Source organism: Sinohyriopsis cumingii, chromosome 4 (genome assembly GCF_028554795.1).
Source record: "Sinohyriopsis cumingii isolate HCF-2022 chromosome 4, ASM2855479v2, whole genome shotgun sequence".
In the NCBI taxonomy this organism is placed as follows: domain Eukaryota; kingdom Metazoa; phylum Mollusca; class Bivalvia; order Unionida; family Unionidae; genus Sinohyriopsis; species Sinohyriopsis cumingii.
Window position 1 is genome coordinate 119679255 of NC_142964.1, and position 128426 is coordinate 119807680.

The 128426-nt window shown below is 36.0% G+C and overlaps 3 protein-coding genes across 4 annotated transcripts; 2 read left to right on the plus strand and 1 right to left on the minus strand.

Annotated features, from left to right (window-relative positions):
* Positions 1–1682: 1682 nt before the first annotated feature.
* On the minus strand, positions 1683–14406 carry LOC149801999 (sperm-associated antigen 8-like). Its single transcript, XM_089956393.1, has 6 exons — positions 14266–14406; positions 12668–12851; positions 9414–9459; positions 6453–6573; positions 4501–4563; positions 1683–3632 (listed from the first exon to the last, which is right to left on the minus strand). Exons 1-6 carry the CDS (start codon positions 14347–14349, stop codon positions 3510–3512), a joined length of 621 nt encoding a protein of 206 aa, XP_089812519.1. The 5' UTR covers positions 14350–14406; the 3' UTR covers positions 1683–3509.
* Positions 14407–23556: 9150 nt separating this feature from the next.
* On the plus strand, positions 23557–34887 carry LOC149802000 (peptidyl-prolyl cis-trans isomerase B-like). The gene is made up of 5 exons (XM_089956394.1): positions 23557–23743; positions 26194–26310; positions 28424–28529; positions 32134–32318; positions 34513–34887. The coding sequence occupies exons 1-5, from the start codon at positions 23654–23656 to the stop codon at positions 34645–34647; spliced, it is 633 nt and encodes a 210-aa protein (XP_089812520.1). The 5' UTR covers positions 23557–23653; the 3' UTR covers positions 34648–34887.
* Positions 34888–53319: 18432 nt separating this feature from the next.
* On the plus strand, positions 53320–121261 carry LOC149802001 (mucosa-associated lymphoid tissue lymphoma translocation protein 1-like). 2 transcript variants are annotated; one of them, XM_089956396.1, is made up of 18 exons: positions 53320–53400; positions 58077–58267; positions 58616–58779; positions 60308–60497; positions 64159–64283; positions 66573–66626; positions 72118–72275; positions 74507–74609; positions 77353–77382; positions 80295–80423; positions 87079–87246; positions 90707–91088; positions 100602–100697; positions 101843–101958; positions 104574–104735; positions 105969–106126; positions 107664–107759; positions 114742–121261. In XM_089956396.1, the coding sequence occupies exons 2-18, from the start codon at positions 58104–58106 to the stop codon at positions 114913–114915; spliced, it is 2469 nt and encodes an 822-aa protein (XP_089812522.1). In that variant the 5' UTR covers positions 53320–53400; positions 58077–58103; the 3' UTR covers positions 114916–121261. The 2 variants fall into 2 exon arrangements, with proteins under 2 accessions (XP_089812522.1, XP_089812521.1); XM_089956395.1 differs by lacking the exon at positions 53320–53400 and adding an exon at positions 53551–53692.
* Positions 121262–128426: the final 7165 nt, after the last annotated feature.

Here is a 128426-nt window from a genome sequence, read left to right on the forward strand (position 1 = left end):
TAAGTTTTATATAGCCATAAAGATCAGTTATCCAACAAAGCTTGCTATGCATTGCCCTTTCTGAAGGAAGCACAGAACGATATTCATTCACAGATAAGGAACAGAGTATACTCAAAAATAAATAACATTAATACTTATAAAACTAGAGGTGACATCTTTTAAAGACTTTGATTTCAGTAAGCTCCAAAAAGTGGAGCAGGAAGAAAGAGATATGTTGAAGTGTTTGGTAAATATTGAACTACGACCGTTTCCTACTCTCCCTCCTTCTTTTTTACTCACACCGCTCCGGTGGCCTAGTGGTTAGAGCGTCCGCCTCGGATGCGGGAGGTCGTGGGTTCAAACCCCGGCCAAGTCATACGAATGACTTACAAAAATGGTACTAACAGCTGCCTCGCTTGGTGCTCAGCATCAAGAGGTTAGTGTTAGGACTGGTCAGCCTGGTGTCAGGATAATGTGACTGGATAGGACATCATGCTAGACATCACTATAAACTGTCACGTTGCAGACGTGGTAGCGATATGACTGAAAAATTGTTAAAGCTACATTAAAAATCCAAATCACATCACACGCACACACATCTTTTCTACTCTCCCCTCCTTTGGGTGACAAAGGGTAAAGTCGCCCTTAAGATGAAATCCTGGCTGAGCATCTCTCCTTAAATTGTACATGGGGAACAATTTGAGAATTTCTTTTTTTATGCAGAGATATTTAACCAGTGAATGAAAGTGCTGATGGAATAAATAAAATTAGCATAGAATCAGCAGGGGGCAGATTTCAAACTGCTCAGGTTTATCACCTTGAGTAAAATTTAAAAAAAAACATCTGCAGGAAATACAATGTGATAGATTTTGTTGGTATTCATCCTCATTCCCATGCCTGGATTTGTTCTAGATGAGATTTTCTTTGCACAAGGAAATTGCATTATTTGTTCTGTTTTGAAGATAACATCTTAATGTAGATAACATCTTAATGTCTTCCAAGTTTAAGTGAGACATGAAATTTGTAGTAAGATATTTTCAAAGCTGTAATGCCATGCAAAACAAAGGGCCTGGTGGCTAAAGTGAGTTGAATGGAGCCATTATTAAATGACCTGAAACACTGAATAAAACTCACTGACAACCAACAGGCAGTCTGTTTGAAAGTATTTATATTTTCTTGTCAATGATGAAAATTGCATATTGATATTTGATAACTATGTCTCTATCTGTAATCTGCATACTGGAAATAAAACCAGTATGTCAACATACACAAAGGGGCACCACCTACCTTACAAAGATGGAAAGACCATCAATTTCATATGTCATATGTGTATCAATATGTATCGTATTGCAGGCTGTGTATAGTGGATCGTATCAATACGTGGCACATGTGTATAATTTCATCCCTAATGACAGGGTAGGGCTATGAAAGCAGTTTGATGGAGATCAACACGTAGCTAAGGACAAACTTAAGATTTGTAATGATTGTTACCAGAAAAAAGCATGCTTGCACATACAGTCCCACTGGTATGTTAAATCTCCAATTTACCATTGCCTTTAGGTCATAAAACTTGACATGTGCTTGAACCAAAATTGGTGCTACACCTGACCATGACAATAACAGAGGCCCAAGTGGGCCTGGGATTAATTAAATTCATTATAGGTATATATTCAGATTCATGAACAAAGAATTAAAACTAGATGTAATTCTTATAGCATTTTTATTTTTCAGAAATAAGTAATGAATCAAAAATACATGCAAATGAGGACATTGTTTTTACAATGTTTTCATAATGGCACTAACTTTGCATCTTAGATTGTTACAAATAGGCATTAAATTATACACTTTATAATATGTTGAAATGTAATTACAGCCTTTGTTTGAATACTTGTATTTTTTTTACAAGAGGGCAAAGTAAAACTGGATTACTCAAATAATTCAGTTCAATAGAGAACAAAACAATGGATGCATTTTACCTATTATTTTACCATAACACAAAAATTTTAGGTAAAAACAATGTGCAGTCTACCCGAGTTTTAGTAATAAATCAAAGTACTGACAATACTGCTGGCTTGGCAGGTGTAGGTTATATCAATTTACACATCAGATGGAAGAACACAACTCCATAGATATTCATGGTACTTCTTTTACTACCATATATATGCTACTCTAAATAATCTTTGTAATATTTTCTTAATTTATTTTAACAAGAGAATTAACTAAAACATCCTTTGTGTAATTATAATGGTGATTTCCTTTTACCATTTCAAATAGTACCATTTTTGTGGAACAATATCCAGGGAAATATTTATAAGGTACAATTATGTACTTAAACTTGAGTTGCCTCCCATCAGATACAAAAGTGATATATTTTTTCTCTCAGTAAGACCATAAAGTTTGTTACTGTTATCAGTAATATAAAATGCATTAAAAAAAAGAGAATGGACACCTTGCCATAAGCAGGGTGGGACTGAAATCCCTCAAAGCTAATTTATGCTTTTCATTGTATAGATTTCTCTGAGCAAATCACCTTTTGCAAAAAAGAAAATACCGATTTCTGATTCCTTTATCCCTGGGTTGATACCAAGCATAAAATTATTGATATATCAAATATACATTGGCAATAAAAAATATCACATACATTATTATATTATTCAATGAGTAGAATCTAGTCAAAGAAAAAATGTGATGCTGGCATGGTTTCCAGTACATCTGTATAAATTGCATAGATTAATCTTAACATAATGCTGCATCTAAATATCCACTCCCATACTTTCACAAAATTATGGCATATATTTACTTAGGATATCTTTGACTGAGAATAAGCCCAGTCCCTACATTTTGGCAAATTTACTAAACTGGCCCCTGGCCTTACCATGGGAGAAATACTGCAGTGAATACTCAACTGCAAATGACATAAACCAGTTTTGCTGTTGCCAAATGCAGATTGGGGGTCTATACAGTAAGTTCTACTTGCAATGTGTAGAGAACATTGTTAACCCTGATTTGCTGGTGTATTTATGACTTCAAGGCAGATATGGGTCTAAGTTGTGTGTGTTTGTGTGTGTGTGTAAATACTGATTTCTTGATTAAATTGTCATCTTTGAATGCAAAAGTTAGACATGATTAATTTTGACTTGCACACATTTCAACTTTCTTTTCATTGAATTCACTTTGCATATACATAACCTTTTTGCAAGCTTTGTTTCAACTACAGGTTTTGTTGTAATAAAAAATACTGCAAAATCTTTTGCAAGTTACAAGTACATAAAAACATACCTATAATGCAAGTCTTATGAAATACATGCAAATACAGATCACACAAACATAACATACAAACTCAAGTACAGACAAAAAAAAAGAATAGTCACAAGAATAATCTTGAGTTTAAAATGAGTATGCAAAAATCATGTGTTTTACAATGAAGAATGTAATTTTGTTGGTAAACAATAAGACTTGTTCTTTTCAGAGTTTCTTTATAAGGTGAAAGAATAGTGCATACATTGTGATTGGAACTGGCAGTGTTTCGGTTACATTTTGGGATAATTTTCCTGGTCGTAAGGTTTTGTGTCATTCCAATATTCATCAATGGGTTGGCTGAAGGCATCATTTTTTCTGAACGGTGTATCTCCTGTCTTAATGCTTGTAACTCCCTAAAAATGAAAAGCAGAGAAAAGAAATAATAATAATAATCATAATTATAATCTGATTTGAGCATAGAGCCAACCCCAAGGACAGGGTTGTAAAAAACCTAGTCCATCAGACAGGGATAAATTGAAAATTTGTCTGGGCATGTGAATGTTTTGCATTTTCCCAACAATATAATGTAAAAGCAGATATCCAGATTTTGTACTATTTCATAAAAATGTCAACTGGCATATCCTGGTGCTCAGTTTTAACTGCATTCAAGATGGCAGATCAACAGTCAGTTCAAATTCCAGATGCCTATCACTGAAGTCTAACCAGAAAGATCAGATTAATTCAAGATGGCTGACACTGAGGTCTAACCTGGAACATCAGATCAAGTTCAAGTTCACAGATCAACATAACAGATTCAAGATGGCAGATTAACATGAGATCAGATTTAAGATGGCATTGCAGGCAATGAAGTCGAACCAGAAACATCAAATTAGATTCCAGATGCCAGACACTGGAGTGTATTGAGAAACCTCACATCAGATTAAAGATGGCAGATCAACATGAGATCAGAAACAAGATGGCTGCCATAGATGTCCAACCAGACACATTTTCAGCTACAGTTCAGAATTATCTATAATTGCTCATGTTAATAATAATAAATAAGATTAAAACAGTAATATGATAATATTGTGTAAAAATGACCAAATATCAAAGAAATGCCATTCTTATTGTTATATTATTCCAACCACAATACTTTCCCCAGAAAATGAAGACTTAGGGTTTCAATGTTTAATTATAATTCGATAGATCTTGAAGTTTTTGGATGGAAATACAAAACTGATATTGCTGTCATCAAATAGGGCCTTATACTACAATACTTACAGTTATCCGGTCTTTATGTTCACTCCAGAAGGTGACTGGCTGCTCTGTTCTATAATTGTGATTCTGAAAAGAAAAAAGTACACATGAACAGACAAATACAGTACATGAAATTGATACCAGACAAAAGCATGAATTTTGTTATGCAGCATAACCTGTCCTAAAGGACACCTGATTTTAACAGACAATGACTAATAATGGATACATTTGCAAAGTATCATTTACATTATATTTTAGATTTGCTTTGAATTAGCAGACACCGGACATAATGGTTCAGTCCCTTGCCTGCATGCAAAATGCATTTGTTTCTTTATTTATGCTTATTGTAAATCAAAATCCAACAGTGTATTTTAGCTTGGTTTCATACATACAGGTGAATTTGAAACTATTGGCCATTATTAGTATCAGTCCTCTATATAGAAACATATGCATAGAAAAGTTCAACTGTATTTGCCTCTGGACTTTGGTCTAAGCCGTGTCATGCTGACAGGTTAAAGAACTAATATTTCATCATCATGGATTGTTGGCAAAAATAGGCACAGCTGAATTAAAAAAGCAAACATGACATAGTGTGGTTACAATTCAGATATTACAAAATTATACAACTAGAACATCAATCTTGGTTTGATATGGTCTATTCACTGCACTGAACACAAACCAAACTCACGATGAAGTAAACCATTTGGAGATCTGCTGATTATTTTACATCATTTATTCATTTTATCTATGAAATATGACAGGTCAGAACATATGGTAGGCACATTAGGTTTTCACAGGTTCAAACAAATATTTCCATATGCATGAGTTTTTCCATGGCTGATTTACATTTTCTTATTTATGCAGTTAATGTATGTTAACTAATGGAGAATAAACTTTTGAATGAGTAATCCATTTAAAATTTGTAAGAGGTAAAGATTTTAAAAGCAGGCTATTAGCTAGTAAAGAGAATTCTTCATCAACTAGCATACAAGAATCAACTTCCTGAGATAAAAATCTCAACTTGGACTCAAAACACTGCAATTAGAATCCACATTTGGTCTTTTGATATCATCAAAATTCTGCATTAAATACCATACTGCCTGGAATTTTAGGAATATTCCAAGTTTTCTTAAATTATTTAATCATAAACAATTGTAATTATTTTGTTGAAGTTTAATTATTTGTCCAGTGAACTGTTTTCCAAAGGAAAATCTGAATTCAATTTGTTGCAATTCAGAATGTACTAAAAACATTTACTTACATTTCTACCTATAACTTTTATGAAACTAAAATATTAATTTTTAAAAGGCATGGAAAAATTATAGGGTATGCAGTGATGCTAATCGGTAATATCCAGTTTGTACTTTGAAATGTTATTGAAGATCAAGTGTAAAAAAATCTGAGTAGATGAATAAAGTCCATGAAACTGTTATAAACCATTCAGCATAACAATCAATAATATTCTGATCTGAAATGCAGCAACTCTAATTTATTCTGCTTCAAGTTATTGGAAATCTAATATTTCCAATTTTTAGCATATGTTCACAAGTTGTGCTCAGAGAACATTGAAGCCATGTGCCAAGTCTGTACTACCTATGTGCTCAGAACAATGTAACAATGTGACAAGTCTGTACTACCTATGTGCTCAGAACATTGTAACTATGTGACAACTGTGCAGTGCCTAATTACTCATTAAGCATACTATGTGCATGCTTAGGGCACCAGTCCAACAGGGGCACCAGAAAAAATTCAAATTAACTGTAGATGATAAAATGGATTGAATTATATATGACTGTTTCGATCTGCATGTATGAATATTTTGATTTGGAATGATGGCAACACTGGTATTTTCCCACCTTTTTATCTTTTAATATTGTTATTTTGAGTGTCACATTTTGTAGGAAGACTGAGGGGAGGGCATCATCAGTGCTTAGGGCCCTAGAAGGCCTGAATCTGGCATTTCAAGTCTGTACTACCTTTGTGGGTGGTGGAGGCCTGTGAACAAAGTCTTCTTTATTGAAATCTTTCATGGTTACTGATCTGAAGTCTGTGGGCTCTGGTGGACTTGGGTTGAGATCTTCTTTAAACACTTCTTGCCTGCATGAAATATAATTAAAACCAAGACTTAATTTTATTTTAAGAATGTACAACCTACTCCTACACTAAAATACTAAAGTTTGCATAGAATACTCTGCAACCATTCTGTCATTGGGAATAACTGAATAAAAACTATTAATGTATGCTGAGGCAGTGAGAAGTCGGATCTAAACAGGCTCTCTGATGCAAAAAAAAAATTAAGTGCAAGAAGTTGGCATTCAATTTTGTTATAGAAGTCTATATAAATATTATTAGAAAGATGAAAGATACACTAAAACCTGTGTATAAAAGTGACTCAGGGGTGAAGGGCATCTACATGTGGCCCCTGAGTAAGTGGTATATTTGTAGTTTAATGATATACTGATATATCAGTTCAAAATTATATTGTGGTTCATATTGGCAGGGTTTGTGTGTGTGTGATTTGGATTTTAACGTAGCTTTAAAAAAAAGTCAGTCATATCGCTATGATGTCTGCAGTGTGGCAGTTTATGGTGATGTCTAGCACTGGGCATCAGGCCGCAGACATGTAGTATCATGTCCTACCCAGTCACATTATCCTGACACCCGAGGCTGACCAGTCCTAACACTAAGCTGTTAATGCTGAGCACCTAGCGAGGCAGCTGTTAGTACCATTTTTTTAATAAGTCTTTGGCATGACTCGGTCAGGGTTCAAACCTGCAACCTCCCACATCCAAGGCGGATGCTCTAACCACTAGGCCACCAGAGCGGTTCATTTCATATTGGCACTAACTCATTCATATCAGTATTTTGACCCTAACTATATATTATTAAAATATTACACAGTATTACACAGTACCAGTCAAACATTTGGTTTAATAATGGTTGATGGTCAATCAAAAAAGAATAAGCTTAAATTGCTGAATAAGAGGGAAAAAGGGCCACTTAGACTCACCTTGACCTTAAATTCAAGAAAAACAGTATAATGTTCAAGCATGAGACATTCTGAAGGGACTACTAATCAACCACACAAATGCATCTAAATATCACCGCTCCAGTGGCCTAGTGATTAGAGCATCTGCCTCGGATGCGGGAGGTCATGGGTTCAGTCCCTGACTAAGCCATACCAAAGACTTACAAAAATGGTACTAACAGCTGCCTCGCTTGGCACTCAGCATTATGAGGTTAGTGTTAGGACTGGTCAGCCTGGTGTCAGGATAATGTGACTGGGTGGGACATCATGCTATATGTCTGCGGCATGATGCCCCAGTGCTAGACATCACTATTAACTGCCACAGTGCATACATCATAGCGATATGACTGAAAAATTGTTAAAGCTACATTAAAAATCCAAATCACACGCACGCATCTAAATATCCATTCTGTAAAAGTTGGAAATTACTTTTTAATTGTTTGCTCTCTCTAGCTTATTTGAGCATACTTGTACCATACTTGTAATTTTTCACAAAATATGGAAAAATAAAAGTTATATTATTTATTATAATAAAACTCACCAAACCAAGTCAATAGTAGGCATCACACAGGTGTTCAAAATGGTGTACTTTGTAGCAATATTTATTGACACATATTACAATACAATTATTGGTACTGCAATATATCCCTATATGAATTTGGCTGGCAATATTCACCCCTATTGAATATACAGGTAACTTTGCATTACTGCATGCATAAATACAGTGCTAAAGAAATTATTTCTGAGACAGATCAAGAGCAAGTGGCTTTAAAAAAACAATCATTTGTCCTGCTCAGAATCCACTTAGCCAACTGGGCCTTTTAAAAAAACACACTATTATTATACAATTATTATGCTGCGATGTTGAAACTGTTATGCTTTAAATTAAAAAAATGTAAACAATTTTGAAACTGTCTGATTTTCTGTGTGTATTTGCCTCTCAAAATAGTGTATTTCAGAGAAAAATTGCATGTGACCTTGTATACTACCAATCTGATTTAATTTCAATTCATTCAAAGCATTTTTTTCTCCAGATCTGGATGCAAACTAACATTCAGTAATTTTGTTTTCTGAATACTGAAAAATCTCTGGGTTTCTTGATCAAAGTTGAAAATAGAAATGAAGGTGCAGAGGCATTGGTCATTTTTTTATTATATCAACAAGTAAAAAGGGTAGCTTTGTTGTATAATTAGTACATACCACAGTAGTGTGGATGTGTGACAATTTCAGAAAACACTCACTCCAAACCAGTGGCAACCAACTCTGAACTACATGGATTAAAATGCAATGTAATTCTCTCTCTTCCTTTGGAGTGAAAAATATTGTACTAGAGGCTTTAATAAGACACTAATCCTAACCTAACCTAGTTTGAAACAATCTGATATGCACTGCTCAATATACTGAACCAGTGTTGCATATAAAATCAGTATGAACAAGAGACAGGCCATTATTATTCATACAGGACAAGTGATTGCTAATTATAGGTAACCAATGAAATATGGAGAACAAAACGTTAACTGTTTTTCTACACAGGTTGCCCATGTGTGCAGATGGTGGCTGAGTCTGGTTTGACTGCTTATCTTTATATGTGCTGAATGTACGGTACACTAAATGATCAAAAAGCAATCTTTGGGTCCTTCTTTTAACTGGATTAGTAATAATTGTTTTTTTTTTAATGGTATGGCCTTATAGCATGTGATCTGTCAACAATTATGATAGATTCCAATATATCTGGCTATCATACTATAATTGTTATTCATAACAGTGATTCTTCTTTAATTTTATAAGTAGGCTTCATGAGGTTATCATATTTTTTGACAGTTTGTGTACATACTCACTAATAAAAGCTTTAGGCTGTAATTACAGTAAATTATGTTAATTATTATACTAAACAGTCAATTGTACATACACAACTTGTTCTAGAAACATCTGTTTCATCAGCTCCTCTTTCCTTCCTGAAATCAAATATACATGATTAAAGTAATTATCCCATGATAAGTTAAGGGATTTATCTTGTAAACTGGATAAAGAACAGACTCTGAGCTTATCAACAGATTAGGCTTTCTTCTAAAATACATGTAGTTTTCAAGCTCTTGTGTTTAGTGGGAAATGGGATTATCATGAGAGAAACACTGCATTAACTGATATTCAAAAATAGTCAATATTATTACAAAAATGTTTGGTCAGATGAATTGAGAGAATTATCTGTAACCCATAAATGCAATATACCACTGACCATTAGGCAGACTCTATGTTAAAGTCTAAAATTTGGCCAAACAAGGTTTTTAAAAAGAAATCTCCAAAACATAGTTAAAGGTACTTTTTTATTATGAAACAAAGCGTTTAAGAATTTGTAACATTTTTAGAAACTTTTCTTAAGGTTTTTCTTCTTTAAAGAATTCAAAATATTAAGAACTCAGTTCAAATCCATTTTGTCTGACAAATATTTGGTACAGATTTCATCATTAAAGTCAGAAAAATTCAACTGTATTGAAAACAATCACAACATATGGGAAAAAATACTTAGTGAACAATCTGAGCAAGGTACACAAATGTAGCTATAATGTAAAATATAAATGAGCTCATGGAGAGATATTTCTTTACCAGAACATTATATTGGAAATGGATCAAACTTGTCTTCCCATCCAAGACAATATTTGGTATACATTTGACTTAAAGTGTTAGAGTGATGAATTATTTAAATATCTAGTGTTCAAAGCAGCTTCAAATAATTTATTTTCTCAGAATAGTTTTCATTTTCACTTTAGAAATTATTTTATATATGTATCTACCATATTTTCTGGCCTTTAAGTCAATGTCAAGTACATGTCAAATTTGCAAACTTTATAGATTTTCCATCCTTTATCCATATATATGTTGATGTTGAGTATATGATCAACACCTTAGATTTGTCTTTTTTTGCTAGCAGCTTCCAGTTTCATGAATATTAATAGTACCATTGTATGCTATTCCAGAAAAATTGGGAAACTGCAGTCACTGACACTAGAATGCTTTTACCCCCATTTTGTTTGAGAGAGAAAGATTATAGAACTCACAGTACTACCAGTAATTCAGTTCCCATAGTAAACCTATGCAAACACCATAATATTAAAAATTCAATAACTTTAAATTTCTGAGTGCTCATGATCAAACCTATAGTTATCAGTATAGACGAAACTACAGATGACAGCTGTGTAGAGAAAAGGATATGAGCCAAGGCATGTTCTGGACATACACATTTTTGAAGCATGTGCCTTCAGTTCCGCAACAAAGAGTTAGGTGCTAATTTCAGTAATGAGTGTTCCAAACTGTTAAAGGATTGAAACTCCATCAAGAAAACAATGTCACTATTTTTTAAGTTACAAGTAGGATAAGATCTCAAAAGATTCTTTTTCCTACAAAATAACTTTCATTATAAACCAATTCTGTCCACCCAAACCCATATATACTCTATTTTATGTTCACCCATTTCCAGGCTGGTTCCCATTATTCCATACAATTAGTACCATGTGTCGTAAAGAGTAATTGTACTATGTATTGTTCAGTTAACTGGCAATTGTGACCTTCCTCAACTACAAGTGGACTACTATATTCCATTATCAACTGACACCTCTTAATAAACAATTCTTTCTTGTTTTAATTGTGATATCCACTGCCACAAGAACAACATGGTTAATTAACTGTGCAATGTTAATTAAATATGCCTATAGCTTTGACCAGAATAGTTGCTCATTTTCATTTTTTAAATTAACTTTTGTCAGTAACCACATTTTTATCTATTCCTCCATGGTGTAGTAAATATTACCATTTTGTAGAAACTTCATTCATTTATACATATTTTGAATTAAGATTGGATTTTTTCTGGGCTGTTTCAATCAAACATGCATGGCAATCCAGGAAAATTATACAAAATTCTAAATTGCGTCAGCTGGTGACCACTTCACAATGAATGTGCTTTACATGTGTCCCAATTATGTTTTTACTGAAAAAGCCCTTATTTAGTTTAATTACATTTTGTTAATGTTGACCTACAGCAGATTTTATAATTACAACTAAAATAACATGGGATAAAAAGATCAAAATATGACTAACCTTTAATATATTCATTTTAACTTCATGACTGCTTGAGATTTAGAACAAGTTGATTCAATGCTGACAAACTTTAATGTTTTCAATAAAATATTCAGTACTAGGTTTGCAAAGAAGCTACACCAAATATAAAGTTCAGACTGGTTTTGAGATGACATTCAAAATATATATAAACCTGACCGTATTTCCATGACTGAAGTGGTAATATTATAACACTAAAACATCTGTTCTCAAAAATCTAAATTCATCCACAAAAGGGTATTTTGAATTACCTTATACTAAATGTCTACCAGTTATAATGGACTACATAAACATAAAATGTTTTACATATTTATTTCCCAATATATCTTTTTGTATTTATAAAAATCTTAAACTATAATGTTTCTATATTACATGACAATTGGAAAGTATTGGTGAATAAGCCTTATTTCAGCAAGCTTCATCTAGCCTTAATTGATGGCAATATCTCTCTTAAATCAACTACAGTACAGTGTGCTGTAAATAAAAACTGAATATGAGATTCAAAAGAACATTTATTATTATCAACATCCATTTTTGTTGTCATTTACTCAATACAGCTGAATATAAGTAGGATTCGAAAACTGATAACAACATTTGTAGAAATGCTTTGAAGTTTTACATTTTTTTTAAAGTTTCACTGACACTAATCATCACAAACCCATTCATTTACATTGTAGAAAAATACTGTAATTAGTTAAGTATTATCTATACTCATCCACAAGAAATCTAGACCAGGAAATGTCATTATGTAATGCACCATAATTATAGGGTATAAACTATTCACTTGAGATCATAGACAGAATTATGTGATAACTGCAGATTTTACTTGATGTTTATCACAGTTAACACATTCACTAATATGGTATTTGATAGAACTGGAGAGAGTTTATGAAATAAATGTACCACCACAGTGGTTGAAACCCCCACCACAATGTCTGAAATGAACTAATGCAGAACTTAACCATTAAGGTGTGATGTAAGAGTAGGTAGACAAGGGTAACATTTATGCTTATATCACTATCATGGTGAGGCATACAAATCAATGATCCAAACCTGTTGTTCTGACTGTTGGCTTTGGGGGTTCTCTATAAGTAACTCGCACTGTTGTTAGATTATCAACTTTGCCATCAAAATTTGTGGTCAAGATTCCTGGGTGTCCATCATGAAACTTATGTGCATCACTTGTTATCTTTTTCTTTTCTTCATCACTAATTGTGTCATATGGCGCAACTGCTCTCTAAAGAATGAAAAATTAATTCAATGTTATGAATTTTAATATAGATACCATAAATCACAAAATATAAGACGGCATACAATTTTCTTGAATTTAGTGAGTGAATTTTCAACCTTCACTTTTTTAGCAACTAAATTCAGAAATTCCAATTATATTTTTCAAAGTTTCATTCACATTGGATTTATATTCATTTTATACCTATAATTTGTTCCACGTAATAACTGAATACTGCATGTCATGAATGTTACATTATTTCTGGAAGAACCAGATGTTTTTAAAATTGGTCCTTGATCCTATCTCATTTTCTCAGATGACCAACCAACATCTGGAGCCAAACTTTTAAAACTTTTATTCACTGAATATTGGCTGTAACAACATTAGCTGGAGGTGTATCTAGTCAAGGACCAAAAACAGACCTTAATGTAAAGAGTTATAGCTATACAGAACTGTCATCTTAGTAAAATCCTTTTAAACATGTACATTGTCTAGTCAGCTTCCTTGAGAATATATGGAATGAAAGGGAGGTAATTATTCTGCATTTTGTGATTTAAATTACTGCCATTAATTACTGGTAACAAATATAAAATCCATTCAGATATCATCTTTATTTGCCAAGCAGCTATCTACATAAAACATGAATGAGGTTTTTTTACCATACATTTGTTTGTTTCATATTATTTTATTTACAACAATCAAGCAACAAAGGTATTATAGTTAATACTGAATGAAATTCTGTGTGCACATGCAGACAGACTGCTTACTGTAATTTTTCTGATTTCTAAAACAGTCCAAAGTCCAATTTAGTAAAAACTGTCTCGTCTGCATACCATATTTGTGACGTCATGTTTTAATATTTCCAAAACAAATTGAACAAATAAAAATAGGTACTCATGTATATACATGTTCAAAAAGATGTTTTCAGAATATACGAAATTACTGAGATTATTAAAGACAGTGAACTACATCAAATCCGTTGCTTGGAAACAGAATCGTTCATTCAAATACGACGACCGTGTTACTAACGAAACTCCCGTTTGATTACAAAAAAATTGTGTTTAGGATTCCCTGACGACAATCGGTTAGAAATGATAAATTGATGCATGAAATTGCTAAGTTTTGTGCATTTTTTTTATTTTATATCTTTGGTGCCGTCTCTTTTCAAAATCGGTGTGTGTGTGTGTGTGTGTGTGTGTGTGTGTTACAAACAAGTGGAAGTGTGTGGGAATACTATACAGTAGTGTGCAGTTTTCTTTCTCAGGATTGGTGCAGTGACGGTACAACCTAGACCAAAAAGGTCTCCGCTTCTTTTCTTTCTGACATTACCTCTACTGTAACAGTAATGTCAGAAAGAATAAAAAGCGAATACCTACTTCAGAGGATGATGTTATATTGTAAATAGTCATTTATGCATTGGTACCTCTTCTACCCAGTTCTCAAGTAGACATTTTCCCTGTGAATTATTAAACCGTATTTCATTTCTTCCTTGATTTAAAAGGCTCATTTTTACGCTTGATTCTAGCGTTGAACAGAATGTATTGTATGCACTGTTTATACGGAAGTAATATGGCGACTGCTTCCTTGACAACTGGTCTTGATAACTACACACGCACGGATAGTTGCCGAGCAGAAAAAAGAAACGGCATTAATAAGAATTTGTATGATCGTGGTATTGTACAAATTTAAGAAGAAGAATATTATGCTGATGATGAATATAAACATGACTACGAAATGATTAAAAGATCATTTTCTTTGCTAGCTTCTGGTAATAATCTATTTTAATTGACGCGGTTATGCGGTAGGCCTCTCTGGTAAAATAACTGTTTATAGTGTGGGTTGTTCTTTTTTTTCCTATATTTCTGTTCAGATCTTATTTCGAGGTCTTACGAAAATAACGGCAAACAACGAGTCTGAAATTATAATATGTATGAAATATAATCAGAACATTTTATATTTCTATTTTTTGTCTTTCTTTTCTTTTTGAAAAGGAATAAATTTTGCAACAAAGCCGCATTTTCGTACTTTAAAATATGCTCTCTCTCTCTCTCTCTCTCTCTCTCTCCCCCCCCCCCCCAAATTTTATCGCTACGGGCAGCTGCCTTCTCTTTCATATGTGAAATCTGCCACTGATCGCACTGCATTGAATTAAAGGAATAAATGAATTAATCAAATCAAATAAATGTCATTTCCATCCAAATGAGCATCGTTTGTATCACAAGAGATTTGGAGCGTGGGTTAATTAAAAACCATACAATCACAAACATTTCTAATCAGAATTTCTCCTTAAATCGTGTGTATGCAATTCTGTGTGTGTTGTGGAACATTTCAACAATTATTTCTGGATGACGAGATGTCGATCCTTTGAAGAAAGCTTCTACCATAACTAAATCGTGTGGATTAATCTATAGAAAGAAAGTCATGCCCGAGAACAAACTTGTCATGATATCCGCTCAGTCCTCCGCCAAAGCTTTTCGCTACCTCCATTACTTGCATGAAAGCGAAGCCAAATGGACACAACATGCTAGAAACGATAAAGAAAAGAAAATTGGAAGTATAACAGTCCGTCGATTGCTGTGATTTAGAAAACCTCGAGACCATACATGCATTCCAGAGATGCTTCTTTCCTGGATGCCTTATTTCTATTTTTTTTCCTTTTTCTTCAACGAGACTTGAAAAATCCTTTGAGAGAGTTATACATGGAAGAGTTGTACAAGCAAATAAAACAACGACACATGAGTTTAGAAAGAGAAGGATAAAAAATGATAGAAATGTGAGAACACGATTACGATCAACAATTCAAAACCCATCCAGAATTTAGACGCACTGCTGAAAATTACGACATGGTGAAAATCGAACATTCGAATCCATGTGACAGTTTGGAGGACGAACCCATGCGACGTAGACGAATCTCGAAGAAAGGATATCAAATACATCGATGTGTGTTCCTTGTGTCCTTGGGTGTGCAAATGTGCTCGATTTTCTACCTGTCACCCCCACTGTTGACAGAACACATCAACGTGGAATACATTCGTCAATACTAAGGGTTGATCAAATGCGGAACGTTACCAGCAACCAACCTGTACCTAGCCTGTGCTTCCACATCTTTGCCAAGGAAAACTGATGTCTCCTTTATGTCGCATGGGTACTAAAACACGTAATCAATAGCAACCTTATTGATACAAGGATGAAGAACGCGCTGTGACAGGAATGCCAGTGTTAAATTGTTTCATCCTATATATCATGAATACCAACTGTTAAAAGTATACGTAAGTTGGCACTTTCCTACAACAAGCTGTTTGCTATGCTTCTTGGAATTAGACTCCTAAAGACGAAGACAAATTCAAAGAATGGTATCGAACTCAAGAAGAAATCACTTTAGAACACGTGGAAAAGAATAAAGGAAGATGATTGTTTGCCAAAATCATGTCGAATTGTTTGTGAGAATATTTGATGTAACGTCCGATGTTAGCAACCACGGAATGCTTGCAGATTCAATTTTCTACTTGCAGCTGGTGGACGACAAAGGAAAACGAATGAGACACGTGGAAATCATCCGTAAAGATTTGATTTTGGTAATTTAACAGTTGCATCCTTTATGACATATACATTTTAACAAGTGGTACCTGAATGCTATACGAAGACTGGTTGTTCTGAAAGTGTTCAAATGGTCGCACATTGATCAAGTCTCCATAACTAAGAATTTTGATGCTACGACTTCTGCTTACAATGTGGCATTGGTACAGAGGACAAAATGACTTTGAGGATTACAATAAGCATCTACAAGAAGTATCGTCTCCAGAAGAGATTTCGTCACGCCGTGTAGTGTATTAGTTACTGACTGATCTGGCTCCAGATAATTTGCCACGAGATACCGTTAGGCCATATTGATGTACGGAGTCATTCATAAATTATGTATTTTCATGTCTTAAGTATTGTCGATTTAAATGAAAACATGTTTTTGATGTTGCACTATCTATGACAAGAGAGAAGAAGAAAAAAAAAAACAATAAACGTATATCAGATGTTTGCTCTCTTTGGTGATAATCTGGGAATTCTCAACGCTATTGTCGTCGCTGCTTTCTATTCGTCTATTCTCAAAGAGATTCACACAGAAAGTTAGATCGTAAAAGTTGGGAGTCATTCTATCTTAGCCATCAATTTAATATGTTGATTGATGGGCCCAGTGGTTCAGGCAAAACCGAATTTTCAAACGTTTGATCGAGTATAAAACACATATGTATGATCCTCTACCACAACGTATGGTGTTACAAAGAGTAGCTTACAAACTACTTCAAGAAAGTCAAGGCGAATCTATTTCTTTTGTAGAAGGCACTCCTTGCGATGGTGTTTTAATTTAGTCAAACACATATTTCAACTTCGATGATATGCTAGGAGGGGACGATGAAGAAATCAAACTTTTATATTATTAAAATTTAATTTCAGCAAAGTAAAAACCATCTCACCATCAGTCTATACTCCAATTGCGTGGTATTGTTTAAAAGTACAAGAGATAACTGTCAAGTGCCAATGTTAGCCAGTTATGAACTACTTGGTTGGGTCATGAATATTGCTGTGACACCCAAACAAACAACGCACATTAGTCATATATCTAAAACCTACCAATCCCGATCATTTGTGATTCTTGCTAATTTGTTTCATAACTGGTGTCAAGAAGGATGCCCTGTCGTTTACATGTCCCCACTGGCGTACGTTTAATAAAAAAGCTATAAAACTACCATTCACTTCTTTTCTTTCTAACAGTATTCAACATGACATCCTTTCAATCTCACCTTCCTGCCAAATTTGATTCGTGCACTGTATGCCATCAACTGCGATAAAAAGAATGCACAAGTCAGGTCACATTCGTCAAAGCTAGTATTAAAGAACTATTACGATGGATTACTTTAACTGCGCGTCATTTACTTCAAGGCTTCATTGACATATCCAATCAATAAAAAAGATTTTTTAAAGCATAAAGTTGCGTTGTCAGCAAATGCAGATTCAAAATAGTCACAAGAAGAAAATTCTTGCAGAAAACATCTCCTGTCGTTAAGAACGGTAATGCTGCTAGGACGCGCAAGTACTCCATAAAAGCAAGCCGCTCGGTTTCTCCTCCTGTCACTTCTACTTCTTCTTGATGATAATGCCTGCCAAACATGACTAAAGCTAAATGTTTTCTCATTTTAGGGCTACCCAGATCTCTAGAAAAGGGAGATACTAATCCTTGCAAAATGTTTGTTTTATATGTATGTTTGTGTGTGTGTCTTTGTCTTTCCCCGTAAAAACTTAAAGCCCTTTACTCCTTCCCTTGTGTTATTATATGTGAAAAGGTATAATTGTGTGTCTATAAACACTTTCTACCCTTGTGTGATATTAGGTTTGTGAGTATGTAAGTATATAATGTGAATGACACTCCAACCCTTTTCCTTGCAATGTAATGGTGTTTATTGGATAGTAATCAAAAGGTGATTTGCTTCATGGTAATGGTGTGTGCTGGATACAAATCAGAAAACGATTGTTAAATAGTAATGGGGTGCATTTGGATCTTAATAAAAAAGCAATTGATAGATAGTGGCATATGTGCGGATTGTAATAAAGTAGCAATTGTGTGCTAGGTTGTAACGGCGTGTGTTGGATTGTACATACAGATTTTAACATTACATTTGTCCTTGTCCCCATAAACTTTCGACCTCTTGTTCCTATAAACGTTTGACTCCATTTAAGTGTTTGTCAAAAAAAACTTTGTCTTATAAACACTTTTGTCCACATAATTTCATATTACGATTGTTATCTATATTTAATTTGTATTGTTTGTTCGCTTTTCTGCATGATCATATTTTATGTATATCTGTATTTTGTAAGTGACCTGAGTCCAAAATCGAGTAAACGGTCTACTGACTAGTGACATATATTTTGTAAACAACATAATACAGCTAATATTTCTATATGAGTATAGATTAAATATTCAGATCATTATAAATGGATGCAAACATGTTTATTTTAATCTTGGTTCTATTATTGTATCTTAGATATGTGTATCAAAGATGTTTACTTGAAAAATTACTCATTCCTACCTTAACATTCGAAGTGGAATCAGTCTTAGTGCTGTGTTCAGTTTTTATTTTGTTTGGATTTATTTATTTAAATTAGTCACTGGAATTACAAAGTGCTCATTAATACTTCTTTGAACAAATAATTAATTTGGAATTATATTTATTCAGTCGAGGACATTTGGGATTATATTATTGTGATACACGGTGAAATATTCTGCACTGAACTCTCCTTGGTTGTTATCGCTTATTCCGGTCAATGTTAAACAAAAACTACCAATCAGAAATTAGTGTAGCTTATTACCTATGTGACAAATAGGAAGCACTGGCAAAACAACAGACAAACTTCGCGCCAAAGTCATTAATTCATATGTAAAATACTGAAACAGAGATGTTGTCAGGGTGTGCAATGCGTGAATCGCGCAAAATTTGTACGAATTCGCACACTTGGAGAAAGATGATGCACGACAGCTCCTGCAAATTAGTTGAATGTCCTGCATCTGAAATGTGCTCGGCGAAGTATACAATATGTTATTAACCGTTATTGTCGCAACAGCAGTTTTTTTGGGTAGGTAACTGTTTACACATCGGGGCTGTTCAAGCATGACATGGATGGTTGTTAAACTTAATTTGATTTTTACATTTTGCCTTGGAATAAGCATCATTGCGTAGTTTGAACCTTCCATCAAGAAAGTTTTACAAATGCGTGTTAAAAATATGGCTACCTAGAAAATCCAAAGTGTCAGACTACCGGCCTGGTTCATTATATTTTCATTCAACAAACACTGGCTGATGACAGTAATGATGACAATAATTTTTAAGGTTCTGAAGTTTACTGGATTATTAAAGCTGGGAAAGCGTAAATGGATATACCAGCGAGTGATTTTGAACCCGAAAATGGATGTTAAATACGAGTCAGATATACATGTTGGATGGACAGAAATAGACGACATGACGCTCAGTCTCCTTTTTGAGCAGTATTTTGAAATTAAAGGTAGAAAGGGAAAAATACTGAACCTAATTAAAATACAGGCAATTTAAAAGTAGAATGCAAATGTCATTTATTCTTAATGAATCAATTTAACTCTGCTGATCATATGCTACCAAACCATATATTCATATCAGGGTTAAGATAAACTGAATAAATAAGGATGACACATTGGAAATTAAGAAGTAAAGATATTTATTTGAATACCTCTCTCTGCACAAGCAGACTATGTCATTGATAGACTAAAATTCCTAATATAGCTATATGGAACATATAAAAAATCTGACATGGTAGTCATTAAACTACTGGTTCAAGAAAGAAAGTTTATGTTAGTGAAAAGTCTTCTTTTGGAACAGATGTATCCAAATGATAATATATGTGAGCTCTGGAAAATTGTACATAACAGTCACAAAGATCAGTTCCCCAACATATTCATGCAGGCAGTGCTAGCTATGTTTGTGCTCCTTTAGAAGAGAGCACAGACAAATATTAATTCTCAGATAAGGAGCAGAGTACTCAGATATAATTAACAGATTAATGCTTATACAATTAGAGGTGACATCTTTTAAGATTTTGATTTCAGTGGAACTGTAAGAAAGTGGAGCAGGAAGAAAGAGAGACAGATACGTTAGGTAAATATTGAACTATGACCGTTTCCTCCTCCCCTCCCTCTTCTCTACTTCCCCTTATTTCGATGACAAATGGTAAAGTCCACCTTAAGATAAAATCCTGGCAGCATCTTTCTTTAAACTGTGCTTGGGGAACAACTTTGGAATTTCTCTTTCTATGCAGAGATATTTATCCAGTGAATGAAGATGCTGATGGAATAAATAAAATTAGCATATGATCAACACGGGGGCAGATTTTAAACCGCTCAAGTTTATCACCTTGTGTAAAATGTATATGAAACATATAGAATAGGACAAGGTGTGGTCAATAGTTTTTTCTTCTTCACTAACAATACAAGTATTTGTGGCCGCAGCAGCCTTTTGCATCTGCAGGAAGTACAGTGTGATATATTTTGTTGGTATTCATCCTCATTCCCATGCCTGGATTTGTTTTAGATGAGATTTTCTTTGCACTAGGAAATTGCATTATATCTTATGTTTTGAAGATAACATCGCAATGTTTTCCAAGTTTAAGCGAGACATCGAATTGCTAGAAAGATGTTTTCAAAGCATGCATGCCGTACAAAACATAGGGCTTGGTGGCTAATGTGAGTTAAATGGAGCCACTATTAAATGGCCTTAAACGCTGAATAAAACTCACTGACAACCAACAGGTAGTCTATTTGAAAGTATCTTTGTTATCTTGTCATCGATGAGAGCTGCACATAAATATATCACAACTATTGTCTATATGTAATCTGCATACTGGAAATACAGACAGTATGTCAACATACACAAAAGGGCACCACCTAGTGTCCAAAGATGGAAAGACCATCAAGTTGGTATGTGTATCGATATGTATAGTATCGCAGGCTGTGTATCGTGAATCGTATCGAAACTTGTCACAGATGTATCGTTTCACCCCTAATCTCTGATAACAGATCAAAATTAAAGTAAAATCACCATCTTTATTTTAGGAATTAGGAATATATGTAAAACCCATTCTCGATAGCGATAAAAAAAACTGTAACATCTGTTTTGAAGAGATATAAAAAGTCCAAACAAGTGTAAACTATGCAGAGTCCTCAGAAAAATATTTTAAATTGTACAACCAGAATGGCTATGAGTAAAATAAGGTATAGTATTTTTAAATTACTTATAACTTAGTACTGTAGTGCAAATAATCAATTTTGATGTTGATGTTGATAATAAAAAAAAAATACTACGAAACACTTCATGTTGCCTTACTGCCGTTATAAGTCCTTTGGCGCACAGAGAAATGGAACAACAAACGTAGTACTAAATTCATTACAAAAATATTTCTAACTGTGGCATAATAACTATTTATACACTGAGTAGTGACGAACTGAAACATGATATTATGAGATAATTATTTGATGTATTGGAGAGAGAAACTAGTGATAATATGTTGGATATTATTTCTAATGAAAGTGTTCACAAGTTGTGGATTTAGATCTTGACACCAATAAAGTAATTGTATTTAATAATAATAATAATAATAATAATAATATCTATGAAATAAAATCATATTTTTCACTATCACGAAATTAAAACTGAAATTGTATCTAACCCAATCATGTTTTAATTTATTTAGTGGGTTGCATAATTAAGGATATTAGGTAAATAGCTAATGATCATTGCCCGGGTGATGTTAAAAAATGTTTTTAGATACTTAAAAGCAATGCACTAATACAAACTTTAATTTCATGGTTTTAGAAGAAGAGAAAAAACAAGTAATGAAACCCCAGTGCAAAATAGGTGTGAATTTGATGCATGTTTATAACATAATTTATCAGATCTAGTATTTGCAAAATGGCAACCCTATGTGCAGCCATTTTCAGGAAAGTTCATAGAGGTGTAATAAAATAATACTGAGGAACTCCATAATAAAAAAATATACCTCTGTTGTTATTGTGGGGTTTAACGCCATTTTTCAGCACACGATAGGCTATACATGGCGGCCAGTGGTAATGGTGAAGGAAGAAACCGGGAAAACGACAGAAAGAACCACCGAGCCACGAGAAGCTACTGGCAAGCTTTTTCACATACCCACATTAGCCGAATCCGAGACTCGAACCCACGCAGACAGAGGTGAGATGGCAAATATACCTCTGGGGAGCTCATGAAAGTGTAATAATATAATAATACCGATATGCACAATCATACACAATACCACTGGAAAGCTGAAGAATATACAAAAGTAAGAGCAGGTTAAACTGCACTAAATTGTAATATCACTTACCCCACCCCAAAATATGCCATTGTTACCCCCCCCCAGACGCTTACAAATGTAAATTTATAGTCCATCAAGACAATCGACTACGTATACAAATTTCTAGATCCTCTAAAATATCTTAAAATAGCATTCAATGGCCCCTAAAAATCCTTTGAGACGATTTAAAACTGAAAAAATCTACTTTTAGAACATCTTTTTTGTATATCACTTGAGAGTTTTAGAAATAAAACAAAATAAAAGGTGTTTTGTACATGACTACATGAGTGTCATATTGATCCAAACTTCCTATGAATCACTGTTGTTATTAAACAGGTGTTGGGGGTGGGGTGGATGGGTGGGTGAGGTTAACAAACAATCGTGAGGGTGTGCGAATACTATAGACTCCTAAATTATTACTGTTCCAAAATATTATCCTACCTGAGGGAGATAACTCACTGAGAGGAGTATGTGTGAACGGGCTAGATTATCTATCATGGAATATGTTATAAGCTGACGGTAAATGATTGCAACTTAATTTTACCATTATTTACTGGTTGCGAGCGCAAAAATAAAGAGTATTTTTTAGCAAAAAGTTATTTAAAACTCCTCAATAGCACCATTATCCACAAACTCGGTCAAAAATCTGAAATTATAGATTGATAGGAAAAATCCCTTGCAGTGCTCAACATAATGAACTGAAAACATTTAATTTATGAAACAACCCCTTTAAACCTGAAACTGTGTTTTCAGTTTAGAAATAACCCCTTCGTGTCGCCATTTACTTGGACCTAAATTAACTCCAGAGTGAGTGACTTTAGAGCAGCCAATCAAATTTCTCCACCTCAGTTACACGCTTGTACAGAACCGGCATCCTGAATTTGAAGGCAACGTGCTGTCGATTTAAAAGAAGAAAAGTCATTATAGTAATGGCTACTTCAATCGTTATTTTACTCCTGGCGTTGCCCATGTTAATTTGGGCTGCTGACAAGCCGAAGGGACCAAAAGTAACTGACAAGGTAATGGTAGAGCTGTAGTGTTGTGCACGACCTGTGTTCAATGTTACTAACACTGTTAGCCTATATCCTGATAAGTTAATTAGGCTTAAGACTAAGATGGCCCTTTTATGCACCCGTTCAGACCAGTTATTAGAATAATTAATTTCGACAATTATTTGAAGTAAAATTTACCTGTACGTGCGATTTTGTTGTTGCAACGCTGAAGCAATGAAACGGAGAGTGTCATCTGCAAACTTTGATTTTTGCCTCCCCAAAAAGGGAACATTGCCTGGGAACATGGCACACTGCAGGAGTGGATTGCATTCATTTACCTTCCAAACGTTGGAAGGGGATACTACAGAATTTTGAAATCTAGAAATCTAGTTGAATTTAAAGTAAGAAAGATATATGAATTGGATCACGTAATACTCATAGTCAGTGATGCTCAAGGATAGTTCACATGATCTCTTAGTTATACTATGTAAGACATCCACCTCGATATTTGTGTTGTAATGGTGCACCTGGACCAGACAAGTAGTGACATGCCATTTTTAAATTTTTTTCAAGACAATACTGGTGACGGAAACCAACATTGGTTAGCATTATTTATGCTGGAGTTTCAGCATTTTACTCTTGAGGACTCTAGGGTCATTTGCTAGTAATGAAGAAATTTATTTTGACCATTGGGGAAGGTCAGTAAAATCCAGCTCCTTTGAACCCATGGTATTAAATCCTTCAAAACACTATGTTAGTTTTAATCTGTCGGAACAGCACAACTGCATTTGTACTGGATATTGACATGAAATTTCAATTGCTGACGCATGCGTGGAAGGCAGTCACCCCATGGTAAGAATAACAACTGTGCCACTCCAAAGCATTAGTCAGTCCCTTGTGATATAGTCCTAGCTGTATTGACGGTCTCCACTTTAACCTTGTGGTGATATTACCTTCCATGTGTACATCAGCAATTTAAATTTCCAACACTCCAGAATAAAGCGTGCCTCACACAGTTTGCCTCCACCGCTAGTAATGTGTGGAATTATAAAGCGGAGAATGATTTGTTGGTCTAGGGTTCACCTGAACAACATAAATATGAGATTGGACATCTTGTATTGTAGGACTAAGAACCCTTTAGTTAACATGTGAATGGTTTGCGAACACCTAACCACAGCATTCTCTGGGGATGTACTGATATTATGCAGTTCCAGCTAAGGTCTTGTGCTTCTTGAACAAATGTGGTTTATATATATCTTAGAAAAAAGAAATTTACTGTAACTTCTTGGATTTACAGTCCTGAATTTTGGATTTATGTAAAGTGTTGTATGCCTTTTGAGGATACTTGAGCTTATTCAGAACTGTATGGCCAGGAGTCTTCTGATGTGCCATTGAACCACACACATACATACATACATACATACATACATACATACATACATGCATGCATGCATGCATGCATGCATCCATCCATCCATACATACATACATACATGAATACATACATATTGCTTGGATCATGTAAAATTGCTGGTTGCGATATACCATTATTCTTGAAAATACTTTTATATTATTGACAATACTTATACATTATTGACAATACTAAATGTAAAAATACTGCCAGTATTGTATGTACAATACTGGAACAGCCAGTTTTGCTGTTCAAAACTACCATACCACATTAATAAGATTGAAAAATCCATATTTAATAATACTGGCCATGACACAGAACAAGATAATTGCAAAATCACCTGTCTTTTTCAATACTTTCCAGTATTGTTCTAGTACAGTATTAGTATTCTCTAGTATTCCCAGTGGTTTGTAATTAAATAAATAGGTCTTATAATTATTTTGCAAGAGCTATTTTTTATTGTTGGATAAAGTACTTGTTAAGTTGTTTACAACTATGATGGTTTTTTGTTCTCCACGAATGCTTCTAGTTCAAATCATGAACATTATTACATATGATAAAGTATGAAGACACACTTTATAAAGTGACCAGTATTTTTATCCGGTATTGTTAATTGCAAGAATACAGGAACAATACTCCTGACAATACTGGATAGTTTTAATGTTTAGTATTGTCAACAATTCTGGTATATCTGGTGTTACAGTTGTAAGTTTTAAAGTTATCAATTTATATTTTTTTCTAATTAGGCCTTTATGAACTCCATTACTATTAGATGAAGACTTGGTCTTTTTCTTTAGTGTGATCATGTTTACAACTTCAATTTTGCAATGCTGATTATCCATAACATACAAAAATATTCTAAACATGTTATAAATTGCTCTTTCTGAAACTAAGTCATATACATTTGGAAATTGAACTTTTTTAAAATTTAAAATTGTTAATAATGGCCCAGAAAAGACTAAGTCTTGCTCCTTATTAAAAATATCAGTGTTGTGTAAAGGATACAACAATGATATATTAAATTACACAAACCTCATTATGTAATGTTTTTGTTTTTTGCTTTTCAGGTTTTCTTTGACATTGAAATTGGTGGAGAAAAGATAGGCAGAATTGTAATTGGTCTCTTTGGAAAGACAGTACCCAAGACAGTTGAGAACTTCAAGACATTAGCAGAAGGAAATACTGTAATTAAAACTTATTTTCCACTACTCCACACTGAGGTCTTACACACTTTCTTACACTTGGCTACTGTTCCATCCAAACTATTAGACATAGCAAATGTAGCACTCTTCTGAATCTCATTGCAGTCTTTGTCAGTTTGCTGTTTAACCCCAAAATACTTATCCAGATTTGCAAATTGCATTTTGTCCAAGTCTCAGTATGTCTTGATTCCGAGGTCACATGCACTACTTATTCATCAGCTACACATGGAAATGAACACAATAATGAAAGCTAAAGTTGTTATTTGATGTACTCTTATAAATGACCACATGTACAACTCTCGGTTTTTCTGCCCCTGAATTCAATCACTATAAATATCAGCACATTTTCCCACACTGCAGCCAGTCAAAGTCTTTGAACTTGCTGCCCAGCTATTGCATCATGTTCTTTTGACGTAATTTTATAATGGCAACATGTACATCAGAGTGTCTTTCAGCCACTGAATTCTTTTATTGTAAATATCAGCACAGCTAATTCATCAACACATTTTCCCACTAAGCAGGTGACTGAAACAGGAATGGCAAGTCTTTGAATTTTGTTGGCCACCTATTGCATGCATACGGAGGTCTCCCACTGAAGTGATTTTCTGTATCATGGATTAAAAAAACTGTCTAAATACATGTGATTAAGTGTTTCCGAGACCTCTGTCAGGCTAAATTCAGACTAGTAGAAATTGGATTTACAGAACTACAGCTGAATGATCTGCAAACATCAATTTATGGCTGTGTTCTAATTACCTTTATATTCAGCAATGCAATTATAGCTTTGACATTTGTGGAAATGAAAATTTCATTTTGAACACAACATATCTAATGGTTAAATTTTTCCTTGCATGAAATGCAACACTTTACCTGATATATTACTAATAATAAATATCCTAGGAATTCCAGATGTCACTAGAATATTAACCTGTATTTGTTCCTTGTAGGATCTATTTTTTAAAAGTAAATCTTGATTTCAGTTAGATTGTTAGTTGAATAATTGTATACCCAGTTAGCAATACTAATACAATCAATGTTGAAGTTGACTCGGAGACAAGTAAATCCTATTCTAGGGTATGCATTGTCTTCTTTGTGACAATATAACCCCAAGTTTTGGCTTTCCATATCTTGGTCCCAACTCAATTGTTCTTCAAAATATGGAAATAAAACTTACATCCATCACAGTATTGATTTGCATTTGTCACAAACATGAAATGATATTTAACCCGATGACAACATTAAAATGAATTGTCTCATAACTTCGTCAGTCTGTCACATGGCAACCAAACATAACCAAGCAAACCCAAGCTGAGCCGGAAAAGAAAGTAAGGATCAGAATTTGGTCAAAAGATGTCTTTCCAATTGCCGTTGTTGTAAAATTGACATTTGACCCTGCCTCGTTCCCATGCTCTTTCAGGTACTCTGGGGTGTGACCAAAAAACCAGGCCCACTTTGCATATCCTTGTCGTGTTGGTAATATTTGTACAAATTTTGCTAAATTTCTACCCATTGGTTTAGGAGGAGAGGCCATTACTGATGGATGGACAGCAGGTCATCTGTTCAAGCATGGGGAAAGTAAAATACACCCCAGTATTGTTCACAGGCAAACCATAGTTTTTTCTAACACCATTCAACCCATGTACTGAGTCATTGGGTTAACCTATATACAGAGCCATTTAACTTGTTTAATGAGTTACCAAGTCTTTGGTTTAACCCATCAACTGTCTTAATCCATGGCTTCACAAATTCTAGGACAAACTCAAATTCAGCTCAAGCAAGCTCAAGATTTTGCAAGCTATTTGCCTGTGAGGACTGTAGAAAACAATTGAGATAGAAGGGTTGTGTTCAATTTGTAGTGCTTCATGTTCTGCAATTTTTATACTCTGTGATCTTGCCACATAATATATATATTTCAGCACCTTTATTTCAGTTTGTGTGTTTTCAGTTCAAAGCTTCTAAGACTGGTACTTGTCATTTTTTGGGGTACTTTTCATTTTTATTTTGTATTAATATTTTGCGATTTTCTTTGCTACATGCATATCATTAAAATGTATTTCATGTCTGAGTTATGCATATTCTTCTTGATATTTTGTAGGAGAAGGATGGAGTGAAACTAGCATTCAAAGGCAGCAAATTTCACCGAGTCATTAAGGACTTTATGATCCAAGGGGGTGACTTTACCAGGGGAGATGGAACTGGCGGTAATAGTGGGATTATCTTTGTCTAATGTTTGTTGACACATGATGTTTAATTATTCTGAATTTCTGTGCTGTACTTTTTGTTGTAATGGAGAAACTAAAGTATTTTTGTGTACTCTTCCATTTTTAACCACCTACCAATTCAAAAAACAGTAAGCCTTAAGGATATAAAAGTGCACACAACGTAGACATTTCCTTCATTGATTTATAATTTCTAACATGATTGTCACCAAGGGGTCCCTAATGCCATCAAATTATTGACCTTTTTATATGCAAACAGAAGCTCTCAATGTACACAAGTGAACAGTCTGCTCACTGTCCATTTCTAGTTTCTAGAATAGTCAATTTCATTAAAAACTGTTGTCAGTGCTTTTGTAATGTCTCGTTTTAATATTTCTTGAACAAATGGGAGGAACTCTTGTATACAAATGTTCAAAATTTATGGAATAATTGAGATTTTTAAAGGCAGTGAACTACATCACATCTATTGCTTGAAAACAGACTGGCCCAAGCAAATCTGCCAACTGCATTGCTCAAGAAACTCCCGTTTGATTTGAAACGTCAGCAAGTTGACAGTGTTTGGGATCCCTGGCATTAATCAAGTTAAAACTTATAAATCAGTGCATTTACATTTTTATATCTTTGATATCTTCTGTTTTTAAAATCAATAGGCGGTACAAACAAATGGGATGGTTTGAGAATGCCTTTAAGTCCATTTATTGCAGTGGGCTTTTTCTCCTTTGCCAAAGAAATTAATGTACACAATAAAGAAACAAAGGAACAGTGTTTAGCAACTGTTTGTGCAGATAAATTTACTAAAAGTACTTTTATTTTATCATGGTAACTACAGACAGACCTTGGTCCCAAGAAGATACTGTTTGATTTTAGATTTATAGGTGAGATCAAACCCACTGTTGCTAAAAATAATTTTTTTTTACCAGTGTGATAACTTCAGTTCAAAGCAGCTAACTGTCCTAATTGCCATCAAACATTTTCTGCCCCTGCCCTCAGATACAGGTAGCCCCTGACCTCAGATACAGGTAGCCCATGGACTAAAATTGGTTAAATTGCTACTGTTCTCCAGGACACGACACAAAATTGTACAGTGATGGTGATTATTTTTAGCTCTACTGGCCATAAACCAGAATAGCTTATGGGATGGTCTTTCATCCATTATCCATCATCCATTCCTCTGTTGGTACAAGTTTGTTATCACTACTCCTCCTAAACTATGTGGAGGATTGCCATGAAAATTTACACATTCATCCCATGGTGTAGTTGGTCCTAAATAAAAATTGGTGCTGCTTGGACATCCAGTATGGCCACCCTAGCAGTTATCTTAAAAATCTTGTTATCACTATTCCAACTGAATGGATGTCATATCAACATCGGGTTCTTACTAAAATACTTCTTAGCTGTCAAGTTGGATCTAAATGAAACTGGTACCAATCTGACATACAATTTGCCTGCCATGGTTGCCATCTTGGAAATCTTGTTATCGCTACCTGTGTGGATGGCCACATCAACATAGGGTTTTAACATAATGACTTCTTATGATATCTAGTTGTTGTGTAATGAAAATGGTGGCCATCTAGGAAATCTTGCTATCGCTACTTGTGTGGATGGCCACATCAACATAGGGTTTTAACTTAATGATTTCTTACGATATGTAGTTGTTCGTAAATGAAAATGGTGCCAGTCTAACATCTAATGTGGTGGCCAAACTGGCCATCTTTTAAATATTATCATTACTTCTACATGGATGGCAATATTGACATGAAGTTATTTACTTAAATACTTTCTTTGTTGTCTGGTGTCCCTAAATGAATATTGTGCTGGTTTGAGGTCCAGTATGGTCACCAAGGCAGCCATGTTTAAACTCATGTTATCACTGCTCTTCACAGAAAAACTTACTATGGTGTCCAGCTGGTCTTAAATGAAAATGGTGCCACTCGGACATCCAATATAGCCACCATTGCAGCTAGCATACAGATTTTGCCATCATATTGCCATGAGGTTTTCACCAGAATATGATGTCTAGTTGGTTTTTAAATGAAACTGGTGCTGATCTGACATCCAGTATGGCCACCACAGCAGCCATCTTAAAATTCTTTGCTATTCCTCCAGAATGGAGAGTCATATTTTGAAAATATTGTCATCTCAAATCATCACAATGGAAACTATATCAACATTTGGGTTTTCACCGATAGAGTTCTTATAATACCTAGTTGGTCCTTAACAGAAATGGTGTCAAGCTGACATGTGATGTGTGACCACAACAGATAACTTGAAAATCATGTTATTGCTGAAGAATATCAGAGACTGGTTCAACACTCAGCAGTTAAACGGTGTTATCTTGAATTTCTGGAATTCTTCTCTCCCACATTAGTCCAATCATGCAATTCTTGTTTATTGCTGATATGGTAAAAACCATTTGTCCATACCAACAAAACATTTGTCATGATTGTGGACATCTTCAGGCCTGTATCTCACTTTATAAAAGCTTATATATTGTTGCATTCCTCTTGCATCATATCCATTTTCTGCTTCTCTGCTTTTGGCCCCGAGGGGCCGAATGGTTTAAAGCGCTCACCATTATGGATCACTGCCATTTCACCTCTGTCTGTGTGGGTTCAAGTCTCCAGTTCGGCCTATCTGGGTATGTGAGAAAGCTTGCTAGTAGCTTGTTGTGGGTCAGTGGTTCTTTCCGGGGTTTCCCTGGGTTCTCCCTCCACCATTAATACTGGCCGCCATGTATAGCCTATCTTGTGCTGAAAAATGGCATTAAACCTCACAACAACAACAACATTAAAATTATCCATGCTTTAGAACTGCACATTTGTGTAGGCTTCATAGAGTATAACTCTAGAGAGGAGCCAAGGGAGCTAATTATGTAATTATAAGCATCCTCTTTCTTATAGTGTTTGCATTTAGCATCTGATTGAATTGGTCGTTTTCATACACCATTTCCTACTTAAAGGCAAACAAATTTGAGGGAATATATCTCTGTTTACTACACCTTCCCCTTAAAAGTAACATGCTTCAGTGATCTCTTTTTTAGTTAGGGCATCTTCTTTTGGTTTTGTCCATCATTTAAGATTGTTAGAAAGATTGCACAAAAATGACTTGTTTAAAATAAAATTTGATTGGCATGTTTGTATGAAAAGCAGGTGACCAGATATGATTTTTTTGAGGCCATTGCAACTCTTTTGTGATATTTACCGATTTGAAACTGTTCTGATGTTTTTGTGACAAACACTTTGTTAAGATGCTTAAAGAAGTAGAGATAGAAAAATTAAATTTGGCATGCATAGATTTTCATGCACCTTTTGCAATGATTTTTTTTTTCATTTTTGGGGTCTAGACTGTTTGGTCTGTGGATAGGGTTTATTTTTATCTTTTTTTACAAACAAAATCAAGTTCTCAGATTTTTCCAGGCATACTCCCAGGTAAACTACTAATGTTTTATGGTAGCATAATGTTTTGCAATAATATGTCAAGCTTACAGAAAATCTTTTCTTATAATCCTTTGCAAACAAACTGCACTACCATTTTATACAATTTGAAGTTTCTTCCCGCATTAACTTGCAGTCTTGTTTTGCTTCAGGCATGAGCATCTGGGGGGAGAAGTTTCCTGATGAAAATTTCAAGCTGAAACATTATGGTGCTGGCTGGCTTTCCATGGCTAATGCTGGCAAGGACACGAATGGGTCACAGTTTTTCATTACGACCAAGGAGACGCCATGGCTGGATGGTAAACACGTTGTGTTTGGCAAAGTATTAGAAGGAATGGTAAGGCTTGATATGTTTTTCTTTTGTTTTGCATTTAAATTGTGTACTAGTAATCATAAGGATTTCAGTAGTGGTGCATGGAATAAACATATTGGAAAGACCCTTGCTCCCATATGAAAACTGTCCTTTAAAACTGACTTAAATTTATCCAACTATCCCATTTTAGCTTGTTATTACAAGGTACAGAAGAACTTACATCTTCAGTACTTGGACAGAAATAACATGGCCAGAAGATCAAAGCAAATTCACAGCCTTGGCACCACCAAAACCCATGTAAGCCACTACCAAAAAGTGAGAGCAAAGTAGATAACTTGAAAAATCAGTGTGACAATGTAGTAATTAAAAAAGACTAATGCAGCAAATGAATAATCACAAAAATCCAGCCCATGAAAAGAATAGCAAACTGCTGGCCCAATTGGACATAGAAACAATGCGACACAAGATTGCCAACTCTACTATCTAGAAACTGGTTAAATTTTGCGTACCAGAAGGCAGCAACTGGTGGTGGCAGTGGAAATTCATGATCTACTCCAGATAAGGAGAGGATTCAAGAATCTACTAGATTTCTAAAGGATCTGATGTTCCTTGCAAGCACTTGAATAAGTTTGGGAGCCTAGAGAGTACAGACACTGGAGAGCACCATGATATTGCACATGGGAAAGCTACCACAAGTCCTGCACTTCCACCACTGTCATAAATTTTTCAGACATTATAATGCAATGGAATGACTGATGTTTAAAGGGAAGTAATAATGTAGTTAGTCTTCTGCTTCAACACAAAGCTTCAATAGCTGTTTGTCTTCAGGTGGCTAGCAAAATAAAACACAGCAGAGTTAGGCTTTAAATGTTCACCATGTACAACAGGTTTTTCAAGAAATACTGATAAATCTGCTGGAGGAGTGTCTGTTGTCATCTTCATACTTCTTTACAGGCTGCAGCTTTTGTGTATCGCTACACAGATCTCTTTCATTTTCATTAAAATATCTCCTTTAATGTACTTCGATCAATCAGTCAGATCTTAACCATAAATTGATCCCCATTTATACAAATTCAATGCTCCGCATCATATAGTGTTTGCTTAATCATGTTGCGTGTTTTTTGCCTTTTTTTACAGATGGTTTTGTTCCAATAAATCCAGCTTTAATTTTTTTATACAAAACTTGAACATTTTCTAAAATAGCCAACAAATCCAATCAGGTCTAGTGCATATTAATACCAATATTCCTACCAAATGTAATTTGGCTGCCTCATTTGATTGATGTTAGTCATTCCAGATAATTATAACAGTTCATCTAAATCCAGAATGTTTAAAAACGTGTTTTAGGAAAACAGAACTTTTTTGGAACCTTCTCAAGGTACATAAATATACAACTTTAGTTTTGTTTATCTGAATAGGATTTGAGAGTTTTGTTTTTTAAGTTAAAAGTTTTAAAGAAGGTTTTGTCCATGTTTAGAGGTGTGCAAATAAAAATGACAAGAAAACTGCTGTTATGTCTGGAAAATATGGCCAGGTTTTTAACGTGTGAATTCAGAAATGCCTATCAAAGTTTCGTTTCTCTATCTCAAGTGGTTTCTGCTTAATTATGTTAACAAGGTTTTGTGTAAAATCTACGAAGCTAATTTTTTTTGTAAAACATTGAAAAATTGCTTAAAATTGCCCCGAGAATCTAATTGGGTCATCCACATAATACTAATATGCCTACTAAGCCTCGTGTGCTTCTTGCACAGTTGTGCTAAGCAAGGATTTTTATCCCAAAAAAGGAAAAGTCAAGTTCAGAAAGTTCAAAAATATGTTTTAAAATTTTAAAAAAGTGCAGTCTCTAGAACATGGTTAGATCTTGGGACCCATTCAAGGTGTCTAAATAATATCTGGTTTTGGTCTGGTTTGATTCAAGATTTTTTATAGATATATTGTGTTTACAAAGAAGTTTGATGGGTGGACACATGGATAGACTGTGAAACCAATACATCTAGCTCCAGGTCGGGGGGGGTGGGGGACAGGCAAATTTTATCTATAAGAACTATAATACATCAGTAATTGATGGCGTGCATATGTAAAAGAAAACAAATATTTTTTGTGTAACTCGATAATTGCATTGCTTTTTAATATTTAATAACATTTAAAGATTGTTAAATAATAGTTTTTGTTTTCAGGATGCTGTCATAGAGATTTTACATCATTCTTTTGTTTTCAGAATGTTGTCAGAAAAATTGAGAAGACAAAGACCAAAGCGCAAGATCGTCCAGAGAAAGATGTTGTCATAGCGGACAGTGGTTTGATACCATTAGATAAATCTTTTGCTGTTGCTAAAGGACCAGCAGATGAATAAATATTTCTATTTTTATAAGGATGATTTTGTTTTCATTTGACACAAATATGCAATCTTTCTTGACATTTTACTATAGAATTTTTTACAGTGATCATTGTTACCATCCATCAAGATCTTTTAATAGGTCTGATCATATTGAGGTATGAGAATGTTTTTCTACAGTTCTTTTCATGGACATTATTGTGTATAAAAATCGGCTTGTAAGTAGCTTGTGTTGTTAATAAATCTGTGTGACATCTGGGTACTATTGTACATTTTTATCCCTTGATATGTAATATGAGAAGATGCAGCTAGTGCCATCTCTGATCCATCTGTGTCCATAAAAAGTTTCATAACTGGAACACAGCTCCCAAACAGTTCAAGGTATCACTGTGAAATTTGGTGCACATGTATTATTGGTTCAGATATTTGGCTATTTCAGATTCTTCATTTTAAAATGTTATGCCTCTCTCTGTTTTTATGTCCATGTGTTACCCAGACTTTCATTTTGATAATAAACAAGATACATGCATGTCAAATGAGTGATCTTGCATCTGATTGGCATACCACTCTGAAAGCATTATTTTTGATCATTTGATTGTTGGCTTGTATAATAACATTCTTGGACAGGTTCAGTAAAGAGCAAGATGTACATATACTAATGAGTTGGTCTTGCATCTGATTTACTGACCTTGTTACCATTCGGGAAGCCTTACATTTTAATCTGATTTTTCTCACGTAGATGGCTCTGTTGTGCAAACATTGTTATCGCCCATCAAGTATGGCTGCCATTACTAAGAATAGTACATTTAAATGACTTTATGCTAAAAAACCACTGAAAACAACATTGTACAAATTTCACAGAAAACATCCCTACAAGACGGTGTTTCATATTAGATCAAATGATGCAAATTGACTATTAACTGTTGCTGCTGTTACTCTAAACAAAGTCCTTTCAGTAAGTTAAAAAATATTCATCAGCATTCTGGCATGATAGTCTTTTAAGTTTTATTGAAATAATTCTGATCCACAATCAAATATGTAGCCACTACTAAATCTAGAAAGTGCCTTAAAATGACATCTCAAAAACTACTCGACATAACTGACCAGATGCGACAGAAAACATCATGGCATGAAAGTTTTTCAGATTTAAATGTAGGTAATCCACAATCAATAACAGCCACTGTTACAAACCCTACCCCACAAATTAAACCACTCAACAGAATTTGACAAAGTATAAGTGACTGTGTTCTGCAAATGATGTCACAATCAAACATGGCCACTGCTACAAAAATTATTTTTAAAAAAATTTTTGTATTGAAAACCAATCAGTGGAATTTGAGCAAACTTGACAAAGCTTTCTAGCATAAGTTCTTTCAACTTTGAGTGATGACATTCCTATCAAGTGCATCCAATGGTACTACAAAAAAGGACTTTAAATAACTCTTAAAACCATTAAACAGAATTGGATAAAGTTTCATGGAAAGCGTTCCTATCATAGATGGCTTTAAAATTTGTACAGATTATGCTGATCTTCAGTCAGATTAGGCCACCATTATTAAAAACAAAATTTTTTTAAATTCACCTAAAAAGCCACACAACAGAAACTGATAGACTTTGAGCAAGTTAAGACCCATCATCGACTGGAGTCTTCTTATCCAATTCAAGATGGAGATGGCGAGATCAATCCCCTCTCTGTTTGATCATGCCGTCAGTTTGAACTGACCAATATGTACTTTATTTTAACATTCCTATCCACCCCGTGTCACAAACATTATTTCCATTTTTGCTTACCATGCCACAGTTTATTAGGTCAAAGTTCTCCCTTTTGTTTAACATCAGCCTTTGGGCTTTTACAGAGATTATGGATTACTTTGTCACCCAGTTCCAATCGACATTATCTACAGTGATGGCAGACTACCTGGACGACATCCTCCAGAAACATGGTTATTTCTATTCTACCCCAAGGCAGAAACGATCTCATCTCTCTTGTAGATCACCCAGGCTTTCTTGTGAACTGGGAAAAGTAAGACCTCTTTCCATCTTAGAATTGTGTCCAACAACTCTGTGGTGGTGACTTATGTCCTCAAACAGGGAGGCACCAAATCACCCAACCCATTGGTTCTGATTTGGCAATTTCTACGCTGGTGCTTTCTCCTCAAAGAACCAGAGAAAAAAGTCGGCTCTGCCAGTTGAAGGTTTCAGGAACGCAGAGGATCGATGTTGTTGGTATGAACTGTTTGTCGTGCAAGGCTCTCCTGATATGATATGGGTGTGTAGAATAAAAGGACGGTCTGGGCAGTGAAGGACTACCCGTGACCGTGGTTGCTGGGGAGGATTTGGGTTAGCCAGAATCTTCTTGGGCAAAGCTAAGGCTAGAACAAGTAGATTGGTGTCTCAGGACTTGTCACATCTGAGAGGGGCTATCAGAATCATCTTGCCATTCTTACCCCATAAACTCTGGATTATTTTCGGTCTCAGCACCCTGGGAGGGGAGGCAAATGCCCACAACCCCTCCCAAATGGTTGACAGTGCATCCATAGACCAAGCTTTGTGTCTGGAACTCGCAAGACGAAAGTGGGTAGCTTATGATTCCAACAGGTCCAACACCAGACACCCACAAACTGCGCAATTCCAAGTGAAGATCGATTGATGAAGAGACCATTCAGTATGAAAGACTAAACCTTTTCTGGATAGAGTGTCGGCCAAAACATTGTGCATTGAGTCTGCTGGGGATGTGCCTGATTTGTACGTCGATATGGAGATTGTTGCACCAACGTAGATATTGCCAAATCAGAACAACAGGTCAGGTGGTTTGGTGCCTCCTTGTTAAATTAAATATATTTTGACCACCATAACAACTGTAAATCTTTCAAACAATGTAATAAATGTGTAGAGCTTTTAAGCATGACCAATGACCGACTTAAGTGAGCTTCAAAGCACATGAATTTATATTGATTTTGCAAGTTCTATAGACCCTAGAGAGCACTGGTCATATTCTGATCCATTCTGTTCCTGAAAAGTTTTGAATATTTCTCCTAAATAAATCTTTAAATGATCTGAATGGTATTTTGGATTACTGCGTCTCTTGCGTTTGTTGTTGAAATTTCTATGTTGGTGCGACAATCTCCATATCAATGTACAAATCAGACACATTACCGGATGACTCCGTGTTTGATTATGACAGTGACCCAAACTGCCTATGTTGCACCCAGTAGATAGACACAAAATTTACAATAGCGCAAATTCAAAACAGTTTGAGTTGCCAAGTCACTACCGCCTTTCACAGCTGAAGACCTTGCTATAGATTCAACAAGGTGCTCGATAGGGCGTACCGTCTCTCCATGCATGCGGTTAAATACCTTTGCTGAATCAGATTTAGTCACTTTCATAAACTCCACTGTAGATTTAACTTCCTCCTGATCGTTCAAAATGGCGGCAATGTTCACATAACCATGTGTCACTGGTGGTAATTTCATCAGGTCAAGAGATGTCAAGCAGGGTACATTCTCCAGATTCACAGATATAAATTCATTCATGATTTCTTTCATGCTGTTTAGACAATTCTTCTATCCCATGCGTTTATTCAATCTCTCATCTGATTCCACTGAAAATAGTTTTGTCTATATTTTTGTAGTATAATACAGTGTATCCACTGCTACCCACCAAACGTCAGTCGAGGCTATCTATCACTTGGTCTTTTGTCCTCTATTCAGGAACACCCGCCTAATGGTGAGGCGGTAGTGTTCATCAGTCACTTCTTGTTGGTGGTAGGCAGCCAGTTCTTGTCATCGATGGCCAACTGTACGCTCTTTCATCAGTTCTGCCCAGTGCTTGAATTGCCACTTTTCGGTTTTCCCTGTTATCCCTAGAGCAATGAACACCTTCCAGACCGACTGAAAAGGAAACTGTTTACTTCCTACCTCTACAGGGAACAATCATGTACTCTATTCCTGCTCTAGCAAGTCTCCATAAGCCCTACATGCTTGGTCAACTTTCTTTCACGAGCACCATCACACTGCTCCTTACAAGGTACAGTCTACTCAATGACCACTAGCTTCATCCTCGATTCTGATCAAATTACTACATCTGGATTTTGAAACATCTGGATAGAATCCTGGAAAACCAGTCTCACGAGAGGCTTCTTTATATCCACTAATATCCCTTAATACCCACCTGGACCATACCTTTTACATTTTGTGGCTTGGACTATCCTCATCTTCTGTTTCCATCATCACATCGGTGATTTTTGCAACTTTCTTCACCTGCTTCGCGACTCAAACGTTTGTTCAAAGTCGGCTTTGAGGTCTTACCATGCAGTCTGTCACGACAGTAACATATCTGGCACGTTTGCAGTCACTTTTGATATTAAAAATCAATTCCAAGTGTTTGTGGGCAGTTCCGTTTCGTCGATCCCTATAGTCAGTCATGGTATCACTGACAGATTTTGAGAATAGTTCTGGCTGTTAAATTGCTTTGCCAGACACGTTCTTGTCCAGACCCCAGTGGCGTGCGGTTGACCAGTCAAGTCAATAGTGAGAAGACTTCCGACGATTGATGACCTGCGTTAGCATATTGCAAAACTCATCCCACAAGTGGCTGGTAGACAACCGGGAAAATGAATGTTTACAAAGCCACCTGGGTAAACAACACGAAATATTATAAACATCTTGCGGTTGCCCCGGATCACATTTTTTACATGTGCATATCGTTGTGTTACATCAATCACTTATGTGATTTTGTGAATCTAACGCGGTTTCGAACACATTATGGCAGTCGCTGAAACCTATTCCCAGTGTGAAGCAAAGACGTTGACGTTGGTGAAAACCATCGCTTCCACACCTTTCGGGTTTAAAAAAAAATAGGTTGTGATATCATGGCTGTTTCAACAAAGCTATCTGGGGCACCGCGGAGTAAATATCCAGGAGTTAAACATATCCATGGAAACATGTAATGCCGGCCTGGGAAACAGTTGGATATACCACTGCACCATATAACCGATCGAAGCCTGGAGAAGAACATATAAACGGAATCAATAATGCATGTTACCATCATAAGCTCGCAAGCAAAGCATCAAGTGTCAACGAACCAACGTGGCTTGAATGCAATCGTGGGAAGATATGATTTGATCACGTACACTCCTAGAAACAAATTGCTAGATGGATCATTAATGGTGGCATGAATGATAAGATTCTCACCGGTGATGGACAAAGTCCATTGATTAGAGGTAATATAATATTACAGTCCACGCAGGTATTGGAAGGGTGAAGTAACCTTTGAATAGTCAGCGAGCTCAGCACAAGTCAACCACGAGGTTGCTCGAGCCGAGTCATACCAAGGACTTACAAAAATGCTAGAATATCGTTTTGTAATGTAGGAGTTCACATGGGGGTTGTGCTGTTATTAGATCTAAGATTATACTGTACCCTTTGAACTGGCTAGAATATCGTTTGGTAATCTAGGAGTTCACATGGGATTGTGCCGTCCATAGATCTAAGATTCTAAGAATGTAAATATATCACCCTCTGAACTTTGGCAATCTAGGAATTCACATGGGGGTTGTATTGTGTAAATATTGGGGAGTTCATTATATAGTAGTTGGTAGTTTAGCGACTAAATCAAGACACCAATAATACAACAAACCTATAAAAATAAATTCTTCGGGTTCCACCACAAATGTTTCCTCGTCGTTTTGCACCAATGTCACTAACATATATCTAGAGGATCCAGTTAGTGGATAATGCCGTGAAATGGTGGTAGATATAGTAAATGTCGTAGTGCCGAGTACTGAGAACCTGTTTATACCGGTAACCGCAGCGCGATGTTAGATGGATTTATTAAGTGGTGTCCATAATTTGATCCAGACGCTACTGTATATACTACATTGTCGGTGATCGTTTTTGATGTCGGAGAGTATAATACCGATAAATGTTGGCGTTCCAAAGATATCATCAACATTTCCTTTGTTTGTTTTTTTTTTTTTGGTTTTTTTGTTGCGAAAATTTATAAACGATTTTACATGATTAAACTATTCAGATCTAAATGTGGTCAATCCATCATTGATTGTCATTAACGATGTCATGATCGGAATGTTGCTGTTGTCCACGTATCTCTTCATTGCAGTTTCATCATCTATTAATGGTTCTCTCAAATAAGCAATGGTATTACTAGCCATATTGAGATTGCCAGTCATTGTATGACCGGCTTTAGCAACATCTTTACTGATCTCAGTTCTGATCGTGATGTTGTTGCTGTATACGTATATTTTTGTTACCACATCATCGTCTAATTTTGGTTCTCTCACATTAATAATTGTATTTTTACTCATACTGAGATCGCCATACTTAATATCTCCAATTCTTCTGATGCGTCCAGTAGTCTCCCGTTTTTAGCAAAAACCACTAAGTCATCTTTGGTCGCATCTGGAACCCGCAGAATAATATCTGTCAGCGGGATATTGCTCATCTTTAATCATCCTTGTTTATCCTGAAAAACAACGACTTCATTTTGGTCCACATTTGCGTGACTCAAAAGATGATCGAGTTCATCCTTGACCTCCTCTAGGGTTGCAGATTTAGAAAAATCGCCTTGCTGAGTTTTACTCAGCGAGAAGATCTTCCGTAAATATCTACCATTATACTTTAAGATCTGTTTAAAACGACGGTGTACGGTTATACCGTCTACTTGTATATTCGTGCACGACCTTATGAGGTGGTGTCAGCGACCTTGACACAGAATCGAGTACAGCAATTACTTCACGGCCACATGTTGGCAGATCGGTTACACTGGTCAACAGTGAAATCATTACTGACTTGAAAAGGCCCTAATCTGTAGTATTTTGGTGTGCCGAACACGAATATAACCGTGAAAAATTTGTATTGGCTCTCGTTTTGAAGATATTCATATACCTCATTTTCTATGTTTCACTGTGTAAATTTCTCCAGTAGGACTGCAGCAACATCCGGAATAATGATGTAACATTGCATAATACCATCATGCTCACATCATCCACAGTTGATTGCATCATTTTCTGATGCAATGCAATACTAATGCCATGCGGCTGCTGAAGTAAGTTGACGTCAGCAGTGTACTATACATGTGTAGGCCTATTATACTAATGCCAGTCGGCTGCTGAAGCTGACGTAAGCAGTGTACTATATAAAGCCCAATCAGATAGGTTCAGCATTTAAAATATTTTAGACGTTGTGCGAGACAGTTCAAGCTACTGTTACATAAAACTTATTATTTTATCCATTTACGTACAATAAAGAACAGTAATGCCTCGAAAGTGTGTTAATACCGCGGACAATTTTTGCTATATTTGTGGGGAAGTGACATTTGCCAACCAGAAGAAAAGTATCAATTCTCAAGTGAAGAAGGCATATCATCTTTACTTCGGATGCAAGGTTGGTGACCAAGACAAGCCTTGGGCTCCGCATATATGCTGTGCTACATGTACAACACAGCTTTCACAGTGGTTGAATTGCAAAAGGTCATCAATGCCGTTTGCAGTCCCAATGGTGTGGAGAGAGCCAAGCAACCACCTAAATGACTGTTACTTCTGCTTGGTTCCTCCTCTTTCCGGCGGAATAACGAAGCGAAAGAAGTCGAGAATAGTCTACCCAAACATTCCGTCTGCATTGAGACCAGTTCCACATGGTGAGGGACTTCCTATTCCAGAACCTCCAGCAGAATATTCTCTTGATTCATCTGACGAAGACAAAGGTGAGTCGACCTGTTCTTCTCCTGGTCCATCAGCATGCAGTGATCCAGATTTTCACTGTGGTGCATCATCAACCCCACACAGAATAACACAGGAAGAACTAAATGACCTGATTAGTGATTTGGACTTATCAAAGAACAAGGCAGAATTGCTAGGATCAAGACTCCAACAATGGAATCTTCTAGAAGAAGATGTCACAATTACTGCATATCGAAAGCGCCACCAGCAATTGGAGCCTTTCTTCAGAAAGGAAAGTAATCTGATATTCTGTTCCGATATTGAGGGCCTCATGAATGCTTTAAAAATCACTCATGACCCACAAGAATGGAGACTATTTGTGGACTCTTCGAAACTGAGTCTCAAGGCTGTGCTTTTGCACAATGGAAACATTCTTCCATCTATTCCAGTAGCGTATGCTGTCCACATGAAAGAGACATACGATAACTTAAGGCAGCTACTGAATTCCATTGAGTATAACAAGTACAGCTGGCACCTCTGTGGTGATTTGAAGGTAGTTGCCCTTTTAATGGGACTGCAGCAAGGATATACAAAATACATGTGTTTCTTATGCGAGTGGGATAGCCGAGCAAGGGAAATGCACTACATGAGGAAGGAATGGACTCACAGGCAGAATGTAGCCATTGGAGAGAAGAATATCCAACACCCAGCTCTGGTTGAGGCTCAGAAAATCTTGCTACCACCTCTTCACATCAAACTAGGTTTGATGAAGAACTTCGTGAAAGCCATTGACCGGACTTTGCCAGCATTCCGATACCTGCATGAAAAATTCCCTCGACTCAGCGAAGCAAAGATTAAAGAGGGAGTTTTTGTGGGTCCTCAGATTCGAGAGCTTTTCAAAGATGACCGGTTCAACAACTTGCTGGAAGGTGACGCGAAACAAGCATGGAATGCTTTTCGCCTAGTTTCTACAAACTTCCTCGGAAATGTTAGGGCAGAAAACTATAAGGAACTAGTAGAAGACATGTTGATGAAGTATAAGAAACTTGGCTGCAATATGTCTCTAAAGATTCACTTCCTTCATTCCCATTTGGATTTCTTTCCTAGCAACTGTGGTATTGTTAGTGATGAACACGGCGAACGTTTTCATCAAGATATCGCAACAATGGAACAAAGATACCAGGGAAAATGGTCCACTACAATGCTGGCTGACTACTGCTGGACACTCCTCAGAGATGCTCCCGAACAGCTGTACAAGAGACAGGCGAAGAAATCTAAGATGTAGTCAATGACTTGATTTTTTATAGGTAGGCTATTACAGTTGACCTTTTACTATTGGAATGCATTTCGTTATGTAAACATTAATTTCTTGCAGATTACAAAAAAACTAGAGCCAATTTTGCAATTTGACTGTCATATTCGTGTTCAGCACATAAAAATTGATAAGAATTGACTAATTTTATTTCAGTAACATGACTTTTGTAAAAATTTGTTGTCCAGTGTTATTGTCTGTGTTGGTAATGTTGAAAACCAGACGGGAGTGTTTTGAAGATGAGTGCTTTGCATTCTGCTGACATATTTTAAAAATTCTTTTGGTGGTGCCAACCCATACGAATTGAAATAAATAATTTCACGTGGATCGATTGCGTATGGAACCCAGTGAGTACCTGGACCAGAACTTCCATCGAGATTAATGATACCGGTTTCAAACACGGTTTGGTTGTTTTGGTAAGTGATCACGCATAAAAACACCTATGAAGTTTGTGATGTTTAATAGCTTAGCAGCATCAAATAAATCAAAATCGGACATAGGAAGGAGACGCTTTGCGCCAAACAAAGTGTCCCGGGTAGTCTTAGACCATTTCAGCTGCTTTTGCAACAGCTGGGGCTGTAACCGCTATTAACGCTGGTATAGCTGCAATTAGTGGAAATATACCACCGTCTTGATTGCGTCTTTAATAGCACACACAGAAAGATTAAGTTTAACACCGGATTTTGATTCTTTAACTTTATTGAAGTGCCCTAGGTAACGTTCTGATTTAGTGTAATTTTTATTCCACTGTTGTTTGCTGATTTCGATTGAAGTTGTTTAATCTGACCAGGGGTCAGAGTAGCACTAACATGATAATATGACATTATAATATCAAGAGTGATTCAATTACATATTTTCCACTGGGGCATCAATAACTCTCATTCGTCCACCAACACCTTCAAGTAGCAATGTTTTGTCTGAGAGTATAACAGCGACTGCTCTGTAACCACCAAAAATAACTGGTGGATCAGATATTCTTGGTGGTGATCGTGCTACACGAGCTCGGAAGTGTATATCAACGACAGATTGCCGGAGCAAGTCTAAATGTTCCAACGAAAAATAATAGATTGGATACAATGTTGCAAAATCACGCTGAGATATCTGCAAACCAGAATCAACATTCTGATCACTCCCCATAAATGTCATCAACCGATGATAAGCACTTGCTACATGATTGTAATCAAAACTCAATAATACTTCTTCGGATGGTTCCTGATGCCCATTTATCCTTAAAGAAACTTTACTAACTTCCAGCATGTCAAAAACAATTGGATTTCGTGTTTGTGTGTTTTCTCGTGCATTTAAATGAATTGCGATAAATATATGTCGCATTGCAGAAACACTATGCAGTGATGCTAACTGCCATGTATATAACCCAGCAACTTCACTTGAAATACTGTATGTTGTTATCGTCAACCATGACAATATTGATTTGCCACCTTGATTCATAAAAGTATAAAAGTGAATAGACGTTCTTCTTCAGATATTGTTGGAGTCATTGCTGGCATCCACAACGAAAGTTTTGTTAGTCTTACTACACACGCACCAATCGAGTCGGGTCGCCAGACTACATCATTGTCGTTGTCTTTTCTAACAAGTACAAATGTATGCGATAGTGGAATCACACATGAAAATTCTTCCTCATCATTCAAATTAATCTACGTGCGACAAATCCTAAATTGAATTCTGGGTTAGCATCATGAACCACCGGCCACACATCAGCCAAGTTTCTTGGTTGTCTTATATTATAATGTATGCTTCGTAGATGATCAGTTATATCATTTGCAAACATCGTTGACGGACCAGCTGATCTCGAGTAATCATCGCTGTATCTTGGAAGGACAAGTATTGTCGTGGCAATATCGACCTTTTCCAGGCATGATCCAATGGGTCTTCCGTCAGTCATGTATATGGCACTTTTAAATAACTCCATAATACCAGGTCGATCACCAATTCTGATTTCTGTACCATCTGCCTGTAAAAGTCTACCTTCTACTTCAATAAATGCTTCAGCGGGTAAGAAATATCTGCTTTTATCCTGAACTTGAAGTTCGATTCGTCCACGCTGATTTGGTTCTCGTGCGTCACAAGAATAACACTGATAATCGTGCACAGATTCATCTTTGAGACTGACGCATCCATGTCAAATGCTGGATCAGATGATATACGTTTGAACATTTTATTATAATTGACATCGTCTAACACGAGGACCACTTCCTGCTGTTAAACTTGCAGTTATATTTTTTTCGTTTTCTGATAGTGTTACACCAGCCAACTCTGCTAGTTTTTGATTTGCAGCTTGATTTATTATTTTACTAACATTTGAAGGCTAACTTCAGCGCTGGGTAATTTTACTGGCTGTGGTTTTCGTAGTATCAATCGTGCTAGTCTATCCTTGATTGCTGAGAATGCTTTTCTGGAAACATCACTAACAGCACCAATATCTTTATCACGAACAACATCAATAGCTTTCTTTGATAATTGTTTTGCAATCGTTATTACCGTTCCGGTGGCCTAGTGGTTAGAGCGTCCGCCTCGGATGCGGGAGGTCGTGGGTTTGATCCCGGGCCGAGTCTTACCAAGGACTTACAAAAATGATACTAACAGCTGCTTCGCTTGGCGCTCAGCAATAAGAGGCTAGTGTTAGGACTGGTCAGCCTGGTGTCAGTATAATGTGACTGGATGGGACATCATGTTACATGTCTGCAGTATGTTGCCCCAGTGCTAGACATTATCATAAACTGCCACACTGCAGACATCGTAGCGATTTGACTAAAAATTGTTAAAGTTACGTTACAAATCCAAATCACACACACACACACACACGCGCGCGCGCGCGCAATCGTTGCCTTTGGGGTTACCCTTCTAAATAGAGCCTGAACAACAGGGCCTGAACAACATCACACATGTTGGTAACCACGAATTTATTACCCTGACCATGATCGGTCTACGTTGAGCATTATGTATAATCATCCTATTTTAGTCACTGTATCTAACTGCATACCCTCAATCACTGTGGTAATCATCAACGATTTCATCGATGAGAGATCGTTAATATTAATGTCCATGATACCGATTGTAAATAATCGTTGACAACAGGGACGTCATTTCAACTTTTTTCAAAGGGGGGTGGGCAAAACTTGATTCATGCAAATCCCTGGTTGACAAATATCAGCTGCTTCATTAGTGATTTCTGGGGAATTATTACCGGCTCGTCTTCCGCCAATCAGAATTTCTAGTCTATCAAACATCTGCAAGGACTTGATTGAGACATGGAGTAATAAGACCACTTCCTCGAGTAACAACACCACTTCCAGTTGCGGGGCCCCGAGTGGCCGAGTGGTCTAAAGCGCTCTCCGTTACGGATCACTGCCATCTTACCTCTGTCTGCGTAGGTTCGAGTCTCGGTTTCGGCCTTTGTGGGTTTGTGAGAAAGCTTGCCAGTAGCTTCTCGAGGGTCGGTGGTTCTTTCCGGGGATTTTCCGGGTTCTTCCTCCACCATTAATACTGGCCGCCATGTATGTGCTGAAAAATGGCGTTAAACCCTACAACAACAACAACTTCCAGTTGCTCCTTCTTCCTCACTTGTTATTTTATCTTCTTTTTTATTCCATGCTTTTGGTGCTGATTTCCTTTCTGTTTTTGCTTTTTCAAGTTGCTGCTTAATTTTTTCTTCTTTTAGTCTCCCTTCTTGCTTTACTTTTTCAATATACTCATATACTGTATTGTTGAAGAGGTCAAAACTATTAATATATTGCTTAGATCTGATTTTTGCGGAGTATTAGTTGAGATGCGATATATATCCCTGACCCAATCGGCAGCTTTTAGAGTTTTAACATATTCAGGTTTTACATACTTATCTCTATCATGACATCCAAACGCGGCAATATGAAATATTTGGTTTGGGTCTTTGATAGCGGCATTACCTTAAGGCGTGAATTTATCTGTAATGTTAATTCTGACTCTTGGCAGAGGTTGTGGTTGAACTTCAAGTTGTGGTTGAGGAGGTAGCTGGGTTGGCGGTTGAGCTGCTTGACGACGGCCAACAATATCAACAGGCAATGTTTCAAGAGCTTTTTGAGCCGCCTCAGTTGCTGTAACAGATTTTTTGTTGTTGGTTCATCATTTGGTTTAAATAACTTTTACGTACCTTCTGCAAATTCCACCTGAGACTCCTGACGCGCTTGTAGTTGCTGGTTGACAGCATCACGAACAGGGATATATTTCTTAATTGCCTCTAGTCGCTCTCGAGCTAATCTAGAAGTGCGAGATTTCATTATTGATATAATAATGATTTAATTACTCACACGCTAAAGGCAGCAGGGAGGGTGCAACAAAAAATGAGTGTCCGGGTGGGTAAACAAACACACATACAAATTTGAAAACATGAGCGGCAAACGATAAAGTAACAAAATGATCTAACCCAATTAGAGAAAATCTAGGTCGATTAGAGGCTTCGGTTTGAGGTTATAGACCTTGTATTTTAATTTTTCCGTATGAAGCTTTATTTTCAAAGAAGACTTGCTGTTCACCCTCCATGCTGCTTAAGATAAGATAGTTCCATTCCGTCTGCCGATTTCCATTTCACTATCAAGAAACACAATACACTAAAATTATGTAGTTATTTTAAAGCGCGTGTGGGTCACATTTTAATTTTGGTACGTTTTTACTTGGATTTTGATTGATTGATTACTTGGATCTACGTCGCGTGCGCCCAAAAGGGCATGTGCGACGGATTTATTCCCGCACAGCGGGATGCTAAATGTTTGGGTGGGTTATTTATGTTTTACAGGTTGTTATTTTTGAGCTAGAGGGGCACCCTTGATGAGTACTCAGGTCTCACAAGGCATATCAAGGGCGCCCATCTGCTAGTGGAAATTTATTTTTAAGTGAGGTCAGGTTGTTTGTTTTATGTTTTAGGGTGTTTTAAATTTTTTCTTTTAGCTTGGATGTGTCTAGGAATTTAAGTATGTTTTGGTAGGTCAGATTTATGTTGGGGTTGTTATTTTTAAGGAAATTGGGTTAAAAAAAAACATGGGGGGGGGGGCTTTTTGAAATTCCTTTCTAGCTACCTGATATTTTGAGCAGCTATTGAATATATGTGGCAGGTCTTCAATGGTTTTGCAGTGATAGCAATTGATATTAGCAGGCTTGGGTCCTAGACGTTTGCCAAAACTTCCTGCTAATTTTGGTTTTTCGGTTAGTCCAGGCTGTTCATTTTGGGTGGTTTGATGGACCTATTGTTTTTTTTTAAATAATGGAGTATAGTATCCTGCCTTTGGTAGTGGAGTTCCAGTGCTCATGCCATTTCTGGTTAATATAGTTTCTTGTTATGCTTTGGGCTTCTGTTATGCTATATCTGAGTGGGGCAGGGTTAGGGTTAGGGTTTCCTAACATGTTTTTTGTGACTTTATCGGCTAGCTCATTACCAGGGATTCCTATATGCGAGGGTATCCACATGAATTCAATTATCTGATCCGGTGTGGATAATTCCTTAAGCATAAAGAAAGCTCTAGCCACAAACTGATCTCTTGATTTGGTGCTGTGAGATTTGATGGATTCTATTACACTAAGTGAGTCGCTGATGACAATTGCTTTTGGAACGTTTTGGTGTTTAATCCATTTAATGACTCTATTATTGCCCAGAACTCTGTGGTGAAAGTAGAGCAGTGGTCTGGTAATCTGGATCTCATCTGTATGTTGAATTCAGGAATAAGCACTGCAACTGCTTTTCTTGGGGGTTCGGTTGTTTTGGACCCGTCAGTGAAAATTTTTACGAAGCCAAAGTTGGTGTCTTGTGTTTCCATTGATACGATGGTTCTGAGTTTAGATTCTTGTTTCAATATGTTTCTATAATTGGTGAGTTTAGTGTTGATCCTAGGGATAGTGTTTGTACAAGGGGCGGGGTCAGAGGAGTGAGTGTACTCTTCTTGTAGAGCAAGTGTTGGCAGCTTTTCCTTGTGTTCTAGGATTTGTTTGCCACCTGGTGGGGTAGGAACTAGTTTGCGGCTAAACGGTTTGTTGCATTTGCTAATGGTTATTTTTGAAGGATGCGAGTCGGGGTGATTTGTTAATCGATTGGAGCTTCGGAGGAGCATTTCCTGTCTTCTTATTTTTAATGGCAGTTCACCGGTGAGGACTTGAAGTTCGTCCAATGATATAGATGGTAGAGTGCCAATGCAAACAGATAATGCTTTCCTTTGGATGGTATCCAGTTTGTACAGTAATATTTGTTTCGCTGAGCTGTAAACTTGGCATCCATAATCTAGCTTCGACCTTATAAGTGATCAATAGATGGTTAATAAGGTTTCTTGATTGGATCCCCAGGTGGTCCCTTTAAGATTTCTTAAGAGATTAATATCTTTAATTAGTTGTTCGATCTGGTGTTTCATAGTTAGAAGATTATCGAAGAATATACATAGGAATTTTACTACCATAGCATATCTGAATAATTGGTTTTCAATATAGAAATTGGGGTAAATTATCTGGTTATTGTGTTTAGGGGAGAAGATTATTGCTACCGTTTTTTATGTGATATCTTAAAACCCTATTTATCTGCCCATCTCCCTGTGTTATCTAGGCTTTTCTGGATTTCTTTGATTAATTGTTTGCTAACGGGGTTTCCTGCCCTCCAGATGCCGATGTCATCAGCAAATTGGGAAATGTTAACCCGTTTTGTCGCTAGGTTGAGGTCAAGGTCGTTAATCATGATGTTGAATAGCGTAGGACTGAGAACACTTCCTTGTGGGATACCGTTTTAAAGGGGGGTGGGGGTGTATTCTTTTAAGGTGGTGTTTCCTACTCTAGTGATTATTCTGCGAACTGTTAGGAAGTTTTCGATCCAGTTAAAAACATGCGTCAAGTAATTACGAAGTGGTTGTGTTTTGCAATCAATCCTTTGGTCCAGACAAGATCAAATGCCTTTTCAATGTCAAAGAAGACTGCTATAAGTTGTCTGTCTGATTTTCTTTTGGAGCTGAAAGCTAGTTTGATATCCGCTTCTAGTCTTAAAAGTTGACCTGTGGTGGAGCGCCTGTTACGGAAGCCACAATAGTTTTCTAATACGAGTTTGTTACTTTCTAGGTGTTGTTTTAATATGTTAGCTAGGATTGTTTCCATCATTTTACATATGTTATTAGTGACGGAGATGGGACGAGACAAGTTAATATTATTAGGGTCTTTACCTGGTTTAGGGATTGGGATGACAATTGCTTGTTTCCAGGTGAGTGGCAGTTTTCCACTTTGCCAAATTTGGTTGAGCAGTTTTATAATGGCTGCTGTAATGTTGTTTGGAGGATTTTTGTATATGATATATCCAATTTGATCTTTCCCAGGTGAGGCTCCTTTATTAGATCCTAGCGCTATTTTCCATTCGTATAGGGTGATTTGGGAATTTAAATCTGAGTTCTTGAACCCTACCCTAGGTCTTTAAAGAGGTTAGGAAGTGTGGTTTCAACTTTCTGTCTGTATTCTTGGAAGTTCCTAGTGTGGTTGGTATTACTGCTCATGGCCGAGTAATGGTTAGCAAGTAGATCAGCTTTGTCATGGTTGGTTGTAGCATTTTTCAGCTTAGGTGTTAAGTTAATAACTTTCCCCCGGATAAATTTTATTTTGTCCCATACTTGTTTAGAGTTAGATTTGAGGTTCAGTTTGGAGCAGAAGTGTTGCCATGTTTTTTCTTTGGCTAATTGTATAATTCCTTTAAGGTGTTTTTCTTTGTCTTTATATTGGATGAAATATATTGAGTCTCTTGTTCGCTTATATTTATTAAGTGCTTTTATTAAATCTCTATGTGCTTTTTGACATTGATCATCCCACCATGGAACTGATTGTTTAGTTTGAGTGTTTGATTTTTTTGGGAATATTTAGGGTAGCTGCATTAAGTATAGTATTAATTACATTGTCATGGAATATTGTTATGTCTGGGTCTTCGAGCTCTTTGGTATTAATAGCGGCTAGGGTGTTTCTAAAGTTATCACAATCAGCTTTATCATATCTCCACTTGGGTGGGGCTTCATGGGGGTTGTGCTGAACTGATATTTGGAGGGAGATTATGATGGGGAAATGGTCGCTACCTAATGTGTTATCTTGATCAACCCACCAGTTTGTAAGTTGGGCTAGTTTGGGTGTGCATATAGTAAGATCGATTGTTGAGAGGGAGCCATCATCAGGATTAAGTCGAGTTTTAGACCCATCATTGAGTATAGTTAGGTTGGATTCAGCAATCCATTCTTCAATTAATTTGCCTCTTTTATTTGAAGTCGTCACAAATGATTAGGTTTCCAGACTGGTTAGTGGAGAATTGTTGATAAGATTCTAAGTTGACTGGGTTGTCATTGCCCCCTGGGTCATATATATATATATATATATATATATATATATATATATATATATATATATATATATATATGAATTTCAATTTGTTATTGATATCTATTGACATTGGGGTCGTTAATGTTTCAGAGTAGGGCAGGGAGTCAATTAGAAATATTGCAAGTCCTCCTCCCTTTCACCCATTGCTACGACTTTTGAATATGCCTGGTAAGTATCCGGATATTTTGGGTATATGTTTTGGATTTTCTTGTAAGTGTGTTTTCTGGAGGCAGATTATGTCAGGTTTATTGATTGCGTTATGGATTTTTTGTATTATTTTCAGGTAAGTTTTTGGACAGGCCTCTGCAAATCCATTGCCTTATAGTATTTTTTTTTTATTTTTTTTAATTTTTATAGTTGCGTTATTCATTGAGATTGGTGGTGGTTGTAGTTATGATGGTGGATTGAGGAGTAATTGTGAGTTTAGCATGATATGCTTCGGTCTGGGTACGATTTGACTTCTGTACGTTTCGGTTTGGGTACGTTTTGACTTGGGTACGTTTCGGTTTGGGTACGTTTTGACTGTAAACTACAGCAATTTTGTCTAAATTAAAGTATTGTATGGATTGATATTTCTGTGGAGCGAAATCACCGAGCATGTTATGGCCGAGAAGCGCAGCCACCACGACGAGATGTTCATGTATTATTTATAATTATTGTATTAGATAGGGTACTTCAAAGAGTACAATAGCTTCGATTCGATTTGTTCTCTCACTCAATGGCGTCATCATACCTACTTCCGGCATAGAGTGGGGTTCCCCCTCGTAAACACGCCAATAATTTAGTCCTACAATGTAAGACATAGCATGTTAATTTTGTTTTAGTGCTATGTTTTACTACCCATATAAAGGTCTTGTATAGCATGTTCCGAGTTGACTGACATCGGAACGAGTAGTCAAATTTTCAGGAATGTCTCACACACTTGACTGCCCATATCAACACTTCCACAAATTGATATGTAATTAATATACTTACTGTGCTGTTTTTATTCCGATGGAATAAAAATCTGACACTAGCAAATGGACGTATTTTCATGTTCCGTTGACATACATTTGAATTTGTTGAAATGCGACGCTAGTCGAGGTATGCCGAAGTATGTTCAAGTAGGTTCATGTGGAGGGATATGTTTCTTGAACGAAACAAAACATTGCTTACAGTTCCAATAGGCATAATATATATATATATATATATATATATATATATATATATATATATATATATATATATATATATATATATATATATATATATAATTTCTTTCGTTAAAGATTAATATTTCAACTTAACCCAATTTCGGCATTCCCGGCTTTAATCGCTTTTCAGCCAACTGAAATGTAGGCCAACGAAACTTGAAAACAGGTCCATTTCTTTTGTAAGAATTTGAATTTATTAGAGAAAAGACATCATAGTAAGTAAAGTCTGACAAAAACATTATAACTTTACTTTGTAGAAAAGCGTCGTTATTTTAGTTGCCAGTTGTGAGAGATATCCCTGAAAATTTGACTTTGTTACGATGTTAGTCGAGATCAAAACACGCTACACTGCGCCGTTAATTAGGCTCTAAGACCCTGACGCCCAAAACATAACTATCAGCGTCGAGGTCTTACATGTACGACTGGCTGATATTTATGAAATGAGAGTACTCTGCACCGTCGAAAACTAAAGGTGACATAATTTACTGTTCAACTAAGATTGTGTTGGTGAGTACAAATAAAAATTGACATCACGTGCTCGTATAATTGAAAACGATAATTAGCTGCCTCACTTTTAAATGGATGATCGCGTAATTCATATCTGCACTCTTTGATATGTCGCAAGTAACAAATGTCAGTACCAGACTGTCAACAGGTCACAGTTTCTAATGTTTTGAGCGACATCAGCTTGTATTATACTTTTTGAAATGTAGTGCATATGTCAGCTAATTACGATTCGAAAACAAAACACTTTACATTTGTTATTTCAATGAGATCCTGGACTAAATTGTACAAATACAGTAATTTGGTATATACACCCACCCACCTGTATGACAGTGTGGTCAGAGGCACATTTACTCAAGTAAATTAAATATTAATTTTTGCTCTAAAGTTTAATACTAAAATAGTTTACACAGTCTATTCAATCCTGACTGTTACATGATTGGCTCTTTAAATGCTATTAAAAAACTTACAGAGAAAATGATTGATTGCTGTGGCCTTGTACAATGATGGCCAGGTACTCAACTAGGTCAACAAAAGAGGACGTTGGGTCTATCATAAAAAATTAACATGCTGGTACAAATATGTTGGAACACATGCTGCTTTCTTTATGACATCCAGTGTGCAAAATTCAATTCAGTTTGTACTGGATTAGTCTGATAAATCAGACCCCCCCCCCCCCCAATCAGTGTTAAAACTGATGGATGATTTGCTGGTCTGATGTCACCTGTCTACTAAAATGTGCAATTTTGCTGCATGTGGATCATTCTGGAACACTCCTGCATAGAGTTTACACACTTAACAGTATTTGGTAACAGCCATATCTAGCACAAAAACTCAAAATGGCCACAAGACATTGTGTGTTATTCCACATGGATATACATGTTGCCAAACGTAAGATTTTGTCTGAAAATATTCTGTACATATCGCCAAGAAGATCCTTCAGCTGATAATAGGTCAAGAGAAATATCAGTAGTGTATAAAATGTACACTGATATATAGTGGACATATCTGTCTGCAAATGATTTGAGAAATCCTCAATTTTATGAATAGGTGCTATCAGGCACACAAATAGTCCATCTGTATCAGCACATATTTGGAGGTCTGATTTATTGGACCAGTACTAGATCACACCTTGAAGTTGACCTCGTCCAAAAATGTCATTGTAACTTAACAGTGATTTCTGATGTATGTATTTCTCAGGGCATGTAAATAATGACTTTCCAAAGGAGAATGGATGTATGAGGATCCAAACAAAAAAAAATAATTGCCATTTAAAAGTATCTGTAATCAAATTTTTTAAAAATGACATCTGTTTCTGAAATAGTGGGTTTGGAACACCTACATGACCTGAATTACTTTCACTATACAGCACAATGCACTATCAGTCTCACTGCGGTACTTAAGAACGCTGTAACTCATTTGCACACACACAATAACGATCATGTACAGACTCGATTTCCCTTTATAATACTGAATGAATGCCCACCCTAGTCTGTCACCTCAGTCAACTTAAACAAAGCTGAAGAGATCTTTAAGCTCATTTGCTCCAAAAATTCTTTCATATTTCTGAATGTTTGAGATTTTTTAGAACTCTGCTTCCAGTAAAAGAAAAGATTGCTCCAAATTGACAAAACTGAGAACTGTTTGATTTCAACTGGAGGTGGTACACTCTAGCCTAGCTGTCATGGTCAGGAACCGAACATTGTTCATCACACCACAGTTGGGCACACCTGCCATTAGACCAAAATGTTTGAGCCATCAAGGCTGATTAGTAATTGGCCTTGTATACCTTAAGTAGAAGGCATGCAGGTCATATTGGTGTTCAGTACCAATTATTCTGAGGTGTATGTCATTTGTGAAATTTGATTACAAATACTTTTAAATGATGATTATTCAGTTTATTTCATTCATCGTTGATCAATACTACGTTGAAGGTCATACTATAAGTGTGCTGGGAAATGCTTATATAGCAAAATCAGTGTTAAAGTACAAGGACATTTTGAATGAAGTCAAACACGATATAGGTTCTAGTATAAACTGTATTGAATGTTGTGCTATGGTGTCACAATGAAATGTCCTCTATTTCTCATTATGCATATTGCTTCTGTCTTCAAGTAGAGAATTGTCTGTTTTGTATGTATATTATAAATACATTTTTTTTCTATGAATGCATCATATTTTAATGCAGTGCATCCGTACTTGAAAGCGTATATGTTTAGATGAGGAGAAATATTCAGTGTAGTTTGGACACATGACTTAAGTGGGGAACAGCAGAAAATATACATTGTAATTAATCTGAACTGACATGAGTACCTTGTTTACAGTATTGTAATTACAAACAGGTAAAAATACTTAACCAACTGACACTTAACACATTTAAACTTTAATAGTTTGTAAAATTTCATTAGAAAATGACAGTCTAAAATATTTATATGCTATCTGAAATAGTCCCTATAACAAACATAGGAGAACACATGTATGGGTGTCGTCATACCATAGTGTTCATCCATTCAAACCACAGTGGTTTCTGATGAGTAACCCTAACTTTATGACTGAATGCTTAGGCATTTGATTCTAAATGAAAGGTGAATCTTTTGCACTGTTGCTTTTGTGAAGTTACAAACATGGAAAAACTATTTGCTTGTTCAAGTGGCAGTTGATAAACAATTTATACCTATTTGTAATTACAGTGGTATAATCTACGTACTGTAGGTACTACAATAATTGTGGTGTTCATCAACAATGAACTGAAGCATTTTAATTAATGGAATTGGCAAACAGGCAAGTACAATTATGGAAACATGGTGCCACACATGCCATCTAGGTACATCTATGTTTAGAAGGAGGAATTGTTTTAATATAACCAATCACATTCTAGCTTTGTTACAAAAGACCCATAATAATAATAATGGTTGTAATTATTTGTCTGCATACTCTTAATGATGTCATGTATTGATTGGATATTATTTGTTTTGTTGCCTTTTTGTATTGTCATGAAAAATTAGTGATGCAAAAAACAACCTTGCCCCTGCGTTGCTTCTAGAATTCTAGAACATAGCACTATCACATATATTTCAGTCCTAATAATTTTATATTTGAGGCTAAATCTTTTATCACATAATATTTAGACTTTGCTTTCTATGAATGGTATATTTATGTGCTCAGTGAACTACAAAAACAGAGTCTGTTGTAGAGGAAATTTTAAGACAACGATGTCTGACATTATCAGTATTACCCATTGCAGGTTGGCTTACAGTTTAAAACTGATTTTATGAAGAAAATAAATAAAAATGTGAGAACAGCACTTAAAATCTTCAAAATATATTTAGAAACTGCTTTCAATTGTTGTTTACATATAGCTGTTTTAAGTTTTTAAACACAAGTTGGTGTATTTTCATTTTAAAGGACAACTTTCAGAAACCAGGAAGTGATGACTTTTGTGGAAGAGTTGATTTTTAGTCAGTTATTAAAACACGTGCCTGTGAATGTTCAAGAGTTTATTTTATTGGTGCAATCGATATGAACACCTGCTATACATTTCACCTGGGGTTATTGTACTAACTACTTAGCTGGGTTGAGGGAGACTCTCAAAAATGGCATTAGTTATTGTCACTCAGTGTATATCTAAAACAAAATGACAGGACAAAATTATTTTCGCTTTCCTAATAGAAGAAGGCAAACTATAATTTTTTTCTGCAGTTTATTCACCCACTTCATTTTACTCACCCACTTTGTTTTACTCACCCACTTTGTTTTAGTCACCCACTTAGTTTTGGTCAACCACTTCAGTTCAGTCACCCATTTTGTTTCAGTTACCCATTTCATTTTAGTTGACTGCTCCAGTGGCCTAGGGGTTAGAGCATCTGCCTCGGATGTGGGAGGTTGTGGGTTCGATTCCCGGCTGAGTCATACCAAAGACTTACAAAAATGGTACTTACAGCTGCCTCACTTGGTGCTCAGCATTAAGAGGCAAGTGTTAGGACTGGTTGGCCTGGTGTCAGGATAATGCGACATGGTGGGACATCTGCGACATGATGCCCCAGTGCTAGACATCACTATAAACTGCAACACTGCAGACATCTTAGCGATATGACTGAAACATTGTTAAAGCTACATTAAAAATACAAATCACACACACACACACACTGATTTTAGTCACCAGTCACCCACTTCATTTTACTCCCCACTTCATTTTACTCACCCACTTTGTTTTTGTCACCCACTTTGCCTGGTAGCATGACTCCTGCATTAGGCACAAACACCACAAGACTGACTATATTCTACAAATTCTACATACAAAACAATTAGCACAAAATGAATAATAGCTTTCTTCCAATTTTGAAATCTTTTGGTATGAACATTACTAATGCGAATATTTTTATTTCAGCTTATTTCCTGAATAAAAAATAAAAAGATGACAGAGTATGGATTACAGGGCAATGATATTAAGTTTGATAACAGTGTTCTGAATCTGCCAGGAAATATCTTCACAGAGCTTTGTGAATGTTTGGATAACAATCCCATAGACACTAACTGGAGAGCTCTGGTAGCTCTTACTGATAAGCAATATAGGATCAGGTAGACTTTCTGTCTCTCTTGCTCTCCTCTTCTCCCCCCCCCCCTCTCTCTCTCTCTCTCTCTCTATATATATATATATATATATATATATATATATATATATATATATATATATATATATATATATATATATATATATATTGGATATACAAATGGACTCATTAATTGCTGTCTACAATCAGTTTATGGGAAGAAGTGTTTTCAGGTTTTACAAGAGAATTGAGAGATTTTTCTCTCACAACATAGTTTGAATCCCTTCAGCTATGTCTACTATGGTACACAGTTTTTTTATTTATAACATTCTTATCTTAATTTTAGGCATTTTTTAAAATTGTATCTTCTCTACAGACCTTATGAGAGGGAAAAATGGTCCAATGCATTGGATGAGGGTAGCAGTCCATCCTCAAAGCTTCTTACAGAGTTATCCAATCAAGGCATGACTATTGGAGAGCTTGTTGAGTACCTGGCAAAACTTCGGCTGGAGAAGATACTGGTTCATTTGAAAAATTATGGTATGACTTAGCATTTTAGTCTGTACTATTAAATTCTTGAGTTCTTTTCGTGTGTTTTATCTGGCAACAGTGTACAAAGTTCATCATTTTCATTCAAAATGTTGGTCCACATTGTTTTAAAAAAGAAATGTCTTTCAGTATCACATCTTAAATTAAAGTATTGCCACTTTGTATAAAGCAGAAATACTTTGAAGACATTTTAGTATTTTTGAATGAGAAAGCGGCTTGGTTTTATATTTAAAAAATTCATGGTTATGAATTGGACTAAGCAGTGTTTGACTGCTGCCTTATTTCATTTTGTTCTGCCTATTAGTGTATCTACTTGCTTATAATTCAAGTTCAACTCTGAACTGCACAGACCCAGATATGCCATCACACATTGCTTTAGCAGATGCAATTTGTTAGGAGTTATCAGTAGAACAAACATCATAGATCCTGATCTGCCATGGTGTTTTGCAATGGTAAATCAGGGTCCATGTTTTATACATATGGACATCATTTATAAGCTGGTATTTACAGTAACTAACACCAATCTTCAGAACCTTTAGAAGCTTGATGGGAAACAGTTTAAAATTATTATTGTTTTCACCTGTGACAGTTTGGGGTCCTTATCTCATGCATTCTGTTTTTGTTGTGAAGTGTTGATATGTTGCCCACCAAAACTGGTTGAGTGCTCTGGTGGCCTTGCAGTTAGAGTGTCTGCGGGAGGGTGCAGACTTGAACCCTGGCTGAATCATACATGAAGACTTTTTTAAAAAAATGGTACCTACAGCTGTCTCACTAGGCACTTGGCCTGGTGTCAGGATAATGTAACTGGGTGGGACATGATGCCATTGTCACACACACCTAAAACTGGTTTGCTGCAACCTTTTTTCAAGGTTTATTCAGTCTTACTGTCCTGGCTCTGAATCTAATATCGTTGTACCTATTGTCACCCAGTTCACTGTTATTGTTTTTTGGGGATGAAAAATATGTCTTGCACCAAAAGTGGGTTACCGTTACATTAACCATCTTTGCAAACTTTATGTCTTAACATTATGTCACTGGAGTTGGATTGTCTTGTATGATCCAACTTCCTTACAACTCCAGATTTTGTAATGGCTTTTCCTCACTTTACTTTGTTCTGATTAGGGATCTGAATAAAACAGAATATGGTTGATGATATTGAAAAAACCCCAAATATTTATCACCATTACTAAAATCTTCTGCTTCCACCTCCTTCTTATTAATATTTTAATAAGGTACAGTTCTTTATTTTATTGGGTATCAGTTTTCATGGTTTTGTACAAGTTTTTGTTTTCACTGTACATAAATTCATGGATTTGGAAAAGGGTCTTATTTTTTACACAAAAGATCATTGTACATTGCTTTGCTGCATCCAGGAAGTCCAAGAAAACTTGTACCCCACATATAAAATGGTGAATTTATGATTCTAATAGTAGCAGCAGCAGTAGTAATGGTTAGTAGTAAATATAGTATTAATTATGTACTGTCTTGTTTATTCAGTGTTGTTTTATGTTAATTTCAGAACCTATTGTCATTCAGAAGCAGCCTTGCAGTGATCTGGAACTACAAGAGGGAGGTAACTTGCTCTTGGAGGTGGTGGCCACTGGATTCCCCTACCCCCGCTATCAGTGGTTCTGGTGTGCAGATGGTCAGGAGGACTTTGTAAAACTGGGAGGCATGACAGAAAATGTATTGCAGATTAACAGCATCAGGTACAGTACATTGAAACCCATCATAGTAGGATTGTTATAAACAGTAGATCAGGGCTCGTGTTTCGAGGATTGCGATCGCTTTCATGAGCCATCATGCTCCTTAAAGATTTCCAGATGTTGCTTAGCAAACTTCTCAGTTTTTCTCCCAGATTTCATGGCAGTTGTCTTTCACAAATACTGTTATGATGACAGGTTTCGCCGTTTTGATATTTGTTGTTATGTGCTGTAAATGATGATGTCATAAATATTTAAGGAGAGAGAATAGCTCTCCTCAACCCTACCAGGAGAGCTGTTTACAGCTGTCCTGCATTTTTCAAAACTCAAGTCCTGGGACATTAATCAATGAAGGAAAATAGAACTTCTGTAAACCTCTTTTCTCCTTTCATAAATTTAATTTCAAATTTCACCTATTATAAAAGACACCTGTCAATAAATGATTAAGTTAAAATAAAGTACTGTAAATTCTTGCAATGACCAGCACGTAACTTGAAAATTTAAAGAAATTAAAATTATTTGAATGATTCCAGAAACTCTAAGAATCCCGAAGAATGTTTGCATAATGTGAACAAGTCTTTCGTCCTAAAACTTTCCCCATGTATCATCTGTTTATTGTCGAAAATTGTAAATAGTACCTGGAAATATGAAGCAACCTCACCAAATTTTCAGCTTGTCGTAAGAAGTCATATATTTTTTGTTAAATTTTCTTTCCAGGCAATTGTACATACAAATAACAATAAATAGCAATATTCAAAAATAATTCGATCAATGAAAATGTTACTAACACCAACTGGAGGCAGCACTTTAATAAACAAATACCAATAATATGTCAGTATACCATTACAGCTATGTCAGTATACCATTACAGCTATGTCAGTATACCATTACAGCTATGTCAGCAAGCATTGCTGTGTGAACCTAAATAAGTACTGACCATGTTTTGATATATGACTTGTGTAATATTTATTGTATTGTTGCACTGAATTAAAAGCTGACTTGCTTTATATTATCACATTAATTATGTCTTTTGTGTCAAATCTAAGAAACGTGGTGGAGTAAAATAAAAGTTAAAAGATACACAATCCTACTTGTGTATGAACTAGAGATCACGATTGTGTGTCAGGTCAACTCATTCAATGGATCATTCGAACACTGTTAGAAATATAATTGCATAAGTAGACTTGTAAATTATCCTACTCTTTTACAGATGTGAGATTTCCTCAAAGATGATAAGTTTCACTGTTAGTTGTAATGACATCACGGCATCATTGTACAGTCTAATAAAACAGTGTTTAAACATTGAGTTTTGATGTTGATGGTTGTTTCACGAAATTAATGTACTAAGGTGTAGAAAAAGGAATCTTGTTTGGTTGTGAATCAGTGAGAACAAAAAGCAGTGATGTAATACACAGTATTTTTGTGTATATGTTATGGTTGTTGAAACCAGTTGGAATAATGTTAACGATAATTCAGAGGTTGTGTATCTTGAAAATAAAGTTTATTTATTGAGAAAAGCAATCAACTTCGTTCATAAAAGCAGTTTATTGACATTTATACCCACTCTTATTCAGCCATTAAACAGCACCTTTACCCCCTCCCCCGTAACATACAGTGTGATCGCATCAGTTCTGATTTTATTGGGGAGGTCTCTTGGTGACTCACACCCTTGCTGATAGGGCAGTTTATCTTTTTGGACCCATTGTGTGCAAGTTATCGAGGGTAAGGTGTAGACTTAAAATATGCATATTAATTGTTCTGGTATATCATTGGAATAACACAATTGAAACAGAGTATTATTTAACTGTTTTATTGAATATTTTATATGTCATTCCCTGTATGAATGAAACCTGAGGGCAGTGCAGTAACATATGCTACTTTGCTGTTTTTGAAGCTCATGCATACATGGGGTGATTTCATTCAGCAATGAATGAAACTGAGTTTGTTAAAGAAGATGAAATTTCATGTAGTCAGTCAAACACATTGAAATATGGGTTTTAGGATAATTAATCAATATATAAATGCAAATTTAAGATAGTTATGAAAGGATTAGCCAGAACAATTCCATCAAATGTTTAGTGATTATGATTATCTATATTTGCTGTGATGGTGGTGGTAAATTAAAACTGTGTAGCATGTGTCAGGATTATTGCAAATGTATTGTGGCCCATTGGTCTTATATTATTCTGTTTCTTTGGTAGGTACATACTGATCACATTAACATTGTGAAATTACTCTCTGCTTCCTCTGACAATGGCCTTCCTAGGAAGATGTAAAGCATCTTTACAATTACATATCATTACAGTTACATATCATGCAGATGATAGGAAGTGACTCTTGCAGATTGACTCCCCTCATTTCCCCACTAGGTGGCTACCTATACGATTTCCTGTCATAATTACAACACAGTAATTGTCTTTACTTGTACAGTGCATTTTTCATTATAACATTCAAATACAATAAAATTCTAATTTTCCTAATGAAATTTATCTGGTTTATAAGCACCATATACATTCTTTTAATGTTTGCAGAAATGCAAAAGAGTATTTTGAAGCCAGTGTAAAAGTTTGACAAATCAGAATTTTTTTGTTAGTGCTCTGGTAAATAATTTAGGAAATAACAATTGATCATTTAATTTTGAGCTTTACTGGTCATAGACCTCTTTTTTTTTCTGAACATGAGCACAAGTTTGTTATTGCTGCTTCTCCTAATCTACATGGAGGACTGACATGAAACTTTAACATGCATTTATCCCCTGGTATGGTTGGTTCTAAATGAAAAATGCTGCTGCTTGGACATCCAATATGGCTGACTTATTGACTATTTTGAAAATTTTGTTATCTCTACTCCTCTTGAGTAAATCACCATATCAGTACTGGCTTTTCATTGAAAGGCTTCTTATAATGTCTAGTTGGTCCTAATTGAAAATGGTGCCAGTCTGGTGGAAAATCATATCAACATAGAGTTTTTACCAAAGGACTTAATGTCTAGTTGGTTCTAAGTGACAATGGTACCACTCTGATACTTGCAAATATGGCTGCCATAAGAGTGGCCATCTTGAAAATCTTGTTATTGCTATGCGTTTGAAGTGGATGGTCTTATCAACCTGAGGGTTTCCACTAGAAAACATTTTATAACATCTTGATCCTAATTGAAAATGGTGCCGCTTGGGAACCAGTATGGCTGCCATAGTAGCCATCTTGAAAATCTTGTTATTGATATTCTTCCATATATTCTGCTAATATAGTCAAAAGTAAACTCATTTCATATAGTGGTCACTGTTCAGATGGACGTGAATATTAAATCATTGTGCTGACCAGAGGGCATGATTGATTGGTGGTTTCACAGCACATTAGCACATGCAAGACTATATTGCAGAGAGAATGTGTGTAACATTTCTTGCCCGGAGATAGATTCACTTAGGAAGCTGACCTGGGCTTGTCAGCAATCTATTTTTGGGCAGAATTCAAAACCAGCACTCTGTTCTTGGCCAGGATTCAAAAACCAGCAATCTAGTTCAACATGAAAAGTACTGAAATCTAGAGGTTTTTTAAAATCAGTATTAATAAAATATTTGTGCACATATGCAGTGATTCTATCTGTTTTATCCACAGAGGTATTGATTCACTTGTCTGATATACTCTCATCTGTTGTTAATCTCATACAGGCGTGATCAGGCTGGTGCATACTGTTGTCAGATTCACAACTGCGCTGAACCAGATCAGTGTAAATTGACAGACTACAGCATGGTGTGTGTCAAACCTTGCCAGGAACCACTGCCTTGTAATTTTGGTATGTAAGTCACTATAATTATGATTCATTTTCAGATTTCATTGGTATATGTTCTTGTGGAAAGTGAAATTATGGGAATTAAGGAAAAGTGAAATTACTTAACTGTTGAAACTATAGAATATTTGAATAATTGGACTTAATAACAAATTTAAGTCAGTACTTTAGATCCAGTATTCATTAAATCTAGTTTTGTTCTGATTTGGATAAATTGTATGAATTGTAACAATTTAAACTTTTGCAACCTAAAGATCAGCATCTTGACATCTCATTAATTTTGTTTTTCCACTGCTCACCAAAGGAGTTTTATCAGAACTACAGATACGAGTGAGGTAATCTAAATTGGGAAAATTATGTGGAACAAAATATCTCTGGTATTAACATGTACCATATGTAATTGCTTATAGGTCTGATCCAAGTGCAAACTGCATGGACTCATATCTGCCATCGTATAATGTGCCAGCAGATATGGATCCAAGCAGCTTGCTAGGAGTAATCAGTAGAACAAAAAACCTAGACCCTGATCTCCAGGCACATTATGCTGCAGCAGATCAGGATCTTTGTTGTTTGCGGACTGACTTGACCTATAAGCAAGTATATATGGTATTTATTGTTTGCAGTGGACCCAAGTTATAAGAGAATATAAGTAATATAAAGTCTTAAACATGAATATTGGGTCAGACTATTAATAATAAAGTGTTCCAGTTGGGATTTTATGGCTGGAGTACATTAAAATGTTGGTTTTGACGTGATCTGATGAATCAGTTATGTGTTTAACTAACAATTCGCTATTTTATATCCTTTTATTACATTTTCACTTTATTTTATTCCAGCAGTGTAAATGTATAGCTTATCATTTCATAGAGGAAGACGGTTATAGTGTCATCCTCATTGATTTATGAAGAAGTGTTAGCTTTTGCAAGCTAACTTTTGTCTTATCTGTAGTAATAGCATATTGCAAGAATAATAGAATATGTCAAATGCAGTTAGTGAGGAATAGGAAAATCCCATCCAAGGGTTAAAATATGTCGCATACAGTTAGTGTGGAATAGGAAAATCCCATCCAAGGGTTAAAATATATCACATGCAGTTAGTGTGGAATAGGAAAATCCCATCCAAGGGTTAAAATATATCGCATGCAGTTAGTGTGGAATAGGAAAATCCCAACCAAGGGTTAAAATCTATTGCATGCAGTTAGTGTGGAATAGGAAAATCCCATCCAAGGGTTAAAATATATTGCATGCAGTTAGTGTGGAATAGGAAAATCCCATCCAAGGGTTAAAATATATCGCATGCAGTTAGTGTGGAATAGGAAAATCCCATCCAAGGGTTAAAATATATCGCATGCAGTTAGTGTGGAATAGGAAAATCCCATCCAAGGGTTAAAATATATCGCATGCAGTTAGTGTGGAATAGGAAAATCCCATCCAAGGGTTAAAATATATCACATGCAGTTAGTGTGGAATAGGAAAATCCCATCCAGGGGTTAAAATATATCGCATGCAGTTAGTGTGGAATAGGAAAATCCCATCCAAGGGTTAAAATATATCACATGCAGTTAGTGTGGAATAGGAAAATCCCATCCAAGGGTTAAAACATATCACATGCAGTTAGTGTGGAATAGGAAAATCCCATCCAAGGGTTAAAATATATTGCATGCAGTTAGTGTGGAATAGGAAAATCCCATCCAAGGGTTAAAATATATCACATGCAGTTAGTGTGGAATAGGAAAATCCCATTCAAGGGTTAAAATATATCACATGCAGTTAGTGTGGAATAGGAAAATCCCATCTAAGGGTTAAAATATATCACATGCAGTTAGTGTGGAATAGGAAAATCCCATCCAGGGGTTAAAATATATCGCATGCAGGTAGTGTGGAATAGGAAAATCCCATCCAAGGGTTAAAATATATCACATGCAGTTAGTGTGGAATAGGAAAATCCCATCCATTTAAAGTTAGAATTTTTATTCTGTACATTGAAATAACTTTGCTTGCAAATTTGCTGGAATATAATCTAACTTTTCCGGTAATACATTTTATGGTTTCATACATGATCAAATTTTCTGACTTCGATGTTTTTGGAGAGTTTTGAAAAAGAAACATCTTTTGATTTAGAAATTGCATGTTTTATAATCTAAAATGTTCTTTAATTCCATTCAGTAATGGTCATATGTGAACCTTGAAAAAAGTAATTTTGTCCTGGAAATGACCTGGAAATTTATATGTACAAAAGCGCGGGAACCATGCATGACAGTAATAACATATATATTTGTTATGGTTTCATTTTCAGGAGTGGGAGTTATTGAGGGCTTGGATATCACAGCATGTAAAGCTGTGAATGATGGTTTGTACTGATTACTTTTTTGAACTTTTTATCAATAATAATAATAAGAAGAATAAAATTATTTAACGCAAATAACTAAATAGTTAAAATAAACTGATGTTCTGAGAGGCTAAACAAATGAATAATTAATTAATATTCAAGTCATAATTTATTAATAATTAATTAATATTCAAGTCATAATTAATTAATAATTAATAATTCATTAATATTTAATTAATAATAATTGTGAATATTAATTAATTAATATTCAGTATAAGTTCTTTAGCACTTTCTCACATACAAGCACATCTGGATGCCTCTTCCTCATTTTGGTGCAAGTGCATTTTGACACCTCTACCATATTTTAATATAAATGTACCTTCACACCCCAGCCATATTTCCATACAAGCACTTCTGGATACTCATGGTAAATAAATTCCATTTGCAAGCTCAATTCCTAGCACCCCACTATTAAGACTTAATCCTTTTTATCGTTATGCCTACCACTGAATTACGAATCAGTATACATTTTTGTTGCTACATTGTACGATGTGCTTTAAATGGAACATTATGCCATAAGCTGACATTATTACATTTGGGGTGGTTGGGAAAAACTGCATATTGATAAAAGTATATTTCAAGCAATAATTGACTGATTTTACATATGGTATTCATCTGTTTTAGCTATTTATAGGTGGTAACACAGTGTGCTGGAGGTTCAAGTTTTTCAAGACAATACTTCACCAGCAATAATGGTATGGGGAATAATTCAGACCATACATACAATGTGTGTTTACATTGGTTGGGGGATGTATAGATGCCTGTCACTGAGAGAACTATGAAGCTCATCGACAATGATCTTTGTTTGCTTTCCCAGAGATCAGTCTTTCCAGTATACCTAGACGGCTTCTGGTACCTAGTCATTCCAATATACAGATGACTTCTGTTACCCTGTCATCCCACTATACATATGTGTACTGGTACCCAGTCATCCCAGGATATAGATTCCATGTAGAGTCGCCATGTCTTTGATGCTACATTTGGCTTCATTGGCAACTTTCTTACTCATGGAAAAATCGGGCAATGAATATGCCTTGGAGGCTATGGCCTGAATTACTTGGGTTATTAACAGGGCAGCTCACCATTCCTTGGCCAATGTGCTGACTGCCTCTGCAAATTTTGATTTCATATGATGTGACACAAGTTTGTGCACCATGTTGCTTAAGCCACATCAAACACTGGCATTACTGATGACCCTGTTTGGCTTGCCTTTTCTTTTAGGGGGCAAATGTGAAGACATTCAGAGGCAGGCCCCTCCAGCTAGCCGCCTAATATGCACAGGTTTGCCAGCAAAGAGGGCAATATTCATGAGGCATAAGGGCTTGTAGTCAGTATCACCCCACCCATGAGGAATGAAGGTTTATAGTCAGACTTGTCCACTGCTCATGAGGTTTTAATGTGTCATTTACGCCATCTATGCATGAAAATATTAAGAAAATAAGACATGAAGGTTTGTAATTTGTTAAATATGTCTGGCCATATTGACCATACTGCACCACTGAACTGGACTGCAAGGTATCTATTGTCTTTGATATGCCATTCCAACAGCTGACCAACTGGTCCAGCTGTATGGACAAGATAGATATGATTACAGTGGTCAGGAGTCTGTTGTCTCCTTCTGTCATGCCAACCATTTATTCAGGCAGACTGCATAGCCGACAGGCATGCTGAATCGTCCATACCACTCCAGCTGGCTAGACTGCGAGGCATATGCCATCTTTTTTATGATGTTCTTTCTGCCAACCAACCAGTCCAGTCATACAAATGAGTTGTATAGGTCTTCTCTAAATCATCAATTAGACATCACCACATATGCTCACTGGTGATCCACCTGTGATGTCAGACTACTCCCTTTTCATCAGATTTGGATATGACATTCTCAGAAGCTGATGGGTGATCCAAACAGTGTCATAGATTCTCAGGATTTTGTCATCCAAACCCTTTACTCTCATTGTCCCACCTTCATGAACTAACTTCCAAGCAATCCTATGAATGGGGATGAGTTTTTTTTGCACAAGAAAATCTAGTTTTTTGCTTGTAAAGGCAGGGTTGATATTACAAAAATTGCAATTACCAATCATCTACTACACAAATTTCTGGTAACGGAGTCCAGTGGCTGCTGAGTTGAGACATGCAATAGAGATAGAACAAGTACACAATCAGTCTTGACATGTCTAACATGTACTTCCATTTTCGATTCATTTGGCCTCAGTCTAAGCCCTTGAGCAATCAGTAATTGTTCCGGTCATCCGCTATTGAGGTGGCAATGTTCCTGCATGAAATTCCACAAAAACATTCAGTGAGTTTGGTTTTTGTTTCATGATGCAAACAACCTTCCTTCCATTATTGTGTGGTACATAGTCAATATAGAGAAGTTGGACTGTATCCCTTCTCAAAATGTTGTCTATCTAGGTATGGAACCTCTAACATATAAACTTTTCATCTTCCTCCTAAATGCATTGAGAGTATCATTCATACATCAGAGAACACATCAACCAAGACATTGAAGTTGGACTTTTAGTAAGCTCACTAGACCATATATTCCAGTTCATGACATCCTGTGTGGAGGATGCGGCGTTCCTAAACAATATGCAACAGAAACAGTCATTCTTTTTAATGATATGAACAAGCTTAGTTCCCACATTTGTGGTGTAGAGAAGTTGGAAATTATCCCTTCTCAACATTTTGCCCATCTAGATATGGCACTTTAAACACATATTACCTTGACTTTCTTTTTCCAGATGTGTTTACAGTATAGCTCATGCTTTTGAGAAAGCATCAAACAGAACATTGTGTAGGTGGGGAAGTTTCTTACAGCTCATCAGCCTACTCAATGCGGGGGGACATGCTACAATACCAGTTTCTTGGACTGGGGACTTTTACTACTGGATTTGTGATGGTCAGTGACACATGGATGCTTCAAGAGAAAGCTTTTTATGTCAACCTCTTTGAAAGCCATTCTCAATTCCTTCAGCACATGGGTAGTACATATCCATGGAAACATGATCCTGTTAATTTGAGACATTTCAGTTGCAGTGGTGTATCTCTGCTAGGTGGGAACAATCACCAGACCTTTGCCTCACAGTAAGGGAATACCTTCATATGTTCTTCCAGTCACAGGTAATATTCAAGTCCAATACATTCCTGCCAGGCTTAATATCTTTGTTGACTCATTATCAAAGGATGACAACTGCTTTGTCCCTCCAAGAATCTTCCTCTGGGTTTGTGCACTTTGGGGCTGTCTAATGATTATCATTTCTTTTTCATTTTTCCCTGACCCCAAAAGCAAGGGCTGTAGATACTCTTTCAATCAGCTGGAGGTAATGTGGACTAAACTTCCCGCCATCAGTTTTGATTATTAAGATAATTAAAAAATGAGAGGCACTGACTGAAATAGCTCTGCTTGCCCTGCTTAAATGAAATATCCTGGATCAATAATCTGCTCAATTTAGCGACAGATGCACCTAGATGAGTCATAGCAACCTCTACTCTACTTTTGGCAGTTTTGTTTGCCACTATTTTATTAATGTCCAGAGAAATTCCTCCTCTACTCCTGCGCGCTTTGAGGGATGTCCTGATTGAAAAGGAGTTTGGAGCTCCAGTCATGGAGAGGATTGCAACAGTTGAAGATCTGCTGTCTCAGTACTTCATTTGCATGGCAAAGCCTCACTAAGTAGAGAACGGAATCTTGTGGGGTTTGTAGTAGCGGCAAAGAAAGTGACCACACCTCATTCATGGAAGCACAATCTTAAACCTTGGCGTGTATATAAACAAATTGTATCTTGTTGTGGTAAACTTAACACTATGAGATTTTCATCCTTTTTGTTGAGTAATCATATTTCTAGTGAGTGCCACAGGTAGGGGTAGGATTCTCAGCATTTCCCCCTCATCTTACCAACTCTCCTAAAGAAATGTATGTGACAGAATGCAAATTATTTAGTAAATTATGTTCTCCAGTAATTCTTACCTGATCACATTACAAATGATCCCTCCCACCCTCCCCTGCAATGTGAGCATCCTTTAATGTTTCACTGAAGTAAAAGCTGCTACATCCTGAGATAATATTTTAACTCTAGTGGGTTGAAAGGGATTTAACTTGTAAGAGTTGCTTCCCTTTACCTACATAAACTTCATTAGAATATGTTGAATGGTTCTTGTTTCTCATGCTATGCTGATTACAAACAACATCCATTATTAAGACATGAATTGTATATGACATGGGCAATAACTCTGTCCAAAATGAAGTAAACATGATAAACCCAAAAGGTACATCAAGGTGTAAGAGACAATGTTGTTATCAAATTCCACTGGTATATCTTGATCAGTTCTTGAGCTGATTCCAGGAAACATTTCAAGGCTACATGTGGAGACAAAAATTTGCTTGAGAGGGGCATAACTCTGTCCAAAATGGAGCACTCTAGTACAGGAAATTATCATGGGTGGGCAATTTTCATGCTTTTTGCTGTTGCCCTGAACTATAAATTTAAAGAGCCAGTGAAAAATTAGTTACACATGAGTACAACTGTTGCTGAAAATTTTTTTAACCATCTGAAAGCACATTTCATTTTATCCATGCCATTATAATGTAGTAGAACAACAAGCCCATAAAATGCTATAACTGTTCTAGAGGTTCTTGATATGCTGGCTACAACATAACAAGTGAAGATGTGAGGTTAATTACCAAGGGCACCTGGTCAGAGGAAAACTCAACCAGTGAAATACATTATACTACAAACATTATTATATATATACGACTCTATAGATGAATGCCACATGAAATCAAGTGGCTAAATTTCTGGATGCAAGAATTCTGTAAAAGGTCATTGATGGAGCAGGAGAAGATAGAAGCATGAAGACTACACCTGTCAATGCATGTTAGGCTTGATCTTGCCTGGATGTAAGATCAAGGAAGGAAGATGGTGCCTGTGTTCTAAAACTAATATGTGTGGTGGCGAGAAAACATGCAAAGATAGCAATGACTAAGCCAGGGAAAGCAAAATATTTTAGTAAATTATGTTCCTCTGATAATAATAGATTACATTACATTAGGATAACTTTCTCCTACCACTGAGACAGTTTTGTTGTCATATTTGTTGTTTGCATTGGTATCCATTTCTGAGGAACAGATACTTATATACAGTAATGAATTATAATGGCTGCATTTACCTAAAGGAGTGCTACTCTTGGTTAGCAGAAGTATGTTACAGTAACCCACCTTTTTGAAGATTTTATTAAGTTTTAGCATTTAGCTAAAGTTATTGACATTGTTGCTTGTACAGTCAAAAAACTTAATGAATGCACTCATTGGGAAGCCTAATAATAATAAGTACACCTACTAAAAATAGGTCATTCCCTCCTATTTTAATTTTTTTCTTGCTCTAGTAACCATTTTAGGTCGCTGCATCATGCACTGAAAGGGCAAATCAAATTATTCTGTGGTATTATTTTTCAGAGCGAGTGAGACCCATTATCACTCGCCATCCTGAGAGTAAATCAGCAGTTTTCCATGAAAACATGGCTCTCCATTGTGATGCCATTGGTCCAGATGACAACATGCAGTACAGCTGGTACAAAGATGATAAGCTGATTGCCACAACCCCTGTACTTCTTGTAAGCTGTTTTTCCATGTAACTCAGGACAACCCAATAACAATTTTAAATATATTTTGTGTGTGTGTGTGTGTGTGTGTTTGGTGTAAACTGAGGACATTCTTGAGATTTTGCACCAACATACTGAGGTCACACCTCGAACCGAGCACATCCTCAGTTGGAAAAATGGTAAAATCTTGCTTCTACCAACTACTGTAACCTAGAATAACATAAAATCATGATTTGTAGGAATGTCCCCATTTACACGCTTGGTGCTTGTTTGTAATTTTGGAGTGTATTGTTCTTCCAAAGCTGGTGATACACACGACCAAAACCATGTCCTTAACTGCCCAGTAGAAAACTTGTAGAGAGATCTCTGCTATCAAATTACACATTGCAAAAACATATTATCTCCTTTTAGATCCATGCATCAAATGCCAACTACTTTGTTAAACTATAAGAAGAAAAGCTGGTGCTTATAACAGTTCCTGGTATTTTTTATTAATATTTCATGCATGTGAGACAATAGTGTTGGGAAACTCGTGATACATTCATACAATACACATCCAATACAGGCAAATAAATCTACGACATGTATGAAAGAAGTACATCAAAATGCTATTGGAAATATGCAATGATTCATTGTAGAGTTGTACTGAAATTGCCTAATTATCTGACACATCCGTAAAGTTAAAACATCCTGTTTGCAACAAGATTTTACACATGTCAAGGTATTGAAAGACATCTTTGATATGCAAAATTTATTTTATGATTATTACATGAGCTATATCTGTCCCTATTTCATCATTTGCCTACTTAGTATTCAAACAGAAGAGAATAGATGTGAATCAAGTTCAAAAATCCTGTTAAGGTGAGATCAAATTATCACAACTGAATATGGAAGTTACACACACAGAACTTCAGTAAATATATAGAAAGATAAATATATTATACAGAGGTCAAAAATTTATCATGAAGATGATCAGTCCCAAAATGAAACATTTAAATACAGCAATATGTTTTTCATTATCGTGCTCTTATGACCTGCGACTGCACTTGCAAGCAATCATAAACTGTTGAAGGCATTAAGTGTTCTTTTAAATGTATATACTTGCTTCAGTTGGTGATTAGATGACTTTGCTGAACATATCATGAATTATCGTTGTATTGATAGTTCTGTTGTAAATGAAGTCTTATTAAAACAACACACAAAATGTAAACATAAGGCATCAATCTTGTTGTTTTCCCAAATTTAAAGAGGTTTTTAACAATAGTCAAATGCTGAGGATGTTCTACTGGACCAACTTTTATTTATAGCTTAAAAGGACATTTATTTAGAGCTGCATTAGACTGTAATATTCTTAATCATTTAGTCTTTTTTCAGTATGTTTTACATGGAAGGCATACCAAAAAAACAACTTTAAAACTTCCAATCAGCGATACAAAACACCTTTACAAGGTACCTTGAATTAACAAATATATAAACTAAGTGATTTGGATGGTGAGCTGGGAGAAAGAGAGAGAGAGAGATTGTATGTGTATTATGCAGTGAAGGTATTACTCTAAGAATAGGAACATTTCTGGGTCATAACCCCAACTAGATTTTAACTACTTGGCTGTTGTCTGGACATTTTCTGCTTTAGAAATAGATTACACTAGCATGTGTTGTATAAAAGTTGATGGGATTTGGCAGAGACACTTAAAAGACTCATTTCATGTGTAAGTTGGTAACACTTTTCTTTCGAAAAGGAACTACATTCTTATTGAAATATCTACTGGCATCTTCCGTTTGCTTGACATTGTATTAGTAAAGCCTCAGCCTTAAAATACTGGTGACCTGTGACAATTGTAACATTGCCTGCCCAGATGAAAAATCACAAAAAGAATAACATTCTCCATTAATTCTCTGAGGTTGATCTCATGAAGATATGATAGCTCACTGAAAGGAAATCTTTCTCCACATCAGAATGACCCCCAAATTGCTGTATAGAGTCACTATAAATGCAAACACCATGAGAAATGGTGCATAATCAAAGGACCAAAAGGCTGGTTCAGTTAATCACTTCCTCTTGAATGGTTTAAATTAATGATCTCTCTGAGGAGTACAATTAATTCATTTTATTTCAGTGGCCTATATCAGTGTCCTCTTTGAAGAGTAAAAGTGATTCATTTTGTTTGAATGGCTTGTCTTTCATAATGCTTATAATTTATTGTCACTGATACACAAAAAATGTGCTTTATCTTTCTTTTCAGATCGATAATGTAACTGAAGAAGACTATGGTAATTACTGGTGCATTGTGCGGAACAAATATGGTGATACTCAGAGCAAAATTGCAGAAATTATGCCAAGACCAGGTTTGTACAAACTTAGACTTATTGTGTAGCATGCACTCTAGTGCACTTCAACTGCTTTGAAAAGTGTGTACCATTGTCTGTCATTTATATAGAAAACTCCTCATTGAACTGTATCCATTGATTTGATAAATTATAAAAGATTCAGCTTTGCTGCCCCAACCTTTCTATTCATTTGACAATGAAAGTCATCATTGCCATGTCCACATGTCAGCCACATACATAACTTGTCTTATTCATCATGAACATTTATTTGACATGACATTTTTGATAGGAATTTTGATAAAGCAAAGCCAGCTGTCTGTCTTCCTGACAATAATTTTGTCACCAAAAGATAACTTTACTGGTAATCATTGGATTTATGGCCCATGATTGCTTGTCCTCCATTTTATTGTTTCCATTGGTTAACTTTACCATGGATTTAAGCCATATTTGGCATGTAGCTTTTTATTGATGAGACCTTGGGTGAGTTTGATTTCTAGCACTCCATTAGAGGAGCATTGGTATCTGATTTTCTTTCCTCCCTGTTTTAGTTTCTGTGGCATAACTTTATTAACAGACATGACTTTTCTGTTTTAAAGTGGAATTCCACTTTTCTCCTGGCTTGAATGAGATTTTTCTTGATATAGTCTGTTTTTTTATATAATCTCCAATCCAGTTTTAAAAAACAGTCGGACCAGTCCCATTCCGCAATGACCCTTGTATATTATTTGTTCCATATATTAGTTAGCACACAACTCGTAAAGAGCATTCTGATTTGTCAAATGTTTAAATTTATCCAATGAATCTTCATGTAATGGAAACTGATGGCAATGGAAAGAAGAAGCAAGTTGTTGAGAGAGAGAGCATGACACAAAAAGTTTAGATAAAGGTTTTAAAAAGTATGGAAATGGGAATGGTTGGAGCAAAAAGTTGATGGAAATTTAGTTGGTCAGTTTATATGAAAACTAAACATTGAGGACTGGCATTTTGTGACCTCTGCAAGAGAGATTTGAATTATGTTAATCATGGTTGGAAGCGTTTGGAACAGCACCTACAAAAGAAGCTGCATACGGAAAAATCAAAGCTCAGAAGGCATCTGGGAAAAGTGCAGTTAATTACTTTTAGAAGAAAGATTTCTTGCATGAGAAAACATGTAACCCTCAGTCAGAATATGTGTACTGCATGTTGCCAATACAAGCATCAGCTTGAAGAAAAAAGGCTTTCATTGAGAAGGAAAAGTAACGCTTGCACATTGACCCAAAATAGCCAGTGGTGACAAAAAGGAAGGCTAAATAAATCTTTGCCAAAGCCGCAAAAAGAGCTCAACTGGCATATCAACAGGTTGTGTCAAATGGAGAAAAAGACGAGTGAATCTATGGGATCATTTGTATATAGTTGATGTACTTGGGTGTTTATTTTACAGATTTGTTTTGAAAAGAGAGAAGTATAATATATTTGCTGCAAAAATTTAGAAATTTACACTGACATGCACATGAAATAATTTCAGCATCAGTAGTAGTGGAGAACAAATTCATGTGACTATAAATATTGTGAAATTATTGAAGTAAAGTTGAACATTTTTGGTAAGTTTATTAGTTTTTCAGATTATTTGTGTTTATTTTATGATTATAAGTTGCACAAGGAGTATTTTTTTTAAATGAGTAAAATGCGTTTTTGGCCAATGTCTTCAAACCCCTAGACTCTCAGATTGGGGGCACTGCCCCTCGGGACCCCATTGGGGGAGGACTCCCAAACCACCTTTAAAATTTGTTCAGCTTTTTTTATGGAAGACCAAAATCATGTCTGATTAAGAAAAGTTTTATTCTAAGTGTAATATACACCTCTGCTTTGATACTTTCATAAGACCTTGACATGCTTTTATTTCTGTTTATTCTGCAACATCACACATGCACACACAGACACACACACAGAATACACACACACTTCATTGTCCAAATTTAGCATGCAGTTTTTTTATTGAGGAGACCTTCAGTGACTATAATTTCCAGCTTTCCACATTATCATCTGGAAGAGTTATGACTCTGGATCGCCTGGCCTCCTGACTTTGGTTTCCACAGCATTACTTTACAAAGGATATATAGATTTCAATCAAGTTTGGTATGTACCTCTGTGTTATTGGTGCCTTAATTGACTTGGATTTCCCACATTCCACATCTTTGTTGGCAGAGTTATGGACCCTGAATAGCCATTCTCCTAACTTTTTATGTCCATCATAAGTTCCTCTGTTCAAAACACTGCAGGGCAAATTATAATTAATGGGGCTGTATGTGATGCATCTATACTAATAGCTCTCATTGGTTTAGGATTTCAATTCTGTTACAAACAAAAGTAATCAATTTACTGTATTTCCACCATTGTATTGATCCATCAAGCTCTGTGTTATTATCAGTTGGTCCTTGAATCAGTCATTAATTGGTTATATATCAGTACTGTATAATGTCTCTGGTGTTGGAGAAAAACTTCTTTCAATCATTTGACTGACGGATTGCTCGAAGTGATTCATGCAATCACTTGGAGTTAAAACAGTTAAGATTTCACTGTCTTTGTCTTGATGCAACCTTAGTTTGACCGTAGTTTTGTAAACAGTTCCTGTAAATGAATTTTAAATAAACCTTTTCAGAATAAAACAATTTCAGTCAACATATTTCCTCGAAAAAACTCAGACTACAGGTTTGTAGAGAAATAGTCCTATTAAAGAGAGATAGCTTATTAAAATGAACATCTACTTTTATTTTTCTTTCAGGTCCCTATGTAATAAAAGCAGATGTGAATGGTACGTATCTATACGTTATTACTGCATCGTCAAAAATGTGTATGTATAGTTACTGTATCATCAGAAATATGCATACATAGTTACTGTATCATCAAAAATATTATGCATGGTTACTGTATCATCAAAAATATGTATACTTAGTTACTGTATCATCACAAATATGTATATATAGTTACTGTATCGTCAAAAATGTGTATACATAGTTACTGTATCATCAAAAATATGTATACATAATTACTGTATCATCAAAAATGTGTATACATAGTTACTGTATTGTCAAAAATGTGTATACATAGTTACTGTATCAGCAAAAATATGTATACATAGTTACTGTATCATCAAAAATATGTATTTATATGACAGATAAGTCTGCAATCTTTTTGCAGTTATTCCATGAGCTGTAAACTGAGTCAGTTTAATTTTAGTTTATTTTTGTTCTACTGGTTATAGACCAGAAGAACTTATGGGTTGTCCAGTTGTCTATCATCCATCTATTGGCATAAGTTTGTTATTGCTACTCCTCCAAGGAGGATTGCCAGGAAACTTTACACACATTTATTGCAAGTTGTGTTGGTCCTAAATGAAACTTTTTCTGCTTGGACATCTTAAAAATCTTGATATCACTGCTCCTTCCGAATGGATGGTCAATCACTTTTCAATAAAAATCTTGATATCACTGCTCCTTCCGAATGGATGGTCAATCACTTTTCAATAAAAATCTTGATATCACTGCTCCTTCCGAATGGATGGTCAATCACTTTTCAATAAAAATCTTTTTAAATGCCCAGCTGGTCCTAAATGAAAATGGTGCTGATCTGATTTCCATAATGCTGCAATGCAGACATTGTGAAAATGTTGTTATTACTACTCCTCCTGAATGGAAAGTCGGATCAACATTAGGTTTAACTTGAACACTCGTAATGATGTCTACATGGTTCTAAATAAAATGGTGCTAATCAATTCCACTTGCTACAGTAGCTATTTTTAAAATTATATGATTGCTAAAATGCAGTGAAAAAGAAGTGATCTATCTTGAAATTTTTTAAGTTCTTTTTAGCCGGTTGGGCATCAGTTCCTTTGAGGGACTCGTCTTTTGTTTTCCTTTGAAAGCACTTTTACAGTTTAATTGTGGTATGATTATTTGATTCAGTTATGGGGGTCAGAAAATTACAGTTTATACTTGTGAGTGCAGTCCCATTATCTGGGTGTAGAATAGTAAATTGCACACAAGTTCATGCGAAAGTTGTGAAAACTGGATACATCACAGCTGTTTCCATATGGTATCATGTATGGTACCTTGTGTTGCATGAGAAAATGTATTGCCCAATTTCTGAAATTTAGATAAAGTTGAGTTCCTTCTATATTAATATCACTAACTTCTTGCTGTTTTCCTCCATTTATGAAGACCAGATGCATTTGATTGGGGCCCCGAGTGGCCAAGTGGTCTAAAGCGCTCTCTGTTACAGATCACTGCCATCTTACCTCTGTCTGCATGGGTTTGAGTCTCGGATTCGGCCAATGTGGGTATGTGAGAAAGCTTGCCAGTAGCTTCTCGAGGGTCGATGGTTTTTTGTGGTGATTTCCCGGGTTCTTCCTCCACCGTTAATACTGGCCGCCATGTATAGCCTATCATGTGCTGAAATAATGGCGTTAAACCCTACAACAACAACAACAGCATTTGATTCACCCACAAAAGTTTAAAACCATCATGGTATTAAAGTCATGTTTTGAAATGGTTTTACCAGCAGATGTGCACAAGCTTAAACCCATTTTCCCCTTTTCCAAAGGATTAATCAAAGTTGGTCACCCCTTCAGGGTTATACCACTTTTCTTGGGTATAATCAGTTTGTTTTCAAGGTTGATCACCCCAGCAGGGTTATACCACTTTTCTTGGGTATAATCAGTTTATTTTCAAGGTTGGTCACCCCAGCAGGGTTGTACCACTTTTCTTGGGCATAGTCAGTTTATGTTCAGATAGCCTTGGTTGTAAATTGAATGTAAACTGATGGAAGAATTGTACAATACAGTAGATGGTTTGAAAGACCACCCCTTCTGAAGAAGAAAAAATAATGGTCTCTCAAGACAGGTTGTTTCTGGTGACAGGTCATAAACTGTATAATCAATAAATCTGTGCATGAAGGTGGTCTCTAATAGCATTGGTCTCTTAAGACAGGTTTTACTATATTATTTGAAGCTGTTATAGAAGAAACTATATCGTCCTGTTTTCAAGAAGTTTTCATTAATGCACATGTTTAGATGCAGCAGCAGGTACTGTATGGAAAGCCATTTGAAACACAGCTCTCATGTTAATCAAGCAATTGGAAAATGTGCAAGTAGTTTTTGCACTGAAATAAATGAAAACCTTAATATTCATAGTAATTAGAACTTGTGTCTATTTTAAAATTGAAGTGAAAGAAATATTGAAGTCATTTTTGAAACAAACTGGTCAGCACATTTGTTGCATCACACCTTTATGTAAATTTTCACACTTTCTGGAAACAAATTAGTCAATATTTATTACATCTAATTTCAAATTTTTTAAACTATTCATTTTTCCAATTGAGAAGGGGTATTTTTCATATTTGAATATATAGCTGTGAATGCAGTTTCAGGAGTTAGCCTTCTATTTTGCCTAGTTTGATATAGCATTATGATGATACTCAAATACGATTGTGAGGCAAACAAATTCTGCTTGGTTATCATTTTGACCTTTGACCCTTTGCAAATTCAGTGTGACTCAAGAGGCAAGATATGTTGGGTCAAGATGTTAGAGTAAAAGTCACTGCTCATTCAATTTTTTTACTTTAATTACTGTTGTACTGACACATAAATAAATGACCAGTCAGCTCTACTCGCAAACTAATTAGGCTTTTGAATTGAATATTAAGGTGATACTGTCTTCTTAATTTCAGATATAATCATCATTTCTAATCCCAAGTCTTGCACTGTGGTGTTTGGGGGCTCTGTGATGTTTCATTGTGTGGCACAGTGCAGCCAACCTCTCGGATATCAGTGGTATAGAAATGGAAGGCCAGTTGAAGGTAAATGAGTCTCTAATTATCCTTTTTTTTCTGACTCTGCTAGTTGAAGACCAGAAGAGTTTATGTGTCTTTTGTCAACCCACATCCATCTGTCATACAAATGTCGGCAGATCTTGTTACTCTTACTTCTCCTAAACTAGTAGAAACCTTATACTGCTCCGGTGGCCTAGTGGTTAGAGCATCCGCCTTGGATGCAGGAGGTCATGGTTTTGATCTCTGGCCAAGTCATACCAAAGATTTATAAAAATGGTACTAACAGCTGCCTCACTTGATGCTCAGCATTAAGAGGTTAGTGTCTGGACTAGTCAGCCTGGTATTAGGATAATGTGACTGCGGCATGATACCTCAGTGCTAGACATCACTGTAAACTGTCACACTGCAGACATCATAGCGATAAGCTACACTAAAATTCCAAATCACACACACACACACACACACACACACGTACACACAGAAACCTTATTTTGAAACTTGATATAGAAATTTTTCTAGATCTCTAGACATACATTATAGCCACATGGGATAGCCACAAGTCTAGGAATTAATTCAGTCTTATTAAAATGAGATCTCTACTTCCTATGTGAAGATCTGAGAGCGACTGCTTAGGGATCATGTTCTGGTGACTTATGTTATTACAGGGATTGCTAATTTCCTCAGCCAATCAAATGAAGTCTTGAATTTTTGTGTTTGAGAGACTGACATACATGCCAACCATTACGCTTTTGGCGTAATCATTACACTTTTTTTCACTAAATTACGCCTTACGCATAAATGTATTCGGAAATGTGTTTTCCCCTTATAAAAACTTAATAATTTGTTTTCTTATTTTTATTAACTTTCCATTAATCCCACAGACCATATTCTAGAAAAGATTGCTTCTGTGTAACTACAACATAAGAGTACGCTTGTCTGTAGACTTGCATGCACTTTCCTAACAGTATTATGTTCAATTTATAGCAGCTGACCTATTTCCAAGAAACATGCTGGTTTCTAATTACAGACTTTTGACCTCGGATTCTATTTACAGCAGCTGTATGGCTTAGTGAGGAGAGAACAGACTGGTTTTCCTACTTGTAATTTTTGCTCACATATTCTTTGTTCTAATTCATATCTGGTACAGAACCAGTCTGTAGGTATTTGGTGCTAAAAGTCAAGTCAAATTTATTCTAGTTGATGTGTTTGTTAGAGCAAAAATGTTTTTCAAATAATTTCACAGATGGATTAGGAAAAGACAAAAATAACGATTCAGAGATGAATACATTACACAATACAGCATTCCATTCTAGGGCAGCTTCACGCCCCTTGCAGGCTGTCTGGAAAGGATTTTAATATTGGTCATGGTGGTAAAACATAGAAACCTTGATATAGCTGGTTTTACTAACTCCAGTAGTAAGGTAACTTCTTTTTTACAGCAGAACTAAATTGTGGACATGAATTTTATAAATGCAGAGGCGTCATATACTGAGTTCTTATTAGAACACGGACTATCCCTAGCGGTAGAAGACTACATTGGTCATTTGTTCAGATGGATGTTTCCTGATTCCAAAATTGCAGAAAATATGCATGTGCAAGAATAAAATCATCAAATATTGTTAGGTGTTTAACAGAAGATACTTCACTTAAAATTGCAGAAGCCATGAAAATTGGGCCGTTTAGTATTGCAACAGACAGGAGTAGTGATTATGATGAAAAAAGTTGTACCCAGTCTGTGTAAGAGACTTTGACAGCAAAAAGGGCAAAGCCAGGGTGCTCTTCTTTCATTACCTGAATTAACAGTAGATTCCACTGGAGACAACATTTTTTTATTTGCTTGATAATGCTTTGAATAAATAAAAGTTGGAAGAACTATATGGGGTTTTCAGCTGATACTGCATCAGTGATGACTGGAATTCATAAAGGAGTTGCATTCTGTATTTTGAAAAATGTCTCCAGCATTGTACATATCAGGCTGTCTCTGTCATATGATGCACCATGCTGCAGGAAAAGCTGTTGATAAATTAGAAGGAGAACTCTGAAGTATCAAGTTGGCACTCTACCTGACAATGTACTTCATGCAGACAGAGTTGATTTTTTTCATCTTATTTGCCAGCTAAAAGACCCAATAACTGGATGTTATAAATTTCCTCTTCTTTATCAGGTTATGAAAAAAATATTGGTTCTTTACCATTTTAATACTGACTGTGAGAGATTGTTCAGTATTGTTCACAAAAATAAAACTGAATTCAGATCTAGGCTCTGTAACCCAACACTTAATGCTGTACTGGTGTGCAAAACATTCATAGACTCAGCTGGTACAAAGTGTTTTGAAATGCAATATGAGAGTCTGTTGCTTTTTAAAGCTCAAAGTGTTATATACAAAAACTTGAAGCAATAATAGATGTTAAAAGTCCAGAGGGGTAAATAAATCATTTTGTAAATATGCTCATTGAATTTTTGTCATGTTATATGTGAGTTACTCTTTATCTGCTTGGATTACTCTTTTTGTCCATTTGGATTACACTTTTTCCTCGCCAGTGGTTGGCATGTATGGACTGAGCATTATAGTTGGAGAGCATCAAAGTGTGCCAAACAATCTGATTCACTTTCAGGTTTCTGAAAGCTGCATTTACATTCAATTTGGCTAATTTAATCCTCACCAGAATGTGGCCCTAAGGGCTAATTTAATCGTCACCATAATGTGGCCCTAAGGGCTAATTTAATCATCACCAGAATTTGGCCCTAATGGCTTATTTAATCATCACCATAATGTGGCCCTAGGGCTAATTTAATCGTCACCAGAATTTGGTCCTAATGGCTTATTTAATCATCACCATAATGTGGCCCTAGGGCTAATTTAATCATCACCAGAATGTGGCCATAAGCATTTGCTGTCAGACCTTCATGTAGGATGGTGAAAATCTGTTTTTAATCAGATTGAGAATTGATTATTAGCAACATGGAATCAGTAAGATGCTGATGTTCATTTACTGCTTAAGTAATTTCATATTCCCCATTACCCCTTCATCTCCTGCTGTCCTTCTGCCATATATACACGCTTATAAGTCAAGTCCAACTGCATACTACACAGGCCAGACCTGCTGTGGCATAATGTATCAACTGATCTGGGTCTTTGCAGTTTGTTTGAAGCAATAACTAGAGTAGACAACATGGACCCTGATCTGTTGGTACATTATGCAATGCCAGATCAGGGTCTGTGTTGTTTTCAGTTGGACTTGACTTATAATTGAGTATATGCAGTAATGCAAGTTCCATACATTTTATTTGGTCTTTGTTTTCATAAGCTGCAGAGCTAATTATGATAGTACTGGTATAATAATAAAGTGCACATGCCCTGAATTTATAATTTTCAGACTGTAATCTTGAAATGAAGAATATCACAAATTAATGTCTTTGGAGTGCCAGGCAGTATTGCCAAGCCTGCCATGACTGTGGAAGGTAAATCACTGAGCAGCATTAAAACAAACTTACTGACATCGGGTCCACCATACACAGATGTCATGTAAAAATAAGTACAAAATAAGTTCAATGTACACTGAAAGAATTCATCTACACTCTGATTTTATTCATTTTAAACAGGTATGAGAATTTTTTGTATTGATCTGAACTCTGCATTTTGCATTCATGATTGTATATTATACTGACCAACAGTTCACAGAAGTATTTGAAGGACAAAGGGGTAATTAAATTTACAGCTATTTTTTGGACTGCATATATATATTAGGGATGCCAAAAAATCATTTTATGGAACAAAAAAGCACTATTTAAATATAAATGTTTGTTGTCATTTAGAGCATATTTTGAGTGTATTCTGAGACCAATGTTCAGAAATAGGAATTCTGGGTTGGTGTGGAGGTAATGTTTTTTTTACTTTTGATAATTAATTTATAGATTTAAAATCAATGCTGCACCTTTGAAATATATTATGATAACTGATTTATCATTCTGCCTAATAGTGTGCATCTTGATTTGCTATTCGTACAGTAAATCAATGTGTGTTTTGAAATTTGATATACATTCATCCTGCTGTCTAGTTGTTCTTAAATGAAAATGATGTCCCTGGAATATTCATCAAGGTGATCATCTTGAAACTCCTCATAATACCATTCAATTGGAAGACTTTTGTTTCTTGCAATGAATGTGGCAAAAGGTGAGGCATTACATTCCCAACATCAATCTGCCTGGTTTGCTTCACCAGTTTTGCTAAAATAAATATCAAAGGTTTGTAGATCTTGTTTGAAATCAGTGGATTATGATTAGAATTTGTTCACAAATGCATAAGTGGGAAAGGAACATTCAGAGAGTCATAAGACCAAGGAGATCAAAAATATAGATAACAGTTTGAAACTCAAAATTTTGGATGGGTGGTCAGTGTATACAGTTTTGGGATTTATCATTACTTTATACTGTTGTCATGAATGAATAGTTATCAGACATAGGAAAGACATTCTGTGTGTCTAGGGCTTGGCATTGGAGTTTGAATTAGACATAGTAAAGACGTTCAGTTAGTCTGGGGGTTGGCATTAGAGTTTGAATTAGACATAGGAAAGACATTCTGTGTGTCTAGGGGTTGGTATTAGAGTTTGAATTAGATATAGGAAAGACATTCAGTTAGTCTGGGGGTTGGCATTAGAGTTTAAATTAGATATAGGAAAGACATTCACTTTGTCTAGGGTTTAGCATTGGAGTTTGAATTAGATATAGAAAGACATTCTGTGTGTCTAGGGTTTGCATTGGAGTTTGAATTAGACATAGGAAAGACATTCAGTTTGTCTAGGGTTTGGCATTAGAGTTTGAATTAGATATAGGAAAGACATTCTGTGTGTCTATGGTTTGGCATTGAAGTTTGAATTAGACATAGGAAAGACATTCAGTTAGTCTGGGGGTTGGCATTAGAGTTTGAATTAGATATAGGAAAGACATTCAGTTAGTCTGGGGGTTGGCATTATAGTTTGAATCAGACATAGGAAAGACATTCAGTTAGTCTGGGGGTTGGCATTAGAGTTTGAATCAGACATAGGAAAGACATTCTCTGTGTCTGGGGGTTATCATTAGAGTTTGAATTAGATATAGGAGAGACATTCAGTTTGTCTGGGGGTTGGCATTTGAGTTTGAATTAGACATAGGAAAGACATTCTGGATGTCTGCGGGTTGGCATTAGAGTTTGAATTAGACATAGGAAAGACGTTCTGTCTGTCTGGGAGTTGAATTATTTTATTTCAGGTTCTGTTACTGTGCATAGAGTAACATGATCCACTTAAGATGGCAGAATTCCTCTCCTGAAGCAATCGTGCAATGTCTCACATGCAACTCACATTATGGTTGGTCAGCAGTTAACTGCAGTCACTGATAAGCAGTTAGTGATTGACAGTTTTCACTTGGTTATTGGTTTCCTTTTAGTATTGGTAGTTTTATTATTGTGGTTAATTTACTCCCAAATGTATAGGAGTTTATTAAGAAGTTGAAGTATAAGACCCTTTTTACAATCGCCAGTTGGAGTATCCCCTGCTTTATCCTCTGTGGCAGGAGCATATTGTCAATGAAAACTGAGAGCAGTGTGACACAAAGAACACATAGAAACATTGCGTGATGCTGTTGTATATGTTAGAAGATTCAACTTGAAATGATCATCCATTTTGTTCATTGTTGGGTTGTAATTTTAAATCCGTTTAGTTTTAATAGTTCGTTCTTGTCTTTAGTACAGGCGGTATACACCCTTTGCCTCACCTTTTATCTGTGAGATTATGTATAACATGTGTTACCTTTGATTATTGGTGATTATGAAACCTATCTGTTGGGGACAGAGCATGTTGGCCTTACCTCTGTACTTTGTCAGCCTTCGTTCTTATTTTTACCCAATAGCTTGAACTGGACTGGGTCGATTTAATCCAGCTTTATATGCTGATGAATGAATGTGATATTAGGGTTGAGTTGCTGTTGTTTTTCTCCAACACTGACCATCTTTATTTAACAAATTATTGAGTTTTGATATATTATTGAGTTTTGATATATTATTGAGTTTTGATATATTATTGAGTTTTGATATATTATTGAGTTATTTCCGTTTATGTCACATTTCTCCAGATTGACTGAGCTCACATAGGCAGAGATTTAGTTTTATTTTCTCTATATCATGAATCATAAATAATTTTTATGAATCATATACTTCCGTTAAAAAGAAAAAGAAATTGAATAGTTTATAGCAATGGCTTAAGGAAATTTTACTTGAAAGATTCATACAAAGAAGTCATCCAAGAGTGTTGGCATAGAAAGCTCAGTTTGTTGAGCATTTGGAAAGAATTAGATTGGTCTGGGGTTTAAGTCCTAGTCTGATTGTACATTTTCTTTTGTGACATGTTTCTTAACCATGGAACCATATTTATACTTAAAGGATGAGGGAGTATGTTTTAGCATCCACATGTTGAATTACCAATGGTGCTAAAAAATTTCTGTGAAAAATTAAGGGAAAGTGTCACAGGAACTGGCTTGTTATGTCAACTTTTTGAAATACTCATTTGGGAGAGCATTGTAAGATGATTGCAGGTTGTAGATGCAGTTCAGCTGTTGTAGATGCAGTTCAGCTGTTGTAGATGCAGTTCAGCTGCATATCCTTTTCCTCTTTTTAATCTCTGTAATGCACTTTTTGTTTCATTTTAAGGTGCAACAAATCCAAAGTTCTGTCTGGAACACATTCAAGATATAAGCATGGATGGTGCTTATGTATGTGCAGTTTATCTTCTTGACAATCCCAGAATTCAGCAGCTTAGTATGGTCGCTGACCTCAAAATCAAAGTGCCAGATGTTCGTGATAACATAGAGTACAATCGTAAGTGTCATTCTTTGCCTACATACAGATTTCATTCTTATGCTGTACATTCAGTGATGTATTAAGAGCACTGTTGTTTGGATAATGATGGTTTAGAGAAACTCAGATAAATGTTTTACATAGAAACAACAAATTTATGCAATTTTGAATCAAACAAGACACGTAAATTTTTTGTTGCAAATGGCTGTCTTATAATCATTAATTTGACATAACTTTAAAATATGATTTTATTACATCAGGCATACTATAATTGTTAATTTCTCTAAATCAGAGTCAGGATTTATTCTGTTTGATGCATCAGTATTTTGATAAGTGAAATTTAGTTTTTGAAAAATATATAAAATATAAAAAGAAAATGTGGTCATTCAGTGTAAATATATTCTTTGTTTTATTGTAGTCATGGTTATGCTGTGTATTGTAATGTGTTACACTAAGAACTGACAATAAGCTAAGAACTGTGACAATTAGCTAGAACACATAGATAAACATTAATCAGTCAGAACACACAGATGGTCATTAACCAGTCGGAACACACAGATGGACATTAAACAGTCAGAACACACAGATGGACATTAAACAGTCAGAACACACAGATGGACATTAAACAGTCAGAACACACAGATGGCCATTAAACAGTCAGAACACACAGATGGTGATTAACCAGTCAGAACACACAGATGGACATTAAACAATCAGAACACAGAGATAAACATTAATCAGTCAGAACACACAGATCGACATTAAACAGTCAGAACACACAGATGGTGATTAACCAGTCAGAACACACAGATGGACATTAAACAGTCAGAACACACAGATGGTAATTAACCAGTCAGAACACACAGATGGACATTAAAAAGTCAGAACACACAGATGGCGATTAACCAGTCAGAACACACAGATGGACATTAAACAGTCAGAACACACAGATGGCCATTAACCAATCAGAACACACAGATGGCCATTAACCAGTCAGAACACACAGATGGACATTAATCAGTCAGAACACACAGATGGACATTAACCAGTCAGAACACACAGATGGACTTTAACCAGTCAGAACACACAGATGGACATTAATCAGTCAGAACACACAGATGGACATTAATCAGTCAGAACACACAGATGGACATCAACCAGTCAGAACACACAGATGGACTTTAACCAGTCAGAACACACAGATGGACATTAACCAGTCAGAACACACAGATGGACTTTAATCAGAAACACACAGACGGACTTTAATCAGTCAGAACACACGGATGGACATTAACCAATCAGAACACACAGATGGACATTAACCAATCAGAACACACAGATGGACATTAACCAATCAGAACACACAGATGGACATTAACCAGTCAGAACACACGGATTGACTTCAGTCAGTCAGAACACAGGGATGGACATTACAGTCAGAAAACACAGATGGACATTAATCAATCAGTGCATGCATATGCACATTAGCCAATCACATTAGCCAATCATAATACAGTTGTTTCTGTCTGTAAAGACCATCATTGCACTGCTCGTACATTACAGGTAAAATCACGGATCCCATCTGATTGGTTGAATTGTTTTATTATTGATATTGTTTTCACTAAATTTCAGTTATTGGCTAATGGATTTTACATAATTAAATGCCCTGTTTTTGTGTTATGCACACTGTTATGACAGAATTATGTTGGAATATATCTTGTTATCATGTGATGTACTTCTTAAGCTTGCATGAACTGCGATACACAGAAGGAGCAAAGCATGTTCACAAAGGTAAGGAATGATGTAATCTACCATTAGTTTTGGTGTGGGCTAGGGAAATCCCACCCAAAGGATCATAATTTGTGGACATGAACAAAGGCTTTTCCAAGTTATTTTCCACACATTAATACTCAATGGATGGAATTTACCTATACCACATCACTGTACATAATTGATTGTTTCCCTCACATTTTCAGATGGAAAAGGTTGGTTAGAAACAAATGGAGCCCATTAAGCTCAAGAAAAGTCCTTATTGGACAAAATAACAGTTTGAAAAGCCTGCATTGGTCTGCATAAACATGGAGACAGTTTAAAAGCATAAATATTTCTTAAACTGTGAGATTAAACCAATAGAAAAACAGTTGAGAGCCTTGTTTTCATTGATTCAGTGATGTAATAAAAGCAACACAGCAAAAATGCACCAATCAGATTGTGGATGATGGTCAAGAAACCCTGCATTAGTGTTTCATATTGAAAAATTGCTCTCTGCATGAGGGAATGAAAATGAATAATAAACTAGCAGGAATCATTCCAGTACAGACTTGATGGAAACCATTGCAAATGTCCAATATATTTTAGACACATGCTACAAGGCAGAGAGTGAAATTATAATGTTCTGATTTCCATCCATCCATCCATCTGTTAACCAATTTCATTTCTGAACAATAACTCAAGTTGGAATATTAAAGAAAGTGATCAAGTTTAGGGGTCAAAGGTCAAGGCCACAGGGACAACAAAATTTAAAATGGTTTCCATGCAAATAACATTAGTTCTGCATCACATATCTCAACCAAACTTTGTGGATATCTTTAACTTGGGTAAGGACAAAGTCTCTTGATTTTAAAGGTCAATATCATTGTGACTGAAAGAAGAAATATAGTTTCCACATAATAACATTTGATCTACATCATAGACCTTTTTAGCTTGCACATGGTATAAGGAAGAAGCCTATTGAATATGCACTTAAATGTTAAAGGTCACTGACTCAAAGAAGAAAAATGGTTTCTGCACAAGATTTCAAATGTTGACCATATACCATCACCATGGTCCTGTAGCTAGGATTTACTGGAGTAGAATACACTTTGTAGCCATTTCCAAGCTTAATAAATAATTACTGATGGTAGGAATGATAAACTCTGTTTAACTGGATCTTTGTTCTAATTACTGGCTCATTCACATTTTGAAAACAACACATTGAGTGAATTCTCAGATACTTTGATCCTATAGCTGACATTACAGGCTGACTTGAATATGGCTTTCCTGCTAATTGAGAACAGAGTCTTATTCCAGAATGTTATTCACCCTAGATGCTTTCAGGGACTGTCCTTAGAGAGACAGATGGATAGATAGATCTGGTGAACATGTATTGCAGTATATTCACAAACGTTTTGATGTACATGTAGTTTGTTTTAGATTTAATGTCATTTCTCAGCACAAGATAGGATGTACATGGCAGTCATTATAACTGGTGGAGGAAAAACCCGGGAAAACCCTGGGGAGAACCACTGACCCACAGGAAGTGATTGGTAAACTTTCTCACAGACCCACAATGGCAGAGCACTAGTCACGAACCTACTAACAGAAGTGAGATGACAATGATCGATAAAGGCACCCTATGGATGTAGTAAAAGTGTTAGTTGGATGAGTTATTGTCACATTAATCCAATAATATGTTATTACACTTTTTTTTAATTATTTTCAGCATCAGATAAAGTTGCTCTGTTAATTGGAAACTCGGACTACAAAAGTGAACAGCCCCTCAATGCCCCTAAATCAGATGTTCAAGTGTTTGCATCAACTTTTCGTTCCTTGGATTTCAAGGTTGTATCACTACTGAATTTGACAAAGCCAGAAATTGAAGCAGCAGTCAATGAATTCTGTAATTTAATTGGAAAGAACATCTATGCTGTGTTCTATTTTTGTGGTCATGGATTTGATGAGGATGGACGGTCCTACTTGGTACCCACTGATGCACCAGCAGGTTATGTGACTGACGATTGCGTCTGTGTCAACTCAGTATTGAATAAAATTGAAAGTCGAGATCCAGCGTTAATATTTATGATTCTAGACATTTGCCGCAAGCAGTAAGTATTGGCAGTGATATTTTTCATTGACTAATTTAAGAAAGTGTAAAGAGAATGAGATTCTAATTGGGTGTATGTGCCTGCATGCGTACAAATGGGCTTGGAAGATTCTAAAATAGTCTTCTTGCCAGTATTCAGATTTTCACTAAATAATGCAAGAAACATAGCCCTCCCTTGTTATATTGTACTTGCGAATATCACACTTTACTGGTAAGGACCCAATGACTAAAAAATTTAACCAATGTATGACAGTTGGGGCTGAAAAAAAACAACATGAATCTTAGTGTTTTATCTTTTTTTTCCTTTGTAAAACAATATTATTTCATAATTTTCTACATTTCCTGTAATAACTTAATTTGATTGATAACACATTTCACACTATATTATGTTGGGTACATAGCAATGTTCTTACTGTAACATAGTTCCATACATAACACGTTATGATAAGGAAGGACTGTACTTATTTCTCTTAATGTTTTATATAAAATTTTGAGCAAGTTTCTGAAAATTTTACTTGGCAAGCAAATTTTCAGCTTGATGTTGCTGCAGAGTAATCAGTTTTTTTTCTTCCTGAATACATTTGTCTTTTTTTCCATGTTATTTAGTCTATTGCCATTAATCTAGCACAATTGCATTCATTTAAACATGCAGATAACTTATTTATTTAACATTTATTATTTATCATTTTAAGATAAATCTGTATGTTTGATGTTATCATGAAACATACAGGTTTATATTGATATTTAAGAAGTGCTTTCCATTCTTGGTGCAGTATTTAAATAGGTAGGTTGAAGTCAATTGCAAAAGACTAATTTATTATGGAAGTGAGGCACATTGAATGGAAACTTTCTCATAATGTCCTGCAGTTAATTAGTAAAAATAATTTACTAATTAATTATCAGTCAAATGATGATTGTGTTGAGAAAGTGGAGTTGGTAGTTTTCATTACAGTCTCGTACTGCAATGAAACCACTTTTCTTTGCATCAGATCTTTTGTTTGTATTGTCCTGGAATTGGGATAAGTGACTTTTTGTTACATAGTTCCTAGTGAATCAGGTTTGCTGTATATGTATTCGCAGTAAAATGGGTGTTGTTAGTGTCATGTTAGCCGCCAGTAGATGATATACTTATTTGACTCATAGATGGGGGATGTTGCTGATGGCAGTAAATTCCTATCCAAAAAATTAAATAAGAATTACCTCAGAATTTACACCAGTCATTCATACCTTTCAGTTTATTTGATACTGTATACTTCTAATTTTCATGCTAAGGTTTAATATGAAATTAGCATAATTTAAGCCAGTCATTCATACCTTTCAGTTTATGTGATACTGTATACTTGTAATTTTCATGCTAAGGTTTAATATGAAATTAGCAGAATTTAAGCCAGTCATTCATACCTTTCAGTTTATTTGATACTGTATACTTCTAATTTTCATGCTAAGGTTTAATATGAAATTAGCAAAATTTTGATTGCTTGTGAACTTGTATAAATTGCTCAATCACCGAAGTTAGGTGTACTAACCTAAATGGAAATTAATATGAATGTTTGAGCAACCACTATGCTTCGACAATGGGGTATGAATTTGAATGGGTTTAATTTTGTACTAACACTTTCGCATGAAATGGAATTCAGATGAGATAAATAAAATTGTAATAAGTAATTCATTTTCTCCCACAATGATTTTCTGGAAGGAAATTTTGGTATTTTCATTTAGCAGATCATTTCATTCATTAATTTAGTCCTAATTTTTAGATTTATCAATTGAAATCACAGTGCTCAATGATAAGTAATAATTTCTTTTGGAGAACCAAACTTTGATAAAAATATTGATATTGTATCAAATCAGAGAAAAATGTGCATATTTTTGATTGAACTAATGCTGAGAATTTCTATCAATGTTTGCATTAAGCTTCCTTGCACTCTTTAATTGAATATTACATGTCAAGGTTTATTCCAAATGGTTTGCATTATGTTCTAATCTCTAATAATGTTTCTGCGTGGGTTCGAGTCCAAGGCTAGGCTAGCATGGGCACGTGGGAAAGACTGCCAGTAGCTTCTCGTGGTTTGGTGGTTCTTCCCTGGGTTTTCCAGGGTTCTTCCTCCACCAGTTATACTGGCCGCCATGTATAGCCTATCTTGTGCTGAAAAATGGCGTTAAACCCTAGAACAACAACAACAGTCTAATAATGTTTCAGTATATATTTGTCAATGTAAGTTTAACGTTCCACATAACAAGCTTCCAGTCAAATAGTGTAGGGTTTTGAGCTGTGAAAACTAACATTTTCTTGTGTTACTCTGTGACGTGTGATCACTGGACCTTCAGTCTGTGGAGATGCAATATATTAATGTGGCCTTTTGTACATTGATAAACTTATGAATTTTATGAGAATGTTTTGGTCTGATCTGTAAATGTATTTAAAAAATTTTGGTTCGCAAGAGTTTTTCCAGTGTCATAAAGCTGAAAATTTAATTTATTGGTTTTTCAAGGAAATATAGTTTTTATGGTCCTAACATATACTGATTAAAAAAGACCGCATGACTATGGATATCATTTTGGTGGGCTGCATCTTGGTTATGTGGAAACTCTAAACCTTCCAAATCTCTGTTGGACTGGGCAAGATGTAATTCAAGTCCAACTGCAAACTGTACAGACTCAGATCTGCCATCACATAATGCACTGGTAGATCTGGGTCTGTGCAGTTTGTTAGTAGTAATCAGCAAAACAAACTACATACCTAGACCCTGATCTGCTTATGCATTATGCAATGGTAGATCAGGGTCTATATTATTTGCAATGGTTTCAACTTACAAGTGAGTATATATGGTATAGTGATGAGCAGAATTATAATATGTTGACACATGGGTTTTTGGCATAAGGCATTGATGTAATTTTGGAAGTAGTAATGTAAAAGGTATAGGTCTGGTCAAGAGTCCAGAGCCTATAGGATCAAAGACAGTGAATATAAGTTGAGAAGAAATGATCTCATAAGAAGTAGGTCTGATTGTGGTTCTGGAGCCTAGCTGAGATCATGGGTGATTAGCAGGAATAAATGATTTCATAAGTTGTAGGTCTGGTTATGGTTCTGGAGCCTAGTTGAGATTATGGGTGATTAGCAAGAAGATTTTTTGTTGTTATAGGTTTTAACGCCATTTTTCAGCACTTGATAGGCTATACATGGCGACCAGTATTAATGGTGGAGGAAGAACTTGGGAAAACCCCGGAAAGAACCACCGACCCATGAGAAGCTACTGGCAAGCTTTCTCACATACCCAGATTGGCTGAATCCGAGACTCGAAACCACGCAGATAGAGGTGAGATGGCAGTGATACGTAACGGAGAGCGCTTTAGAACACTCGGCCACTCAGGGCCCCTTTAGCAAGAAGAAATGATTTCATAATTAGTAGGTCTGGTTAAGGTTCTGGAGCCTAGTTGAGATCATCGGTGATTATCAAGAAGAAATGATTTCATAAGTAGCAGGTCTGGTTAAGGTACTGGAGCCACGTTTAGATCCTGGGTGATTAGCAAGAAGAAATGATTTAATAATTAGTAGGTCTGGTTATGGTTCTGGAGCCTAGTTGAGATCATGGGTAATTAGCAGGAAGAAATGATTTCATAATTGGTAGGTCTGGTTATGGTTCTGGAGCCTAGTTGAAATCATGGGTGATTAGCAAGAAGAAATTATTTCATAATTAGTAGGTCTGGTTCTGGTTCTGGAGCCTAGTTGAGATCTGGGTGATTTGCAAGAAGAAATGGTTTCATAAGTAGTAGGTCTGGTTAAGGTACTGGAGCCCAGTTCAGATCCGGGTGATTAGCAAGAAGAAATGATTTAATAATTAGTAGGTCTGGTTATGGTTCTGGAGCCTAGTTGAGATCATGGGTAATTAGCAGGAAGAAATGATTTCATAAGTAGTAGGTCTGGTTAAGATTATGGAGCCTAGTTGAGATCATGGGTAATTAGCAGGAAGAAATGATTTCATAAGTAGTAGGTCTGGTTCTGGAGCCTTGTTGAGATCATGGGTGATTAGCAAGAATAAATGATTTCATAAGTAGTATGTCTGGTTAAGGTTCTGGAGCCTAGTTGAGATCCTGGGCGATTAGCAAGAAGAAATGATTTCATAAGTAGTAGGTCTGGTTATGGTTGTGGAGCCTAGTTCAGATCCTGGATGTTTAGCAAGAAGAAATGGTTTCATATGTAGTAGGTCTGGTTAAGGTTTTGGAGCCTAGTTGAGATCATGGGTAATTAGCAGAATTAGCAGGAAGAAATGATTTCATAAATAGTAGGTCTGGTTAAGATTATGGAGCTTAGTTGAGATCATGGGTAATTAGCAAGAAGAAATTATTTCATAATTAGTAGGTCTGGTTAAGGTTCTGGAGCCTAGTTGAGATTATGGGTGATTATCAAGAAGAAATGATTTCATAATTGTTAGGTCTGGTTATAGTTCTGGAGCCTAGTTGAGATCTTGGGTGATTAGCAAGAAGAAATTATTTCATAATTAGTAGGTCTGGTTAAGGTTCTGGAGCCTAGTTGAGATTGTGGGTGATTATCAAGAAGAAATGATTTCATAAGTAGTAGGTCTGGTTAAAGTACTGGAGCCCAGTTCAGATCCCGGGTGATTATCAAGAAGAAATGATTTAATAATTAGTAGGTCTGGTTCTGGTTCTGGAGCCAAGTTGAAATCATGGGTAATTAGCAGGAAGAAATGATTTCATAAGTAGTAGGTCTGGTTAAGAATTTGGAGCCTAGTTGAGATCATGGGTAATTAGCAGGAAGAAATGATTTCATAAGTAGTAGGTCTGGTTAAGATTATGGAGCCTAGTTGAGATCATGGGTAATTAGCAGGAAGAAATGATTTCATAAGTAGTAGGTCAGGTTAAGGTTTTGGAGCCTAGTTGAGATCATGGGTAATTAAGCAAGAAGAAATGATTTCGTAAGTAGTAGGTCTGGTTCTGGAGCCTTGTTGAGATCATGGGTGATTAGCAAGAATAAATGATTTCATAATTAGTAGGTCTGGTTAAGGTTCTGGAGCCTAGTTGAGATCGGGGGTGATTAGCAAGAAGAAATGATTTCATTAGTAGTAGGTCTGGTTATGGTTCTGGAGCCTAGTTAAGATCCTGGGCGATTAGCAAGTAGAAATGGTTTCATAAGTAGTAGGTCTGGTTCTGGTTCTGGAGCTTAGTTGAGATTATGGGTAATTAGGAAGAAGAAATGATTTCATAATTAGTTGGTCTGGTTCTGGTTCTGGAGCCTAGTTGAGATCATGGGTGATTAGCATGAACTTAGTGTAATCCTTCAAATATGTCTGATAGATCGAGGCCTAAGGATCAAGGGCCAGAGTTTTAGGTAAAAATTGCAACACTGTAGAAATGTCCAATCAGTAGATAAGATTCTCTAGGTAGCTAATGTCTGTTGTGCATTTAGTGTTCCCATGGTCTAGGATAATGCCCGGTGCTGGAGGATAGTATACACAGACAAAGGGTGGAAGTCTAGGATAATGCCCGGTGCTGGAGGATAGTATACACAGACAAAGGGTGGAGGATAGTATACACAGACAAAGGGTGGAAGTCTAGGATAATGCCCGGTGCTGGAGGATAGTATACACAGACAAAGGGTGGAGGATAGTATACACAGACAAAGGGTGGAAGTCTAGGATAATGCCCGGTGCTGGAGGATAGTATACACAGACAAAGGGTGGAAGTCTAGGATAATGCTTGGAGGATAGTATACACAGACAAAGGGTGGAGGATAGTATACACAGACAAAGGGTGGAAGTCTAGGATAATGCCCAGTGCTGGAGGATAGTATACACAGACAAAGGGTGGAAGTCTAGGATAATGCCTGGAGAATAGTATACACAGACAAAGGGTGGAGGATAGTATACACAGACAAAGGGTGGAGGATAGTATACGCAGACAAAGGGTGGAAGCTTTGAAAATGCAGTTCATATCAGATGCAGATACATTATGTGTTGCCAGAAATATAAATGTGTTCATGAGATTTTCTCACAAAATCTCGTACATTTCTATTCAGGTGATGCCAGAAGATCACAAATACAAACATAAATTTTATCTCTTCTGATCTCTTCCTTTTTCAGCTTTTTTTTCCACCTTCTCTCTTTCTTACCTATATCATTTTTTGTTCATTCATTCTTCTTCCTTACTTCCTTTTTCATCCCTTTTGATTCCTTCTTCCTTCCTTCTTAATCTCTTTTGATTCCTTCCTTCCTTTTCATCTTCTAGTTCTTCAGAGTTTCAGTTGGAAATTAAAATTTCTTTCTTTCTTCCTTACTGAGTATGCACATCACTCCATTTGACCATGTTTCATTGTATATTATCACAACAAATAAGAACCTACATGTACCAATCATACTGTCATACTGTTGGTATGAACTTTTATGCTGGCAACTTAAAATATGGGAGGGATTTATTTACATACAACATCTGCATCAATGAAAATCTTTACCATTTCAAGTCACAAAATGTGCACTTTGACTTCCATTATGAAGTCATGATTCATCCAGATTTTGTAATGGTGTAGCATATACTTTGCTTAGATCGTAAATCTGCACATAATTTTTTATATTTCAACAACTTTGATAGCTGCTTTTGATGATGTATATAATAAATAGAATAATGGATGCATATGGAATGCGAGAGCTGTCTTAATATGATAATATTTATTATGATGTACAAAAACCTCTTTATATGATGTTATTTTGCACCACATAGAAAGACATTTTCACATAATATAAGGACATAAGTACAGCATATAAAGAAGTTTGTACTGCATGTCATGTAAGGACAAAGGTACAGCATATAAAGAAGTTTGCACGTCATGTAAGGACGAAGGTACAGCGTATAAAGAAGTTTGCATGTCATATAAGGATGAAATCACTGCGTATAAAGAAGTTTGCACATCATAAAGGACAAAGGAATCACATAAAAAGAAGTTTGCACATCATATAAGGACGAAGGCATCACATATAAAGAAGTTTGCACATCATATAAGTACAAAAGCACAGCATATAAAGAAGTTTGCACATCATATAAGGACGAAGGCATCGCATATAAAGAAGTTTGCTTATCATATAAGGACGAAGGCATCTCATCTAAAGAAGTTTGCACATCATATAAGGACGAAGGCATCACATATAAAGAAGATTGCACATCATATAAGGACAAAGGCATCTCATCCAAAGAAGTTTGCACATCATATAAGGACGAAGGCATCACATATAAAGAAGTTTGCATGTCATATAAGGATGAAATCACTGCATATAAAGAAGTTTGCACATCATATAAGGATGAAGGCATCGCATATAAAGAAGTTTGCACATCATATAAGGATGAAGGCATCGCATATAAAGAAGTTTGCACATCATATAAGGACGAAGGCATCGCATATAAAGAAGTTTGCACATGATATAAGGACAAAGGCATCGCATGTAAAGAAGTTTGCTCATCATATAAGGACGAAGGCATCGCATATAAAGAAGTTTGCTTATCATATAAGGACAAAGGCATCGCGTGTAAAGAAGTTTGCACATCATATAAGGACAAAGGCATCTCATGTAAAGAAGTTTGCACATCATATAAGGACGAAGGCATCGCATATAAAGAAGATTGCGCATCATATAAGGACGAAGGCATCTCATCTAAAGAAGTTTGCACATCATATAAGGACAAAGACATCTCATATGAAGAAGTTTGCACATCATACAAGGACGAAGGCATCTCATATGAAGAAGTTTGCACATCATATAAGGATGAAAGCACCACATATAATGAAGCTTGCACATCATATAAGAACCAAAGCACGTCGTATAAAAAGGCTTGTATGTCATATAATAAAACTTGTCATCTTAAGACAGCTCTGGCATGCCTTACATGCATGTGTAGCAATTATGTTGAATGTTTTACTCATGTTCATTAAGGAACTCATTTGTGAGTTATAGGCAGTCATGAATAATTTAACTTAATCACTTAGAAAATACACATTATCCTTGGTATTAATTTGTGATGGCATTGGCACTGAGATGAGAAATTCTCACTTGTGAGACAGAAACATCGACCAGATGTATGGTTTATTCTTAAATTTTCTTGGTTCGATTGTGTAGAGTAATTTGTCATGTGACAGTTTGATATTTTGTAATATTGTATGAGAAATTTTGATGATGTTATTCTGTTCAACATGGTTAATGGAATACACAAGAATAATTACTTTCTCTTTTCACTTTGAACATGACATTGGTGAGAAAAAAGTCACTTTTTCTTCTGTATGGCCAAAAATAGGTACACATGTATGTTCTGCTTAAGATTTCTTTGTTCTGGTGCCAACCCCGCATTATTTTTCTTGGCCATTTTTCGTCAAATTGAACTGTAACTATAGTCCATTAAATCAGCGGTGGCTCCGGATAGCTGAGTGATCCAAAGCACTCGCCTTTACCTGTGACTGCCATCTCACCTCTGTCGGCCTGGGTTTGAGTCTCAGTGACATGCTTTTAATTACAAACATGGAGATCATACCATATTACCATATTTCATTGTCACACCATCACATGGCAGTCAAAACAACCGGCCTAAGACAACTGGTCTAAGACAATTGGCCTAAGACAACTGGCCTAAGGTGACTAGTGAGTTTCAAGAAGAGTAAGGATTGTAAAATCTGCAAGATTTCTCTGTCACATTGGTGAGAATTTATATATATATATATATATATATATATATATATATATATATATATATATATATATATATATATATATATATATATATATATATATAGACACACACACACACACACACACACACACACATCTTGAAACTTAACAGAAGTGATTGAATATAATTTTATACTCTGTGTGACATGGGTGCAAGAATGTTTTGCATACCCTGAAAGCAGGATTGGAATAGCTTTCACTATTGAGTGTGCAAACATTTTTAAGGTTCTGTTTGTAGGGAAAACAGTATGTAAACTCACTTGACAGATTTGCACCTGCTGTATATATACTTGCTTATAAGTTGAGTCCTACTGCAAACAGTATGGACCCTGAACTGCCATCACATAATGTGCCAGCAGATCTGGGTCTGTTTGTTGTACTGATTACACTTAACATATGGCATAGACTCAGATATGCTGGCACATTTTGTGATGTCAGGTCTGGGTCTGTGCAGTTTGCAGTGAGTATACATGGTGGTTAGAACCTCGAAAGATCTGCTGTAACAATGACATACATATTGGATATTTAAAATAATATATGTTCTCCTCCTCCCCCCCCCCAAAAAAAAAGAAGTGTTTTCAAAGCTTATCAATACACTGGTGTTATGATTTACTATTTGAAATTTTAGGGGGAAAATTCACAAGCTCAATATTAGGTTGAGTAAATCTCTGTTCTGAGATTTTTAATATTGATAGATTATTTACACTTAACTGCAGTTTTTGTGGCATTGACTTCAGATTTGCAATTTCAACAGCATTCAAGTCGTGTTATTTTTATTTACTTTTTTATAGGAACAAGATCACAACCAATAAGCCTAAGGAACCCAGACCTAGATTTGAGTATGGAAAAGAAGGATGCAGAGGAAAAACAGTCGTATGCTATGCAACGTAAGTGATAAGAAAATAAATGGTTAACTGGATAAAGCTTTTTAAGTGAATTCATTAGGGCACAATCCACTTAATTTGAAAGAATGGCCTGAATAGCACAGCAATAACATATGCTATCTTTGCACCTCTGTGATCTTGGGTTAATTTCCCAGTTTCAGTATGCGCAAGCTTATGTGGTCATCCATTCAACATTGAAGGTTGTCTACAAGTTTTCAGGTTTCCTCTACCACTAAGATCACAAAACACCAGCGTCAGAGTTGTTAGTGGGCATCGTGTATGTAGATGGAACTTGTTGTTTATTGTATGTTAAATAATATAGTCTTGACTTTCCATCAACTTTTTCAAACTCTGATAACTCAAAATTCGAAAATCTCATGTTTTGGCAAATTTAGCATTATGATACACAATATGCATATTGTCATAAGTTATGTTGATATATATTGTCATGTTGTCACATATTGTCATGTCATATATTATCATATCACATATTGTCATGTCATATATTATCATATCACATTGTCATGTCAAATATTATCATATTACATATTGTCATGTCATATATTATCATATCACATATTGTCATATCATATATTATCATATCACATATTGTCATGCCATATATTGTCATGTTGTCACATATTGTCATGTCATATATTTTCATGGATCATTGTTATGTCCTATATTGTCATGTCATCACATATTATCATGTCATATATTGTCATGTTGTCATATATTGTTATGTCACATATTGTTTTGTCATATATTGTCATGTCATATATTGTCATGTTGTCTCATATTGTTATGTCTTATATTGCCATCACATATTGTCATGTCATATATTGCATTATTGTCACATATTGTAATGTATATATTGTCATCTTATCACTTATTGTCAGTAAAAAAAATGCTAAATGTTTATATTTTGGACATGCTAAATTGGCTAAATTTAAAAACAAAATGGCTTTGTTAACGTATGATTTATGGCATTTGATCATGTATTATTAAATAATTGCTCTAACTACATCATAATGTGATGGTGCCATGTTCCAGATCTGACACGTGTTTTGTTCTGTGGAGGATAAAGCACAGCAAGTACAGAAAAATAATGCTAATAAATACAGATTATATTGTTTATCCATTTGCAGGAGTGAAGGCATGCAGGCATTTGAGGACCCAAATAATGGCTTGCTTGTGAAATACCTGCATCCTCTTTTGAGACAGACTAAAGGAATAGAAGCTGTCATATCAGAGTTCAAGGAAGGTAGTTTCCGAGTTTGTTACTATTTCATACTTCAGAGTTATCTTCAATAAAAATAATGTTTTCCACCTTTACTGTAGAAGGTAATTTAGATCTTTTGAATGGTCAGTTCTGTTTTGGGGCTTTAATTTTCCTGCCGTAATCTTTATATGGGATATATATCCTTGTTCTTGTGCATATATACCTCCTGTATGAATCTACTTGTCAGTGATTTGTTGTGAAGGACCTGATGGATTAAGCTCACAATAAAGAAGACCTGTTTAAAGTTTGGTTTTTTACGTTTTCCAATCCAAATTTATTTTTAATGTATTTAATGTATTGTCCCATTTCAGATTTTGAAGTTTGCCTTTGTTATTATTTTCATTTTTCTTGATATGTTTTGAAAGACTTCATAGATTGAAATATTGAAAGACATCATAGATTGAAATATTGAAAGACATTATTGATTGTAATATTGAAAGACATTATGGATTGAAATATTGAAAGATTTCATGGATTGAAATATTGAAAGACATTATGGATTGAAATATTGAAAGACATTATGGATTGAAATATTGAAAGACATTATGGATTGAAATATTGAAAGACATTATGGATTGAAATATTGAAAGACATCAGGGATTGAAATAAACTTTATGATTGTTGATATCAGGTAGATCTATGTTGGTTTGGATTTTCACTTTTTTGAATCAAAATTTGATTGCAAAATGGTCCCTATTTGACTTTAAAATTCTAGTCTTGTATTTTAAATCAAATTTTATTTCTCCTTGACCAGCCTGATTGAAATGGATTAGAGTTTTGAATGTACATTGTATTTTTGAGTGTTTGTTGTATATTCATTAAACAGTTTTTTTTGGATTGAATTTCACCAGCTTGCATGGAAACTGATATGTGGATACATTTCAAGAAGAGTAACTCAACCATACCAGCTGTAAGTCACTGTGACTTAATTTACATGTACAAGTGACATGTATTTTTACATAGTCATTTATAACACCCTTAGTATACTGGACCTTTTTTTAACACTCATGAAAGCTTCAATAGGAATGCATTTCAGGGACGGAAAACCTACCATACCATATAAAGGCCATGCTTGAATGTGTCCAGTCATCTTTTTCAATGTATTGGACCATGTTACTTATTGATTCATACAACTTTGTATGTGAGAATATCTTGGCTTTTTCAAAAATAGGTCAGTGTCACCTGATATTCTGGATTCAGTGCTGTATCTTTATTTCAGCTATTTTTTTCATTACAAATGCAGTATTCTGAATCCTATTTCTGCAGTGCTCAAGATATTTGGTACTTGGATCTGTCTTGTGGACAGTAACTCAAAATTGGGTCGCTGTTACATAGTTTTTACTAATGAGTAACATTAGTATTTTCAGCCATTTGTTTGTTATATCCCTTGTAACTCTAACCTAAATATAAAAATTTATTTCAACCAAACACCATTGAAACTTTTGTATTTTGATGCATCTGAACTAATAGTACAACATAGTAATATTTCTGTCCATTGTATGATGGCTTAGTCTTAGACCAACAAAATCAGTGGGTTATGGTATGAAACCTGTGCAGACCATCATATGCTGGCTTTGTGGCATATCTCTTTGCAAGGTGCTGAACTATCAATACCTCAGCATCAGTTAGTATATTGTTGGGTATTCTAAGTGTGCTCTCATTGGCCAGGAAATCTGATTGTTGATATAAAACTTTTCTGTTTAAAAAAAATACATTGTATAATATTGGCAAAAGCATCTATGTCATCTCTGCATGCATCTAGTTAACATTGCTTACATGAACATGAACTGTGATGAAATTTCACAGAATTTATCTGCTTTAAAACTTATTCTTTGTTTATCGAGACAGAAATTATTCATGCCATTAGACAACATGCACAAAGGTTGTTTGCATTGTATCTGGTTCCTTGATTTCATGGATCAGAAGATGTAGAGTGTGTTTAGCTCAAGTTGATAAAACTATTGTGCAGCTGACATCAAATTTGTAAGGTTAAGTAAAGTTATCCTCTCTTGAAAACTCTTCAGTGAACTAACCTTTTTTGCCTTCTTTTCTTGAATAAATGTACATTTCTCAGTTGTCAGTATTTGTTCTTGTTGCCAGAAACTAGCATGCATAATTTTCCTTGCTGTATGTGGCCCTGTAACATTTTTGGTGTTAATCCGACAAAGAGCAGCGTAGAAGAATCTGTATCTCTATGTACAACCAAGCATCCCAGCGGTGTAAGTTTTATCAGTAACAAAGGTAGAAAATGTCTATGTGTAATTATTGTTGGCAACCATTAAATGAAGGTGGGAATTTGTCAGTATTGCAGTAATGTTTGAACTTTTGCTGATTTGTTGTAATCACTTATTTTCACCAATTTGTCATTGTAGCTATTCATCATTTGGATGACCTCAACTTTGTCCACAGCAAATGAGAATAAAAAGATATTTTGTCTGATGTTTCACAAGAGTTATTAAATATTAATGAAGGTTTTGAATTCAGGGTGAAGTTCCTGCAGAAATAGGAAATAAGAGTCAAAAGTTAACCAAAACACAAAATAACAAATTGTGGATATTAACAACATCTTTGTTTTATGTTACCATTTTGTTTTGCAGAGTTTGCCCAGTACATCATGATGCACAACCAACAGCCCATACAGATTCCAGAGCTGCGATCAAACCTTCAGGAACCACGTCGATCATTGGCTGATAAGATCTTTACTGTTGGGCAGACTCAGGCATATAATCAACGACATATGAGGTGGCAGCTAGCTCACAGTGAGTAGCACTCAATGGGTAAACTGGCTTTGAAATATGTGGGTATATACATGCACAATGCATTCTATTTTGAGCCCATTGCACATAAAACAAAATGTGCCAGACTATTGCCCAAAGGCTACAGGTCGGAATCCTACCATCGGACCAGCCTGTGACAGGTACCATGGTGTGTCCTTGGGCAAAACACTTTACTCCAGTTGCCTTGGCACTAAATAACCTACTTGTGTTGCTGTGCCATAAAGCATCAAACCAAGCCAAAACCTAAAATAAAAAATCAGCCAAGAGTGGATAGTAACTAACAGTGGTACAACTAAATTTTGAAAGTTGGTACAAAAATGACCTAAATAAAATGTCTATTTCAAATGATAAATATTTCCAACTTCAATTTGTTGACACATTTTGTTGGACACCTTTTGTTAAACAAACAAAGAGGCTTAGAGTTCAACCTATTGCCACCTTTTTTGCTTCTTATTTTGTCAGTTTTATTTCTTGCAGATTTGTTCATTTTTTGAAGCTTTTAACAAAAAAACATGTAGACAAAGTGTCCTGCATCCATAGTTGACATGAATATAAAGAATTCAAACCATTAAAAAGAAAGAGTATTCCATTTTAACACCTTTTGCTTGTACAGCGTCTTCATGTACAGGAAATAGTTTTGTGAATTTCTTTCTTGGCATTCAAATTGGCAAAGTATTTTGGAAGATACAGATACCATTAGAACAAGCTATATAAATCATGTACTTGTGAATCATGCTTCATAGTCACCTTTTGTTTTAGAGTGGTTAAAATCTTTAATAGATGACTCAAAGAAAATATTAATCTTTGAGTGGAAACTTTTTTATGTTTATTTGCTTCAGTTTAACAAAGATTTATATAATAAATATAAAATAATATGATCAGAAAATAAATACTTTTCCAAATTAAAATTTTCTCAATTTATCTTTTGATACAATTTTCTCCAATCCACCCAGCTCCTCCTTTCCCTACCCGTTTAATTTATCTACTACAAAGGTGTCTTCAGTTTTCACCTTTCTAAAACATGCATTTAGTAAAACATAATGTCAATGCAGTTTGCTTGAAATTAGAGATAAAAGACACATCATAGATTCTGTTCTGCTGGCATATTACGTGCCTGCAAAATCCATTGTTAAAAGTAAGGTCCCACATTATGCATGAGACAATATGGTAAACATGCTTCATTAAGTTTAATTATTTTTATTTTTTATTTTCTAGTTAAACCTGAAAAGAGGACACATGAGATTCCACAATGGAGGGTCAAAATAGAACTGGACTTCCAGTCAGATTTCTCCAATGTTCTGCATGTCTTTGCGAGAGTTTTGGATAGAGGAGTGACAGAGAAGTGTATTGCATTCATTTTAAACATTCCACCCGTGAGCATTAGCAGCATTTCTTCCTCATTTTTTGAAGAAATACATAGTCTTCATCATCTGTCTCTCTTACCTCAAAACTATTGATTGGATATGATTTTTATTAAAATAAATATTGTCAAATTAGAAAACTTATTGCATATACTTTCTTAAGTCTAGTCCATCTACAAACAATATAGACCCTGATCTAATAATGCACTGGCATATCAGGGTCTGTGTTGTTTGTTCTACTGTTTATTCCTAACCAACTTCATAGACCCAGATCTGCTGTTGCATCATGTGACTGCAGATATGGGTCTGTGCAGTTTGCAGTTCGACTCTTCTAAGTGAGTATAGTTGGTATGGAAGGTCTGTGAATGTTTATCTTTTCTTATTGACTTTTTGTGGTTAAAGCATTGGCCTCAGATGCAGGAGGTTGCAGGTTCGAACCCTGGTTGAGTCATGCCAAAGACTATAAATAATGGTACTAACAGCTGCTTCGCTAGGTGCTCAGCATTAAGAGGTTTGTGTTAGGACTGGTCAGCCTGGTGTCAGGATAATGTGACTGGGTGGGACATGATGTTATATGTCTGCTGCATGATGCCCCAGTTCTAGACATCACAATAAACTGCCACACTGCAGACATAGCGATATGACTGAAAATATGTTAAAGCTATGTTAAAAATCCAAACCACAGACATGTACACACACACTTATTATATGTTATTTTTCATATACAGTGGTCACTCATTACAACACTATTTAGGAGATCCCTAAAGTGCAACCTGTAATATGTGAGGCTGCTTTGCATTGGTTACATTATCTAAGCATGATACAGCTCTTTCCCATGGGTATAATGGGTATAATAAACATTGTTAATTGTTATAATGAGATTCTGGATATAAATTGGTACCACTATGGACCCTATGACCAAATTCATACCAATGTTTAACAATAAGGTTGAAAAAAAAATGCAGTGAAACTTAGTCTTATATCTTCATTCCTTTTCAAAACGTGATTATTTTAAATATTTTTATAGTTTCTGCTATACTGCTGTTCTGTGTATTACACTATTCTCAATATAAAGTGGTTTTGTATATATCACGGTTCAAATAATGATTATACTTCATGTGAAATCACAAAATGAAAGTATAAATAAGCTATGAATTATTATTAAGTGAAATAATTAAGTAGAAATTAAACAAATTACCCAGTATAGTGGAATCCATGACCATACCCATTTTATAAGAGGGTCTATATTATTATGTTCAGTCACAACTGTATGAAGGAGGATGCATGATTCTGAAATCTTTATCTCTTGGACGGTGCAAATTGGATAAAATTGTTGTTTGGAAAAGTTGCCTGACCCATCTGTCCAGCTCTCCTTATTTGAAATAAATTATCAATTGTTTGTGTAAGTAATATTAAAAACAGTATTTTTATCATTTTATCATATGGTCTCGACTCTAGATTCACTCACAGTTAAGTGAACAGGCCTGAATTATTAGTAGCTCTACTTGGTTGCCAGTGATTTTCATTTACCAATATTTCCTTATTTCAGACTGTTTCCACAAAGGAACCTAGTAAATATGTTCAAACTAAGCCTGGAGATCCAGTCACCACTAAGATTACTATTTTAGACCTGCAGAAACTGAGGGTATGTATGTAATTATACTCAAGCATTATGCATTTTGTTCTCTAATGTTTGAAATAAGTTGTTTCTGCAGAATACTATGGTGACAGCTTTTGATTGCACAGAGGAAATGGTAATGATGACCAATAGATAAATCATTGACATAGATGTAGCAAGTGTTATTGCAGTAGTTAAGTCATTGTCATGGAAGTAGCAGTGTTACTGAATCATTGACATGGATGTAGCAAGCGTTATTGCAATAGTTAAGCCATTGACTTGAAAGTAGCAGTTTTATTGAATCATTGACATTGAAGTTGCAGTGTTATTGCAATAGTTAAGCCGGTGACATGGAAATAGCGATCATTAAATCATTGACATGGAAGTAGCCGTTTTATTGTAATAATTAAATTATCAACATGGATATAGCAGTTTGATTGCAATAATTAAATTGTTGACATAGAAGTAGCAGTTTTAATGCAATAATTAAATTGTTGACATAGAAGTAGCAGTGTTATTGCAATAATTGTTGACATGGAAGTAGCAGTTTATTGCAATAATTTAATTATCAACATGGATATAGCAGTTTGATTGCAATAATTAAATTGTTGACATAGAAGTAGCAGTATTATTGCAATAATTAAATTGTTGGCTTAGAAGTAGCAGTGTTATTGCAATAATTAAATTGTTGATATAGAAGTAGCAGTTTTATTGCAATAACTGTTGACATGAATGTAGCAGTGTTATTGCAATAACTGTTGACATGAATGTAGCAGTGTTATTGCAATAACTGTTGACATGAATGTAGCAGTGTTATTGCAATAACTGTTGACATGAATGTAGCAGTTTTATTGCAATAATTGTTGACATGAATGTAGCAGTTTTACTGCAATAATTGTTGACATGGAAGTAGCAGTGTTATTGCAATAATTAAATCCTTTATATGGAAGTAGTGGCTTTGTTAGATCGCTGTACACTTCATTACACTTTTCTGCATCAAGTGATATTTTCCACCCTATGGAGCAAGTTGAATGAATTTGTCACATTAGGGAAGTATACCCCATCTACATATCTATTTTCACTCTTTTCTTTGTAAAAAGTTGTTCAAACTTTATTAAAAGAACAACTTTAGTGTATGAGACTTATGTTGGAGCCATTTTATTGTAACTTGTCCTGGTTGCTTGTAATTTCATTCAGCTGTTTGTAATGACCTATTATACATTTACGGACACTGCTTGAGGATTAACAGACTTGAAAGGTTGTGTAGACTGTTGCTATGGGCATTTATTTGTTTTTTAAGCATCCACTTAACAGTAACTTTATGTGATGCTTTATGGTTGCTGACTCATTAGTTTTCGGTGGTACCATTGGATCTAATACCTATTAAGTATGACAGCCCTTATGCACTTCCTGTCATGCGAGGCAGATTGTCAGTGATCAGCACCATCTAACTACAGCCCAAACTGATGCAATCAGGGACCAGTTATAGGAATGCAGTATCCCTCAGCTCATCCAGGCATCATGAAACTGGTACAGAAAGAGGGAAATTATGCCCTGTTCTGCCAAGACTGGACTCTGGTATCATTAAATAGCATCGCCTAAGTTTTAAGATCAACATTGGTGAGGTCTGCCACATATATAATCTGTATTATCTGCTATGAAAGGAGGCAACAAGTACTGTACAATAACTGATAAGATGATTCACATATTTTAATACAGAATAAGGATGTTTGTTGACAGGTTGTCCATTTTCATGATAAATTTGAGTGGATCAGAATTCTCATGATTTTAAGTCAAAACTCATGACCAGCGTTTGCAATTCTCCTGATATTTCCTAAGCTGATATCTATGTTCTGTCATGTACAGGTCTTTAGTTCATCTCTGCTTAACCTGGTACATGAATTCTGTTAAGCAATTGTTTTGTATTGCATGCTAACATCTTCTTTGCAAGAAGATCATGTGAAACCTGACTGCTTTCACCTGTGCATGCCATTGTTTTGCTCTGTATAATTGCTATGATAACACATTCATTTTAAGCTAACAGAAGATAACCATATTACCTGTTTCAATTGTATGGCGATACATTCAGGGTCATACTTGCAGCTTATGCACACATTGGTCAGAAAATGAATGGACAACCATTTTGGCCAATCAGTAATCAGGAAAAGGAGAGAGCAAGAAAATGCACCATCAAAGTTGTGTGCTCCATCAGTATTAATGCCCTAGCTGCCTTTGTTAACTTAAAAGCTTCCTGTTAACAGAGTCCTTGAAGGCATAAAGTTCAATGGTCCAGAAGAAATTTAAGCAGGTCCATCATCATTGCAGTGCCAGCATCATCATCATGACAGTGCCCATCATAATTACAGTGCCATCATCATCATCATTACAGTACCCATCATCATTACAGTGCTGTCATCATCATTACAGTGCCATCATCATCATAAGTACAGTGCCATCATCATCATTACAATACCCGTTATCATTACAGTGCCCACCATAATTACAGTGCCCATAATCATTACAGTCCCATCATCATAATTACAGTGCCTATTATCATTACAGTGCCATCATCATAATTAAAGCATCCATCATCATCATCATTACAGCATCCATCATCATAACAGTACCATCATCATCATTATAGTACCCATCATCATTATAGTGCCATCATCATCATCATTACAGTGCCATCATCATCATTACAGAACCCATCATCATTACAGAGCCATCATCATAATTACAGTGCCTATTATCATTACAGTGCCATCATCATCATTACAGCATCCATCATCATTATAGTGCCATCATCATCATCATTACAGTGCCATCATCATCATCATTACAGTACCATCATCATCATCATTACAGTACCATCATCATCATCATTACAGTGCCATTATCATCATCATTACAGTACCATCATCATCATCATTACCCATCATCATTACAGAACCCATCATCATTACAGAGCCATCATCATAATTACTGTGCCTATCATCATGTACAGTACCATCTTCATCATAATTACAGTGCCCATCATCATTACAGTGCCATCATCATAATTACAGTGCCTATCATCATGTACAGTGCCATCATCATAATTACAATGCCCATCATAACCACAGTGCCATCATCATCATTACAGTACCCATCATAAATACAGTGCCATCATCATCATCATTACATTGCCATCATCATCATCATCATTACAATACACAGCATCATTACATTGCCATCATCATAATTACAGTGCCTATCATCATGTACAGTGCCATCATCATAATAATTACAGTGCCTATCATCATTACAATGCCATCATCATCATCATTACATTGCCATCATCATCATCATCATCATCATTACAATACCCAGCATCATTACATTGCCATAATCATAATTACAGTGCCTATCATCATGTACAGTGCCATCATCATCATCATTACAGTGTAATCATCATCATTACAGTGCCATCATCATCATCATTACAGTGCCATCATCATCATCAGTACAGTACCCATCATCATTACTGTGCCATCACCATCATCATCATTACAGTACCCATCATCATTATCACAGTACCCATCATCATTACAGTGCCATCATCATCATTACAGTGCCATCATCATCATCATTACTGTGTCAGCCCCACCCTTGCCTATACAAGAAAAACTGGTCATCTCAACAGTACCTCTTGTGGCAGTACTGTTTTGATACTGTTCATATGGACCAGTGATAAACACAGCAATACATCCCTTTACCAGTGATGGTGAAGGATAGCATGTGTGTGTGTGTGTGTGATTAGGATTTTTAATGTAGCTTTAACAATTATTCAGTCACATCGCTACGATGTCTGCAGTGTGGCAGTTTATAGTGATGTCTAGCACTTGGGCATCATGTCACAGACATGTAGCATGATGTCCCACCCAGTCACATTATCCTGACACCAGGCCAACCAGTCCTAACACTAACCTCCTAATGCTGAGTGCCAAGCGAGGCAGCTGTTAGTACCATATTTGTAAGTCTTTGGTATGGCTGAATGGGGATTTGAACCCATGACCTCACGCTTCCGATATTAATCGGCTGTAGTCAACTCCGGTTCTGACATGGGCTTAACCTACACCTGGGGTTTTCAGGACTGGCTTTATGAACCAGATAGCTCTCAACTGAATCACTTGAGCAAGAAGTACCATCACTCTGAATTCATATGAAGAGAAGTGTAGATTCTTCTTCAAGTGGTGCCAGTGGAAGCATATTACTCTGTTAAAAGTACTAATACCAGAACTAGCTGTTTCCTTTGGCTTATTGAAGAGAAGTTAGCCCCCATCATTTTAATGGGCTACAGTTCCATATCTCAGGCTTGCTTTGACATCATGGAAGGCAGAACCCAGGCTGATACAGAGATCTCTCTGATATTGTGGCAAACTTTGATTTGTGTCTGAAATTAAATCTTGGGTTCTGACATGACTGAACAAAGCACCTTTCAGAAACGTTGTCTTGAACCTCTATGACTCAGCTTCCTTACCAAACTAGTTTCCAAGTCACTCTAGCTACAGCAGGCAGAATGAGTGAGATACTTGCTATATTGGTTGATACAGAGTAACTACAATGCCATTGCAATGGTCCACATTTATTTATCACAACAGTTTTGATTGCTAAAAGCAGACCTTTTTCAAGGCGAATCAGTCCTTTGCTGTGAAATCACTTTCATTGTTGTACCCTTTACCTGAAGGGCATCAACTAGATCCCATAAGGGCATTGAAGTGATACATAAAGTGAAATGAGCTAGTAAGGAGAGGAAAGACTCATTTAACTCAGCTATTGAAAGAGGGAACTGATGTTATCTCATCTCAAGCTCTATCATCCTCACTTTGTAGGGTTGTTCACTCTGTGTAAAGAACTAACCAATAACCAAATGAATTGTTTGCACATATTGGCTCATGGGGTGGGGCAGCCACTACTAGCATAGCATTTGGGTGTAACTGTTCACAAACTGACCTATCCATGCAGTGGGGTTGAGGGCAGAGGTGACTTTCTCTAAGGGTAACCTAAGAGGTTCTCCATCCCAAGAGGCTCGGTTTGACCCAGTTGGACCTATAGCAACAGCACAGGAAGGTGCCTTTCCAGGTCATTCATGCTAATTCTAGCCCACATTTCTAGGTGGGCAGATGACTTTTAGCACTTCTCTTGCTAAAAAAAACTTTGGTCTGTCAGAACTGCAAGGTGGTGTATGTAATCTAAATGTTTTATGATCAGGTAAGTATTATCAAAGAAACATATTTTACTCTGGAAAATATTTTCCTCAAAAAAAATGTCAACAGAAGTTGCCCAGTTTTCTCTGTCCTACATTAAGACATTTGAAATATGCACAAATGATGTCAGTTTGCCTTTCACTAAGGCTACCAATGCTAAAAAATATAAAAACCATTAAAAATCAGAAAGCATCATACTAAACCAGATTTCTTGGCCAACTTTCCATGCATTTGGCTGTTAGGTTGATATCAGCCAAGTGAGTTATCTCAGGTCTGTTTGGACCAATTGCAAGTGCCCTTGCATTTTTATTTTTAATTTGATGTCAGCCAGTTGAGTCATCTCAGGCCCACTTCCCTTGTATTTGGCTGTGAGGTTGGTTTCAGCCAGGTGAGTGATCTCAGGCCCACTGGGACTACTTGGCCAACTGCCCATACATTTGGTTGTTAGGTTGATGTCAGTCCAGTGAGTGATCTCAGACCTGCTTGTCCAAATTCCCTTGCATTTGGCTGTAAGGTTCATGTCAGCCAGGTGAGTGACAACAGGCCAACTTGGACCACTTGGTTAACTTCACTTGCATCTGGATGTTAGGTTGATGTCTGCCAGGTGAGTGACAACAGGCCAACTTGGACCACTTGGCTAACTTCACTTGTATGTGGATGTTAGGTTGATGTCTGCCAGGTGAGTGACAACAGGCCAACTTGGACCACTTGGCTAACTTCACTTGCATCTGGATGTTAGGTTGATGTCTGCCAGGTGAGTGACAACAGGTTAACTTGGACCACTTGGCTAACTTCACTTGCATCTGGATGTTTAGGTTGATGTCTGCCAGGTGAGTGACATCAGGCCAACTTGGACCACTTGGCTAACTTCACTTGCATCTGGATGTTAGGTTGATGTCTGCCAGGTGAGTGACATCAGGCCAACTTGGACTGCTTGGCTAACTTCACTTGCATGTGGATGTTTGGGTTGATGTCAGTTAAATAAGTGATCATGCATCCACTTGGTCATTGCCAATGCATTTGACTTTTAGTCGATATCAGCAATGTGAGTGATCTTAGGTCCACAATGGCCATTTGTTACAACTTGGGTTCAGTTGATATAAATTAAGATTACATAAAACTAAGGTCAGAATTTTTTTTATGATAGATATTATGTTTCTGAATGTTGAGTGAAGTTCTAAAGATTGTCAGTGTTAAAGTCTCTACTTGTGGGCAAGGACCAGACAATAAAGGAAATGATTTTAAAATGGTTAATGGTGATGCTATTTTAAAAAGGCTCTTAATCCAAATGTAAAATTGTTGTTTCTATGTCTTTGTCACATGAATGGTTTAGGGGCATCAGCCCAGGTAGCTATGGTTTCAGAACACCTTTCTTGAGTTAGGTAGGTACCATGTTTGAACCCTTGTCCAGTAGTGAATTCTTCTACATGATATTTTGAGGTCTTGGTGGGGATCACACACATGTAAACCTATCATACTTGACAAAACTTGAATTAATAAATTGCATATGACAGCTTTTTTATATAGAGTAAAATGTATATTTGTATAATTAGAAAGTGTTGATGCCAATTTCTAGTTACTGCATTATGATTCAAAGGTTGCCAGAGGGTGACCAGTTGACAAATAGTCTCCGAATCAGACTTTTTAGTCACAAATGGGATGAGAGCACAATGCTTGTGATAAGCAGGAAGGTGTATGGACATATTTCTTTACAATACGTTCCGATTTCAGTGAATTAATCCTTTTTTTTTATATTGTAGGATCGACTGTTTGTGTCAGTTGGCATTAGGTATGTAATGCCAGGAGAAACTGTTGACAGGATTCACATTTCAGAAAAAGTGGTGGACCTTGGATTACCCCTGATAGCTCGACTGCAACTGATGAATGTGTACAGAGACAATAGAGTTCCTACTCAGAATGATGACATGAACTGAGATCCATGGGTTCATTGATGGAAGCTTTACACCTTTGCTGTATAAATATAATAGGGACTTGTAATTTTGTACATTTTTCATAAATTCTCAGTCATGTCACAATCACATATTGCATGCTTATTACCACAGGTACATAAAATGTATATAATAAACTTTTGATTTTCTTTACTCACATAAGTTTAAACTTAAACAACTATGTAGGTGTGAAGAGTTACTCCAGATCTCAGGGTCATCTACTTTTACTAATAGTATATCTGATTTTTTTAATGCAAAATGTTTTAAGGACATTTGTTAATCTGATAGACACACAGAGGGAAGTGCAATTTCCTAATTGTCTGAAAATATTTGTAAATTAAGTTGTTTTGATTTTTCTAACAGTCATTAGATTACTCATGTACTGTTTAATAATTTGGATATAACATAATGAATATATACAGACCTATAAGCCTTGATGGAATTTTTTTTTGGTGGGGGAAAGGGTTGGTGTTTATTCGATGGGTGGCTTCTGTTAGAACTATGGTAGTTTTTTCTAACCCTTTTATGCTGATGTTAAAATACACAGCTTTACGATTGGTTCAGTAAGTAGAGTAAAAGCTATATTAACTCATTGTTGATAATACAAGTAATCTGTACTTTCCACAGATTAAATTTGTATTTGTATATTCAGAAGAGTTTCATTGCCTTTATAACAGATTCGTCTCAAACTTCTTGATGTGATGTTTAGAATCTTGTAAATTTTGATAATTCAAACTATGTATATCTCAAACTATTTCACTTGAAGGTTGAAGCTTTTGAGACTCTAGGTGTGCTAATAATTTTGTTTTGTTGATGACATGCCCAACAAATATTTCAAAAGAATATGTTTTCATATATTTGACTTAAGAAGTGCTCAATTGTTTTCCCCAAAAATATTGATCATTGTGTATTCATAATTCAGTACAGCATGTTTATAACTAATTTTTTGTACTCCCTAAAATTACCTTTTTATAATCATATTGTTGTTTATGTATAACACTTCAACAGGTATATATATATTTGTAGTAACCCTTTGCCATGTCCATGTCAGTTCTGACTATGGTGTACTGTAATTTTGACCATGACCCCTCGTGTTTTTGATTTTTTTAATCTGGGTACTTATTTTCGTATTTTTAGGGTCATCTTTATTTGTACCCAACTGCAAACAAGTCAGTTTGGTTTGATGTAGGTTACTTATTGCTTTGTCAAATTGGAGTAAAGTGCTTTGCTCAAGAACATTTGAAGCCATATCCTTTAAGTTGTAACTCCAGTTTGCTAACCATTGTGCCACCATGGTTCCCATTGCTGTTAGTTACCTTTTATTACATGGAGGAGGGCACATCAGGCCTATTCTACATCCTTGCACCCACAGGGGCAACTTGCATTTAGGCAACTGATTTTTGTCATTCAAAACAGGATAGCATCATATCTGCTACTGCACACAATACTGGCTGACCAGAGTCTTAACTTTTTTTGGAAAGCTAAAATTTCATGTAAAGAGTGATCTTGAGGCATGTGTGTGATGGTAGGTCTGGGTTTAAATTTAAAATTTCATGTAAAGAGTGATCTTGAGGCATGTGTGTGATGGTAGGTATGGGTTTAAATTTAAAATTTCATGTAAAGAGTGATCTTGAGGCATGTGTGTGATGGTAGGTATGGGTTTAAAGTTAAAATTTCATGTAAAGAGTGATCTTGAGGCATGTGTGTGATGGTAGGTCTGGGTTTAAAGTTAAAATTTCATGTAAAGAGTGATCTTGAGGCATGTGTGTGATGGTAGGTCTGGGTTTAAAGTTAAAATTTCATGTAAAGAGTGATCCTGAGGCATGTGTGTGATGGTAGGTATGGGTTTAAATTTAAAATTTCATGTAAAGAGTGATCTGGGGACATAAATGTTGTTGTTGTTGCAGGGTTTACCACCATTTTTCAGCAGAAGATATGCTATACATGGCAGCCAGTATAAATGGTGGAGGAAGAACCTGGGAAAACCCTGGAAAGAACTACTGGCAAGCTCTCACATACCCACATTGGCTGAATCCGAGACTCGAACCCATGCAGACGGGGACATATATATAATGGTAGGTCTGGGCATAAAATTAGAATTTTAAGTAACGAGTGATCTGGGGTTAAACATGTGATGGCAGGTCTGGGTCTACAGCTGATTATATGCAAAGTAATGGAGAATTACAATTTTTGAACAGTGATAATTTTAGATAGTTTATGATTCAAGTAACCCAGAGTCACTAAAAATGTAATAAGTTTTGCGCATTTTCTTGTGCTAATCTTATTGTATATCCATCCTCAAGTAAGAGTAATTACATTGAAATTTTGGGCTGAAAAGGTATGAAACCCTGTCACTAATTGATGACAAAATAATAGCTGAATGAATGTTTAAATTTATCAAATTTGCATAGGTTAAAGATAACAGAGCTCTCTTATCAAAAAAGAAAAGGAAATGTAGATGAGTGAATTTTCCAGTGTGACACAATTATTGAGATCACATTGGATTTTTGCAATTTATTGCTGATTTATAAAAGGTTGTAAATTGCCAGTTATTTATCATACTTTATGCTGACTTTATCATTTTGTTTCACAGGAACGTATTTGCAGTTTATATTAAAACTGAATTAGCATTTCTGCTTTTCATTATTTAATAGAAGACAAAAGTTGCAATCATATCATGCAATATCCAGTCCCACTTTTTAGCAATGTGATAACACATGGTGATGAGTTATGTCACAGCATGTTATATCCAATCTCACTTTTTAGCACTGTGATACACCTGTTTAAAAGTTATGTCACCTCATGTTATATCCAGTGTCTCTTATTAGCACTGTGATACACCTGGTAAAAAATTGTCACATCATGTTATATCCAGTATCACTTTTTAGCACTGATACATCTGGTAAAAAGTTATGTCATGTTATATCGAGTATCATTTTTTTAGCACGATGATACACCTGGTAAAAAAGTTATGTCACATTATGTTGTATTGAGTCTCACTTTATAGCTCTATGATACACCTAGTAAAAAAGTTATGTCACATTATGTTGTATTGAGTCTCACTTTATAGCACTATGATACACCTAGTAAAAAAGTTATGTCACATTATGTTGTATTGAGTCTCACTTTATAGCACTATGATACACCTGGTAAAAGAGTTACTTCACATTATGTTGTATTGAGTCTTACTTTATAGCACTATGATACACCTGGCAAAAGAGTTACTTCACATTATGTTGTATTGAGTCTCACTTTATAGCACTATGATACACCTGGCAAAAGAGTTACTTCACATTATGTTGTATTGAGTCTCACTTTATAGCACTATGATACACCTGGCAAAAGAGTTACTTCACATTATGTTGTATTGAGTCTCACTTTATAGCACTATGATACACCTGGCAAAAGAGTTACTTCACATTATGTTGTATTGAGTCTCACTTTATAGCACTATGATACACCTGGCAAAAGAGTTACTTCACATTATGTTGTATTGAGTCTCACTTTATAGCACTATGATACACCTGGCAAAAGAGTTGCTTCACATTATGTTGTATTGAGTCTCACTTTATAGCACTATGATACACCTGGCAAAAGAGTTACTTCACATTATATTGTATTGAGTCTCACTTTATAGCACTATGATACACCTGGCAAAAGAGTTACTTCACATTATGTTGTATTGAGTCTCACTTTATAGCACTATGATACACCTGGCAAAAGAGTTACTTCACATTATATTGTATTGAGTCTCACTTTATAGCACTATGATACACCTGGTAAAATGTTATGTCAGTTCATTGTCATCATAATATAATCCAGGGGTGAGGAAAAAAAAACATTGTCCTGAACAAGTAAAAAGTAATACTGGGTGACCATTTTTCCCGACATGAAAGCCTGATTGGGCAACTAAAAATGTAATACTGGGTGACCATTTTTCCCAACATGAAAGCTTGGATGGGCAACTAAAAATGTAATATTAAAAATTGGTAATGTTCAAAATCAAAATGAACATCTGAATATTACTTAAGTCCATGAAGAATTTACTTGCACACAGCATGGTACACCAATTATCGCCATATAATTTGTTCTTGTGTTGGATGATTGTTATTGGTACGAGACCATTCCATTTATTAGATGTTAAATGCTCATTATTCATTAATTAACTGCAATCAATGCAGTAATACACCTCAGAATGAATCCTTAAAAAAATAAGACCTGTAAATTTATTTCCTTTAGTTGAAATTGCAACATGATGGCTGTTTCTTTGATCATTGACATGGCACATTAAAGCCTTTTAGTAGTTGTAAACTTTCTTTACAATATAAACACAGTTTTCAAGTCGATTAGTTGACAACTGTCCTATATTTTATTACAGATACTAGTATCAGATTATTGATAACATGAACCACAAACAATTAATGGTAAACTCAGATAACCATCAACCATTAACAATTAATGGTAAACTCAGATAACCATCAACCATAAACAATTAATGGTAAACTTAGATAACCATCAACCATTAACAATTAATGGTAAACTCAGATAACCATCAACCATAAACAATTAATGGTAAACTCAGATAACCATCAACCATTAACAATTAATGGTAAACTCAGATAACCATCAACCATAAACAATTAATGGTAAACTCAGATAACCATCAACCATTAACAATTAATGGTAAACTCAGATAACCATCAACCATTAACAATTAATGGTAAACTCAGATAACCATCAACCATTAACAATTAATGGTAAACTCAGATAACCATCAACCATAAACAATTAATGGTAAACTCAGATAACCATCAACCATAAACAATTAATGGTAAACTCAGATAACTATCAAATATGGATAAGTTTATGGTCAGGAGTGGTACATTTGCCAGAAAGCAGATAGACTACAAAACACCTTAAAAATAAACTGAAAATCATTTGATGATAGTATACAATTTAAAGAACATGTTCATTGCCCTATCAGTTGTCATACAGTGAAAAGGAAAATAGTGGCTGTATGTTTGGAACACATTTAAGCAAGTTGCTTAGAGATACCTGTTGATACTTTGAATTTTTTGCATTTAGTAGCTTTTTGTTACCATGGAAACACAGTGTAGTGCAAGCAGTATACAGATTGAGAATGATGGACCACATGTGGGGAGGAATATATCATCTCTAGATGACTGGTGTTTTGTTTGGATCTAAATTTGTATATGCCTGTTAAAAGGTTTAGTGTGCTGTGTCATGGTTATGTAAACCCATTAAGAATTTCCTTTCTGTGTGAAAATTGGAGGTCAGCTTCATATTCTTCTCCAGAACTTACAGGTAGGTTGCTCTAGATGTTACAGAGTTCCCCATTGATTTCAGAATTAAAAGGGTCATGGTTGACATTGAATAATTTACAATCTAATAAATTATATATTTTGATGGTACATTTGTGATTTATAGACTATTAAAAGTTTGAAAGTTGTTGCTTCTGATGGGTGAGAGACAGATTTATGTCTGGTTGTTTTAGTTGTCAAACCTGAAACAGAAATTGAGACATATCTGTCAATACATGAATCATTATAAAGCTGTGACAACTCATTCTGTAACACAATCACTTGCTCTTTTGACCTTGATGTCTAGGTCACAGTCAAAGAAAATCTGCTTTCAAGTTTTAATGAAAGTTTTTCTGGGCTGCTTCTCTTTCCTAAAACGCATGATGGATTTTGTTGATACTTGGGTTAAATCATTATGAACCCATTAAAGTTCTTTCTGAAACACACCGTCTAACTCATTTGACCTTGGAGTCAAAGTCGCACTCATAGGTATTTGAGATTAAGGTTTTGGTCAACGGTTATTTTATTTGCTTATATTTCCTATTCCTTTAATATGTTTTTTTTATACTTAGATGAAACATTATGAAGCTAAGAGAATTAATCTGTAACATGCAACCTTATATTTTCAACCTTGTAATCAAGTTCATCATTTTATCACAATGCTTTGATCATGAGCTTGCCTTGTTGGCAGTGACCTTATTTTCTATTGACACTATTACTGTGTTTGTTATCATGTTTTATTGCTGTTTCTGATATGTAGATATTGTTACCTATGTCTGTTCCAATATGATGTTTTCATATGTATGTTTTCCATGACATGCTAAACTTTGTCATGTTTTTCTCTTCTGAATATGGATACAGTGTGTGTATGTGTGTGTGTGTGTGTGTGTGCAAATTTTAGTGTGAGTTTATCATAACATGAGTCAAAAGTTGAAAATTGTGACACAGTCAATATATGTTATCAATGTACATGACCATGTTCAGAAAATAAACTTGGGAATGGTATAGTGCTTTATGTATTATTGATATTATTTACTTCCAAAACTCTGTTATTGAATTACCACAGGTTTTACACTAATCTGATTAAGTATTTATGCTGGGGCATTGTTTATAACCTGCTTTGATACTTTCACAGAAAACTTACTTTGTCATTTATTCCCTTATATATTACCAAACAAAATATATGTATATTTAGAAAAATGTATTTTTTTTCTTCTTTTCTTTGGAATAGTATAACATTAAGATGAGAGTGGGATATAGTTTGACAATAGGAATTGAAACCCAGGCAATTGGGATTGGCAATAGTTTTTTCTACTTTTATGAACAGAAATTAATCCAAAAAATGTATCTTTACCCAGAATCCACATTTCAAAACAGAATTAAAACAGGGTGAACATGTTATTGAAAAGATAACACATACAAAAAAAATAATTTTAAGTTTATATTTCATACTAGTGGGGAAATAATTGTTTGTGCCAACTCCAAACATCAAATTGTGAACATTGAGTATAATAAAATGTATAATAAAATGGAATGATCAATTCTTGATGTTGACCATAACTTGCATTAAAATATTTCATTGTTAGTTTGTTAAGCTGAAAGCGTGTTTAAAGTGTTGTTAAGACGAAACAACATCCTGAACCTTTAAGAAGGTAATTTGAAATGCCATAATAGTTATAAAATAAATACCCTAATTATATAGTACACATCCAAAAAATTTTTTGTGGTGAAAAAAAAGTCTACAAAATTAGAAACCTTGAAAAGATTTTTTTTTAAAGTTTCAGAAATTGCTGTTTCTCAGGAAAGGGGCTGACTCCAATCGGACCAAACAGCGGGAAGAAACCTAGAATGCTTGGCGGGGGTACTGGCAGGACATAGATATATATAACACATGCAACATACAGATAGAGATTGATAAACATCAAACACATATATAGCAAAGAGAATAAATATCTTTTCGAGGCATATGAGTGGCCCTGAAAAAAAGGGCCTTTGGTTTATGTTAACATCATTCCATTAACACAGAGGGCATCACATTGGTCATTTTATCTTCTCAAACTTCTGACTTCTGGACCGTAGAGGATGACTCTTCAGACAGCCTTGTCTCTCCCCATAGATTCTTCTTTTCCAAACGATCGTATCGGTGATCTGGATAATTGTCCATGATGATTTGACATACATGGGTAAGTTCAGGTCGAACAGCATCGATGATACGAGAGTAGATGATTTAACTTTTGACCACATCTTGTGACCAGAACAGTAAAGGGAATGCAGTGACCTGCTGTTATTTATAGTGGAAGAGTGGAGTTTTTTCACCAATCCAAACATGCATTACATGGGACAGAATTTTCAAACATGACGGAAACTAAGAAGACAAGTTGGGGTGCACCAGACGTGGAGACGAGAAGCGATGGTATAGCAGCGGCTACCAAAGTCAACACAGTCTTACTTTCAGAAGAGATCGATTTTAATTAGGATTTAGTGAATTTCCTTATTTCGCAAGAATTTGTTTCGATACCAGTACCTTCGCCATCTTCTCCCTCATTACCACAAGTCAAGGATTTTAAACAGAGACAGAAAGAAGAACTGGAGAAATGTTTCCAGCAGCAGTAAGAAGCAGAACAAGCTTTTCTCCTGAAAGAGCAACAGCAAGAAAAAAAAAAAGAAGGAAACGACAGGAAGAAGAAACAAGGTCTAGGAGAGAAGGACAGTGAAAGGCAAACAGTGACGGTACTCTTAGACATGTTGGCAAAGTTATGGAGTCTGAAACAAATGTATCAGACTTCTTTAATGCGACCCAAGAGAAAAAGACATTTACGAGCCAAACAGTCCAACCCTGTTGCTACACCTGAGATGCCACCCCTAGTGATTTCTACCAAATCATTAGCAGAAGTCCAGAAGTAGGTCTTGGCCGTGGCAAATGCGTAAGGCGGTTAAAGCAGATTGTGTCCCGTTCCTGAGTTTGTTTTTCTAAAAAACAAAAACCCAACGGTCCTTTTCGGGGACATCCACTTCTATCGAAAAGAGATAGCATTCATTTTCCAAAGTCAATTAAAACTCCAAATCCCTTTTTTTGCCCAACGATATATGTGTGTGAATGCGTGAGTGTAGGTTCTTATTCTAAAATATCGAAACCAAGAGACACTTTCGTTATCTGACGGGTCTATTCTTTTACAAAATTTACAATCCAGTTCACAACACAACACCTTAAAAAGTTCATAGACGTCTGTGTGTTTGTTAACTCTGTTTTTCTTTTGAATTTCTTCACTCTCACAGGTTTTTCCTCCTCTTTTTCCTCACGTTCTCTTTGTCATCTTTTCTTTCTTATTTTTCTTTCTGGATGTGTCTGGGTTCTTCTTTTGGGGGGTGTACCTCCTCTTCCTGTTCTGAACCACTCTTTTCCTCTTGCTCCTGTTTTTTTAAAGCATTCTGATGACCAATGTCCTTTCGCTTGACAATAATAACGTATCTTGATTTTTGTCTCTTCTAACACCTGTCTAGCTTTTTGACAGTCTGGACACTCTGTAGCCCAATGCACGTTATTCTTACAGATATAGCAATTATCTAGATTTTTATCTCGAAAGGAGAGGGAGTTGTCCATCGGCTTGTCTGAAGAAAACTTTCGTATGACACCTCGCAAAGATCTGATCAGAAGTTCGATCTGTGTGGGCTCTTCCATCGTTCTGGTCAGTTTGAGAGTGAAATGAATACTGAGGGAAGACACTAATCTGGTATGGATTTAGGGACCCATGGCGTTTAAAATGTAGTCATTTGACCTTTTGAAGTCAAGATGAAACGATCGCATCATTTCATGGGGAAAGGAGAAGAAAGTAAGAGGCAGAAATGTGATTTATTGCCTTGCACAGCAGCTAAAGTCTTGGCTCAAATTCATGCCAGCGATTTTGAAGATAACGTGAATGAGCCAGAATCCAGGCCCAGCACCACCATTAACTCCTCAAAAGTACTACCACATTCGAGAGACGGAAAAGCGCTCCTCTAGAAAATTTAGAACTACGGCTTACACGTACACGGTGAAGTTGAAAGATTTCAAGTACGACGTACCGCTGGAGAAAACAAGGGTTCATCACCGAGGTGTGGGATTCATTGCTAACCACACTGAAACGGCAATGTATAGCCAAAGAAGACGATCGCTTGAGACTTTCTATTCATCACGACAGTTTGAAGTCCCCCGTTTGGATCGAGTTTAGCAGCCCGGCAGAACTGACACCTTTCAAAGTCATCGACAACAATCCCACGACAAGTTTCACATCACCGATGGAAAAGCAACACAGTTCATGACCCACGTTTCTCTTCCCCAAGGGACAGGATGCAAAAAGGTGTTATTGGTAGACGACCTTCGTAGCATCACGCGTAGCCTCGTCCAAATTAACAATCCTCAAGACTAGATATGTTTAGCCCGTGCCATCGTTGGGACGAACATATGCCGTAAAGAACGAAACTGTAGAATGGAAAAGAGCTTGGGAGAGCATCCAAAAATCAAACCGTTACAGCAAGCAGGTCTTTCCAAAGACACCCAAAAATTGCAAGACGTCTTGGCTCCACGCTACACGTTGAAAGTGCACCGTCAAGAAGTGAGTGGACCTCTGTTGTTTCGAGGCGAAAAATTCAAACACGGAAAATACATTCACGTCCATCATCACGATGAACATTATGATGCCATTACCAGTGTCACTGCATTCTTGGGATGAGAAATGTGACTATGGCTATAACAATCGAGAGTAATACAAGCATTGTGGATCGAAATGTAAGAGATGTTTGGCCTCTCAACCCTGTTTGGACGAAGGACAAGAACGAGTGCATTGCCTAACTTGTCAGCGCACTTTTGTCAGCTCTACATGATACCAACAACATCTGAAAACGCAAAGTTCACAGCAGAAAAGTGCCTGCCAACTCCTGAACTTGTGCCCTACTTGTGGACAAGGCATACGTACCAATAGTGCCAAGGCACACATATTTTCAGGAAAGAAACGATGTCACCTTTGCCGCCAAATACGAATACTACATTTAAAAATATCATTCCAAACAAGAGGAGGAAGATGACCAGAAGAAAAGGAATTTGATCTTTTTCGATTTCGAATGCATGCAAGAGACCGGCATTCACATTCCTAATTTATGTGGCTCATCGTGCGTGCGAGAAGTGCATCCAAGAGACTATCTTTAGTCATTGCCCTCACTGCAGCAAGATTCCTGGAGGACGTGAACAAATATTTCGGGGACCGAACACGCTGGACAATTTCGCTCCATGGATCTTAGACCGCATCGACGAGAAGTGGAGCCAAGAGGACATTGAACGTTACGGAGATTGTCATCGCCATGCCATATTGATGTCTCACTTTTTCTCATAATACGATGGACAGTTTCTTTTGAGATACTATACGGAACAAAGTACCGAATGTCCTAAAGTCACTTTGAAAGGAGAAAGAGCCAAAATCATTTTCATGCAAGTGGGACAAGTGCAGTTTAAAGATTCAATGAGTTACTTGGCCATATCTTTGAGTCGAATGCCTAAAACGTTAGGAATGAAAGAAATGTCTAAACGTTATTTTGTGCACTTTTTAAATACCGAAGCCAGTCAACACGCCATTCTACCCCATTCGCCCGAGGGTCACTACTACGACCCCGACAACATGCGTACCAAAAAATTAGAAGCTTTCTACGCTTGGTACCATGCTCACGCATCGGACCCCTTCGACTTTCAGGAAGAAATGTTAAAGTATTGTCGTTCCGACGTGGACATTTTACGGCGTTGCTGTGGAAAATTTCAAAAACTGTTCATGGAACACGGAGGGATCGATCCTTTGAAAGAAGCCTGCATCATTGTAAAAGCATGTTCCTTAGTGTACCGCCAAAGATTCGTACCTGAAAACACCATGGTTGTCATCAGCCTTCAAACGACAAAACTTTGTCAAACGTCAATATTCGGTCAAAGCCCTACGCTGGCTACATTACTTGTGCGACACGGAAAACAAATGGATCCAACATGCACGCAACGCAGGAAGCGAAAAGACCATCGGAAGGTATTCGGTGGATGGTTGGGACTTAGAAAACCCCAAGATTGTGTACGAGTTTAACGGTTGCTTATTTCACGGATATCCCCTTTGCTACCCTGAACGTGACACTAAAAATGAATTTTTACAACGGACCATGTAAGACTTGTACCAGACCACTTGTCAGCGGCGCTTGAAGCTAGAACAGCAAGGATACCAAGTGATGGAAATATGGAAACACGTGTACGACCACTGTTTGAAAACCGATCTCGAGTATAAACGTATCGTGGAAAGTTACAAGCTGATGGACCCACTGAACCCGCGGGATAGTTAGTACGGAGGACGGACAAATTGCACCTCTTTGCTGTACCAAACCGACGCGGAGAAAGGAGCAGAAATCAAATACAATGACGTGTGTTCACTATATCCTTACGTGTACAAATAGTGTCGCTTTCCCGCAGGGCACCCACAATTGCTGACGAAACACATCGATCTGGACAACATTCGACAATACAAATGAATGATCAAGTGCAGAGTCTTGCCTCCAACCGACTTGTACCATTCCGTTTTACCTCACCATTGCCAAGGAAAACTGATGTTTCCCTTGTGCCGTTCATGTGCCGAAACGTGCAATCAAGACCGACATTGTCAGCACACCCAGGAAGAACGCGCCTTGACGGGAATGTGAGTCAGCGTGAAATTGTTTAAAGCTCTGGACCTGGTATACCAACTGTTAGAAGTGTACGAAATTTACCACTTTCCCAAGACATACAAATACCACAAGGGCGACGAGACTCGGAAAGGTATTCTCGCAGACTACATGGATGCTTTTTTAAAACAGAAACAATAAGCCAGTGGCTATACTTCCTGGTTCCACACTCCCGAAGACCAAGGAAATTCAAAGAGAATTACTGGAAGCAGGAAGAGATCACTTTAGACCACGTGGAGAAAAACTAAGGAAGGCGATCGCTTACCAAAATGATGTTAAATCGCTTGTAGTGCAAAATGGCACAGCGACCGTGTTTACGCGAGACAGAGTATTTGACGGAACCTCCCCGTAACTTTCAGATGATTCATGACTAAACCAAATACACAAAACAACGTGGACGTCGTTCGTAAAGATTTGATCCGGGCTAATTACAAAGAAGAACTAGACAATGTAGAAGCCAACGAATTTCGAAATGTCATCATTGCAGCCTGCGTGACAGCCCATGCTCGCTTACAATTGTACGAAACTTTAGAACTGTTAGGAGATCGCGTCCTGTACTTTGCCACGGACAGTTACATCTACATCGACCGCCTGTGTCAACGTCACCCTGACATCGAAGAAGACCGTTTAGGAGCCTGGACAGACGAACGTCCCGACGAGAAGATTCTAAGTTTTGCTAGTGATGGTCCTAATAATTATGCCTACGAATACCGGGACAAACAAGGAGAAGTGTACACGGAGTGTAAAGTGAAAGGATTGACTCTCAATTATCGTACCAGTCGAGTGGTGAACTTTGGTGTGCTCAAAGAAGCCTTGTAGTCTGGACAGGATGGAAACTATAAATTGACCACCTACGAACCGCACAAGATTGTACGTTTACTCACTCACCAAACTGTCAGTCGATCTTTGGAAAAAGTGTATCAAATCGTGTACCAGAAGCCAGTGCGGATTTCCAACCACTTCACTTTGCCGTACTGACACGTCGATATTAGTCAGCATATAAAAAGGGACAACGGCCATGGCCGATAGTTTATTGTAACTACCAAGACCAAGCTAGAAAGGTGAATCCTTTGAAGCAGACATCATTCAAGTTCGGAGATTCTCAAGTTGAGTGCGATGCTGGGCCTTGCGATGAGAGCGATGCCGTGCGTTGTGATCACAGCGATTCAGTACCACATCATGGGAACTTTGCTGTGACTACTACTGCTACTACCACTACACCTACCGTGGAAAGTGATGCTGTGGGTATCAAACCTGATGGATGCGAAAGGGATGCCACTCTTTACAGAACAGCTTATCACTTTACTGATTTTCATTGTCAATGTCATCCTCCTCGTGAAACCATGCAGCTAACACCTTACGGATGTCCTACAAAACTGAGCAAATTCCTGCGGATTTCACCATACCCTCGTCGAAATGAACATGTGAAAGACGAATATTCTTTCTCTGTGCGTTTGC

Excerpts from the sequence above, each read along its gene's own strand:
- LOC149801999 (XM_089956393.1), bottom strand. The coding sequence starts at position 14,349 with ATGAGCCTTTTAAATCAAGGAAGAAATGAAATACGGTTTAATAATTCA. Across the intron at positions 9,460-12,667 it reads GCCAACAGTCAGAACAACAG|GAAGGAAAGAGGAGCTGATG; the intron begins GTTTGGATCATT and ends ATTTGATTTCAG. Across the intron at positions 4,564-6,452 it reads GGCCTCCACCACCCACAAAG|AATCACAATTATAGAACAGA; the intron begins GTAGTACAGACT and ends TTTTCTTTTCAG.
- LOC149802000 (XM_089956394.1), top strand. The coding sequence starts at position 23,654 with ATGGCTACTTCAATCGTTATTTTACTCCTGGCGTTGCCCATGTTAATT. Across the intron at positions 23,744-26,193 it reads GACCAAAAGTAACTGACAAG|GTTTTCTTTGACATTGAAAT; the intron begins GTAATGGTAGAG and ends TTTGCTTTTCAG. Across the intron at positions 32,319-34,512 it reads GCAAAGTATTAGAAGGAATG|AATGTTGTCAGAAAAATTGA; the intron begins GTAAGGCTTGAT and ends TTTTGTTTTCAG.
- LOC149802001 (XM_089956396.1), top strand. The coding sequence starts at position 58,104 with ATGACAGAGTATGGATTACAGGGCAATGATATTAAGTTTGATAACAGT. Across the intron at positions 58,780-60,307 it reads GGTTCATTTGAAAAATTATG|AACCTATTGTCATTCAGAAG; the intron begins GTATGACTTAGC and ends TGTTAATTTCAG. Across the intron at positions 91,089-100,601 it reads CTAGACATTTGCCGCAAGCA|GAACAAGATCACAACCAATA; the intron begins GTAAGTATTGGC and ends ACTTTTTTATAG.